Source organism: Chenopodium album, chromosome 12 (assembly GCF_948465745.1).
Source record: "Chenopodium album chromosome 12, dcCheAlbu1.1, whole genome shotgun sequence".
In the NCBI taxonomy this organism is placed as follows: domain Eukaryota; kingdom Viridiplantae; phylum Streptophyta; class Magnoliopsida; order Caryophyllales; family Amaranthaceae; genus Chenopodium; species Chenopodium album.
This window is the reverse complement of record NC_137845.1, coordinates 940903-1080492: the sequence shown is the minus strand read 5'-3', so window position 1 is coordinate 1080492 and position 139590 is coordinate 940903. Positions and strand designations below refer to the sequence as shown.

Genomic DNA, 139590 nt, shown 5'->3' with positions numbered 1-139590 from the left:
CCATGATCTCAAGGAGGGGCTTCACTTGGCCCAGGAGGAGGTGAAGAAGGCCAAGAAGGAGCTCTCTGATGCTCAGGAAGCCGGAAAGTCTAGCCTCTCCGCCGCAGAGACCAAGCTGAAGGAGGCCTTGGATGAGAAAGCAAGAATCGCCGCCGAGCTCAAGGAGAAGAAAGCCGAGGTGAAGAGGATGAATAGTGAGCTGGCCGAGGCCCGGGAGAAGTTGGAGCGGACCCAGGAGGAGGTGATTGCTGAATGGAAGCAGAGTCCTGATTGTGCTGATTATCAGGCCATGATAGGGAGTGAGGCCTTTGAGGCGGGGATCACCGACGCCATTACTCACATGGAGACTGCTTTCACTTCCCTTGGTCTCTAGGATTCATATCCCAGGGTACGGGATAAGGTTAGGGACCTTGTTCGCGCAGCTGAGGAGGAGGAGCACAGGCGGTTGCTAGCTGAGCAGGGTGAGGCTCAGGAGTAGTTTCTCTATCTTTCAGTTCAGACTTGACTTTCCGGGATGTGCTAATGTACTGATTTTCCGGGATGTATAATACTTATGGTTCTTTGCTTTAAATTTCGAACATTAACTTTGTCTTTTTGGATGACTTGTAAACGTTTATTCGGTTTCGCCTTTGCTTATATGATGCCATGGAACTTGTAGGATTTTCTCCTCACTACTCCGTGCTGTTTATTTGTTTCTTGTTTGATCATTTACCCCTAGGGGCCAAAATAGGTCCCTAGTGTTTGAAGAGTCTTTAATATATCTATTATTGCTTGCTGAGGGCTAAAACGAGCTTTATGCTATTCTTACAAGAATTGCATGATCACCCGGGGGCTAAACGAGCCCTTAGTTATAAAATTTGTAAAGATAATGTAAATGAGCTAGGGGATAAAAACGAGCCCCAAGTTTAAGAGGTGTATGAGAGCTGGGCTATTCCAACTCTTTGAGGTAAGCTGAGGGCTAAACGAGCCTCAAGTTATAAGTGATTTTCCGGCCAGGACTCTATCTCAAATATTTGAGTATAGGCTAGCATCTTGCCCCAAACATTGGAACAAATTTTAGCGAAACCAAAATGCCTTATGTTGGGCATATGGTGCTATGCTAACAAGCGATATGAAAATTGAAAAAAATAGGTTAAGTAAAAACAAAAAACAAATAAGGGCAAACATCCCAGCTGAGGGGTTTTTTCATTATATTAACATTGATGCAAAAAGACATTACAATGATGCACTATATAAAAAAGTTGACTTCCTCGTATCGGCTCTTATTGCCCCTAGGGCATCATTGTAAGGGAAAGTTCAGACATAAAACCTTCTTAGGTTATCAGCATTCCATGGCCTGGGGAGGTCCTTGCCATTAGGAGTTTGTAAGCGAAAGGTCCCCGGGCGGATCACCTCCTTAATCTTGTAAGGCCCCTCCCAATTTGGGCTTAGCTTTCCCAATGCCGGGGGTTTGCCAGCAGCCTCACACTTTCGGAGTACCCAATCACCCTCAGCTAGGGGTCTTGTCTTGACTTTGTTGTTGTAGTAACGGGTTATTCTTTGCTTGTATGCTATAGAGCGAAGCAAAGCATCTCCTCTTATCTCTGGGAGTAGGTCTAAGGCCATAGGCTTCAGTTGATCATTTTGGGCGTAGTCATAGAAGGTTACCCTGGGAGATGGGATTCCAACCTCCACTGGGAGTACAGCATCACTTCCATATACTAAGGCAAAAGGAGTTTGCCCCGTAGCTTCTTTGGTGGTGGTACGAATGGACCACATAATCCCAGGCAAGTCATCCACCCAAGAGCCTTTCGTACCCTCCAACATTGTCTTTAACCCCTTCAAGATTGTTTTGTTTGCCGCCTCAGCTTGGCCATTGGTCTGGGGTCGGCACACAGCCGAAAACCTTGTTTTGATTCCAAAACGCCCGCAATACTCTATGGTTGGCCCACTATTGAATTGCCGGCCATTATCTGAGATTAAAATGCGAGGTACCCCGAAGCGGGTGATGATATTCCTCCAGATGAATTTTTGGACTTGCTTGTCGGTGATTGTTGCTACGGGCTCGGCCTCAACCCACTTAGTGAAATAATCCACAGCCACTATCAAAAACTTCCTTTGCCCCGAGGCTACAGGAAAAGGTCCTAGGATATCCATGCCCCACCGGTCGAAAGGTAAGACTGATTGAATGCTTGTGAGTGCGTTGGCCGGGATATGAGGCACATCAGCAAACAATTGACATCTCTCACACTTCTTAACAATTTTCATGGCGTCATGCCTTAGGGTTGGCCAATAGAATCCGGCCCTCAGCGCCTTTCCAGCTATAGTCCTCCCACCTTGATGACTACCACATGCCCCTTCATGAATTTCTCTTAGGACATAGTTTCCCTCCTCCGGGGTAATGCATTTGAGCAATGGGTGAGTGAAAGACTTCTTATAAAGTGTTCCATCATGAAGCACGAACCATTCAGCCCGTTTTTTGATCATCTTGAAGTCGGGGGTATCCTCAGGCAATTCCCCTTTTAAGCACAGGATGATCTGGTCCATCCAAGTCTCCCCCCTATCAATTTCCATGATGATGGGCCTTTGGGTACTTGGCCTTTCCAAAACTTCCCACATGATGTTCCTGGGAGCTATCCCTTCGGCTGAGCTTGCTAAGCGTGCAAGAGCATCTGCTTGTTGATTTTCTGAACGGGGGATGTGCCTGATCTCAAAGTTTTCAAACGCTTTTGCCAAGCTCTCAGCTTTCTCAAAGTAGGCCTTCATGTTTTCCTCCTTTACTTCAAATTCTTTTGTTAATTGCCCCACGATGAGTTGTGAATCTGAGCATACTTGAACTGATTTGATTTTCATAAATTGGCATAAGTTTAGTCCCAAGATGAGAGCTTCATACTCAGCTTCGTTATTTGATGCATGGAAGGCAAACTTAACTGCATATTCAAATTTCTCTCCCTCCGGGGAGATGATAACTAGCCCAGCCCCACTTCCAGCCTTACTAGACGACCCATCCACATAAAGAGCCCAAGGGGCGGAGGTGTCTGTTGGAGTTGGCCTATGGGCGCATTCAGCTATGAAGTCAGCCAAAGCCTGGGCTTTGATGGCCTTGCGAGGCTCAAACTCAATTCCAAAATCAGCCAACTGATCCGACCAATCTGTCATTCGGGATGAGTGATTTTTGCTCTCTAGCACCTTCTTGATGGGTTGACTAGTGAGAACTTTGATGGGGTGTGCTTGAAAATAAGGCTTTAGCTTTCTGCTTGCCATTACTAGTGCATACACCACCTTTTCAATAAGGGTGTACCTTGTCTCAGCCCCCCTTAGGGCATGGCTGACAAAATAGACGGGTACTTGGCCTTCTTCTCTCTCAGCAACAAGAACCGCACTCAAGGCATAGTCTGATATGGCCAAGTACACAAACAATGTTTCCCCAGGTAGGGGACTAACAAGCTTCGGGATGTTGGTGAGATGTTCCTTCAATTGCTGGAAGGCTTTCTCAGCCTCCTCATCCCATAAGAACTTGGGCCTCTTAAGGGCCTTGAAAAATGATAAACTCTTATCAGCTGATCGGGATAGGAATCGCCCTAGAGCAGCTAGGCAGCCTGTAAGGCGTTGTACTTCTTTAACATTCTGGGGGGATTCCATATCAAGAATTGCTTGAATCTTCTCCGGGTTGGCATCAATACCCCGCTGATCTACCATAAATCCCAGGCACTTTCCTCCCTGTACCCCGAAGACACACTTGCTAGGATTGAGTTTCATCTTGTATTTTCTAAGGGTAGTGAATGTTTCCCTTAGATCTGCTATATGGTCTGAGCTTTCTTTGCTTTTAACGATCATGTCATCAACATAGGCCTCCACATTCCGGCCTAGCTGTCCTTCAAAGATTTTATTCATCAGGCGCTGATACGTAGCCCCAGCATTCTTCAGACCGAATGGCATCACGTTATAACAATAGACCCCCTGACTAGTGATGAAGGCCGTGTGAGCTTGATCTTTTTCAGACATGGGTATCTGATGATACCCCGCATTGGCATCCATGAAGCTTAGGAGGGCGTGACCAGCGGTCGAATCCACCAACCTATCAATCTTAGGTAAAGGATGATCATCCTTGGGACAGGCCTTGTTCAAATCCGTAAAATCCACACACATACACATTAGATAACCACTTAGTGTATTGGCATTCTCGAATGAAACCCGCTTCGAGAAGCTTCTTGACCTCAGCAGCTGCAGCTTTGTTTCTCTCCGGCCCAGCATGCCGGAGTTTTTGCTTGATAGGCTTGTAGCCCTCCTTTATATTCAACTCATGCGTCATCACCTCGGGGTCTATGCCCGGCATTTCATCTGCTGTAAAAGCGAAGATGTCTTTGTACTCTCTAAGTACTTGAATGATACTTTCCCTGAGTTGGGGGTCTAAGTTCTTTCCCACTCTCACAGCCCGAGCGGGGTCATCTCCCAAGGGTATGCTTTCATCCTCTTCGATAGGTTTAGGCCTGCCATAGAGCTTGGGATTTTCAGCCATGTATATGTTCATTATGGGGAGCTGAGGGTCATCTATATCCATTGCCTTTCGCTTAGCCCCCTTGTCTTCCTGATTATCTGAGCCTTCAGGCTGCCTCAGACTATCTACATAGCATTTTCGTCCCTCAAACTGATCTCCATATATTTTCCCTACCGAGCCATCATCGGTCTCAAATTGAAGGAGTAGATGATAAGTTGAGATTGCAGCCTTAACCTCGTTGAGCAGGGGTCGGCCTATGATCATGTTGTATGGTAGAGGGGTGTCCACAACTAAGAATGTGAATACGAAGCTTCTCCCTTTCTTCTTCTCCCCTAGGCGGATTGGGAGCCTGATTGTACCCAAAGGGTAGACATGGTTTCCTCCGAATCCTACTAAGGGCTTGTCAAGGGGTGAGAGATCTCCTTTGCCAAAACGCATTTGCACGAGGCAATTCCAAGTGATTATGTCAGCTGAACTTCCACTATCTACCAACACTTTCCTGACTTTGGCATTTGCCACCTTCATGCTGATCACCAGAGGGTCATCATGGGGCCTTTGAATCTTCTTTGCCGAATCCCCCCCGAAGACCATGAAAGGGTCCTTCGGGGTAGATGAAGGGGTGTCAATATCATAGATAGCTTCCCCTAGCGATCGCAAATGACCTTTGCGTGCTCTATTAGATAAGCCCCCAGAGGCATATCCCCCGGCTATGACATGGATAGATATGTTGGTATCGGCTGAGCTGTGGGCCTCATTCACGACCCTTGAAGCCTTACTCCTTTGCTTGTCTTTCGGAGGGTCTTTCAAGTAACGATTAAGCTTCCCTTCTTCTGCTAGCTTATCTAAGGCTTTCTTGAGTTCTCTGCAATTCCGGGTGACATGACCACACTCCCTATGGTATTCACACCAAAGCCTCTTGTTCCTTTGCTCCATTGGTGTATTCATTGGATTAGGCTTGGGGAGGATAGCCTTGTTCTTTATGTCCAAATAGATCTCACGTCTATCAGCATTGTACTTGAGCCCTTCATCATCACTCTCAGCCCTTCTTGGCCTTCTATTCCTGTTCTCATGATAGTTGTCTTCTTGCTTTCTTTTCCCCTTGTTGTTAGCCAAGGGTGCCTTGCACACCTCACTAGCTTCAATGATCCTTTCAGCTCTTTCCATAGCTTCAGAGAAGGTACTGACTTTATCATGCACAAGTTCAAACTTCAGCTTGTTGGACTTGAGCCCGAAGAGAAGGGCTGTGAAGGCAACATTATCCTGGAGGTTGGGGATAAGCTGGGACTCGGTGTTGAACCTCTTGATATAATCCTTTAGACTTTCGTTCTCTCCCTGCTTGACAGTCATCAGGTGCACGCTGGTCTTCATTTGTCTACTCCCAGCAATAAAGTGTTTCGTGAATTGAGTAGCCAGCATGTCAAATGTTTTAATGCTCCCAGGGGTAAGGTTATTAAACCAGGCCTGGGCTATACCCTTGAGTGTGGTGGGGAAGAATCTACACCACGAGGCCTCACATCCCGTTTGGACTCCCATCTGTGCTTTGTAAGCGTTCAGATGGTCCTTCGGGTCTGTTTTTCCATCATATGGGTCCAACGTGGGGATTTTGACCTTAGGCGGAATGGGTGTGTTCATGATCTCCTCACTGAAGGGGGTGATATTCTTGACAATCCCAAGTCTTCCTGTCCTGGGAGGTGGAGAGCGCTCCGGGCTTCTTCTTGGTGAAGATGTAGGCCTAGGAGAAGTCCTTCTTTGCCTTGAAGTAGCTGAGTTAGCTGTGTTATCTCGATACCTGGTGGAACCACGGTGAGAGTGAACTCTTGTTCGACCTCTCGGGGGTACATCCTCTTCTTCCTTAGAATTATCCCTCCTTGAGTTGATTATCTGACGGGCATCCAAAGTTCCTTCCCTCAGCCTTCGGTCATTGATTATTTCTCTAGCATCTCTCGGCTGGGTGGGTTGCTTTGACCCCCGCCGGGAGTTGGGAGATTGTCTTGGTTGAGAGCGGTGAGACTCCTGATGCCGAGGACGGGAGGAGGCTTGATGGAGCTGGGAGACATGAGGTTGGAGGTTAAGCTGTTGAGCGTTCCCTAACCCGCCTTGCCCCCCGCCCGGGTTGACAAGTGCCCTGAGGCTTTCTTCCAAGTTTTTGTTGATTTGGAGAGCCAGCTGATCCAAGTCTCGGCGGGTGACCACCTGGGGGCTAGTCACTTCCCCGACGGGGTCACTGCGAGCCTGGGGTATTATCTCCTCGACTACATGAGCATGCCTAGCCGAGAGAATAGGAGCTCGCCTAGTAGCATCTTGGTATGTACTGCGGGGACGCCTAGTGTTCACCATGACTTTTTGTTACTTATCCCCACAGACGGCGCCACCTGTTTCTGGAAAACAGAGTTGCTCCTGGGAGTCTTAGAGTATTCCTCGGAGTTACGGTAATAATGTCAAGATGTCTTAAGGCAAAGTCCTAGTAATGTCCGAATTTCCCTCCGCTATGCCTTGCTGTCCGAGAGCTAGGCCTGCAAAAGAGAGAAGGTTAGCTACCCCGGGAGTGTGACCCGGGAAAGCCCCTCCGATGCTTAAGTCAGCGATCGTACTTTAGAGAGAGAAAGTAGAGAGAGAAAGTAGAGAGAGAATTAGAGAATTAGGAAAAAGTTACCATTGCTAATGATTGGAAAGCTATTTATAGATGTACTTTCTGGTGGCAGAAGTTGTACTTAGTTGGATTGATTGGGGGTAAATCCGTACTTGGTGCTGACTAATGATGGGCTGGATAATGGAGGGGTATTTTCGTAATTCCAAGTCAATGGGCTTAGGGACAATGGACCTAGCCCAAACATAAGGTAATACTATTTCCATTAAGAGATAAGCTAAGGAAAAATGGAAATATAAAAAAATGGATGAGCGTAAGAAATACTACGTAAGTCAATAACCCTGACAATTTCTCTTAAATAAATAGTATGAGTAGTTATTTCATAAACAGATTTTTATGCGGAGTACTTGTATTAAATAAGTTACTGGGCAAAACCTCTTTTTTCCCATCTACTCTTTTTAAAACCCTAGACTCTATAATTGAATTTAGAGGGATTCTATCAAAGCCCAATAATCTTTGTTTTTTTGTGTGTGTTTTTTCATTGCTTTTGTTTATGTTTAGAATAATAATTATTATTTTTTCTCTTTTAAGGAGAAACTCTTCTTCCTCAAAAGACAGAATTTTAATTTTTTTATTTATTTTTTTGTCTTAGGAGTAGGATATTTTTCTCCTTTAAAAGATAAGAGTTTTTCTTCTCCTCTTTTGGGAGAAACTTTTCCTTTTTTAAAAAAATAATTTATTTTTTAATTTGATAGATTACTATAAAATTGTTTCATTGGTGAAGAATTATGCGAAATCACTAAATTTATCAATAACAGTTAGATGAAAACATCCTTACGGCTGAAATAATCATTTGATTGTCTCTCTCCAAAAATGTTGTATATTATAGGCTTTCCAATATAAACAAAAGATGTTCCACAATGCAAGATCTACTTGACAGTAGTAATTCATATAGAGAAATTTTTTGATAAATTCAATGTATTATTTTTTCAAATATTTATGATTTTACGTACATATTTTGTGACTCTTTATTAATTGATTAATTTTATTAATAAAAAAAGTTACTAGGACTTGTTATAACGAATTGAACATTAGATGCGTACATTGGAGGCTTTTAATTTCAATGTGCCAATTCAAATATTTATTCATTTATCTTACAACTTGATAAACACAAGAGGATTACAGAATATTATTCTAAAATGCAAGTAGGTTGTATTTGCGTGCTGCAGCCCTTTCCAATCAAAAGTTAAAGCATCAATCTAGAGTCTACAATTATTGATGAGAAGCTTATATTATCATTTTTATTTGCAAGTTGTAGAAATAATAACTATCCATGGATGGAGTAACTTTTGTATATATCATTCTGTATATCGGGAGTCACTTTTATCAAATTTAGGGGTCACTTTTATAATTTTTTGGGTAACTTTTATCAATAAAACATAAATAGTTTATAACTTTTATTCATGTCAGGATAATTTTTATTCATATTATAGTAACTTTTGCTCATTTTAGGGTAACTTTATAATGGATTTACAATTTGTACATCCGATTTATTTAAAAGTTTGTCCAATTGACGTGTGATTCCATAATATGAGTAGTAGTTTTGCCAAAAAAAACAAATTCTTGGATGCATATGCAGCAAACGATTTATGACACTCGCCCTTATCCCTTAAGAACAAAGTTCGACCTCTAAATTTCACTTCTTCCATCCTAAATGATTATTTCGTTTTGGACATTTTATGGTCAAATGAGGTAGTTTATTTGGAATGAAAGTAATTTACTCTGTATTTAGTAGTAGGAGTGGAAGTATATTTCTTCTAGTCCAAAAAAATTGAAATAAATTTTAGTAACTTTTATTTAATTAATTAACATAACAATATCACGTACGGCAGTAACGGCACTTTAAAATTCCCTAAATCATGATGCATCATCTAATAATTATGAGTAAGTTTAGGTTTGTGCAAAAGTAAGTCTTGATCGATAGGTGATGGCTAAAGATGCCTAAAGTACATTCGTCTTCCCCTGCAAGTCAAACTTTAACGAAGGAGGATGAAACTCAGCATCAGCGAGAAATCACAACGTGTACGTTTTATCATGTATCATAGCTTATTGTCGATTGTCGAGTGACTAACTTTTATACCTTCATCACTTGTCATTTCAAAATTCAATAGTTTGTTGAGTTCCAAATGTTTTTGCATAATAAGGTATATTACATTGTTACGTATGTTGAAAAAATGACATATAATTATTATTACTCATAATTTATTAATCAGTTTAAAGTGCGAGTTCTTCTAAACAAAAAGGCTTAAGATGCGACTTTTAATTCCAAATGATTTTGGTATCAAGCCTTTTATTTTCTTACATATCCTCAATTAAAGTGGATAAGAATTGTTATAATCATCAATTAATTAGTTAGGTATGTTAAATTCCATACGGTTTAGTATTTCTTTCAATGTAACTATCATGGAACATATCAAAAGTAACGACAATGCTTTAGTTTCAAAATAATTTGGGATCGGCTAACATGAATCGTCATAAGAAATTGTACGATATACGTACAGAAACGGACATAACAAAAATGTACAATATACCATGGAACACATAGCATATGAAAATAATTCAATAAATTTTAATTTTTATAAGTACTACAGGGCACTTTCTTTAAAAATACACAATTACAACTTTTATTAAACTACAACATATTGGTTTAAATTTAACAAATTTGACGATAAAAAGTAAAGATGAATCCCATAGGGTGGCGGCTGTCGAGTGTTTGATATTTACCATGCTACGTACGTTTAAAATATTCTTAGCCGACAACTTTATCTTGATGGCTAAGCACGTGATTATAATTGTATAACAACTCCCTTAGGAAAATTCAACCCAAACACCTCCAAACTTTACTTTAATTCACTATAAAATGTGGATAAGTTGCTTACTCAATTTCATTATACCAAGCTACTAAACTTAGTAGTGTATATATATTATTTGTGTCGATTCAAATAACAAACTAAGGTAAGTGAGCATATTTAGAGACAATGAAGAGAACCTCGCAATCTTCAATGCTCTTTTTTGGGCTCATATTAGTAACCCTAGTTGGCCTTGCCCATTGTCATGCTCATAGTCCTCACGGGCAACTTAAAGTTGGTTTTTATAATGGCAAGTGCGGTGGACACAACGTTGAAAAGGTCATTTATGATGTAGTTAAGCAAAAAATTACTGCTGATCCAGATACAGTGTCTGATCTTGTTCGTGTATCATTCCACGATTGCTTTGTTAGGGTTTGTTCTGATCTTATAACTTACATAATTAATTCTTCTAATTATCTATTAGCTTGTTCATGTTAATTTATAGCTTATTAAACATGTTTTACTTACTTGTGTGATTCAATTATAAAGGGATGTGATGGATCGATATTGCTCAATGGAAAAGATACAGAGCAAACAGCGCCAATTAATAAAGGGCTTGGTGGTATCAAGACTGTTAGTGATATTAAGGAAGCAGTTGAGAAGGTGTGTCCAGGAGTCGTCTCTTGTACAGATGTTCTTGTTATAGGTGCTAGAGCTGCAATTTCCTTGGTAAGTTATTAAAGGATTACTTGTTTAGTTGTTAGATTTTACTTCGTATATGTTTGATGCTCAAGTTCTAGACTTTCTAAGGGTAAAGTAAGTAATAATGATAAAATTAAAGGACATGCCAATATAACTTTGCTTGGTACGGTGTGCATGCAGGCAGGAGGAAAATGGTATGAAGTAGAAACCGGAAGAAGAGATGGAGTTGTTTCACGTAAAGATGAAGCACAAGCAAACATTCCTCCACCAACAATGCCAGTACCTCAAGCCATTGAATTGTTTGCTAGGAAAGGACTCAACAAGCATGATTTCGTCGTGCTTTTAGGTAAATACTATCATTTGTAAAATCGATCTAAATTAAAATTATTATTTCTTCTTAGAAAAAAAATTATTTTATCAAAGTTAAGTTGTTTTCATAGCTAATTTGTATAATACACTTTATTACTTACAGGTGGACATACTGTTGGAACTGCACATTGTCACTCATTCAAAGAGCGTTTATATAATTTTCGAAATACCAAAAAACCAGACTGTACTATTAGCCCATCTCTTCTCCAACTTCTGCAAAAGACATGTCCTCTTAATAGTAAAATTGACAATGAAACATTCCTAGACCAAACAACAAATAGCCACTTCAAGATTGACAATGCTTACTACAAGCAAATTCTAGCACACAACGGCGTAATGGAGATTGATCAAAACTTGGCATCAAATCCCTCTACTAGAGGCCTAGTTATCGGACTAGCCAAAAGTCCTAATCAATTCCTAGATCAATTCGGTCCGGCCATGGTCAAGATGGCTAGGATTGGAGTTCTCACTGGCAACCAAGGGGAGATAAGAAAATCTTGTGGTTCCGTCAATTAGTTAAAGTTTTTATTTTCTCAATGCAATTCTAATTTTTGTCATTTGTTATTTGTTATTATTTGTTGTTGTTGTGGTTGTCGTTGTTGTATCAATAGAAGGTGGGTCGTAGTTGATATGCATGGGAAACTCCATGTGGTAATGCGCTGAATTAGATTCATTCATCATTGCATTACCAATAAAAAAAAAAAAAGAAAGTAGGGACATATTTTGTTAACCTTTATATGTGCCATTATTATTCTATGGAATAATCAAAGAAGTTTTTCAATTGTGTTTGCTTGTACGCAAGTACGCGACACAAACAAATAGTGTTTTGCCTTTTGCTCTTGTTTTCTAATCTTAATTGCATTCCAACTCCCTCAAAAAAAAGTACGTTTCATTATGTCATTTGACATTATGATAATTTAGAATTCTTGAATCGACAATTCAATCACATCACAGTATTATTAGCCTACGCCCTAACCTTACTTTAAATTATTCATTGAGGTGCCTCCTAAAAATAATTATAAGCAAATATGCAATCGTATTAAAATAAATATCTCTCTATTAACATGTCACACGCACGCAAAAAGGCGTTATACAACTAGTTAATACTATATTAATCATAGTTATTTTTTTTAATTGTCTTCCCAATTTTTCCAGAGAAGACGCTATGACAAAATGCTCATGTCATCCAACTAATTAACTATAAATGCATATATGTGGATAGCGTGGAGGAAGACTCACTTCACAAAAGCTACGCGAGTGTTAGTTATTACTTAATGTAATTGTTTAGCAACACTTTTTAATACGCAGATACTCGGTAGAATATTAGTATACAACTTACAAATTTTGAAATTAAAATTTATCTTCACAATTTTAGATTAATTATTATTACATGTGCCATTCATGACTACTAGAGATTACATTAAGATTTTGATAGTGACCGGGAACCTAAGAGCAAGTTTAGCCCCAAGTCTTAAGACTTGGGGTGATATCATCATTTTGAGTCTTAAGACTTATGCTTAATACTTTTCCCATTTTTCTTCTTAAATCTCAAACAAGTTTTAAGTTGGGTCTTGAAATTTCAAGACTCAACTTAAGACTTGAGATTGGAACCCACCTCACTATTATTTTTATTATCCTTTTTTTTTTTTTTTTTTTTTTTTTTTACACTTTTTTACGTATAATATGTCATATATTTAAGTCTTAGGGCTGAAGTGATAAATTTGTGCAAATCTTAGTGAGTCTTAACAAGAATTTGATAACATCATTTTCAATGGAGACCACCAAAAATGATGTCACATCCAAGTCTTAAAACTTGGGGTTAAACTTGCTCAAAGCCAAACAGTCAAAGCATCATCTACATGAATCGACTATAACTAAATAGATACATCTCATTCTCGTACATGTTGTAAAGAAGTATACCTCCTCCTTTTCAGGATACCTTAATTAATTACCAATTTTGGTCTCTGCCACGTATATACTAAAACATATACTTGATCATTAACAAAATTAATTATCTAAGAATATGTGGCTAGCAAAAATGTCTTTGAATAAGATATTTGAAATTATTAACTATAAACCACTCAACAATACATTCATACTTAACATTTGTTTATATATTAGTGAAACATATGGTCAAATAAAAGCGTATAAATTGTGTAAAAAGTCAAAATGAATAAAAAAAAAAAGCGTATTATTCGAGGAAGAAAGTGAAAAGTGATATAATTTACCTAGGTTAATAATATAAAGCAACGGTGTCGGTGAAGCACTCAATATAATTGTGTTATCAGAAGTCATAGCTCATATTCCATAATAGAAATGAAATAAGAAGCTAGAGATATCGATGCATGTGAAGCTATGAAATAAGACAAGTAGTTCGTGAAGCTAGAAGACACCACTAGACAGGTTAGTTACGTTGATAATGATGTACATGAAATAATTAATTTCATTTTTCAAGCATATTATATTTATATACGATGATTATTCGAGATATAATCTTGGTTTTAAGTGGGGCGCAGCTTAGAGGTGGAGCCGTTTATGTGTTTGGACTTTAGAGTAATGCATGTCCTTAAGTCCTTTTTTTTTTTTTTTTTTTTTTTTTTTTTTTTGTTATATATATGTGTCAAAAAAAATGCATGTATTGGGTCTTACTATTCAGTATTCACCTAATAATGCTTTATGTACTGTCTTAATGAAAATGATGAAATTGTGGAAAATTTCTTGATCATATTAGAGGTGTCATTTTAAGGCTGAAATCGTGCATTAATTAAAACATTATTCGTTGTGTTAGGCTATATATGACTTTAGGATCAGGTTGAATTCACTTCGAGTCAATTTCAAGAATTTAGGTTTTGATAATCAAATATCACCGAGCTAGTTTTGTTACTTTGTTAGGTTTAGATATAATTTGGCAATGAACATACAACCCCTTTAGCTAAAATTCATTCTTTGCAACTTCCATGCATTATATATTTGAAATTAAACTACTACTCAAATATTAAACTACTACTCAAATTTACGTACAATAGAAAAACTCTCACATTTATTAAAAAGTTGATTACAAAAGTGAGATACTCTTTATACATGCGCATACATATAAATAACTAAAGGTAAATTTTGAGCCAGCTAAGCTAGATATAAACTAAAATAAGTATAATTTACCCAAATTATAAATTTTTTATCGGGAAAAGTTAAAGACATTCTTAGCAGATCATATGTGCTGGGTTGAAGCCGTTGAACCATTCAAACACGTACAATAATGATTACTCGAAACCCAAGTACTTTTCTATAATGATATAAAACCATATAATATACAAAATAATTCACATATCGTCACAAATCCATGTGCCATTGCCCTTCCACCTAAGCCTAATTGCTAATTATATTATTTTTAAGATTATATTTTGACTTGGAAAAACAGTAAATTCGTGTCAACTCTCTAATACAAGATCAATGAGTTTAACCCAACAAATGAATTATATAGCTAAATAAACTCGTCAAGTCAATAAGCATGTCTGTTTTGGGATGTACCAATCATACTTTTGGCATGATATAAGCCAAAATTATTCTTTCTAAAGAAAATTAAGCTATAATGATAAGTAGTTGATGAGGGGATAATAGAATTCACGTTCATAACATTATTCAACTATGTATAAAATTAGCCAATTATAGTACTAATAAGCATATTATTTAAATCCAATTGCTACAATTTTACTTTTAAGTATTATATTTAGCTTCACTATAAATAAGGGAAAGTTTCTAGCAATTCTCATCATCACTTGATTGATCACAATAATCATCTCGATCATTTTTCTTTATCTCTAAATAAGCTAATTACAAAAAAATGATGAGGTGTACTTCTTCTTCTGTAGCTTTAGCTCTAGGGCTCATTCTTGTGACCCTTGTTAGCCAAGGTTATGGGCAAAAACTACAAGTTGGTTACTATAACGGGAAATGTTGGAACTACAATGTCGAAGAGATTGTTTTCAACGTAGTTAAGGCTAAATTTGCTAGGGATCCAACTATTGTTGCTGGTCTCATTCGATTACAATTCCATGATTGCATTGTTAGGGTAAGTAATAACCTGAATTGATTTGGTGTAAATGATTTGGCATATGGTGATAAACTAATGCTGTGTTTATTTCTTATTGATAGGGATGTGATGCATCAGTCCTACTTAATGGACCAAAAACAGAGAAAACAGCATCACCTAATCTTAGCCTTAAGGGATTTTATGTCGTGGATGCCGCAAAGGCAGCTCTAGAGAAAGCTTGTCCAGGAATTGTCTCTTGTGCTGATGTACTCAATATTGCTGCTAGAAGTGCTGTCTTTTTGGTGAGTAATATAACACATTCTTATCAAATTAACCATGATATTTTTAATCGATTTTTATATATAATACAAAATATCTATATATTATTTATTTAAGTAAAGTAATAATATAGTGTACCTCTTTAAACAAGAAATTAAATAAACATAAATTAGTTCATCATCACACCAAATTAATTCAATTTTTGAATCAATTTTAAATTATTAATTAATCTTATCCCATACATTCAAAACTAGGCTGGAGGTAAATGGTATTTCGTAGAAACAGGAAGACGTGATGGTTTTGAATCACATCAAAGTGAAGCCATTGCAAATCTTCCATCAGAAAACATGCAAGTACGTGACGCCGTCCACCTTTTTGCTTCAAGAGGACTAAGTAAGGAGGACTTTGTTGTTCTTCTAGGTATGTGCATACTAAACTTTACCAATATAATCCACAATATATATAACAAGCTTAGTACAACAATCTCATGTACATCTATATACAATAATAACAATGTCGTTTGTTCATACAGGAGGACATACTGTTGGAGCTAAACACTGTGACAAGTTTGAAAGCCGTCTATACAATTACCACAACACCGGTAAACCAGATGCAAAAATGAATTCCAACATGCTCTACGCCTTGAAGAAGACATGTCCAAGGAGGAGTAAAAACCAAGTTTATTTCAAAAACAACCCCAAGACTCATTATCGCATGGACAACACTTACTACAAGAGCCTATTGGTAAACCAAGGAATTCTTGAGATTGATTCAAACATTGCAAGTTCTCCATTAACCAACAGCCTTGTTAAAAAGCTAGCTTATGCTCCTGGTTACTTCGAGAGTAGATTTGGTCCGGCCATGGTTAACATGGGCCGAATCGGTGTTCTCACCGGAAAGCAAGGAGAGGTTAGGAAATACTGCGGTGCTGTTAACCACCACAAACATTGACGACATTGCAAATTCCTTTCGTTTTGTTTTAGAGGAATAAGCAATTCTTCATTCTTTTTGTTAATTTAATACTTGTATAATTTACTTTGTTATTTTTTGTCATAATTGTAACGTTATTTATATATTAAATATTTTTAATTGAGTCTCTCCTTAAAAAATAAGCAATGTAAGTTGGAGGGTATTCTAAGCTTTATTTTAGCTTGGGAATTTAAATTATATATATATATATATATATATATATATATATATATATATATATATATATATATATATATATATATATATATATATATATATATATTTATAACATTTCGAAATTCATTTCAACTAATTTTTTATTTATAAATTCTTATATTTGGTTGGTCACACTGGCCTATAACCAGCTATCGTGGGAGTTACATCATTAGTATATAGGGGTTACTCATATAGTGTTTTAGGGATTACTCAGTTACTCGGTCAGTATTAAAAGGATTACCTAGTTAGTGCTATAGAGTTACTTTGTTATTTTACAATCGATCACATAATATGCCCAGCCGCACACAAAACGCGCTAATTTTTTTTTCTTTTATGTTGTTAATGTATTTGGATGATTGATTTACTTAATGTTTGATTATATTAATTAATAAGTGACTAACATTATCTAAAAGTTAGAGATCTGATGCTCTGCAACAAATTAATGTCATCCCAACATATCAATTCCAACTATTTGATAAATAAAAATAATGCAACAATATATTAAAACTTTGTAGAATACTCCGTATATAATTTAAATATAGATTAATGAGTATAAGACCAGATCATGATTGCAATAATATGACTTGTCTCCTTAATACCTTGCGGAAAAGCTGTTTGACAGTGTTATGCAAAACTATAGAATAATAACCGAAAGAAGAATTACTAAAAGTTAATAATCTATCAATTATATTAAAATAACGCGGATATACTAAAACATAAACAAAATGTTCAATTAGCATCATCAATCATTCCATAATCATAACTAAACGTGAACTACAGCCAACATTATTGTGTCACACCATTATATGATTCATCCCTTCAATTTGATTATTATTTTTGTCCAATCCAATGGATAAGTACGTCGAAAGTGTACGCGTACATGTATCATCCTAGCTTCAATTTAATTTTGATTAAAAACTGTACAAGTGCTTGTTTAATCTTGATTAATATGTGTCAATTTTAATTTATAATTACACAGTTTGAATTCATGTATGCAAAATTTGGGAATTTATTATCTTAAGTCATATCAATTGATAGAGTAAAATGATCTATTTTTTAATATCTAAAGTTAAGGCATGATCATATGCAAGTTGGAGATTATTTTCGAATAGGGTTAACTATTGAATTTCGAATAATTTAATTTATATTTATTAATCTTATAATATAATGAAATAATAAATATGTTTAATTGATGATGTTATATCTTATGATGTCTTTTTTTTATTATTTATATAATTTTTTTGAAAACTGAACCATTCAAAGAGCTAGAATAATGAGAAAATTTGGAAAGAGAGAAAGTAGATATAATTAATGAGGACATATTCTGTATGTAAACTTGTATTTTGTACGAGTACCATTTAAATATTTTAATTTGTTTGAGAACTAATGAAAAACAAAGAGATGAAATAGAGACTTGTCAAAAAAAAAAAAGGGATGAAATAGAGATTATTATATAAATAAAAATAATAATTCCCATTGTATTATAAGCCTTTTGTTAATACAAACAAGGAAAATTGATTGGAACTTATATAGTTCCATAGATAATTCAAACACTCTGATAATAACACTCAAAAATAACATATAAATCAAAAACAAATGAAGAAATGTAATGAAAAAACGAACGAGTTCATAATAGCTTGAACTGAAAGAATGATAGTTAAGCCGTCATGCAAATTAAATTAAAGTAACACCAGGGACAACGACCATGCATAATGTGGTACGCACATATATATGTGGTATTAGTTGTTACGACGGCAGTTCCTCCTGACCGGACCCTGGGTAAGGACTCCAACCCTACCAAGATTGATCATAGCGGTACCAAATTGGGTGGCAAAGTCCCCAGTCCAAGCCAACCTACTCACTGAATTCTTGGTTAGTGAATCGCTTGCAATACGTTGATCAATTTCGAGTACACCCTTGCCTTGTGAAATTGCCTTGTAGAAACCATTGTCCACCTTGTATTCACTTCCTACAGTTTGGTCAGCGTAAACAAAGTTGTTTGATCCACTGCGAGGACATCTTTGTTGAAACGACGTAAGAGTTGCTGAATTCATTGATGGATCTGCTCTACCGGTGTTTTGGTAGTTGTACAACCGGTCTAGGAATTTGCTACAATGTATGGCTCCAACGGTGTGACCACCTCCTGTTGTATATATAAAACTCGTTTTAATTAAAACTCAATAAATATTATGCATGCTATATAGTTTGTATGTATATGAAATAATTGAATTGATTTTCTTAATTAAAGTATTTCAGATAGTATTACTATACCTAAGAGAAGCACAAAATCATTGGCGCTCAATCCTTTGCTATTGAATAGACTAATTGCATTTGAAACTGAGATTGATGGTGGAGGAAGGTTCTTTTCAGCTTCAGTTGATGATGAATATGATCCATCTTTCCTTCCAGTTTCAACATTGTACCAATTTCCTTGAGCCTACAAGAATCATTCCACATATTATATATGTCTTAGCTTCCCTTTTTTTTTTTAAGGTAAGATGAAAGACCCTACTGAACCGGCACCTCTTACAGGTTTAGCTAAGCATTTTGTAGTTGGTGGGGCTCGAATGTGTGACCTCAAAGTCACAAGGTGAGTTTCCCACCAACTCCACCAAACTTTGCTTGGTTTATGTCTTAGCTTATCGGCTGGATTAAATCATCATGTTAGATATATATAGTAACATATATAATAAAACAAATGTGTGTAATGCATACCAAGACAACCGCGACTCTAGTTGCTACGACAATGATGTCTGCACAAGAGACAAGTCCAGGACACAATTGTTCCAATCTTGTTTTGATAGCATCGATAAGTTCATAACCTCGAACACTGCCATTTGATGGTGCATTTTTCTCAGCGCTGCTTCCATCTAACAAGATGGATGCATCACATCCCTGTTCAACAAAAATGAAATACTTGTTAATCTATCATTTATTAATAATATAATACTTTGTAATATTAGTGTACATAAATATGCATGTTAAGGTAACATTGCATAAAATTACGTACCCTAACAAAGCAATCATGAAACTGCATTCGGAGAAGAGCAGCAACAATGGATTTATCAGTTTGGTAAGCTTTTGAAACTATATCGAAAATAACACTCTCGACATTGGCACTACATTTTCCGGTGTAGTAACCTTGCTTCAGCTGACCATAACACTGACCGACGAGGGTCATGCAGAGAACAACAATGGCTAGTGTCGCGGTAGAGGAAGAACTTGTTCTAGCCCTAGCCATTTTTTTTTTTTTTTAATAAAAGAAAATCTTTTTTAATATATATATATTTGTGTTTGTTATTATGATGTAACAGAAATATTGATTCGTATTTATAGAAAAAAATTTCTAAGTAGTAACGAACTTAGCATGATGTAACGCTTGGCTGGACGACTCGACCAAGTTTTTTGATACATGTATGCACGTACGAATTGTTCCGAATCAAATTAACGTGCATTTCACTAAAAGGTCATAAAACATCGTCAAAATAATTTCAATATTTTTCTACTAGTTGACAGTCCACAATTAGAAAGTTCATTCTATTCCCGAATCAATGACTTAGTTTGTAGAACCGTTATTATCTTATTTTATGTTAATTCCAAGTGGGATAATTATATCATGTTTTAAGGATTTATATTGTCTACCACTATGTCGCTTACTAGCCTACAAGGGCTAAAATCATACATGCACCTTAGTTGTGGGTTGGGGATTGGTGGACAAACATTATGTATTGACGTGGCTACTTCAAACATTGACTTTTGGATGGCAATTGCCCAAGTTATGATCTTATATACATCGTAGTTAGTTGACTTAGTCCACAAGTCAAGTAAAAAGTAAAACCCGAATAGATAGATAAAATGTATGAGGTAAATAATATAAGAAAAAAAAATATTTATTTTAATCTTGGTTAAATTAAAGAGTTTAAAATTTAACCATGAATTCTTACAAATATACAAAAAAAATTAAACATAGTTATTTTGGGTCTTGCTAAAACTATCTCATTATAGCACATCGAAATGTATGGAGAAAAAAAAAAGGCAAATGAGTACCTCAGCTCAAAAGAAAACATAAAAGCTTACAAGTGATGTGGTATCGGCTATAAGCATGAGCACCTTGAGCAACTGCTCAGGGTCCCCCATTCTTTTTTTCTTTTCTTTTTTAATTTTATTTTTTTAATTTTAATTATTTTCATAATTTAATTCATAAAAGTTAAATTAAAAAGAAAAAAAAATTGACACGAAGAATTTTGGTGGACTTTTTAATTCAAAATTTATGAATTATTTCGCCGATGTATTGTTTATGAAATATGACTTTATTGTTAATTAAGGACCCTTTTTTTTTAGTTTTCACTCCGGGCCAATAAATTATTCAAAATGACCTTGAAGTGATGGATTCGGTTAAATAAATATGTATTCCACAAGATTATCACCAATTCACCATATCGGAAACATAAATCGTGGGATGGTAGAGGTGTGCGTGGTAAGGATATCTCCTCTCCCTAATTATTCCAAGCGGAGATTGTACCACCTTAAATTTGAATTCACTTTCCTTTTAACTAGGCCAAGCTTAGTTTCTTATAGAGCTAACAATAAAAATCAATAGAGAGAGTGAGGGATAGCTCAAATGGTTAGAGCTTTCCTCCCGATTCTAGGAGGTCCTAGGATCAATTCTCACCCCCGCCTTTTTGGCTATCTAAACACCAAAAAATAAAGATCAATAGACATGCAAAAAATATTCTTTTTACAAAAAAAAAAAAAAAAAAAAAAAAATCCTAAACTTGATAAGAAAAAAAAAATTAAATTCTACGTATATTTAACTTATATGTGTGTCTTGTCCTCCTTAATGCTCCCACTATACACTCTCTCTTTGTTTATTGTATGTTCGATTCTAAATTCAAATTGATCGATAATTTTTTAATACTTACGTAGTATAACCTTTGCCAAACAACAAAACAAGGCTAGCAGCTAGCACCCTTGACCTATTGGATCAACTAAAAGCTAATTAAACACATTTTAAGTCATGGTCAAGGGGCTATTGACTCATACGGAAATTAACCCAACCTGAAAATCATCCGATACAATCTGAAAAGACTGAAATCGATCGAGGTCACGTGGTGATGTGGATGAAAATCATAACAGTAGAAAAGGAGTAAAAAAAATTAAGGTTCGCTAGTGAAAAAAAATGTTGATGCGAAATTGCAAATACCAAGCAGATTTGCTTTTGGAAATTTAGAACATCAAAGTCTTTACTAAAGGAAAGTGTTGTAAGAAAAGATTTCGAATGAGAATGAATACTAGGACTGTACTGTAGATTTTGCTTACTATATATAATGGATTATTGTAATACTTACCACCTTCTATGTCATATATACAAGTATATTTGGCTTTATTCATCTTTTGTTCTGTTTTTTTCTCCTTAGACTTTATCGTCGTCTAAATTTACTATAGGTAATTTTGGTTTAATTAACGTTTATTAAAAAGCTAGAATCAAACTACTCCGATCCCTAAATTTATTTTTTTATATATCTTCTCATTTAATGTTCATGTAATCAATTGGCAGGAGAAAAAGTTAAGGTACATAGTCACGTAACGACCTTTAAATAAGCCGGTAAACTTAAAGTGGTTAGACAATTAAAGGTGTTAGCAAAAGACTAAAGGCAAGTCATCAAAATGAAAGTATTCAAATTATGGTAAAAATTAAATCATGCAAAGTGCTCTCTAAAAGAATAAAGGGGACACATTTTGTTTGACAACATGTAAAAAAGTATATAGTCAATCTTTTGTGTAAGAACTGAAGAGAAACTAACAAGGAAAAATACGAAAGTTATTACTCGTATATAAATGAAAGATCAATTCCCATTGTACTACACGCCTTTTGTTATTAATACAAACAGGGAAAATTAGAACCTATATAGTTCCACAGAAAATTCAAACACTCTGTTACTCCTTAACAAAAATCAAAATTAAAAAGAAATGAAGAAATGAAATGGTAATGAAGATTAACGAACAAGTTCATAAGAGCTTGAATTGAAAGAGTGATAGTTAAGCCATCAAATATAAGTAACAACGTCGTTCGACAACGAACCATGTAGATTGTGGTGGGTGTTGTTAGTTGTTACGGCGGCAATTCAACCTAACTTGACCTTGAGAGCCAGTAAGGACACCAACCTTACCAAGCTTGACCATAGCGTAACCAAATTGGTAGGCAAATAAGTTATCGGTCCAAGCCAACTTGTTCACTGAATCCTTGGTAAGTGAATCACTTGCAATACGTTGATCAATTTCGATTACACCCTTGCCTTGTGCAATTGCCTGGTAGTAACCGTTGTCCACCTTGAACTCACTTCCTACAGTTTGGTCAGCGAAAACAAAGTTGTTTGATCCACTGCGAGGACATCTTTGTTGGAACGACGTAAGGGTTGCTGAATTCATTGATGGATCTGGTTTACCAGTGTTCTGGTAATTGTATAACCGGTCTAGGAACTTGCTACAATGAATGACTCCAACGGTGTGACCACCTCCTGTAGTATGATCAAACTCGTCATTAATTAAGCTAGTTTTGTAGAAAAATTATTGCTATTTTAGGAATTACCATTTACAGTTTGTTGACCCTACCATGACGTCATCTTTAAAAATGATGGGAAATTTTATCTTTATTTATAAAATATAAATGGTAAATTTCAATAAAAAAAAAATTGTAGGTACAGTGATAATTCCTAAAACAACAACAATTGTAGGTAGTTATTGTGAAAAAATGCTAATTAATTATTCGAAGTTACTATACCTAAGAGGAGCACAAAATCATAAGAACTCAATCCCTTGCTATTGAATAGCTTAATAGCATTTGAAACTGAGATAGTTGGTGGAGGGAGGTTCTTCTCGGCTTCTGTTATAGTTGAAAAGAATCCATCTCTTCTTCCAGTTTCAACTTCGTACCAATTTCCTTTAGCCTAAAATAAATCATTCAACATATTATGTGTTAGTAGTAAATTTTATCATGGATGTCTTATGTCTACTTAAGCTTATATTTCTCGAATTTTCATATTTCAATATAATAAAACAATGCAAGTACTTGTATGTATAATGCATACCAAGGCAACTGCGACTCTTGTTGCTATGACAATGATGTCGGCGCAAGACACAAGTCCTGGGCACAATTGCTCCAATCTAGCTTTGCAAGCATCGATAAGCTCATAACCTCGAACACTGCCATTTGATGGTGCAAATTTCTCGGCGTTGCTTCCATCTAACAAGATGGATGCATCACATCCCTTTTCAACGAAAACAATATATACACGTTAGCATATTAATTATAACAACATTTAATGTACATGATCATGCATATGCAATTGAGGTAACATGTAATTACATACCCCAACAAAACAATCATGAAATTGCATTCTAAGAAGAGCAGCCACAATGGTGTTATCATTTTGGTAAGCCTTAAGAACTATATCGAAAATAACACTTTCGACATTGGCGCTACATTTTCCAGCATAGAATCCTTGCTTCAATTGACCATAAGACTGGCCAACGAGGGTCATGCAGAGAAGAACAATGGCTAGTATTGTTGTAGAGGAAGAACTTGCTCTCGCCCTAGCCATATTGTGCTACAAATTAAATGTAAATGCTTTATTAATTTTTATATTTTTTGGTTTATATGAATTACAAGAAATGGAGACTCATATATATAGGCCTAAAGGCACGAATGCACGACCTGCTTAACACAATTCTTGGCTAAAAGTTGCTAAGTTACATGTATGCACGACTTGTGAAGAATAATTGACGTGCATTATTCCACTATAAAGTATCTGTCATATACTACGTAATCGAAAATTTAATAATTTTTAAATTTTTGTCATCAAAGAACAATGATCTTCAAAGAGATATTAATCTTCTACACTATTTAATTAATTAATTATTAGTAGATTTATATTAATATATTAATACTTATTGTAGTTAATATATTTAGTACCTAATTACAATTAGTCATTCTAGTTGCCAATTATGTTGATATTATATATATTATTGATTGAAATTTTCTACTACTCGTATTAATTATGTTATGTCAACCACTAATCTGCTGTTTTTTTGAGTTTGACTTGCCTCGGCCTCAAACCATATACAGCCTTATCAAGTTATTAGAGGGGTTTTAGACTTTCAGGCGTTATTAAAAATTTATTTAATAAATCACTCCTATATTCATTCTTGCCACTGCCATTGTAATTGACCCTGGCCCAGTACCATATGCCACAAAAGCTGATGGTTGAAGTTCATGATTAGTTTAAACTTCCTCCGTTTTTTTTATAATTGTAACACACACTTTATCACAGTATTTAAAAAAAGTGGAACTCACATGATATAATACACTTAAAATGAGGTTAAATGGTTATTTCAAGTATAATTAAGTGGGCCATGAGCTTTAAATAAAGGTAATAATACAATTGTCATCATAAAAACCTTCCTTTTATAGTATATTGCAACTATTGTGACATTTCCATTTTAAGAAAGTGTTGTGACTATAAAGATTCGAAGGAAGTATACTCTACTATATCACATGAGAGCCATCAATAATTGCCTTGAAATGAAGATGCGGCATGGGCCCTCTCATATATACCTAGTGCAAAATATATTTACTTGAAAATTGAGTTAGATGAGATTTTAACCTGTGACCTTAATGTCATATTGGCTCTGATCATACCATATTTGTGGACTAACACAACCAAAAATCAGATTAAATAAAATAAAAAATAAAAAAAGTGGGACGGACTTTGTCTTGTCTAGGATGTTTTACAGCATCTACCCATGCAATGCGTAATTTCTATTGCTAGCTAGCTAATCATATTCCTCTATGTGATTTTTTTTTTTTTTTTTTTTTTTTTTTTTTTTGAACTGCATGCCAAACTAAAAGGAATAACATATATATCATCCGTCCCTAGCTATTTAGTTGATACATTAAAACTTATAACTGCTGCTAGAGAACATAAAAACTTATGGCTACTTGAGAACATTAAAACTTGTGACTTGTAGTTTGGCGCCTTGGCACAACCGTGCATTGCACGTGCTCTGGGAGAACGAACAGCCGCGTCACCCCCATTGTACCACTGCCGCCCTAGCTTCTTAATTAGTTCACTATGGCATTCCTGTGATGCAGGCCAGTTTCAACACATTATTAAATTTTTGAATAATTCGGCCTACTCAAGCCAACTTGATGATGAGATATGAGACAATATCTTGTGAATTCGGCCTACTCAAGCCAACTGCTCAATCTCTTGTTAATTGTAGACTAATCCAACAGAAATTAAAGGACTTTTAATAACTCTATGATGAGACATGAGACTATCTCTTGTTAATTCGGCCTACTCAAGCCAACTTGACTAATGTAGAATTGTTGTCTATAGATAACGTCATCTTACCTTTTAATATCTAAAAAAATTCTTTCTAATTTATTGCGAGTAGGAAGTAAAACTAAACTTAATTAGTGGCCTAATACAATTTCAAATTAATGTCCTTGAAGGGATTATACCAATCCAGTTATGGCTGAACTTAAGGTATAAAATAGCACCATGTCACGAATAATAAGCATATTATTACACATACAATATGATGTACCGGAGATAATATATATGGAGACAATGGCCTGTAGTATTAATAACGTATTAATTAATACTCGTACTCTTAGTATTAGAAACATGAAAAAAATTGTAACCAATAATGTTTGAGATTTGATCAAACATATAATGTTACTCTTAAACAAATGTTTGAACTCAATAATAGTTGAAGAAATGAAATGATAAAGGAAAAGTACAAATACAAATTAGAGCCAACTTGTAATGAAAGAGTTTAGGGTAAACTAAAAGTAGAGCCATCGAAGGCAGTTTTGTTGAAGATAATGTTGCAAATGGCCACATCAAAGGCGTTACTAATTGTTACGACGGCAATTCTTCCTGACTTGACCTTGTGTAAGAACTCCAACCCTACCAAGATTGATCATAGCGTTACCAAATTGGGTAGCAAAGTCTCCACTATAAGCCAACCTGCTCACTGTACTCTTAGTTTGAACATCGCTTGCGATACGTTGATCAATTTCGAGTACACCCTTGCCTTGTGAAATTGCCTTGTAGAAACCATTGTCCACCTTGTATTCACTTCCTACAGTTTGGTCAGCGTAAACAAAGTTGTTTGATCCACTGCGAGGACATCTTTGTTGAAACGACGTAAGAGTTGCTGAATTCATTGATGGATCTGCTCTACCGGTGTTCTGGTAATTGTATAACCGGTCTAGGAATTTGCTACAATGTATGGCTCCAACGGTGTGACCACCTCCTGTTTTATATAAAAGTTTATAAATACTATACATGCTAATCTTGTACATGAAATAATTGTCACAATTATATCTATTCGTTATAAATAATATGAAGCAGAAATGTATTAAAGTATTTTCTTTGGGTAAAATTACTATACCTAAGAGGAGCACAAAATCATTAGCGCTCAATCCTTTGCTACCGAAAAGTCTAATTGCATTCGAAACTGAGATTGTTGGAGGAGGAAGGTTCTTTTCAGCTTCAGTTATAGATGAAAAGTATCCATCTTTTCTTCCAGTTTCAACATTGTACCAATTTCCTTGAGCCTAGAAGAATTATTTAACATATTATGTGTTAGTGCATTAAATGATCATGTCCAAACTATATACTGTATTTCTCAATTTTCTAAAATGCAATGTACAAGTAACATAACATAGGTAGCTAGTGTGTGTAATAATATAATGCATACCAATACAACCGCGACTCTAGTTGCTATGACAATGATGTCTGCACAAGAGACAAGTCCAGGACACAATTGCTCCAATCTTGCTTTGATAGCATCGATAAGTTCATATCCTCGAACACTGCCATTTGATGGTGCATTTTTCTCCGCGTTGCTTCCATCTAACAAGATGGATGCATCACATCCCTGTTCAACAAAAACAAAACACTTGTTAATCTATCATATCATCAACTAGCTAGCGTGTAGTGCATATAATTCATTACTTCGTACATAAATTTAACATGTTAAGCCAACATTGCAACATGCATTAAGTGGTTACATACCCCAACAAAGCAATCATGAAACTGCATTCGTAGAAGAGCAGCAACAATGGTTTTATCAGTTTGGTAAGCTTTTGAAACTATATCGAAAATAACACTCTCGACGTTTGAGCTACATCTTCCAGTATAGAAACCTTGCTTCAGCTGACCATAAGATTGGCCAAAGAGGGTCATGCAGAGAAGAAAAATGGCTAGTATCGTTGTAAAAGAAGAACTTGCACTAGCCCTTGCCATTTTTTATTTCTAGGAAGAAATATATTTCTATTTTTTTTTTACTTTTTTTGGATATAACTTACCCATAATAGAGATCCATATTTATAGAGGCAGTTCGAGGCTACAACAATTGAGTGTACAACCAAGTTGATTAATTGGTGATTGTACGCACGAATTGTTAACGTGCATTTCATATTGTCGAATTAATGCAATTTTTATTACCAAATTGGTAACAAACTAAAGGAGTATTATTTAGGGTGATTCCTACCAATATAATGTATGTCTGTGATTTGCTCCCAACTACGAACATATTATATATATGCACTCCAAGTTGGGAGACAAACGAATATGACGAAGGACTCAGTAGTACTTACTATTATTTAGGGTGATTCCTACCAAAATTCATGTAAAAATGTTTGTAATTATTCGGTTCTATACACTTAACATTTGATGAATTATTTTTAGATTCTCAAAATCACCTCTTAATAACTGAATTATAACAAATCTATATTCTTGACTGAAAAGTTTAAGGCATTGGTACGATATGTAGAGACTAGCTAGTCAAATTCACTCTATTGTACATTGAAGAGTACTCTCCTAATTTTTATTACTCCATTTACATAATAATCGTGTACATTTGATTGTCAATATACTTTTTTATCATATCGGTAACATACATCTTTACTTATGATATAGTTTAAAAAATAAAAATAAAAATATTGTTATGCATTAGTAAAAGTTAAAAAGCTAATATTGTAATGTAAATATCGAGAAGAATTTAACAAATTTTCAAATGGCTTTTATCACAACGCATAAATCACAAAGTACAATTAAAGGGGTGTGTATGAATAACGTAAAAAAAATTTAAGGTTACAATTTTCAAGGATCTAAAAATTTACCAAGGAATAAGGTGTTCAACAATATAGAGTTATAAATTATTCATTTGCATCCTTGATACTCCATATAATTTTATAAAATCAAATTTTGTACATAAAAAAATTGAACAGAAAGTTTACACATTTACAAGCATGCACGCAATCTATATTATACATATGCACATATTTGTGTATGAGTACATATTTTAGGAATTTTCCTATAGAAAATAGAACTTTTATTATAAACTCCTTCAACAATTCATATGTCAAACTTAAATCAAGTCTCTAAAATAAATACACAATTGCTCCAAAGCAACATTATTATTAAAGTTACTGGTAAAAGCAACTCAACAACATTTGGTCGTTGTTCTTACATTTAGTAACGATCAAAGAAATGAAATGTATGTGTGTAAATTAATCAATTAGTCAATTAATTAGAACGGCGGCAGTTCCTTCTAATTTGGCCTTGTTTACCAGTAAGAACACCAACCCTACCAAGCTTAACCATTGCACGAGGGAATTCAAATGTGAAGTCCCCGGTCATAGACAGCCTTCTTACAATACTCACGGTACGTGGGTGGCGTGCAATCTCTTGATCAATTGGTAGTACACCCTTGCCTTGCCTAATTGCTTGGTAGAAAGCCTTGTCTACTTTAAACTCACTTCCTCGAGTTTGGTCTGCGAAAACAAAGTTGTTTGATCCACTTCTAGGACATGTTCTACTTAGAGACGAGAAAGTGGTTGGGTTCATGGTTGGGTCCGAGCCCCTTGATCCTTGGAAATTGTAGAGACGCTCCATCACAAATGAGCAATGAATTCGTCCTACAGTGTGTCCTCCACCTATAAGGTACCATGGATCGTGCAAGTTAAACTCTAATAAGTATGAATTCTACATATATAGTATGTACCCTATATATGTAACATGTAAGTCGATAAATTGATATACATACCTAAGAGAAGTACAAAATCTTGAGTGTTCAAGCCTCTTCTTCTGAATTCATCAATGGCGTTTGGAACGGAGATTGATGATGCAGGAAGGTTTGCTTCCGCTTCACTAGCACGTGAAATGACACCATCTCTTCTCCCAACTTCAACGCGATACCATCTTCCTCCGGCCTAAGCAAATTATTATATCCATATTTTGTGTAAGTTGTAATATTATACGAATTATTACTACTTTGTCATAATCGCTAGCTAGCCTAATGTTTAATTTTTCTTACCTTTAAAAAAAATAAAAAAATTGAATTAGTAAACTTTCTAGTTAAATTATTCATGTACAATACCAAGAAAACTGCAACTCTAGTTGCTATGACGATGATATCTGCACAAGAGACGACTCCTGGACAAATTTGCTCCAAGCTCTCCTTGCAAGCATCGATAAGATCATAAGGTCCAACACCAATATTTCCGGATGCAGCCTTTTCTGAGTCTCTTCCATCCAACAAGATAGACGCGTCACATCCCTAAATCAATCAATTAGTTGATCAGTAAACAATAAATTATACACAGTTTAAAAAATGAAGATATATAATATACAAAATTAAGTTTAGAAAGTACGTACCCTGACAAAGCAGTCATGGAATTGCAATCGTAGAAGAGAAGCTACAACTCTGTTGTTTCTATCGAAAGCTTGCTTAACAATGTCGAAAATAACCTTTTCGACGTTGTTCTTCCCACATTTTCCTACGTAGAATCCAAGCTGCAACTGACCATAAGATTGTCCTACAAGGGTCATCAAGAGAAGTGCAACGGCCAGTGTCGCGTTACATGATGAACTCGTCCTAGTAGCCGTAGTTCTAGCCATGTTTCCTTAGTTAAGAATTAAGAGTAATCAATAAAATTAAGTTGTACGTAGTAAAGTGTATGTTGTTATATTATTTTGTTACTATGACATATACTAGAAGTATAGGTGCGTATGTACTTATAGGGAAAGTACAAGACAATAAACTTAAGTTAGTTGTTTTTTTGGATGAACGAATTGTTCTTACAGTACAATTGTACAGGATTGATGTAAGAAATAAATCGCGTTCTTCGACCAGGTTTTGTAAGCTCTCTATAAGATATGATCGATTGAACTCAATTCAGCCGACTCGTTCAATTTGGAATGTCAAATTCAATTCATAAAAAATTAAGGCTAGTTGTTAATAAAACTTAATTTAACAAAATTAAAGTATATGTTTGTTAGAATAAAATAATTTAGTACTTAGCTCTTCATAATAAATTTATTGATACAAGCATTTATCAAACCTTTAACTTGGATGACATCGTCCTTACTTTAATTCCTAGTAAAAGGGCTCAATTTGGCCACTTGGAAGGTATTTATGCCATTGACTAATACCCTTTCTGCTTAAATATATACTTCGTATACTATTTGACAAATTAAAAAATTATAGTAGACTTATTATATTTTAAGATAGGGTTTCTTGGCTATTAACAATTAAAATAAGCTAGGCCACAATTTATTATATATGGACTATTTTTATAATTTGAGTTTAAATATCTTTTGTTTGGGTCCAATTTAGTCCAATTGGGCCTAGTCATTAAATGATCCAATTAAAAGCCCAAGGTCAAGGTTCAACTCTCCAATTATGCTAAAGTCAAGATCAGTCCACAAGGCAAGTCAATTGGGCCAAGGCCCACTTCTCCCATATATGCCAAGGTATAAAAGCCATCAATATCACATTTGTACAGGGATGGACATTCACAAAAAAGCCTCAAGCAATTAATTCTCTTGCATAGCTTTCTCTCTACACATTGTACTGACTTTAGCATCGGAGGGGCCTTCCTCGGCAACACCCCCGAGGCTAGTTTACGTGTGTTTGCCGTGCAGGAAATCCTCGGCCCAACATCACTTGGACCGAGCCCAATCTTCACCATTTCACTGGACCTTCGGCAAGGTCCCATTGTTTTCACCCGAAACAATTTGGCGCCGTCTGTGGGGAAGACTTTTAAAAAATCTTTAAGCCAATTTCAATCGTTCTACCTCAATCTTAGTTCCAATGGCTAAGAATCGCAAGAACAAAAACGACGGTGCTTCTCCTCCGAGAAAGCGCCGAAAGTCACTAGGAGGGGGTCCCTCGGAACGCCCCACTTCTAGCCTGTCTCCTCCTCGGGATAGGAGCCCCTCCGCGGGACCCGACTCTCATGAGGAGCCTAGGGAGAGATTCGAATCTCCTATCATCTAGTCCAATCATCCGCCGAGCCCGCCTCGGTCAAATGAGGATAACCGGTCCAGTCAAAGGACCCAATCTCATGCCCGGAGCCAATCCCGGAGCATTCGCACCTACTCTCGCTCTCAGCCGAGGACACCCTTGACAGGGCCCAACTCGGAGGAGGTAGCGAGAGCCTTAGCGGTCCTCATGGAAGCCATGAAGGCCCAGAACATGCCACCTCCACGCGACCGAACCCCTCCGCAAACCATAAATCAGCGGAGATGCCTCGGCCGGGAGGGGGGAAACTCTCCTCTTTCAAGGAGCTTGGCGAATGGGAGGAGGAGACCTGGAGAACCGAGAGGGAGAGAAACAGGAACTCTCACTTCTTCAGGGAGTCTTCCATTCAGCTCACCACGAGCAGAACCCATAAAAGCAGCAGTTCTGCCTCTCGGCCAGAAACTGCTCGCCGAAGCGTTCACGACCGTCTCGGCAATAGGGAACGGAGCGTACACAGCCGCCTTTGCTACCCTGTAGCCGAGGCCCAGACCTCCCAGCCAGGGACGAAAACCACTTCTACCTCTCTGAGAGGGCGGAGCGCGGTCCCTTCGGCTGGGAATAAGGGTAAGGCCGTAATGCTGCCCTCCAGTTCTCCATTCGAGCAATGGATACTGGAATCTCATGTGCCGACGGTTAAAATCCCGTCGCACATTACTTATGATGGAACTTCGGATCCGAAGGACCATATTGCCTCATATGAGGCTCACATGCATCTCTGCCCCAGGTCCGAGGCGACTTGGTGCAAGTATTTTCCAACCACTCTCAAGGGGGTCGCGCAAGCGTGGATCTCCAAGGGAGTTAAAGAAGGCTCAATTACTGGGTGGGAAGACCTGTCCTCTAAGTTCAAGAGCAAGTTTTCCACGGCAAATCGCCGAGAGAAGACTACTGCAGAGCTTATGGGCCTGCAGCAAGGTGAGGCCGAAAGCCTCCGAGACTACCTGACTCGCTTCAGCAACGAGTCATCCAGCATTTCTCAGCTGGATCAAGGGCTGGCAGTTTTCGCCCTTCAGCACGGTCTCAAAACTGGGCCGTTCTCTGACTTTATGGTCATGAATTCACCCAGGACCTTGGAGGAAGCATTGAATGCTTCAGATAAATTCATCCGAGCTGAAGAGTGGAACAAAGCAAAAACCCAACCTCAATCTGGGGGAGGAAGACAAAAACAAGCACCCTCGTCTGAAGGCCAAGGCCAGAAGGCAAAGGGAAAGGCGAAAGCCTCGGAACAACCTTCGGCCAACGAGTCGAAGAAAGAAAATTCCGCTCCTTTCGCGGGCAGATATGAATCATACACTCCGCTCTCTCTTCCGCGCGCTAAGATCTACAGTGTGACGAAGGAGGAGCAGAGTTACAGAAAGCCGAGACCACTCCCCGAGTGGTATCAGCGAAAAAATAAGAATCAGTGGTGTGAGTTCCATGAATCGCCGGGACACAACACTGAGGAGTGTATCCAGCTGAAGGACCAAATCGAGGACATGGTCCGGAAGGGATACTTGAAAAAATATATCGCGGATCACCGCGAGAAAAGGAGGCTGAGAAGTCCGAAAAAGACTCTCGGCAAGAAATCGACTTCCCCCGAAAGAACAGCAAAACTGCGGAAGGAAAATTCCCTCCAATCCATGTTATCTCGGGAGGAACATGCTCTCGGAGGGAGCACAAGCGTCACCTCAGGGCTCAGACCCACCAGGTGAATCATGCTGATATTCAGCCACCCCAGTCACCGGCACCGAACATGACGTTCATAGCCGCTGATTGCCGGGGGGTGACGTACCCTCACGAGGACCCGTTGGTGATCATCGCCACGGTGGCCAACCACGACGTCAGCAAAGTTCTAGTTGACGGTGGTAGCGAAGCAAACATTTTGTTCCGAAAGGCCTACGATCAAATCAAGCTGAAGCCCAAGCACCTTACGCCGGTATCCTACCCAGTATCCGGATTCAATGGGGCTTCAACTTATCGTGATGGGAAGGTTCTACTTCCTTTCACCATCGGCTGCGATGAAGCAGCTAGGAATGTCATGACCGAATTTTTGGTCATCGACGCTCCTTCAGTGTACAACGTGATTTTGGGGAGACCCATAATTCACGAGATCCAAGAGGTCGTCTCAACTTATCATCAGCTGATGATTTACGTTTCAGACGTCGGCTTCCCCGAAAGGATCCAGGGCAGCCAAAAGGAAGCCCGAAGGTGCAACTACCTCAAGCCATCCACTAGTCGCCAAGACGACGACGACGAGGATGAGGAGGAGAAAGAAGAAGAAAGAGAGCCGAGCACAAAAAAGCCGAAAGGTCTAAGTGCTTCGGCCCAAGGTTCTGTGCCCAAAGAAAAAGGGTCAGAAAAAAGAAAAGGCTAGCTCTTCATCTGAGCCGAAAGACTCAGAGAGCCAGCCAAAGAAGAAAATGTCTGGGACGCCTGCTGATATAGACAGCATGCCAGATTGTGAAGAGTCCAGTCCATCAACAATGGACCTGGACCAGCAGACTGAAACGGTCGAGTTGACCGAAGGAGATGCTGAGAAATGTGTAACAATCGGGATGGACCTCGATCCGAGCACCCGTTGTGGACTTATTCAACTCCTTCGGGACAACAGAGATGTGTTTGCTTTCTCGGCAGCCGATATGCCTGGGATAAGTCCAGACCTCATCTCCCATAAGCTTAACGTTGACCCAACGTGTCGGCCAGTCAAGCAAAAGAAGCGGAATTACTCCGCAAATAAGAACCGAGACATCGCAGCCGAGGTCAAAAAATTGCTGGACGCAGGCTTCATCGAGCCTTGTCAATATCCAGAATGGCTGGCAAATGTGGTGATGGTTCAGAAGGCCAATGGTACCTGGAGAATGTGCGTTGACTTCACGGACCTAAATAAGGCTTGTCCGAAGGATTTCTATCCCTTGCCGAGAATCGATCAGCTAGTCGACTCGACGAGTGGCCACGCCTTGCTTAGTTTCATGGACGCATTCTCGGGGTATCATCAGATCTTCATGCACCCCGACGACCGAGCAAAGACGGAATTCGTCACGAACGCCGGGGTGTACAATTACAAAATGATGCCTTTCGGATTGAAAAATGCGAGGGCGACTTATCAAAGGCTGGTGGATCAGGTTTTCGCCGATCAAAAAGGCCGAAACATGGAAGTTTATGTTGACGATTCAATCGTCAAAAGAAAAAACTCTAAAGACCATGTTAAGGACCTGGCTGAAATCTTCGCCACTCTAAGAAAGCATCAAATGAAGCTGAATCCGAAGAAGTGTGTCTTCGGCGTGAAGTCAGGGAAATTCCTTGGATTCATGGTCAGCAAGAGGGGGATTGACGCCAATCCCTCCAAAGTCAAAGCAGCTCTTGATCTTCCTGAGCCGAAAACAAAGAGGGACGTTCAGCGGCTCACCGGAAGAATGGCAGCCCTCTCGAGGTTCATTTCTAAGGCTTCGGACAAGGGACTACCTTTCTTCAAACCCTTGAAACTCCCAAAAACAAAAGAGCTCGTTTGGGAAGAAGAGCAAAAAGAGGCCTACAAGCAGCTTCGGGAGCATCTAGCTCAGCTCCCAACTCTGGCTAGTCCAGTGGAGGGGGAAACTTTGTATCTGTACGTAGCTGTTAGCCCAGCTACCATCAGTGCAGTGCTGCTGAGGGAAGAAAATAAAATTCAGCAACCGATCTACTTCGTCAGTCACACTCTAACGGATGCCGAGACTCGTTACCTTCTGCTCGAGAAAGTTACCTTTGCAGTAGTGGTAGCTGCTCGGAAGTTGAGGCCCTACTTTGATTGCCATTAGATAGTAGTCTTAACTGATCAGCCGCTGGAAAAAGTTCTCGGCAAAGTTGAAAAATCTGGTAGGTTGGCCAAGTGGGCTTTCGAGCTCACTGAATTCAGCATCAGCTACCAGCCGAGAACAGCCATCAAGGCTCAAGCTCTAGCGGACTTCTTGGCCGAATGCTCGTACCAAGAGACGTTAGACGATGAAAATAAAATCTGGACCGTGTTTACGGATGGATCCTCCACCGTAAATGGTTCGGGGGCAGGGGTAGTGATAACCTCTCCCGAAGGCAAATCCTTCGAGTATGCACTCAAATTTTCTTTCAAGACTTCGAATAACGAAGCTGAATATGAGGCAGCAATCGCGGGCCTAGAACTGTGCATCGCTCTGGAAGCTGAGCATGTCTGTCTGAAAACAGACTCTCAGCTAGTTGCATATCAGATCGGTGGCAACTACGAGGCCAAAGAGCCTTCCATGATAAATTATCTTGCCAAGATCAAATCAGTTATTGCAAAGCTGAGAACCTTTGAAGTGCACCTGATCCCTCAGGCCGACGCACTCTCCAAACTTGCCAGTTCAACTCTCACCGAGCTGAACAGATCTGTATATGTGGAAGTGCGCCGAGAAAGAAGTGTCGACGAAGCACCTGAAGTGTGTTGCGCCGACCCAGAGCCCAGCTGGATGGACCCCATCCTAGCTTTCAAGCTTCGGGGAGAAATTCCCGAAGACAGAATTTTGGCCTCCAAGCTGAAGAGAACTAGCTCAAGGTTCATCGTCTTCAGAGGAGAGCTTCTGAAAAAGTCCTTCTCAGCCCCATTGCTGAAATGCGTGGGACCGACAGATGCAAAATTACATCCTTTGGGAAATTCACCTCGGCATCTGTGGAAACCACATTGGGGGAAGGACCCTAGCCCACAAGGCATTGAGGGCCGGATATTACTGGCCCACCATGATCTCAGACGCTAAGGAGCTGGTCCGAAAATGCCAAAAATGCCAAAAATTAGCACCAGTCATCCATCAGCCGGCTAGAGACCTTCAGCCGATACTAAATCCGCTTCCATTTGCCCAATGGGGGCTGGATATTTTGGGACCCTTTCCAGATGCACCTTACCAAAAAAGATGGTTAATAGTCGGCATAGACTATTTCAGCAAATGGATTGAGGCTGAAGCAGCTTCGAACATCACAGAGCAAACTGTCAGGAAATTTATCTGGCAGAGCATTATCACTCGCTTCGGTATTCCGAAGGTCTTTGTCTTCGATCATGGGAGGCAATTTGATAATTTACCGCTGAGGCGGTACACAGACCAGTTCGGCATCAAATTGGCATATTCAGCAGTTTGTCATCCACAAAGTAATGGCCAAGCCGAAGCTGCAAATAAACAGATCCTCAATGCTTTGAAGAAAAGGGTTGAAGATCAAAAGTCTAAGTGGATAGAGGAGCTTCCAGGAACCCTCTGGTCACTTCGGACAACTGAAAAGGAGGCAACGGGCTATTCACCCTTTGAGCTGGTGTATGGTGCCGAAGCCGTTCTTCCAGTGGAAATCGGCTCTGAAAGTTTAAGGGTGCACCACTTCTCGGCAGAGAACGAGCAACTTATGAAGGAATCCCTTGATTTCTTTGACGAAGTGAGAGACTCAGCCCGAGACAGAATGGCTGCTTACAAGCAGAGAATCAGCAAATTTTACAACCGAAGGGTCCATGCAAGGCCTCTCAAAATTGGAGACCTTGTCCTTCGGAATGCTGCTGCAGTTCAGAAAGGCCGAATCCATAGGAAACTCTCAGCTGCATGGGAGGGACCTTATGAAATTTATGATGAGCTTCAGCCAGGGACATACAGACTTCGTCAGTTAGATGGAACTGAGCTGAAAAATCACTGGAATGCTGATGTACTTAAGAAATATCATGTGTAAACCCTTCGGGGCAGAGCAATCTTTGTAAGTACATTTTGAATTATTAATGAAAGGCTTCAGAGCCACCATTTCTATTATTTTTTGCAACTTTTTATTCTTTCAAGTTTTCTTCGTTCTATCTACTCTTTAAGGGTTTTTATTCAGCCTCGTCTGAAACCTTCGCCTTCGGGTAACTGGGTTTCAGATTGCTGACAAACTCGTCTTTTTAAAGAACTCTGGTCTTTCAGCTGAAGTTAAACTTCAGTAACACTTGTTCTCCAAAGACATGAGTCCATGGACAAGTCTAGGATATTTCCTTAGTTGAGCCTCGTATCCCAGAGAGCCATTATCTGAAACATTGCCTTTAGTTGGCCCTGTGTTTCGGATATCCATTTTCAAAGATAGAAAGAAAACCAAGGATAACGGCAACTATTAGAAAATTTTTATTCAGCCTCGTCTGAAACCTTCGCCTTCGGGTAACTGGGTTTCAGATTGCTGACAAACTTGTATTTTTTAAAGAACTTTGGTCTTTCAGCTGAAGTTAAACTTCAGTAAGACTTGTTCTCCAAAGACATGAATCTGTGGACAATTCTGGGATATTGCCTTAACTGAGCCTTGTATCCCATAAAGCCATGATCTGAAACATTGCCTTCAGTTGGCCTTGTGTTTCAGATATCCATTTTTAAAGATAGACGGAAACCCAATTCAATAATCCAAAGACCCGAGTCTTCAGATTACTGAGGGGGGCAAGAAGCACTATCAGTGCAAGTTTATCTTCAGCAGAATTCTTCGAGCTGAAAGCTTTGTACTTAGCAAATTTTTGAAGAAAAAGTAAAGCATTCAAAATAAGGCAAACTAATTGAAGAAAAATGCATCAGATAAAGCTCAAATGCTCAGAAAACGAGCTACAAAGTTCAGACTGTTCAAAGGACATAATGAAATATCGGCAGCCGCCCACAAGCGGAAAAATACAGCTGCCGAAATACATGAAAAAACAGATAAAGCAGTTTGTACATCAAGGCAAGCTGAAGCAAAAAACAAGGCAAAAAATTTCAGAAGCGGCAAGTCTAAAGTTGAGCGCATGATGAACCGCAAGATTCTGAAGACAACTGCCCGAGTTCCTATGCTTCAGCCCGAGGATCAGACTGATCAGCAGTGCTGGGTCCCATGGTGGCTTCAGCTCCAACAGCAGATGAGATGAAGCAGGCTGTGCACCCTGCTGAGCCTCCCTTTCCCGCTGTTCGGCTTCAAGTTCCCTCCTCTCTTCTTCTTCTTCGGCTTCTTCAGCCGCAAGGATCTCAGCTTCAACAGGAGTGGGGAACTTCATATGGGGATCTTCTGGATCCTGGACCCATTCAGCACACTGGGACCAGTCCAGCTTCGGCTCAGCATGAAGACAAAGTCTTCGGCACACTCTGAACCCATTCTTGAAACCCATATCATACTCCTCTTGAGTATAGATACGGACCTTGAGCAGGGCTTCAGCGTCTGCTAGCTTCTTCTGTACCTCCTCCAAGTCCTTCTTGGATTGGTTCAGCTCTTCAGCGAGCCTGGAGGAGGCATCCTTCTGCTCGTTCAGCTCTTGCTGAACCTTTGAAGCTTCAGTCTTCACTTGGGTCAGCTCATCATCTTTGACCCTTAACTGATCCTCAGCCTCTTGAAGCTTGGCTTTCTCAGCTTCAGCAGCAGTAGCAACCTCTGAGAGTTGGACATTTTGAGCTTGGAGCTTTTCTTCAGCAGCCATTCTACTGGCTTCCAAAGCTTCTAATTTGAGTTGCACCTCAGCCTGTGCAGCAGCTCCTTCTCGAATTCAGCTCTCAATGGCAGCCTTGAACTTGGAGATGTCCACTCCCAGATGATCCCGAAGGAAGTTTTCCCCTTCTATCAACGGGGGAAAAACCTCCTTCTCCATTGCAGCGCAGAAGGTTTGGAGGGCTTCAGCAGCCTTTTTCTCATATTCTTCCCCCTCCTTCTGCTTCTCCTCAGCTGCTGCTTGCTTCAGCTGAGCAAGCTTCAGCTCCTCGACTACCACCTTTCTTGCATGTTCGGCGGCGTCGACCCTGTCTTGTAGGGAGTCTATCAGCTCTACAGTGAGAGTCTGATTGTGCACAAACTGGGAACAGAGGCACAACTCAGTAAAAAAAAAAAAAAAAAAAACTGAACTGAAGAGCTGAATCGAAAAATAAAAGCAAGGATAAGGATTTACCTGCATCATCAGCAGTTAATTCGACCTTGCAGGGTCTGGAACTGATCTGCTGGATTCGCCCATCCCATCAGTGCCCTTCAGCGACCAGATCCTCGCCCTATCTACTTCGGTTAAGCCAGAGAAATTGCCGAAGTAGGCTGCAGCACCTTCTCGGTTCTGGCCCCAAATGAGGTCCCAGATATGATCTGCAATTGGAATTCGGGGGGCCGAGAAACCCATCTCTCCAGAGTGCAGCATCTGGAATGAAGGGAAGGAAGACTCAGGAGCTTCTTGAACCTTAGAGGGCTCAGCATCTTCTTCTCCAGGAGCCTTCTCTTCCTTCTCAGCAGAGTCAATGATTATGACCTCTGCTTCTTCTTCAGGGCTGAGGACGAAAGCCTCAACCTCTCGGGCAATATCAGCTGAGAAACCCTCAGCAACGGGCTTCTCAGCACTCTCAGCATTGTGCCCTCCAGCACTTTCTTGAACCTCTTCTGATGGAACCCCTCCCTTGGGATCGGGAGTTTTCTGATCCACCTCCATCTCAGGAGGTGGTGGTGGGGTCTTCGGCGGAGACTGGGGTGGTAGCTGAGGAGCCCTCGGCGATCCACCGCCTTCCTCAGGTTCCCTTATGCTTATGCCGACAGACATCGGCCTCGTCTGGAATTCGTGAGGGTCGATGATGGTCATCCGTCTTCTCCTTTTTCGAAGGGGTTGTTCGTCCATTTCTGAGTCTTCGGATTCCTCCTGGACTTGATCTTCGGGACGAACGGGAGCTTTCCCTTCTCTTCGTCTTTTGGTCTCTTCAGACTGCAAAAGACAGGGGGGCAGGAAGAACGTGAGTAAAAAAAAAAAAAAAAAAAAAAAAAGAAGAAAGAAAAATTTTGAAGCTAAAAAGCTAAGTATAACTCACCGAGGTCTTCAGCAAAGCCTCATCTTCTTCTTCAGCTGCCCTTGCTGCTGCTTCCTCTTCAGCAGCCCTGGAGGACCCTTCTCCTCCTTCACAAGCTTCAATAGCCCGTGCAACCTCCTCGGCTGTACGGGCAGCTTCAAGTTCCTCAGCTAGCAGTTGAAACCAAGGATCTTTCTTCTTCCACCAAGGCTTCTGCCTCTGACACAGGGCAACAGCCTCGATTTGGAGATGGGAATGATCTAGATGGACCTCCCTGTGCTTCGAATCGGTGATAGAGGGGGCCCGATCGATGATAACTCTCTCTTGGGTGACGCCGAGACGGTTGTAGTCGATGCCAACGTTAGTCTCGTCTCGCTCTGAGCATAAGAAAAGAGGAGCAAAGATCAGTTCAGCAAAATAAAAAATGTTGGATTGGCTCAGCAGGAAAGTGCAAAACAAAAATTCTTGCTAAGAATAAATAATAAAGGCCTCGACCCCAGCCGAAGAAACTTACCATCCCTGAACTTTCGGCTGAGGCCGACAGCTGCTAGCATGTGCTCTTGGAAAATATAGTGGTTATCCGGGAGCCAAGTCTCCGGGATATACTTCATTCTGCCCCCAGCGTCCCCAGGGTTCGGCTTTCGGCCGAAAATATTTTGCTGGTTAAGGTGCAGATATGGGCCTCTATCTTCGGGAGGGCCCAGGCTTCCCATTTCAGGGTCAGGCTCAGATAGATACCTGGGAGCGCTGAAGACGTAAGGGTGGTTAGGATCTGTGGGCGCCCTAACCCAGATCCATTGACCCCTCCAGTCCTTGTCTGAGGAGTCATTCGGCCACATTGTTAAATACTGGGGCTGAGACTCAATTCGGTACCACCCAGGACTGTGATCTCCGTGCCCACTTTGAATGTTTGGCACTAGCCGATGAAGCTTTTTGAAGCAATGGAGGTTCGGCACGTATCTGAAAAACTTGCAGACCCACAAATACGTCATCACCCTTCGGATGCTGACAGGAGTTAGCTGGCACAGGGAGACCCTGTAGTGGATCAGCAAGTCTCGGACAAATATGTCCAGAGGAAACCTCAGCCCATACTGAAGCTGTCTTGTGTACACCCCCACGTACCCCGGGGGTGGACGATGGATTCTATCAGATGCAACGGGCATTCTACACCAATATCCATCGGCTTCCATTATGCCATAGTGCAGCTCTATTTGTTCAGCAAACCGATACACATCGGCATGCTTTACCCACCAAGAGTAGGGGCAGTTCTTTATCATGGCTGAGGCAACCTCAGCGTCCTCCCACTCCTGAAATCCAGGAAGAACATCCCAAAGATAGGCGGGAACTTCTTCGTCCCGCCCAGAAGCGCTCGGCTCCTCCGTTCCTTCAGGAGGCGCCGATGAAATTGGGGTCGCCCTGATTCCTTCAGCAGGGTCAGACCCCACTCTTTGTCCGTTCCAGGTCCCAATCCTGTTCCTGGGATCGGGGAATTGCCTTGCCCTTCTTGGAGCACGGGCCCTACCTCTAACTCCTCTCACCATTGTTGAGTTTCGAAGAAAAAGTCGAAAAAAGGGGAAAGAGTTCAAATTCAAAGAAAATTAAACAAAAATCAAAGGAAATTACCTTATTTTGAAGCGGAATTTGCCGATCTATGAGTTCGGGATGACGAATTTCAGTTTCTAAGCTTAATTCTCGGGGATTCAAGGAAGTTTTGATGCGGATTCAAGGGTTTTGCGCAAGTCAGAGTTCGTGTTTGTGAAGAAGTGAGGAGAGAGAGAGCGATTCTCTTGCTTATATTTCCAGAAATGGGAATTCTGGGAGTCCACGTCTTTAATTTCTCTTAAATACCTCACTAAGTAACCGTTAAACACATTTCCTCTTGATTAACCGCCCATTATCCGTCCAACTTCCACAAATTATCCATCCAGCCGCCGTTATTTCATTAATTGCGGTTTAAATTCAAATTTTTGGATTAATTAAATCATTTACTTCCCTCCTTTTTCTGGTTAATTAAACCCGACCCGTCATCCTTCCAAATCGGGTCTGGGAGGCAAGTTGTTTGGGTCCAATTTAGTCCAATTGGGCCTAGTCATTAAATGATCCAATTAAAAGCCCAAGGTCAAGGTTCAACTCTCCAATTATGCTAAAGTCAAGATCAGTCCACAAGGCAAGTCAATTGGGCCAAGGCCCACTTCTCCCATATATGCCAAGGTATAAAAGCCATCAATATCACATTTGTACATGGATGGACATTCACAAAAAAGCCTCAAGCAATTAATTCTCTTGCATAGCTTTCTCTCTACACATTGTACTGACTTTAGCATCGGAGGGGCCTTCCTCGGCAACACCCCCGAGGCTAGTTTACGTGTGTTTGCTGTGCAGGAAATCCTCGGCCCAACATCACTTGGACCGAGCCCAATCTTCACCATTTCACTGGACCTTCGGCAAGGTCCCATTGTTTTCACCCGAAACATCTTTATTCTTCTTCACTATCCAATGATTCTATGTTGTTGTCTTGTTTGTACTAAAATGTTAATGTGTTACTCTGTATTTTATTTAGAGAATATGTGTGTATTTATAAGGTAAAATTCAACAACTGATGTACAAAGTGGCCAAAAGATCGCAAAAATGTTTGTACTAAAATGTTAATATTTTTATCTTAGTTTTTGGCAAGTGAAAATGTAAGTTTGAAAGGCCTTATAGAATGACAAGGCTGTTTAAGATATGTGATTAGCTAATATTAATCTACTAATCAACAAATAATAGAAATACTACGTCATAAAATGATAATACTATAAAATTATCATATAGTCCTCTGACTTGATGCTCAATTTAATTGCATAAAGGCGTGTGCTCTGATTGTTTCTCAATTAGGTTGCTTGTGCCCTTGATATTATTCATTCTCAATTTACAAGTATTATTTTGAAGTTCTCAAGTTTGACAATGACAACCAACGTTAAGAGAGCCTTTATTAAAGATAAATCTTTGAAAATTATGTATGTTCTTTACTGCTCCCACTTATACTATAATGTTAATTAATTAATGAAGTTGGACTATTGAATTGAATGCATACCCTGGTTGAAGTTATTCACGCCGTAGTTCCATGACTAACATCGATAAGATAAACTTTTTAAAAAATAAGTTTTGATAAGTGAAAATCGGATTAATAAAACACATCTTAAAACAATAAAGAGGTAACAATTTCTGCCCTTTTTTTTCACGGTTCTGGTTTTAGGTCATCTTAATTTAAAGAGAGCCAAATTATTCAAAAGTAGACCTAGATTTTCTTTTAATTTTTATTTTTGTACCAATAAATGTATACTTTAAAGGTATTAATAGTCAAGTTATTTTTAGTAATTAAGAGAGCAAGGGATAGCTCAAATGAGTAGAGCTCCTCTCCCAGCTCAAGGTAATTTAATACAGTACAAATTAATTTGTTTATGCATCTTTGAATTAGATTGTGAAATCACTAGACACCGTAGTAGTAGATTATGCAATATCTTGGTTTTTTTAAATGTAGAATTTAAGTTTTTACATTTGCCTATATATAACTTCAATAGTTTAAATCTTTGATAATGTATTTGTAAAAATTACTTTAATCACGAGCTAGTAGATTTGAGTGAAGTAGATATTGATTTTTTTTTATTTTTTTATTTATTTTTTTTTTGACATCAGCATAATATACTTAAATAAAAATTACAAACTATGGAGTAAGTTCGATAAACTACCCAAAGAAGCTATACTAGCTCCAATGGTACAACTATTATAAAGAAAACTACTAAACATCATCCTTGCAAGAAACAGTCAAGTAGATATTGATACAAACTTAACTTTACGGACAAAGTATTATCAAATTCGTACAAAGAAATCGTGGAATCTGCCATCTTTGGGCCAAGGCTTTGCTTTGATCACGAGCTAGTTGGGCTGAAATTCTGGCACAGAGTAATATGGGTTGGATTATGCCAACTATTTGGGCAAAACATTTATATTCAAAATTTTCAAATCCAAACTGAACCATTCTAGTTTAAGCTTTTCATGCCTCAGCTTAAAATAGCCTAAATAATCATGCCCAAAACCCGAATTTCTTAGAAATTGTTTTATACATTTGAGTGCACGGTACACCAAAGAGTATTTTTGCTCATTTCGATGATTAGTGCTCATTTTATCATCAAGTGAGCAAATAGATACCCTTGGGTGTACCGTACACCCGGGTGTATATAACAATCTCTCTGAATTTCTTTAGCAAGTACAAAAACTATGTAATTTGTTACGGAGTAAAAATAAAACTCTTTCCAACCAATTTAATTGTGTCATTTTCTATATTGAAAAGAAAAATCTATTATTTTTCATGCACTCACTTTCTTCTCTCCAAATTTACATTTGAACCAAATCCTATACAAATACTCCCTTCATTTTAATTTTTTTTTAAGTACTCCATTAGGGTGTACAGAGAGTTCAAGACAAAAGAGTAAAATAATATATAAGTGGATATGATTAGGAATAAAAAATTTGGAAAAAGCAAGAGAGAGAAATATAAATGGAACCGCTAGGTATAATGAGACCATAGAAATTGTTTTATATACCCGGATACACGGTGCACCCAAAAGTATTTTTTTACTCATTTCGATGATTTTTATTGCTCATTTTATTATCAAATGAACAAATAAATACTTTTAGGTGTATCGTACACCCGACTGTATATAACAATCTCTCACGAGACCAATTTACCATTTTTGAAAAGTAGGCACTTAAATAGTTAAACGTGAACACAAGATATGCGGGCCTAAGTGCCTAACAACTAAAGTCGTATCCTTTAGTGGATAAACCAAAGCCCAAAAAAAGTTATCAAAAAAAAGGACAATTCCAAACTTATTTCTCTATATTTCCTTAAAGTTCTTCGCTTCTTCCATTTCTATTTTCTAAAGCAAACTTCTTATTCTCCCCTGCTTCCTTTACACTGCAACACCTGTCCAACTTTTTTTTTTATTTTTATTTTTTTTAAAAGGAAAACAAAATATTTGCTTCTATGAAGTTCAGAATCCCGTGTCTTCACTTTTGAGGAGAGAGAAACTGCGATAAAAATGAAATTATTTTGGGTTTTCTGGGTGGTTTTTCTGCAAATTCATCTCATGCTACTCGCTTCTAATTCTTCTAAGCTAGGTAAATTTATACTGCCATTTTTCTAATACTAATTTTGTTGTCTTAGTTTCTTATTTTGCAATTTATTTTAATTAGTTATTATAACATTGATTATAGTTTATCTTTGATTTTTACAATTACTATATTAGTTTTAATTGTTAATAATGTGATGTGTTCTATGTAGTAGAAAGATGTGTGATATTATTTTAGTTGATGCTTAAAAGATTTTAGGAGTTTTTTTGTTGGCCTTTTTAATAGATATGATTATATTCATGGCTTCTTGTTTTAATTATTAGAGTAACTTTATACTAAGTGGTTCACATAAAATGTACACGAAATTTTGAGTAAGTGGAAAATTGTGGAGTTGTTACGACAATGATATGTGAAGTTGAATTTCGTAGGAAGTGGAAAATGTGGAGTTGTATTGGTTGACAAAGATGCGGCAAGTTGCACTAAATGATCATGTCTTAAGTATTGATTTACAAAGATGCACGAAGTTGCACTAAATCATGTCATAAATCAATTAATTTTCTCTGTGTCGTTCCAATTTTATCAGATGTGATTGGAATTGCACTGTAATTTTGTTCCATTTAATGACCATCTATTGTTTTAAAGTTATTGTCAATCAAAAGCAATTAAAGAAAATGCCAGTGTTTTGTGTTCCAAATTTGATTTCAACTACCCTGTTGCCCCACCCAAAAAAGGAGTAAAGTTGTTTATTTTGGTCACTAAATGTGGATTTGATTAAAACATGGGATTCTAATTGGTTTAGTCGTTTAGAGGTGGTTGTTGGCTAGTGAAAATTATGTGACGTTGAAAATGTTGGTAGGTTGTAGAGCGCAAACTTCAATATACTACTGGTTGTACTTTGTGCATGGTATCAAGGTTATTTATGTGTCCATGTGCTTGTAATTTGTGAGCACATGAGTCAAATAATGGCTTTGGCCCTTTGGTTGTACCTTGTAAGGTGCAACCGGTTTTACAATGAAGATTTTTAATGTAGAGTAGTGTTGTAGACTGTAAGAGCCATGGAGTGTGCCTTCATATTTATTCATAAAGCTTAGTTTCTAATGAGGGTAACACAAATGAACAAAGAATTTTATCTTTTATCGAGCCATGAGTTTTGACTTTTGAGTAAGTGTTAGCTATGTATGGGCTAAACCAGCTAATTTGCTTAATTGTGTGCATAAAAACAATTAGTAGGTTATCCTTTGATTATTTTTTGGTCGAATCCAAGAAATTGGAGAACAAGGTTGATAATGTGTTCTTGACCTCGTGACTGATTAGAAGTACATATATATCGTTAGTCCTTAGAAGTAAAGCTTGATTTGGGCTAGTGGATAGACTTCCACTGATGAATTTTGATCTAATAAAACCTATTGACTGCTTATTCCCTTGTTAGAAGATTTGAGTGCTGCACTTCTGTCTGACAGTGTAAAACTCGTAGTTGAAACTGGCTAGGAAGCCCTAGATACCAAACAAACTGATGAAACTTTGATTACAGGTGATGACAAGAAGGGTCCTATGTCATTGAAAACTTACGAGGCGATGAACTCATGAACATATGCTACCACATATAGTTGGAACGTGGGCACCATAAGTTATGGACCACAATAATTCATTTTATTTGACAATGTGCCCCATTCCCCCCCAACTGGAACAGTTTGATCAGCTGATATCCCAATTCAATTTTCAGCAAAACATTTTGGTAGTGTCACTAATCGTGATTAACTTTGTATGAGGCGGACTCACACAAGATTGTAAAAAGTGCTTTTAACACTTTATATGTGCTTCACTCCAGCATCAAATTTCATCAAAATGTATCATCTCGCCCTAAAAAGTAGATAAAGTAGCAAATGTTCTTCTGTTTGTCTGAGGCCCAGAGTGGTTTTTTGTGTGATGAAAGTATCTATTACCACTCTCTTGTACATTCTTTTCTCATCTCAGTGGAAAAAGCAAAATTTCTGTGAGGGAAGAGTGCATAAGAGAGCTTCTTTGGATGCCCTATTGCTCTCTTTCGTAAGGCCGTTATGTTTTAAGTGATTTCTAGGAGATGCTACTGGGTCATTTAATCAACTTTTGAAATGGGTGTGTAAGGACTTGTAACAGGATAAATTGAAATTCATTCTTGGGGGCAGAAGTTGAATTACCAAATATATTGCCGACACCACTTATGGGATTAATGCTTTGATTGACCGATTGATTTTGTTCGTTATGATGTGTTTGTTTAACTACATTTGTGTTATGCAGATTCGCAAGACCATAATAACATCAAGGAAACTCAGGTATGGTCGGAAGACAGTAGAACGCATATCAGCGCAGTTAGCAAGAGAGGTGGAGGTGGTGGTCATGGAGGTGGCGGTCATGGAGGTGGTGGGGGTCATAGTAGTGGAGGCCGTGGTGTTGGCAGTGGTGGTCATGGTGGTGAAGGGGGAGTTGGCGGTAATGAAGGCCGTGGAAGAGGAGGGATGCTCCCATTCTATGGAGCTGGAGCAGCTGGGGCAGCAGCTGCTGCCGCTAGAAACAGGGGTCACCACCAGCAGAGAGGCTCGAATTGTGCCCCTGCACAGCTTGGGTTAACTCTTCCTTCAACATTATTAGGTCTTGGATTCTTTCTTATTCGATTTTAAGCTTACTAGTAGACGAATATTAGAGTGAGATTTCTTAGTTTTGGGGGATTACGGAATACTCTTAACAATGCCACAACCCTGCTAGACTTCCGATCCATTGCTCTACTGGACTACAAGTACGTTTCCACCAATTCCACGAGTAGATATTTCCACTTGCCAGAGAAGTGTCTGTTGTTGCACTTGTCTTGGTCTACTATCTGGTCGATCTAGCATACTTGTACAAAATATTACGAAGCCTTTAGCTTCTAAATTTTACTCAAGCACGAATCCAAATCTATTCCAATGTAGTTTGTGTACCATTTGTATGGCACTCAAATTAATTGGTTGATATGAGGCATTAGCTCTATAATGCACTCAATTTTCTAGTATTTTACTTATTAGAAAACCTATTGTTTCATAAATAAATTGTTAGTTTGTTCCAAATATATATATATAAATAAGATGTTAGTTTGTTCCAAATAAATATGAGTATAAATTAATTTTGATAGAAAAAGCAGATCATACGTCCTTCATATTGAAATATATGCAAAAAAATAAAATTACTTTGTATATTTTCTAAAGTATTCTTGAAATTCTAACATATAATGAGAGGGTTACTCCTAAATACATAAATATATTACCCGATAATTATCTATATAAGGCTTTCTTCTCCAAAATATGACAACCTAAATATGTATTCTAAATAAAGTTTTTTAAGAGTAAGAATATTACTTCTTTCATTTCACATTATTTACAACTTTGGGTAGATAGTACCATACAATCAACGACTAAACACGTCATACCGTGTCTAAGTTGCCCGTTAAGCTGCCCATTATAAATCCATAACAAATTGACAACTAATTATAATCTTAGTAGCCCATTAAGCAGCCCAATATAAACCCAAAGTATAAAAGGAGTATTTATACCTAAACAACGCAAAAGAAATACGAAGTAAGAAAGTTTGTAATTTCAAAACTAAAGATTCCAAACTTATTAAAGAGTATAGTTTCCTTAATTAGGTTTATTCTTAAGCAAATTCTTTATAATAACAGATATTTTTTACGAAGTATAGAAAATTTATCTTCTACGAATCAATCTCCGCTATAAAAATAACTCGTTTAACTTAGCTAAAGTTCAGATTTTAGAGAATCCCTTGTTCAAGAAATATCAGAAAAAAAATTTGCGAAAACCTAAAGAAAAAAAAAAAGAGGATGAAATTGTTTTTGGTTTTCTTGCTGCTTATTTTGCACATTATTGCTTCCAATGCCTCTAATTTAGGTAACGCTTTCTATCTATCTCTTCAAGATTCAATCTTTTTAAATTTTAATGATTGCTTGTTGTTGATACTAAGTACTCCTTTCGTCTTATATTTACTTAATCATTCCGCATATGTACTAAACATGGATTTGTTATGGTTTTGATAAAGAAGAACTTCAAGAATATGTTGAGAGAAACATACATGAACATACATGTTGATATTAATTTTATTATGTTAGATCGTATTATTATGTCGTTATATAATTAATAGACAATTATATAAATATTCTTTGGATTTTGTAATGTAGTTTATGATTAAAAGTGTTGTATTAGGCTATGTTCACTTCACCTTAAAAAAAAATATTGAGTAAAAATAATTTCAATTCAATAAAAATAAGTTCAGTTCAGTAAAATTCAATTTTCTTAAAGAAGAATTATAATAGAAAATCAGTAAAAATAATTTCACTTCAACAAAAATAATTTCAAGTCAGTAAAATTAATTTAAGTTCAGTAAAAATAATTTTAGTTCAGCAAATATTATTTTGTTTCACTAAAAATAATTTCAGTTCAGCAAAATTAAGATGAAGTGAACGGAGCCTTAGTTTGTTTCAAAAAAAAAATAAAAGTGTTGTATTAGTAAATAGTAATGTAGTGTACTGTTATATCAAGCACGATTTGATGATGTGTGGACATGATCAAGGTTTATATAATTAGCATAATAAATCAATGAACTTTTTACTAGTTAAAAGCAAGTTAAAGCTAAAAACATTTGTTGTCACACAGATTTGCAAGAAAATAATGATAAGGAAACTGATGCATTGTCAGAAGACAACCGATTCAGTTCAGTAACAGTCAGAAAGATATTTGGTGGCAGTAGCAGCCGCAGTTCTGGTTATGGAGGCGGCAGCGGCAGTCGTGGTTATGGAGGCAGCAGCAGTCGTGATTATGGTGGTAGTCGTGGCAGAAGTCGTGGTTATGGTGGCGGACGGCCGTGGCGTGATGAGTCTGATGACAGCGGATCAGCTTGTGCAACTGCACAACTTGGGTTAACTCTGTCTACAGTTTTATTAGGGCTTGGAATCTATCTTATTCAATTTTAAGCTTACAAACAGGTGGATTTTAGATTTTAATTCTTGTTTAAGAATATCAATCAATCAATCAATCAATCAAAGCCTTAATCCCAAAAGTGGGGTCGGCTAACATGAACCAAATTTGATTATTCCGTGTAGTCATCAACATAAATCTTTCTCCTCCATCCCTTACGATCCAAAACTTCATCCTCACGTAAATCCATGCACTTCATATCCTTCCTCACTCCTTCCAACCAAGTCATCTTTGGTCTCCCTCTTCCTCGTTTAATCCCTCCATGGTCCCACTCTTCCACTCTTCGCACCGGTGCACCCTCGGGTCTCCGTCTTACATGTCCAAACCAACGCAGACGATTTTCCCTTAATTTATCTACAATGCCCGCCACACCTACTTTCTTGCGAATAACCTCATTTCTGATTCTATCTCTTAAAGTGTTTCCACACATCCACCTTAACATGCGCATTTCCGTAACCTCCATCTTTTTAATATGCTCTTTCTTAGAAGCCCAACACTCTGTACCATAGAGCAACACTGGTCTTATGGCAGTCCTGTAGAATTTTCCCTTCAACTTTAAGGGAATGCTGCGGTCGCATAGCACTCCCGTGGCCGCTCTCCATTTAAGCCACCCTGACTTAATCCTGTGGGTCACGTCTTGATCAATGTCACCATTCTTCTGGATGATTGACCCTAGGTACTTAAAACATTCACTCATGGTCGAATCCTTTCCATCCAAACTCACCACTTCATTGCTTGTCCCCCTCTGAGTGCCAAAACGACATACCAAATATTCAGTCTTACTCCGACTTAGCTTAAACCCTCTAGATTCCAACCTTTGCCTCCATTGCTCCAACTTGACATTAACCCCATCCTTAGTCTCATCCACCAAAACGATATCATCTGCGAACAGCATACACCATGGAACCTCATCTTGAATTGGTCTAGTTAATTCGTCTAGAACCGTTGCAAAAAGAAAAGGGCTTAATGCAGACCCTTGATGCAATCCGATTGTAATAGGGAAATCTTTTGTCAACCCTCCGCATGTCCTCACATTTGTTGACACATCCCGATACATATCCTTAACTAGGTCTACATACCTTCGTGGGATACCTTTCTTCAACATTGCCCACCAAAGTATCTCTCTTGGCACCTTGTCATATGCCTTCTCTAAATCAATAAAGACCATATGAAGATCTTTCTTCTTTACCCTATAAAACTCCATCATTTGTCTTATCAAATGGATTGCCTCCATAGTAGATCTCCCAGGCATAAAACCAAATTGGTTATCTGAAATGCTTGTGCATGCCCTCAACCTTTGTTCAATCACCCTTTCCCACAACTTCATAGTATGGCTCATAAGCTTAATTCCTCGATAGTTAGAACAATCTTGAGCGTCTCCTTTGTTTTTATAAACCGGGACCAAGGTGCTCTTCCTCCAATCTTGTGGGATCCTTGTAGCCGTCCATATCTTGTTGAAAAGGTTTGTTAACCAATCAATACCAATCTTACCCAAACACCTCCACACCTCTATCGGTACCCCATCAGGGCCAACCGCCTTCTTAGGTTTCATCTTCCTCAGTGCAATCTCCACCTCTACTCTCCTAATCCTTCGCACATACTCCATGTTGATTTCTTCATCACTCATAGAGGTATCTCCTATCACAACTCCATTACTTCCATTAAATAATTCATCGAAGTACCCCTTCCACCTGTCCTTGATGCCCTCCTCTTGCACTAGGACCATTTGGTTCTTATCTTTGACACACTTCACCATGCCAATATCCTTCCTTGCCTCTTGTCTTCTCTTTGCCATCTTATAAATGATCCTTTCTCCCTCCTTGGAATCAAGCTTTTCATAAACCTCCTGATATGCCTTTTCTTTTGCTTGGCGAACAGCTGCCTTTGCCTTACTCTTAGCCTCCTTATACGCTGCAAAGGTTTCATCACTCCTACATTTTCCTAAGGCTTGATAGCATTCCCTTTTTTGCTTAATTACTGCTTTCACCTCTTCATTCCACCACGAAGTATCTCTCTGTACCGAAGTTCTTCCCCTTACTTCCCCTAAGACCTCTTTGGCCACTCTTAGGAAACAGTTCTTCATTCGTAACCAAGTCATGTCCGGATCCACCTCTCCATCCCAATCCGCTTCTTCAATTACCTTTTCTGTAAAAACCTTAGCTTTTGCATCCCTTAGGGTCCACCATCTTATCCTTGGTTCTTCTTGTCTAACTTTTTTCTTCGCCTTCTCTTTCAGACGAATAGTCATTACCAATAGCCGGTGTTGGGTGACCACACTCTCCCCTGGGATAACCTTACAGTTTATGCAACTTTGTCTATCTATGCTCCTTGTGAGCAGGAAGTCTATTTGAGTTGCATTTGCTCCATTCCGAAAAGTTATCAAGTGTGAATCCCTCTTCTTAAACCAAGTATTAGCCAAAATTAAATCATATGATTGGGCAAAATCCATAATAGCTTCACCACCGGCGTCCCTCTGCCCATACCCAAAGCCTCCATGGACACTCTCATAGCCATCTCGGCTCGCCCCAACGTGCCCATTTAGATCCCCTCCAATATATAACTTCTCTGAGTGGTGGACACCCTGCACCACCTCGTCTAGGTCCTCCCAAAATTGTCGTTTCTCTTCTGCATCTAAACCCACTTGGGGAGCATAAGCACTGATAACATTCACAATCTCCTTGCCACATAGCAACTTCAGCCTTATCAACCTATCGTTCTTCCGATAGACCTCGATCACCTCTTTTGCCAACCTCTCATCGAGAACCACACCAACTCTGTTCCTAGCTCCACCATTCCTTGTTCTGTGGCTCGTTTCTTGCCCAACATACCATACCTTATACCCCAAAACCAAGCCTCGAGCTCCTTCTCCTGTCCATCTTGTCTCTTGGAGGCACATGATGTTCACGCGTCGTCTTTTCATTACTTCTACCAATTCTGCTGATTTTCCCGTAAGAGACCCCACATTCCAAGAACCAATCCGCAAACTAAATTCTTTTCTCCCACGCTCCCTCCTGATCCCAACTCCAAGTCCTTGATTAAGAATGTTGCACAAAATTCAACTATGCCACAAACTTGCTAGATAACTGGGGTATGTAGAAATTTGATTATTTAGAATGTATCAGATTGTAAAATGAAGTAAAAGTATGTATTAATCCAATAAAAAAAAAAAATTATTGTATGTTTTTTAGTGTTTAACCCGGTTAATCCTTTGAGCTAATTCGAATTTGAGGATCGGTTATGAGTGATTAGGTTACCATCTCCTCCCAAGTGATTGAAGACATATTGTCTTTGAGTAGTGCTTTTAATTCTTTCTCTTGGTCACATGTTAAACGTGATGGAAATTTTGTTGCCCATCACTTAGCTAGATTATTGCCTTTTGGTGTTGAACAAGTTTGGATTAATCATTGTCCAAATGAGGTTGCTCCCTATGTACTCTCAGACTCTTTATTGATTGATTAATAAAATAGCTCGATGTGTTTCCCTCAAAAAACAAAAAAAAAAAAAAAAAAAAAAAAAAAAAAAAAAAAGTTACCATCCCCTCTCAATTATTGTTGCGAGGGATCGAACTTTTAATCGTATGTGAATGACATGAAATATAATATCCAATTAGTAAATGTCTCGTGAAACTTAAACTTGTTTATCAAAGACATAAATGAATACAATACGGATTTGACGGGAATATGATTATACTCCTTGCTAGTTACATGATCAAACACAATTATTTTGATGGGAATGCGTTTATAGTACATACTTTTGTAGAAGCCTATCTGGCCTGCATAACACCATAAGATACGACATTTATGCTCATCAATATGACCCCTAATAAAGCTAGTGTTACCATTAATTGATTTTATGGTTAATCTAGCCATTTTACCCATTTAATTGTAAGTTTTTGCAGCCAGTTACATTAGCTAGCATGTACTTCGTACTAATTAAGACATCATATACAATCAGTTTCGGCCACCCTCTTAATCTCACATTAGTTTGTGAAAAACTAGACTTGCTGAAGTCATACAAATGTATTTTTTTTAGTGTTTGGAGAGCCACAAGGGTGAGAATGAGATCGATCCTGAAATCGGGAAGGAAGCTCTAACCACTTGAGCTATCTCTCACTCTCAAATCATACAAATATATAGTAATGTAACTTATTACATTAGATGCGTATGTATATTAGGTAATTAGGTTGTTGAGAAAAAAGGTAGGGAAAACTATATTAAATGTATTCAAAAAAAAGAGTGAGGGTGAGGTACATATAGGTTTTGGTCTTTGATATCTAATTCATATACGGAGTATATTTTTTGTAATTAGGACCCTAAATTAATTGAATAGAAATTTTGAAAAAATTGATAATGTAATACTTTCTCCATCTTATAATATTGCGCCTATATTCCATTCAGGAGTCACAAAAATGTTTGATCAACTTCTAACCTTCCTTATTTTATTTTATACGGATTACGCTCTTTTGTTCTTTGTAATTGCAATTTTTGAGTTTTGAAGCTTGTCTACACGCACACTTTATACAATTAATTTCTTTTAACTAAAAAAATGAATATTTTTGAAGTATAAATCAAGACGAATCAGACAAAGCCTTGCATAATTGTCATTTCAAATGTATAAATAGAATAAATAATAAATAAATAACTATTAAAGTGTATGATTAGTGTAAATTTACAAATCTCATATTCATATGTTGATGTTTTATCTATTGCACCATTTGCATAGGATTGAAAACTGATCAATCAAAGCAAGACTGAACAAGAAATTACAAACAAGGCCCAAATTGAATTACAAACAAGGGCAAATTAGTCAATTTCTCCCTCACCCACCAATACACCACCAAATCCCCTTCTTTCATTTCCTACCCTCCTCAAATCAAACATCAACTTCAGAAATTCACAGAAATGAGTGCGCAATCTCAAACACCCCCAATCCCCAGCATAACCACCCACCAAGCCCAAGCCCAAACCCGAGCCCGAAAATGGAACTGGTCATCCGCCATTATCGGCGCAACAACGGCGGCAGCATCGGCGGCGCTAATTACCGCCCGACCACGTGACCCAGCTTTCGAGGTAATCTCCATCGACTTAACCGCCTTCAAACTCAATTTCCCAGCTCTAGACGCCGAACTCATCCTAACCGTACACGTCAACAACCCCAACATCGTAGCCATCCATTACGACTCAACCACCATGTCTATCTTCTACGACGGCGCACTCCTCGGCTCGGCTCAGATGGAAGCTGGGTCCCAGCCGGCTCGCTCTTGTCGGCTCCTCCGGTTCCCGGCTCGGCTTAGTGGGTTGGAGCTCATGGCTAACCATGCTAGACGGTTTTTGGCTGACGTGGCCAAGAGAGAGATGGTGATTGATGCTGCTGTTGACGTGGACGGTGCAGCGAGAGTTTTGTGGTGGGACCATAAGTTTAGAGTACACGTGGAAAGTCGTGTGTCCGTTGATCCTGTTTTTCTTGATGTTATTGATCAGGAAAATAAATCTCAGATGGACCTTTTTGTTTCTTGATTTATTGAATTTCATTCGTGTAATTTACTTATTTAATTAATTATTTGATTTATTTTTTGTGTGAATGAAAATTTTTTGGTTGCTATTTAAATTGCCCTATCAAAATTGGACTATTTCAATCCTACGGATATTTTCCTTAATTTTGTTTTATTTGTCGTACTACGTATGTTTCAATGTTACCCATCAAATTTGGATTATGATTAATCATGGCAACTCAATCAAATACATGTGAAAACAACATTAAAACTTGGTTCCTATAAGTCTATAATGATTGTGCCAAAATCAATCTTTGGTGCACTTAAATCAATTAAGATGAGAAACAAAGTTTAAAACATTCCGAGTTATCAGTCTAAAACTCAAATCCAACACTCCCTTGAAAAACCAATGTAGTTGTAATCTCGTCAATTATATCTAAAGTGTGAAAAGGTGACTTGACTAAAGTGACTTAAGGGCCTGTTCTCTTCAGCTAATTTTTAGCTTAGTTTAGTTCAGCTCCAATTAGTTCAGTTCAGTTCACTTCAATTCCTAATTTCCTTCACTCGTAAAATATTCAGTTGACTTTAGTTCAGTTAAGTTCAGCAAATCAAAACAGGCCCAAGTCATGCTCCAATGAAAAAAGTGGACGGTTGGTCCAAGCCATCTAACACAAACAGAAGTAAGAAATTTCACACATGTTCTATGTGCAATGGAGTATAATAAAGACCTCTTCGGCTCTTCACAAGTTCACATTGCATGACCAATTTAGGACCCAATAAAAAATTAAAAAAAAAAAAAAAAAAAAAAAAAAAAAAAAAAAAAAGCAGTTATAGTCCTACCCTACCATAACTCCACTTCCTTATTCAAATGCCCACATTCAAATAGTATGGGAAAACGCCTACATTAACAAATTGCGCACTCCAAAAATATGAAAAATTGGGAAATGACAAATTACAAATTGACCCAACAACTTTTCATCTATTTGTCATACTATATCTACTTGACTCATTGGGACTCAGCAATCACTAAATAGCCAAATTCTCTAACAATCAACCCAATTTCACCCCATTATCTCTTTCCTCCCCTCAATTCAATCCTCTTAACATCCATAATTTCTTCTAAAAAAATTAACTTTTTCTGCCCATGGTTGGGATTTTACCATGGGCAAAAAAGTAAATTGGAGTTGGACCTCGGCTCTCATTGGAGCCACAGCCGCCACCGCAGCCACCACTTTTTTCTTCGTCAAGCCGAAAGTACCCAGCTTTCGACTTGTTAGCCTCACGGCGTTACAATTAAAATTCAAAAACTCGATCAATAAGGAGCATTCGTATTCGAACGAGGAGCTTACTAATAATAAAAAACTCCCGCGACTTGATGCGGACCTCATCCTCACTATACACGTCACTAACCCGAACATCCTACCTGTCCGCTACTCCGCCACGTCACTTTCGATTTACTATGATGGGTCTTATTTGGGCTCGGCCCATGTTCCAGCTGGATCACAGCCGCCCAATTCGTGTCAATTGTTGCGACTTCAGGCCCGGCTAAATGGGCAGGAGTTGGCCCATCATGTAAAGCGGTTTATTGGGGATGTTACGAAAAGAGCAATGGCTATTGATGCTGAGGTGGATATTTGTGGTTGGGCAAAGATGATTATGTGGGCCCCGAAGTTTAAGGTCCACGTGGATAGCCGCATCATCATTGATCCTGTTATGCTTGATGTCATTGATCAAGAGAATCAGTCTCGCTTGCAATTGTTTGTTTAGTAAAATTTTAAGTTTTGGTTTGGGTTGACTAAAAAAAGAGAAAAAAAAATAGAGGTTTTGGGTTAGACTGAAATTTTTTGTATTGTAGGTTTTTTGTATCTTCTTTTTTCGTTTATGGTCCATTTCATATTTGTCAGCTAAAGGCCCAAAGGAAACAAGGCCCACTGAAGATTTTCAAAACTTGTGAGGTTGTGTACTTGTGTTACACTGTTAATTGTGATTGTAATTATGTGGTCTTTGTAAACATTTTGTTAACAAGTCATTTGTAGATGAGAGTATGAGACGGAATCATATTATGAGATAGAAAATGTCTCCAATTTTTAGATCAAAAAAGTTATATCATGAGATTTGTTCATATGTTTTAGGTTGGTTACCAGCCTTTTAATTTTTATGTTAACTGTAGTCTTTATAATAAAATTTCCATATATAATATTTTGTATTAAATTGAATTACATATTAAAACTGACACTAATGTTAAAGTTTTGTATCTCAAATGAATCAACACCTCAATTAGGCCCCGTTCACTTCACCTTAAAAAACTTAATATTAAGTAAAAATAATTTTAGTTCAGTAAAAATAAGTTCAATTCAGTAAAAATAATTTCAGTTCAGTAAAAATAAGTTCATTTCAGTAAAATTCAATTTTCTTAAAGAATAATTATAATAGAAAATCAGTAAAAATAATTTCAGTTCAGTAAAAATAAGTTCAGTTCAGTAAAATTCAGTTTTCTTAAAGAAGAATTATAATAGAAAATCAGTAAAAATAATTTCAGTTCAGTAAAAATAAGTTCAGTTCAGTAAAATTCAGTTTTCTTAAAGAAGAATTATAATAGAAAATCAATAAAAATAATTTCAGTTCAGTAAAAATAAGTTCAGTTCAGTAAAATTTAGTTTTCTTAAAGAAGAATTATAATAGAAAATCAGTAAAATTAATTTCAGTTCAGTAAAAATAATTTCAGTTCAGTAAAAATTAGTTAAGTTTAGCAAATATAATTTTATTTTAGTAAAAATAATTTCAGTTCAACAAAAATAAGGTGACGTGAACGGGGCCTTAATTTATAATTTTATAGTCCATATAGTATTACGGAGTATGTTATAGCTACAATTCTTCAAATGTACAACATTATTTATTTCCTTAAATAATAATCCCCAAAAAATGTGAAAGCCTTGACTCAAAGTCGCATAACAATTATTCCTAATGGTGTTCCCAAGTAATTATATGCTGTACTTTAGTAAATTAAGAATACAAGGACTTTAAAATGAAAATAAAATACACTGTTATTTGACTTCTTACATAATCTATTAATCTTGGAAGTTCAACTTGGACAAATTAGCTAGATACGAAGTATTACACCTTTAATTTAAAATTTCAAATATTGAAGTAGTAAGAAAGGGAAAACCATTGACTTCGCTTCATCAATCTTGATAATGGTGGGTAAGATACAGTTAGCTTATAGGCATGTGACATGATATTGTCACACATTTTGTTTTTATTTTTGACGGATTACATGAAAGTGACACTTTTAGATCTTTATTTACATAATCTTTTGGTACTAATCACAAATTAATAAAGAGGAAATTATAATTATTCTTTAGTTTTCTTCTTTATGAGTGTAAATCTCATCGCAGTGGCAACATAATAATGATGTTCCAAATTTAGCTAAACCATAGCCAATTATAAAACCATATAGTAGTTGAAAAAACATTAATTTTTCTAAGGTGGTATGATTTTTGCTTTTGAAGCTTGATGACCTAATTTTCTTTTTATAATTAGATCTTAGTCTCCTCGTGTAATGATAGCATGGTACATGCATGCGTGATGATAGTTTGAAACTAAGAGTAGGGTGACATGTTTTCAAGTTCCCTTAGATTTATATTACACGATAGACCACCAAGCAACACAGATATAGCACACAACACATGATTTGTGATTGTATCATCGTATATTTGTATGTGCTTATGTGCTACTACCAACTAGATAGTCCTAAAAAATTGTCGGGAGATTAAGGTATTGTCGATGCATTTTATTTTCTCTTACAAAAAATAAAAGAAGTTTAGATAAAAAAAAAAAAAGTTCAGTAAATAAATTTCGCTGATGATTAATAACAGGTTATGTTAATTTACAGCTAAATTAAGTTATAATAATGTTAAATGAGTTTATATAATTTTAGAATGTCTTATCATAAATTATTAGTATGTTTCATGGGTAAAACTGTAGTATATTGTTTCACTTTTGTCTTGTTATTTTGGATATACAAATAACAAGGTACAATGATGTGGGAGGCAAGAAGGGAGATACAAAGTATACTGTAAAAATGAAAAGTAAGGGCATGTTCTCATTGACTGAATTGAGCTGAACTGAACTGAATTGAACTGAACTTATTAGAGCTGAACTGAACTGAATATTTATGAGAGAAGGAAATTAAGAACTGAACTAAAAATAATCTGATGAGAACAGGGCCTAAGATAAAGTTAGGGTTAAGGCATTTGATTGTTAATACAATAAAAATGTACCAGCATATGGTTTTTAGTATAAAAGTTATGGTATTTATTTCTTTAAATGTGAGATGTAAAACCCTAGCTTTGGAGTGATATAGCGACAAGTGTTAATTCGAGTCACTAAATGGGGTAAGATCAAGCTTAATTAGTCGAATGTGATTCATGCTTTATTGTGTCCATGCACATCAAATCCTGGATCAGATTACATTAGAGTTAGATCAGGTCACATATAAGTCGGGTTTTTTTCTAGCTCAAAACTTTATACTTCATATATATAAACTAGCAATAATACCATATGTTTTTTATAAAAATGTAACATTTTGTTTAGAACTTTTAAATTTGTTCTTGTGACGAAAAACCACTATTTTTAAAAGTCAAGTCTTACCTCAGTAGATAATTAGATACTCTTGTATATGTATACGAGATTTTTCAAATTTTACTTATCTAGTTGTCAACATAAATATATATCGTAAATGAAAAATCGATTTAATGCATTGTTGCACATACTATAGTAAGTATCAAGATAAGAATGACAATTTCAGATAATGTGGTTTAAGTTTTGATTTACTTCTCGCCCTCCAATTTTTAAGGGTCGAAACATAACCGAAAAACTTATCCAAATTTACTTCTACTCTATTAGATTTTTTTTCCAAACACATGTAAGAGCAAGATTAGCCCTGAGTCTTAAGACTTAGGATGACATCATCATTTTTTGGTTTTGTGATCTTAAGACAAGACTTTGTTTTTTTAATGCATTTAAGAAACTAAGTCTTAACAAAATCTGAAGTGGAGTCTTGAAAACTCAAGACTCAACCTAGACTCAATTTAACACTCAATTAATCTTTTTTTTTTTTTAAATAAAAACTTTAATAATTTAATTTAGAAGACGACCATTGAGGTAACCGCCTGAAGCCAGCATCCCTAGGAATGGTGAACATAACGGGTGCGTACCTTTCAGCAAGCTTAAAAAAATGAGTCTAAGCGATTGAAGAGATAAATTTTATCGAGTTTTAAGAAGTCTTAACATAATTATAAATTAGTAAAAAAATTAAACTTAATCTAAAAACCTAATGTGACAATGAATTAAAATATTAAGATAACACTGCGCTAATCTTGCTCTAAATAAGAACCTCAAATTGTCTATATACAGACAACAACACGTTTTGGAGGGAAGACACATACTTGTATTTTTGAAGAACAAACACATCCCCATAAAATAGGAAAATGGTAGAAAAATTATGAAAAGTGGTCCACCTAAATTATGTATTAATGCAAAACTGCCCAAAAAACTGTCTCAATAAATGATTAATTAAACTCAAATTTAATACTCAAACAACAACAAACAACTCCCTAAAAAAACTTGTTCATCATCTCTCTCACTTTCTCTCTCCTCTGCTAGTTCAACGCTCTTTTGCAGAGCTGTAGAAATTCACCCAAAATTTTCTTCTTTATGTTTCCCACGTCCTCCATTTTTACTTATTCTTTGAATCCCACTCACAATTTCCATCCTTTTCAAAAACCCCATTAAAAAAATTTGATCTTTGAAAAATTCTGTCAAAATTCTTGATTTTTTTTTAAATTTTTTGATACCCATTTGATTTATTGACACAAATGACAGAAGTATTACATTCTCCATCTCATTTTTCATCATCCCCAGGAAGTACCCCTTCTGATACATTTTTCCAGCCTTATAATCAAAATCAAAACCCTAATTCTAATTCAAGCTCAAGTTCTGTAGATAGAAGAAGAAATAGTGGGGTTGATTGTGATTGTGATAGTGATTCAAATTCAAGTTTTAGAGAGAGAAGTGAAAGTTTGAAGAGGAGAGAGAAAGAAAGGGAAGAGCTTTCCTTCCTGGCTCTTCTTGTAGCTTTGTTTAGGAAGTCTTTAATTGGTTGCAGCACTGAGAGGGAAGATCATCTTTCTTCTGGTATGGATATTGGTTGGCCTACGAATGTCCGCCACGTGGCTCATGTCACATTTGATAGGTTTAATGGCTTCTTAGGTTTGCCTGTTGAATTTGAGCCTGAAGTTCCTAGAAGGGCTCCTAGTGCAAGGTACATTTGCTTTTGTGGTTGCTTTTTTTGGTTAATTTTTTTGAATTTGTTGGTATAAGAGCATAATTTGATGTGGGTGTTCTGTAATTATGCATTATGTGAGATAGGATTCTGCTAAACCAAGGTACATTTGCTTTTTTGGGTTAATTTTTATGAATTTGTTGGTATAAAAGCATAATTTAATGTGTGTATTCTGTAATTATGCATTATGTGAGTTAGGATTTTGCTAAACCAAGGTACATTTATTGTTTTGGTTGATTTTTTGTGATAATTTGATGTGGGTGTTTTGTAATTGATGTATTATGTGAGCCGGGGTTTTGCTAAAGCAAGGTGCATTTGTTTTTTTGGGTGATTTTTCGGATTAAATTTTTGTAAGTTAGTTGATATTGAAATTGATATGGATATTTGTATTTGGTGCATTATGTGAGATGGGATTTTGACCGTTTTGTTAATGGTGATTGTAATTTGGTAAATTCAGGGCTTATTGCATTTGGTGCATTATGTAAAAATGTGTTTTTGTTGATGATGGATAATGTGAGGGCAAAGCATGTCCAGATTGATGAGCGTCAGGCTCGTTGTTCCTAAAAAGTATCTTTATTCTGGGAGAAATGGGGATTATATCTGTGATTTGATAATTGTTGGGTGTAAAGTAGTAAAATAATTTTTTATTTTTGGGTGTAATGTGATGAGGGCGGAGGGCATGAGCATTAGATGCATCTGGAGCTGGATTTTTGGCTTCATGAACAAAATCCTGAAGCAAAATCATGCAATTTTTATGCCTAAGATTACGCAGTACTCCATAGCAAATAATCTGGGACATTTCCTTTGCGTATATGAGGTTGATGGTTTGGCCTTTATGATGTTCTGACTTTGTTCTTGCCATATAGTCATCTGTAGAGGGTCAATGGCAATTTTCTGTACACATTGCTATATACTCCGTAGTCATCTACAGGGGGTCATTGGTAATGTTTGTGTATTGACAGTATAGAAGATTACATAAAATCTATCTGATGAGTCTATGATGTACACTGTGCACTTTGTCGTTAAATTGTGATATTAGACAATAGTCAACCACTTTAAAAACCAAAGAGGAGGGCATTCCAATATTGAAGGATTAGAGATATTCAGGTTTACATTTGATTGTCAAATAAAGATATACCTTTCATATTATTCCATGATCATACCTGAATCACATCTGAGGCAAATCTAAAGCTATGAATCCATGTTCATAGATGTCTTATACATAATCTTATTTTGAGATTAGTTATTTGTTTGTTACTAAAAAACAAGATTATTATGGTTGGAGTACTAGTCTAATATGGTTCCCTTTTCATTTATGCAAGTCTAGACACTCTCATTCTACATTTCTTTCCAGATAGATACATATTTTCTAGTACTTAGCATTATTGTCTTAATTAACAAGTTTTATACTATCGATATTTGTGCTGCATTGTAGTTTCAGCTTTCTCTTAATCTGGATTCATTTAAATGTGCAGTACATCAGTTTTTGGTGTTTCCACAGAATCCATGCAACTATCATATGACTCTAGAGGCAATTGTGTGCCAACAATACTTATATTGATGCAAAGGCGTCTCTATGCTCAAGGAGGCTTGCAGGTCATGCTAATATGCGATCTCTTGTATATTCTATGGAAATTATAACATCCTGCTACAGTCCTAAATCCTGATGAAATTATTGGATTAATTCTTGCTTTGTGTTGGTTGGACTCTTGAAGATTATCCATTGGGGGGGGGGGGGGTGATTTACTCCTTTTAAATGTGTTTCTTTTAATCTTTTTTTGCATTTCGGCATTAACAGTGTAATTTTGTGTCTGCAGGAGGAGGGAATATTTAGAATTACCGCAGACAATAGTCAGGAGGAGTTTGTTAGAGACCAATTAAATGGGGGTATTATACCAGAAGACATAGATATTCATTGTCTAGCTGGCCTTATCAAGGTATAACTATGAGTTTGGTATCCATTGACAAGCGATTTTGTTCTTGCTTGGTTCTGAATCTTATACAGAGAACTGCTTGAAATTGGAATCTCATAATACGTAAAAATCATAGAGCATTGTTTAGTGAACTCCCAACTGTTGTGAAAATTTTATGCTGTGAAAAATTTTCTCCCAAAATGGTTGTTATTCACATACTTTCAAAACTTAAAATTTTAAGTATCTTGAATTGTCTCTTTCCAGTAAAGTTCTCCTGCTGATTTTAATTTCCATTCTTTTCTCCAGGCATGGTTTAGAGAACTCCCAACTGGTGTTTTGGATCCTTTGGAACCCGAGGATGTGATGCAGTGCCAGACTGAAGATGATTGTGTTGAGCTTGTAAGGCTGCTTCCTTCAACGGAGAGTTCTTTGCTTGACTGGGCCATCAACTTGATGGCTGATGTTGTTGAAGAAGAACAGTACAATAAGATGAATGCTCACAACATTGCTATGGTGTTTGCTCCAAATATGACACAGGTATACCAATCACTACCTGCCCCTTTAGACTTGAAATAGTAGTAAAATGTATTGATTTTGATGTTTATTTGTGAGATAGCTGAAAATTTTAAGTTTTTCAGCTCACCTTAGAAGCTTTGATCTGCTTACATTCTGGAATATATGTCAGATAATACTACTTTATAATTTATAGGCCTAACATGTTCATATATGGTCATATATCCACTTAAACAAAGCTTTGTAGAAATGTACACCATTTTTAATTACTTTGATGAATAATTACATGTGAAATACTTGGTATATGTGCGGGGAACCACTTGAATATCTTCAGCTAGGTTGTAGCCATTATCACTTAATGTACTGGACAAATATATCTGCGGTGGAAGTTATTGGAAGCCAAATAGTTTTCTTACAATTGAATTGGAAGCCAAATAATAGTGTCTAATGCATCGTTATCCAATAACCATGCTATGGTTTCCTTCTTGTACTCTGTAATCTACAGTTTGTGTCTGATTGCCATGCATGGGGCTAAATTTACTTAATTCTTCATTTAATCATGTATGAAATTTTCTAGCATGACACTGGATTGCAAGAGAATTGGCTTTCTTTAAGGCTTTTACCAATGAGTTGCTTTTTATTTGTAGATGGCAGATCCTTTAACTGCTTTGATGTACGCTGTCCAAGTGATGAACTTCCTCAAAACCCTAATCACGAAAAGACTGCAAGACAGAGAAGACGCAAGGATAGCCCCTTCTTGTCCTTCTTCTTGTGCAGGACCTTCAGATGAGAGCGGACATCAAAGCCCGTCACAGGCCTGTCTGGGAGATTATCTTGAAGAAACCGAGGTATCAGAGCCTGATCACTATTCATCTGATGATGAACCTGTTTTTGACAGCCCCCATGATACTAAGCACTCCGAGGATGGAGATGATTCTGATGATTCGCCTTTCCATTGGCAATCTTTTAAGGGGTTACAATCCAGTCTAAAGATCCGTACAGGACCTCTTTTTCAATCGAGTGCCTCCATTGTAGTCAGGAAGGACCCTGCAAGTTTAAGTGGGCGGCCTCCTGTGCGACCCATGGACAAACCAAAGACCATGAGCAACTTGGGCTGTGTGAGTTCAAGGATAGAGCACGTTGAAGCTTGGCGGTAAAAGCAGGTCTGCTTAGATGGCTTGTCTAGGCTTTTGCTCTTTGATTCAAAATGGTAAATCGGAATTGGGATGACTCTTAATTGCTTGCAATTTTATTTAACTGTCTTTTTTGCCCAGTCTCCTTCTCTCCTGGGTATTCTAGCTTGCTTTCTGATCTCTCGTGACACATAGCACGGATAGCTAACAGGTTCTTGTAAACTAGTGCTAGTCACAAACATGGTAAATCTTTGGAAAATTGTGATTCTTACAGTGATTGCCTTCCTGACTGTTTCCATGAGAAATATGGCAGCTTGTATATCTGATCTGGGTGTAGTGAATAACTCTATTGTATCTCTTTTCAAACTCTAGTTTATACATAGCAGCAGGGGTGAAAGAATTAATTTTTCGTTAATACGAGTACTACGATTCACTTAATCATAGTTTTATCTTTGTAAGAGATCAATTATGCTTCTAATTTTTTCAGAGATCGTAATTTGTTTGTTGGATATGGAAAAACAGCAATGTAACATGAAAGTCTTGACAAAATTTGAGAACCATAATTAAGAGATTTTTGTTAAGGGATGTTACAGCGCACTTGAAAAAGAAATCCTCCATAATTTAAATGTGTAAATACTGAATGCTATATTTTTCATAGTTTGACAGTCTAAAATGACTTGAAAAGATATTTGTTACTTTATAAGTAACCTTGCAAAATGAGTAGTGATTTGATTATGCTATTTTTGTTTGTAATAATAGTCTCGTTTCATCTTTATTTACACATGTATTCATTGTTATATGCGGAGTACTAAAAATAAATCTTAAAATTTTTTGTTTAAAAGTCTTTTCTAAAATGTACGGTTAAGGCCTATAAAACTATTATTATGGAAATGCAAGTTATGTATTTTTTTCTTAATAGCTACGATTCCACGAATTAGATTCATAAAATACAAATCAATAATATTACTAGGTAACATGAATCTCTCAATTGTAAAGTAAATACAATCATATTATGTTGCACATCATGCAAAGTTAGAGCATGTTTAGTGGTTATGCAAGCGTGAATTAGGAATTACATGACCAATAATTGGGAAAATGATTTAGATGACGCTTTCAATTGCGGTTAACGTCATATTTTTATTTTATTTTATTTTTGGTCATTTTATGTAAGAAAGATGGAGGAAGAGAGTCATTTCCTCACCAAATAGGAACAAAACTTGTTAGGCATTTTGGTTGGAATATCCTCAATTTTTTTGTTTTTTTTTTTTTTTTTTTTTTTTTTTTTTTTTTTTTACAAAAAATATTCTCAAATTGATGAAACTAACATTGTAATAATAGATAAAAAGGCAACGATATGGAAGCTACCCTTCAACTCCTCAGGGGGAGTGACTTTCTTCCACACCCAAAGGACAATTGATATATACGAGTTAAAATTATTGTTACAAACGAACTAATATCTTGTTATGATTTAGGTTAAACTATGTAGCGAATTTACCATATGAATAACTAAAAAAATTAAATATGGATATTTGTACAAGAATCTAGCAACATCAAAATATGTGAAGCTTACTCGAACCCATATTAATCCTTATAAGTATTAAAATCTATCTTATTTAAATTTATATAAACTTAACTAAGCTTATAAAATATGTAAGTAGAGAAAAGGGTTTTCATATATCAAAATTCAATATGAGTTTATAATTACACCTAAATCTTATTTTACAAGTGAATTACAGCTCACAACGTCACAAGTGATGAAGTGTTTTAAGTATAGATAGCCTGGTTTAATTTTTATATTCCCTCTTATCCTAATTAGGGAGCATTCTACTGAATTATTTCTACATGGCCCAATAATACAATGTAATTCATTTGAAATTTATATTTGAAGTAGAAAATTGGGAGAAATTCACAAAATACAAAATCCCCTATAAATAAAAAAGAATACAAAAATGTACTTGTAGAGAATATGAAGAAAGAGAAATCAAAGCTTTTTAACCCACGTGTCTCTAAAAGTAGAATCATTGAAGTTCAAAGCAATCTGCGTGCTCCATATTTGGCAAAGACGAAGATGTTTGATTTTGTTTTTATTTTTTTTATTATTATTTTTTTTAATACTAATTTTTCTAAGACTTGGCTTGTTTATTTGAATGTAGGAATTGCAAATTGTTTAAAAATTTGATTTTTCATGAAATTGAACTTCCTAAAATATTTTAAAAAGTGTTTAGTTAAATAAGGGAAGTGAAAATTCTCATAGAAAGTTCTACTTACCTAGGCCCTTAGGTAATTTAGTTCCTCCATTTTTTGAAAGTGTAAATTTCTAAAAAAATTTACTTCTTATGAATTTATCAACCAAATGCCAAAGAATTTCAAATCTTAAGAATTTCAACTTTTCAGTTCCCATGTTTTATTTTGTCAATCAAACAACACCTTTATATGTGACTGGTCAAATTATTTGATTAACCATCATGGAATTAAATCGTTAATGATAAATGATAATCTATCAACTATTACTAAAACAGAAAATTGCTGACATCATCCTCTTCCCAAATTATATATGTATCGCTCTCTCGTAAAAAAATTTCCTGCCAGATGCACTTATAATTTAAAATTTTTAGGTAACTGGTAACTACGGTTTTTTTTTTTTTTTTTTTTTTTTTTTTTTTTTTTTTATTTTTAAGGATTGTGCAAGCAACTTAGCTATTAAGTCATCTACTAATAATATGGATGTTTGTTATACAAAAATAAACTAATGTTGTCTGTAAGTGTTATCATTGTTTTGTATTTCTAAGGTGCTTCTATTTATTTAAATTAAGATTGATAGAGTATAAAAACATGATTTTATGCTTATACCATTAACTTAAACTTTTAGTTGAGTTGGTCTTTCAACAAAGATCTTTAAATTACAAGTATTTTTATTTTGTATTTCGAACTCTTAGATGGAGTATATAAATTCGTATGCATATGTTTGATTAGATTAGATTGGCATTTATTTTTATATTTTATTACAACTCGTAATTATAGCGGTTTTTTTTTTTTAATATTTAAGCATGAATAATTGATTTTTTTTTATTTCTCAAATGGAATATTCTCAATAAAACAAAATAAAGGTAGTATTTTCATATTTTGTAAAGAGAATCTAGACGTGATACAACGTAACCGAATCATGCAAATCTATCAATTTGTCATGGAGGTGGAAACAAATGGCTAAAATCAATTGGTAGGAAAAAATCACTCCTTTTTTCCATCCACCTTAGCTTTCCTCTTCCTTTATTCTCTCAACCTTTTGGCTTTTGCCCCCCCATTTTCTACTTACTTCACCTACAAATAGTGAGCCCATGCAACTAGTTAAAGGGTAGATAACTTTCTTCCCCCTCCTCCAAGTTCCAACCAAAACCTCCACACACTTGCTATAATCTTTGTACACCCTTCTCATAGCTATCCTTATTTCTCAGGTAAGCGACAATTTCATCAATACTTCGATATTAATAATAAGAATGACCAATATTTGCCAAAATATCTCTCCGCGTTTTACAGCTCTTGCAATTTGCTAGATCCAATCACGACTATATATATCATCGCTGTATTCATTTCTTGACAAGAGTTTAAAAGAACAAGTTTTTTTTTTTTTTATTTTGTTTCGTATAATCCTCCCTCCACCTCATCCCTCTCAAGAACAAAAAAGTCCAACCTTGCAACTCAACAATTTCTGATTTTTCCTATCCCAAAAAAACATATAGAAAAATAAAAATAATAATAAACGACTAATAAAAGAACAGGTTATTGCCTTGCTATCAGCCCACCTGCCTCTTTATCTTTGAACAGATCAACCCCCCATATTCACTTCTATCTCGTGAGACGTAATCTTCTCTACTACTTCCCTTCTTTGCTACCCTTCAATCTCCTCTATCTTTCATCCCTTCTTTTACTCAAAAAAGGGAAGTTCCTCATTTTTAAGCCACTAATAAATATAGAGTTCCAACAAAATAGCAATGGCAGCTTGTAAAAGCCTAAGGCACATCTTTGAGAACACGATAGTACCTGAAAACAGTTCTTCTCCTTCCTCTGCCTCGTCCTTGATTGATTCTCTTTCGCCTTGGAACCATATTAAAACTCTCAAACCACCCCTTGATCACTCCTTCACCGAGATCTTCGGTGAGCTTCATTTCAAAGAGAATCATTCCAACCCCACATCGTCGTTTTTTCCACCACCACCACCAACGTCGACATCAGTAGCATCAGCATTTCCTATTGACTTAGTTTCAGAAAATTCTGACATAGACAAACAACAGGATGAGAAGAGTGGAGGTGCACTTACCTCGTTTCCGACTAAGGATGGGTACTCACGGCCATACCATCGGAAGAGCGACAGTTTCTCATCTCTGAACTCTGACAGCCTGCAGCTGTGTACTGAAGGCCTTGGTTCTGAGAGCTTGGGTGATGTGGAGGATTTGACGTTGGAGGTTCAGAACACAAATCCTAAACTGCATGTCAGAAGACATTCAAGTGACTCTTACTGCAGGAAGATAAGAGTTAATGGAGCAACGATGTTTCCTCCGCCTATAGCTTACATTGGACAAGCAGGAAAACCCTCTGTTTCCTTTCAGTCTTACAGAGAAAATGGCAGGTTTGTGTTAAGGGAGGTTAGGATACCTACACAGGAGTGTCTTCAAGCCAGCAGGGAAGAAGGACGGCTTCGTTTAAGCTTTGTTCAACCAGATGAAGAAGAGGATGATGACAACGACAATGATGCTGAAGATGAGGATGGTGGAGAGGAAGGATGGGAAGGAGAAGAAGAGACATGTGGAGTTGGAAGGATAGAAGATATCGAAGAAGAAGAAGAGGAAGACAAAGGAGGTGTCGAGGAGGAGGATGAATTTGTGAGAAGTTATTCATGATTTTATTGATTATTGGTATAAGGAGCTGAGTAAAGAGTTGCAGCAGCCTGCAAGAGACGATAGGTTTCGAAATTTGTGTTCTTTCCCTCTGTAAAGAATTCTAAACAAGAGGATAACAGCAAGAATAATTGATCCTCATCACAAGTAGTTTTGTACATTGAACCTTTATTACTAGTATTATATTTAAGATGCTAACCTAGCTGAAAATCCTGAAACTAAAAGTACTGAACTACTGCTGGTGCAAAGTGCAATATTTTAAGGATAGATGATTGAAGTCATGCCAATATAGCCACAAAATCTACCAGTACTGTGAGAAATCTGTGGAAGAAAAGCCTATAAACCTATTGTATATCGAGACGTGTTAAATGAACCTGTTTCATTACAAGCATTAATCTGTCTCGAGTATCAGATTATCACAGGCCAGAATATCACAGGCTCACAGCGGGTGGATTAGATATATTGGAGTCTTGGGAATAATAGTCCCGGGTCAAAATCAGGATTCAGCTGAGGTTAACTTCATCTTTGTTCTTGCTTTTAAGAAAGCCTAAATTCTGCATTATGAACAAGATATAGCAATTTGATTTTGTATGATCAAAATTGTGCAGTTAACAGCTTTTGCAGATTTTTATTCAAGTAATTGATGTACAGATGCCAAGAAAATATCCTAAGAAATGTTAACAGCAAGTAGGTAAACATAGCAACCAATAGAAAAATTTATAACTTTTTCTTTTATATTCTATTTGTATAAATATCCTCCTTATATTTAAATAATTAGTGACAAGGTAACACTAACTCATCCATGTTGCACAAAAAAATAACTTTCTGAGACTGACTCTGCACCTTTCTGTAAGAGCAATTAGTAAATGAATGAAAGATTGTGTGCAATTGGACATAATAAAGAAAAACCCAAGTAACATGAATAGATTCAGTGACATATTTGCTGACGACTATATACACATCTTTGTCAACAGACAACTGACAGTAGAAGGTTCATTCGTTGAACAAAGAACGACGTATGTAATGTTCTATATTACTCCGACTCTTCATTTTGCCTAATATATCTATGCTAGATTTTTGACACTGCGATATAGGTAAAGACACATGTTATTTTTATTTAGAACCAAAAACACTAGAACACCATATCCACACAAGCACCCAAATCAGAGTAATATTGGCAATATTTCAACAGATTACTGACAGTAGTTCATACGCAGAACAAATACATCATCCTGCTCCTTCAATTACGGATGAAACGAGGTAAAACAAGGATCTCAAGACTCCAAGAAGATTTGCTTGGAAAAGCAGTATCAAGATTCCAAAACTTAAACAATGGATATGATGACTCTCGTCGCCATTAAAAACACAAGTCAAATAGTGTGGAACAGAGATTAGATAAACATAAAAACAGTACACTTTGACGAACAATGTACGATGGAGAATAACAAATGAAAAGTGGAAACCTTTTTCTTTATTTCTGGATAACAAAAATCTTATTCTACCTATGAAATCTGAGATTGCAACACATAACATAATCTTACAAGCTAAAGAATATCATAAACATGGGCATAAAGTTACGGTCGAAAGAATTCAGATAGAAAAAATAATCCTCAGATTGTAATAAAAAAAGCATAGCATCACTTGACCAGAAAAGTCAGAAGAGGTAAGAGTTGATTCCAGCAAAAGCAAAAAATGTATGTTTAAAGTAAGTGGAATTGGAGGCTAAATAGTCACCACAAATTGATATAACAATAAGCAGCAAACAAAAGAAAGGTTGACATCACTTGGCACCTTAAGAATGGAGCATTGCTATATCACATTACCACACATATCACGTTTTGATTCTTCGTAAAGAAAAGTTAAAAGTGAAAACAATGAGATGCTTCAAGATATGCTTTGAATCCCCCCCATCCCATCCCACCCCACAGGCAAAAAAAGGGAGAGGGAGAGCGAGCGAGAATCTTTACCCAAACAGCTTTCGTATAGGGTCCAGGATGATGGAAAATTAATAGTGAGGCAGAGAGCTGAGTGTGGCATAGATACTCTCTTTTCTATATCCTACAGGATGATTACTCATTACATAGACCGACATAAACCACAGAAATTTACTCTCTCCATCGGGAAATAGATGTCACGTATGTAACATTAAAATGTTCGGAAAAAAGCTATCGCCTTTTTCACATAGTAATGGTTTATTATTAGGCATCTGTAGAAGTCCCTACTTAATCGCATGATGCAACAGATGTAAAAGGTCTTTTAATGAACTTATGCTATAACCTTAATTATGAGGGGTTGGAATGTAAATTATTTTTCCGAATGTCATGAGCAAATAGTTTGATGAGTAGAACTATATAAACCTTCTTTCTTTTAGACTCATGGGGAAATGTACACAGGCTCTCAATTATAGCAAAATTAGGACTGCAACCAAACCACTCAAAGAAGAGGCATTAGAGAAATGTTAACAGAAGGAAGAACAAAGAAAATAATAAGGAAAACATAGAAAATTTTACGAGCCACACTAACATACGTACGGGAACTATACTAGCAATATGCCAATACATACATTTAATTAAGACTCAGAACAACTCTTTTTATTTCCTTCATTCTTTTTTAATTGCAATATTACTTTAGTTTATTAATGATTCTCTTTCATTCCTCATCACATGGACCCCCTTTTATCTTTCTCTCTCTCTCTCCTTTCCTAACAAACCAGACATCTTGTTCAATCAATCAATTAATCAATCAAAGCTTTAATCTCATAAGTGGAGTCGGCTACATAAACCAAAAGTGATTATTCCGTGTAGTTATCGACAAAAATCTTCCTCCCCCACCTCTTACGATCAAAAGCCTCATCCTTATGCAAATCCATATGTTTCATATCTTGTTTATGTTGTGATTAAAAAAAAAAACAAAGTATTATACAACTGCCTTATTATTATGGTGGGAGCTTGACAGACAAGAGAAACACTTTCGGATTACGCTAACATGTTGACAAATAGAACAACAAAGGTGCAATCATCACTAATTTTCCGCATTTCTAAGCGATTGAGTCAGAGCTTGACATGCTGAGTAATAATGTCAACGAAATGGAGTTAAAATAAACAAACAATATAGTAGCAGTATCAAATCGTCTCGGGGAAATTGTGCATATGAATCAGTCAGATACCCAAATTCAGTCAGTCACAGCAGAATTGAGCAAATCTAGACAGCCATTGGGACTCACTCCAATATAATTGGGCCAGTTAGAAATAATAGCAAACACTGACATGGAATGGATGGGATGGCAAATCAGTTATTTATAACAAATTTTTATATTATGCATTAGCAAGATGTGAAAATTACTCAAGAATGATAATTTTATTAATTCAGGAAACCCCTAAAAGAGTTAAAGTATCATCTCTATGATTATCACATGATGTCACTTATGGAACGTTTTAGAAACTGTAAATACTACCCGCCTATTTTGAATGGGCTAAGGAAAAAAGAACTTGTTTTTAAATAAGAAAATTCATGAATAAGTATTGCCACCATCCAATGTAAGGAGCACCTTGTACAACTCTGGACGACGATCACGAAATACTCCCCAGCTACATCTTTTGTACTTTAATTTCTCCAAATCAAACTGGGCAACAAGGACTGCTTCCTCTTTGTCATCAGCAGTAGCAACAATCTCTCCAGTGGGACCTATTAATGAAGATTTCAATTTCAAAGTTAAAGTCATGAAAAAAAATATATATATACATAAACATATGATCTCGCTATGAAGGATTGAATACCAGCTATGAAGGAGTTCCCATAAAAGGTGATCTCGCTTTTACCATGCTCAGTCTCAATTGTTTCCTTTCCAATGCGATTAGAAGCTACTAATGGTACCTGAAGTCATAAAATATGTAAGTTACCAATTGTCTGTGTGTATCAGTGTATGTGTGTAGGGAGCGGTAAATGAAGTAATAAAATATGTAACTTACCAATTTTGTGTGTGTGTAGGGAGCCACAAATGATACTGATGTAAACAGCATATAATTAAAAGATATGAAATTACCATCCCCAAGATTTTTATTAATTAAGCTAGCAGACATCTACTATTCTTATTGACAAAGCTAGTTGGCATCCATACTTCTCTAATTAATTTTTGAGAGACATCAACCTCAAAATAGTCTTTCACAGAGTTCTCCAAATCCAAAAACCACTTACTATTTTTTACAAACTCTGCATGAACAGCAAATCAGCAATGACAAAAGTATATACAGAAACCAAAACATGACCATCATTACTAAAGCAAAATCATCAATAGCATGTTGAGACTGGAAATATAGAGTAAAATCACACTGCAAGGGTTATAATAACTTAGGAAATCAGAGTTAACTGAAATTGAAAATTGCACAAGTTGACGTACCAAATTAGCCCCTGCATGTCCCTGCATCACTCGCTTCCAGTGATCACGAGAATCAAGTCCATCATCTTGGGGTTCAGAACCAATTGCTGTGGGGTAGAACAATATCTCTGCACCTTGAAGTACCATTGCACGGGCTGCCTCAGGAAACCACTGATCCCAACAGATTCCTACAAAACCAAAACAGTCAATATAGGAAAGGTTGCAAAAGTTTCACCTACCCTGAATTTTCATAGTGACCATTAAAGACAGTTTACACATATCCACATCTAAGCTTGAGATATATACAGCAAGTGCTGAAAATTGTGACTTACCAACTCCAATTTTGGCAAATTTAGTTTGGAATGCCTGTAGCCAAAATTTACAAAAGAAATTTATGAGGGTCATTGCATTATAAATACAAGCAAAATCAGATGCAAAATATATTTCTAACAATTATGTATCCTCAGTATTTCAGTAATTAGTACAGAGTAAAAGGTGATCTAGACATCTAGGCGTTTATAGCCCATGAATACAGAATTCTAAGCATAGCAAGTTAACAACTATGTTTACAATTTGAGAAATTCTGATCTTCTTTCTAAACAATTTCATCATTTTAAATTCTGATCGTTACCCAATGTGACTGAGTAACATATACCTCCCTTACATTCAAAAGGCAATAACAACATAAAAATACAATTATCCAATAATAGCAGGTGGCATATCAAACTAACAAATTTCAGGTTCAAGAGCTAAGCCAAAAGACGAAGTTAGATTATAGCTAAGATTCAGACATAACTCCATCTAGAAGTAGCCTGGGATTTAGATATTTCAAAATTCGAACATGTAGAAACAAGGCATAAAAACATAACATGGGAACAGGTGCACACCTTGAAGCCAGTATCACCAGGGTTGAAATAGAATTTCTCCTCATAACCTAAACCATGAGAAAAATGTGATAATTGATAGTATAAAAAGATCAAGCAGTATAGAGAAAACAATATATCATGAAAACTTTCCAACACCCTAACCGAAAGAGGCAAATAGAGAAGGAGGCAAGAAAGAAGGAAGGAGAAAAAAGCCTTGCACATCCTACATACCTGGCCCATCTGGTATATGAGACTTGCGATAAAGTCCTAGATCAGTTCCATCAGCATCAATGATTGCCACTGAATTGTAATGAGCATTATTTGCCTCTTCAAAGAAACTAACTGGTATCACTACCCCCAGCTCTTTAGCTAGTTTCTGCAACCTGTCAGTAACCATAAGAAGCACCTTTTAATATCTACAATATAAGTAAAAGGTACCACCCCTCCCAAGGGAATTTAATTTGCACCATGAAGAGAAAATCACAATAGACTTCCCCTAAAAGCTCCAGTAGCATGACAACTAAAGCCTATCCAAATAAAAAAAATCTCCTCATTTATGTACAAGGTGACTTCATACAAAATCAGTCCTTTAGGCAATGATTTTACCTAACAATTGTTGGATGGCCCTTATATGGTTTGGCTCTCTGGAAGAATTCTTCCTTTTGGGCTTGACAAAAGTAATACCCTTCAAAGAGTTCCTGAAATATTTCATCAAAACTAAGCATATCACAAGGTGTAATTCAAAAGGAAAAACCTGAGATGGGGAGAGGGGGCAGAACACTTGACAGTGGTAGATAGAGTGAGTATCTACATCTATATATAGCAAGACTCCTACAACTTAAGCAAAAATCATCATATGCTCAAAGTTACACACCTGGATGAGGATAATGTTTGCACCCTTCTTATGAGCAGCTCTCACAAGCCTGCACAACAGGTGAAACAATATGCAGAATCAAACACAGCAATCCAAATCCATAACCAAGATTACAATACTAGTCAAAATGATGGCACTCTTGTTCATATCTTTATTACAGTTGAAAGGCTCAGAAGTGGGGAGGGAGATTAATCAACAGAAGAGAGCTCCAAGTTATGCATCACAGTTGAACAGTTCAAGAGAACAATAGGCGAATGGAAGATGGAACCCAAAAGAATAGGCCTTTACCAAATTTTCAATTCACCATGCAGTAAGGATAAAGCGAGAGGGAAAATGAGCAAACTTATCAGTATCTGATTTGTGAAGTAAGCAATGACTGAAGAGCACTCTAATTTTTTACTACTTAAAAACAGAAAAGAAAAGAAAAATACTGGGTATTGCTATCAATCTTAAACATCTGCTGCATCCAAATAATTTTCATACTACCCATAAGAGAAATACCAAGTATGTCAGAAATATGAAATTGTCAGTGTTAAGAATCTCAGATTCCTTATATCTTCAGTGTTTATAATTTAGGACTTAAGGTGTCACTATACAACCTTAAAACCTTCAGATAGTTGACTTATTTCTTACAGATGAACACCATACCCAATAGAGACATGCAATCGTCAATTTTCATACTCATATTTCTTATACTAAGCAGAAGAGCACTCTAGTTGATAACTGCAAGGTATTACTATACAATTCAAAAGTCACCAACCCAAAAAGACCCTTGTATTTGCAGTGTTCACTTGTAGGACCATCCTAGTCGCTCATCTACTCATAGGTATAGGAGATCAAAAGGAAATTGAAAAATTGTATAGTTGCATTGCATCCCTTAGCAAAAATCAATCAATCATCATGGTGTGGGAATGGAAGCATTGAGCAAACTAGTATACTACATATGCCCACTGATTGTTAGTTTAGATTGATTCAATTTAGGGAAAATTAATTCAGTTCAACACTATTAAGTTCATAAAAGTTTCGATCGCGAGCTAATATGTTCAAGTTAAGGGGTCCTAAATTAAAGTGTTCAACTACGTTTAGTTGGCAGCTAATAAGTTTAGATTAGTCCAACTCAAGGCCAATAAGTTTATATATGTTTGGTTCAATTAAATAATGTTTAGGGGTTCTTCAAGTGAAAAAGAACACAACCTCAAATCTGGATGTTAATCTAAAGTACTTGCAGCTTATTTCTGGCAGTTAACATTCAGGATTATGGAGGAAACCAAGGGACAGCATAGAGATGTATTACCAATTAATATTACATGTTCACTTAACTGACTAGTTCCATATTCTGTCACTTCAAATATCAATGTAACGCTGCTTTTATCTTGAAAACTAATACAATACAAGCAAGTTCTTCATACATGATTAAATGGTGTACAACAGCTTGTTTGGTGAGTGATAATAACTTTTTGGGTTATTTTACATGGCGCCCTTGTGTTTTTTGGGTTTCTACATAGTGCCCTTGTAAATTTAACTTTCTCTATGGTGCCCATGAGTTTTATTAAGGTTATCAGCAGTACCCATTCCTTAATTAAATGTTAATTTACATTTAACTATGGTTAACAATTTTTAATTTAAGTTTTTTTTCTCCCAAATCCATTAAACCTGATTTCAATTTTCCTATCTTACCTTCTTTCCACTGAACAGCCACGCCTATTTTGGTATTACTTTATTTGCAATTTTTTCTGGTTTCATTGTTTATATTTAATTTTTTTTCTTGGGCTTATTGATTAATAATGGTGAGTAATTTAAAGGAGAGATTACATTAGAAAATGCCTTAAAAGTCGGTATGCAATGATAATCACAATATAAAATCAACAACGCAGTATAACAGGCCATTGTACTCAGAGAGTTTGCTAATTGTTAATCGTATCACCAGAAGCTAGAGGGTGTTTGCTTGAGCTGAAATTGCCCAAACTGGTAATTTTATCATCAAGCAAGCCATAAAAGGCTGACTTGTAGCAAATTGCTCCTACCATGAATCTAACCAGGCCAACCGATTTCAACAAGAAAGCCTTTTCTTTTTAGATAGAACAAGTAAATAATCAAGTAATCGTAGCTTTTAGAATAATATGAGCACAGACTTCCAGTTTCATTGAATTGAGAATTTTAAGTTGCAAAGTTTGTGAATTATGAATAGAACAGGGGTGAATGAAGGGGAAGGTGAGTGGTTTGATTAGAATTGAGAAATTTTCATTTTATTTTTTTTGGTTTCTTTTCTTTTACTAACCACGGTCAAGTGTAAGTTAATTAACTTTTAGCCAAGGAAAACCCAATATACAAGGGTACCATAGAGAAAATTAAATATACAAGGGCATTATGTAGAAACCATAAAAACATAAGGGCACCGTATAGAAAAACCCTAACTTTTTTAATTGTTGTGTTCATCGGTTTTGTCCATATATCACATAATTTTCATTACCATCCATTATTGCTTACAAAGGTGATACTAGGTGGTAATGGAGCTTGATGAAGAAAAACAATTGCTTGAGTTTTAATTCCATTACAATACTCATGGCAAATCAATCGGCAAGCAATTACGATACTCATTGCGAATCCATCAGCAAGCAATTACGATACTCATAGCAAATCCATCAGCAAGCAATCACCTACATGAAAGCTAAAGCTCTCTTCGTCCTCAATGACAATAATTTCCTACTTAAATTGTTAGTCAGCCATAAAACTACCATAATCGATCATCCTGATATCATAATGTTTAATTCCAATCAATTTTAACACATAAAATCAACCACAAAATCAACACGAACCACATTAATAGTTGCTTACATATAATTTGCAATACTGATCAAAAATAAATGTTGCTAAATAAAACCAAATGGTGCTCAAGTAATTGACATGAATTGCACTATATCCGAACTTTGCCTGAATTTAACCAGACTTGACAATTAAATTAACAGTAACATGAAAAATTAACAATGTCACAAAAAAAAAAAAAAAAAAAAACCTAAAATGAATAATTAAAAATGAAAAGAAAAAAAAAAAAAAAACCTTTCAGCGGTGAAAAGATTAGAAGAGATGTCATCGGAGCAAGCGAACTGGAGAGCAGCAACACTCACTTTTCTTCCTTCCATTTTTGCCCTTTCGAGTGAGTTTTCTCTCTCCTCAGTTACACCGGAGAGTCGAAGGAATTTAAATCAGGTGAGGGCAGGTGCAGGATAAACAAATGTAGGTCGGTTTTCCGGAGAAAGGGGGCCCACACCCGGTGAGGATAAGCCACGTGATGAGGTCAAGCTGCCGACTATTGGACGACGGTGCGGTAAAGCCTCATTAAGGAATCGATACCGTCAATTCAGCTTTTTGCCTTTTCTCATTTCACTTTTTTTTTTCTAAATTTTTTCGGTCCGATATATGCAGGTTAGATATTTTGAAAGTGAATGACAAGGGTAAGGGACCCCCTCAAAGTGTCTTTAGTGAGGATTCAACCTCAACCTCAACCTCAAGATTTAAGGTTAAAACTAGATTATCACAATTTCAACTACAAGTTGCAATATTCACTCTTGATATCAATTGGCAATTTGAATTCAATGATAGGAAGTTCAGGGTTATGCACTAAACTAATGCATACTCCAAGGAATAATTGAATTATTGACCAACAGCTTAATATTTGTATGTGGTAAATGCGGGTTTCACTAGTATGGCAGTATCCTATCTTGAGAGTAAGCTATTAATCTTCTTTCATACAAATATCATACGAGCAAGCTGATGGAGGGGAACCCACTTGGGTGAAGGATAGACCCAGTGGGCGATAGCAAGACACAAACAAGAATTACAGATACAGCACCAAATGAAACTGTGAAGGACACAGACTACAGGAGCATTAAATCAGTCAAACGCAGTTTCTGATGAAACCAAAAAGACAACAATGCCAACTTCTTTTGACAAGGCCAAAAAAGGATCCTTAACAAACACTTTGGCACTGAAAACTATCTAATAACTCAGAGACCATAAGAAAAAAGGTTTTGCAGTTCATTCATTCATTCTTCAACCTGCAGGATGAAATGTATGTAGATACAGAAATTCCCAGTTAGCTTGTTCACACATCGGAGTAGCATTCACTGAATACAATGAGCAAAGAGGAAGCACAACCAAATGGGAATTGGCATAGGAAAACCATGTTACCCTGTCATATAAACAAAAGAACAGATGATGTTCATGAATCCACCTATTTCCATTTAACAGTGTAATGTATATCACCAACTACTTTTTCAGTGCATGTGCAAGTAAACATGGGGATTAGAAAATGCCTAACAAAAACTCCAATGTTTAAAGATAAACTCTCATTGATTATTTATCAGACTTGTCCAAGCACTACCCCAGATCAAGGAACCAGATCATTCAGGAAGCTTCTCAGTCTTGGACTTCTTCAGTCTTCTTCGAACCAGACTTATAATACCACCCAGCGGCACCCAAAGCAGTGACAAGTCCAGCCAAGACAGCATAGTTTCGGTGCTTGTCAGTTGAAATCTTGGGAGCTGAAGGTTCTGAGCCACTTGGCTTAACAGATTCAGCTGCTGGAGCCCCTGAGTTAGTCGCTTCTCCCTCTGCTTGTTTAGGACCCTGGACACATTAAGATGTGAGATAGCTCTCAATTCAAAAAGGACAACTATAATAAAATCGCTCACAAGATTAATTTTAGCTCTAATGTAGTTAGGGGAATAGTTATGCCTAGTTGTTGGACTAGGCCTAGAGGAATTCAAATCAGGACTTCATAATGTAAATATAAGGGGGCAGGGGGTGTATATATTGCAAAAGTCATCAATGTAACAGATATCAGGATGGCAGATAACATAACAGTAGCAAGAAATAAAATAAATTCCATACAGATTGCTCAAATTAAAAGAAATACTATAGGCCCAACATAACCCCGTTTATTTTAGTTCCATTTAAGAATTATAATGGGGGAATCATACACAGAGAGGAGGAACCAGGAGTAAAAGCATGTTATCACATAAAAAAGAGACACTTTCACCAAACGTTTCGTCTCAATCCCAATTACTTAGACTGGCCATTTATAATACCACATTAGAAATGAAATTAATAATAAACAGATAAAAGGGTGCAATCTAAAAACCTGACGAGCAGCCTTTTCCAGCTTTTCCTTTTCCATTTTCTGCAGAGAAAGATATATTGGTATTAGCATCTAGCTTATCAGCTAAAATAAATTCATAAATTTAACAACCACATTCATTCTAGAGCTCTAACCTCAAATAAACAACCACATTCATTCTAGAGTTCATAAATTATTAAATTACTCCATGTATTAAACAACCATCTCACTTGAGTTTTGAGAACAAACTAACATATATCAATATATGACTTCAACTTTCCACAAAAAATGGTGGAATGAAGTTTCAAAACTTTACGGGTATTTTTTTTTTGGATTGAAGTTTCAAAACTTTTAGTTTATGAAGAAATAAACTCTGATCAATCTAAAAGAATATACAAATCAAATTTGTTTATACAGAGAGACATCACGCAAGAATCTCAAAAATATGAGACTGGCAGGCTATGTTTATGCAAGGGGGAAAAAAAATGCATGTCATAACACATTCAATCTACACATCAGATGAAGATACACGGAGTATTTACAAAACCACTAGTAGATGATAATAGGTTCTCTCTCCTAATTTTCAATTTTCTTAGAAATAATCAACAAAAACATCAACTTAACAGTATAAAAATATACTTATAAGTAAATGCATCACCTTGATGTAGACGTTCTCTGCTGCCTTTTCCTCCTCGCCTAGCACCTTGCCGCCACTTGAAAACCTCCTAGATACATATCTTGCAACAACTCTTCCTGCCATGTCGATCACAAGTATATTCAAGTATAAACCTGCATACAGACAACGTCAGCTCAAATTAGAGAATTGTATGATACAATTTGTATCACATCAACTTAATATCATAACTCGAGAAACTTGTCGATGGTGCAACAAAATGAGTTAAATCCTGCATGAGTGTGTGCATTTGGTAAAAATCTACTTAAATCTTTCAGATTGCAAGCTCTGCCAGGGTGCATTTAATATAAAGCAATCAAGCGTCAAAGGCTCAAATCCATCAAACGGACATCTAAATTTCTACAAATAACACATAACATAGTGGTCGTACAACAAATTTAAACAAGATAATGCAACAGAGATCAGAATACTAAGCGCCATAGAAGACTTCATGTTATACCTCAAGAAACTGTGCACAGGTGCTGCAAGATGAGTTAAATCTTGCATATGTTGATATGTGTCTGTGTGTGTGCGCGCGCGCGCGCGTAAACAACTAGTTAAATCTTAAAGACTGCATGTTCTGTTAACATGTAACTGAATATTTCAAGCAATTGGGCATCAAAGCCATCAGGCAAACTTTAAAAGTATGCACAAGCACCGCATAACACACAAACAGTAGCCATAATACAGAAAGAACCACTGTAGACTTCATTTTATACCACAAGGGAATACTGCAATTACTCTACCTAATTGATCCTAGACTCTTCGTATATAACAAAACCTGAAGTGCTTGTTTAACACTATTACAGCACTTTCTATATAAGAGTTGTGCATTTAAACTTAACAAGTTTTAAACAGCAATTAATACACTAGATGACTAGACAAACCATTTACAATTAATTGGGGGGAAAGGGGGCAGGGTGACAAGTGGACGAGAGAAATCACAAGCATAATAGGGGATGATTCCTCAATGGTCCATGTAGCATGTACAAGTGGTACAACCAAACTCTAATGACTCAAAAAGGCCAAAAACAAGAAATACACACACGTCATTCATAAAGCATATCTCCATGACCTGCTTCTGTATAAAATTAACACTAAATATCAGTCAAGGTGACACACAAACCACATTATTTAGACTCTTCATTTCACCCAAGTACCCATTATGGATTCTCAGACACTCCAACATGAGAATACATTTTGACACTTCTTTTCGGACCATAATCACATAACTTTGGCCATGTCTGACACGAGTAACCAAGTCCGGGGACAATAACAAGTCACACTACTATTGCAATTTATCATAAATAAACAGGAAAAAGAATTTACAAATAGACAAACTATCTTCCCCAACATTAATCCTACAGAAGAAAGTAGGCAGCCTATTGTCACCCCATGATATTGCAACAAAGAATTCAACACATCAATAAAATGTGTACAAGCATAAACCACCCAACACAACATACAACTATACAAGTATCAAATAAAACCCTCTCTTTAAGAAATTCATACAATGTATATAAACCCGATTTCAGATTAAGGTTAAAAAAGGATAAAAATGTCAGCAAACCCAACCATAACATATCGCATAATCCAAATAAATAGTACTTTTTTTTTTTTTTTGACAAAATAAACAGTAGCTTGTTCAAGTAATTTTCAACCAAAAAAATCAATGTGTTCTATAATCTCAACAGAAAATAACCAAAATGAAAGGCAAACGGATTGAAAAATGAAGCAAGTAACGATCATCTATTCTACTGAGAAAACCCTAACATTACGAAGCAGAAATCCATGAAATTTCAACGAAACTAAAATAAATAAAATGAAACAACAATAGATTAATCATTTAAACTGGAATAATAAAATCATCAAAAAAAAAAAATCAAACAAAAAGACGATATTACAGATTAACAGGCGATTAATAGAGCTTTGAATCGCAATATGAGCTAAGATTAATACTAATCACAAAATCAGGTGTTGGAGACTAATCGAACTAAAATCGCAAACATAGATGAGTTACATGACTAACAAAATGCTCTATAAAATCGATGAGAAATGGAGTGAGCTTGAAAATGCAAGAAAAAAAAAGGAAATTACCTGGTATTTGCGCTGATTTTGTTGAGAGAGAAAGAGGGGAAGGTAGATGAAGAGCGAAATGGCAATGTTGAGGTTTATATAAGTCAGGTCAGCGGTGTGTTGTGGTGTGGACAGCAAAAATTTTAAAAAAGGAATAAAAGAAAAAATAAAAGGGAAAAGGGGCTTGTGTAGTTGTGTCGTTGGATGCAAGAAATGGATTAATTCCACAAGAATTGTCTAGTTCAAAATTCTTATCTAGAGTGTGCTATTTCCCCTTTCCATTAGCAATTTAGCATGGTTCCATGGTGGCCTCTTGTCGTGCCCGCGTGTTTAAAGGGTTAACCTAATGCATGTAGTCATGTACCAATTGGGGCTCTCGTGATTTTTGTGATTTATTGTGTTTTTTTAGCTAAAAATACTACACGAGTTGTGACTTAAATGTGTTATAACACACACACTTTTAACGTAACAATCATGCATATCAAGATTGTGTCGGAATAGAGAAAATACAAGTTTCTCACTTTTATAAACCAATTGTGTTTATCTAGATAAATATTTTGCCTTGATATTTAAGTTTTTACAATTTATAATTTAAAAAAAAAAAAAACTAATTAATGTACTTGTGCAGCTGAGCAAAAAAAAAAACCCTTTTTGACGTCATTTTGTTACTTATAGCAAGACTCCATCAAATAAGGGAAACCTTATTAGGACTCCCCTAATTTCTCCATTAAAGTTATTTGGTCCTTTAAAGCAAGATTCACACACAATTCTGTTGTTCTTCTAATAATGGAGGAGGGAAAACTCACCTACCTTTTTAGATCGATGGAAAACAAAAATGAAGGTTTGTAAGGTTAAAGGATGGAGGAGGTAGTTATAATTAATTTTAATTGTCAGATTTAATTAAAAAAAAGTAGCCTCATTTATTAATGCAATGACTATTTTTACCCCTTATGACTATCAAGATGAGAAATGCTCATTGGAAGAAGTATTAGCCTAGTGCAAGTTTGTGTTAACAATATAATTCTACATATCTTATTATCTATGTCCTGAGTGAATTGTAATGTGTATGATCCAATCATATATAAGTTTATGTTACCAAATTATATTATTAATATAGTGGTAAAAATGATATCAAAACCCAATAGAGGAAACCTAAGGATAAAAAATTTTGTACCCGTCCCTAATAAAAGAACAATGCTCAACAATGGCATGTCACCCATATCTATAACCATTAATCCATTATAAAACATGCAAAAGAATTACTGTAGCTGGTGAATAGTACTTTGTGGTGCTATTACAGCCTTGCCCCCAACATTAATAAATTGCCCATTCTGCCCCTTATTCCTACTGTTTGTTGCCTGCTGTTTACTTGGCCTTCACTCCCTCACCGACTTCCTCAGTAGTTCCTTAATCCCCCTCTGTATTTTTATCTCAGAAGGAAAAAGGGGAAACAAGGAGAGAGAAACTTAGAGAGAGAAACTTTAGCAACTCAAGACCAACGATGGTGCTTCGATTGTTCTCAGCGTTTCGATTTTTCGACTCTGAGGTTGTGGAAGACGATTTTCCGATCGTTACATTTATCAGGTTCGATCTCGTTTCTCTTTCTCGATTTAGTTTCAAATTTTTGGGCTTTGCTTGTTCGATTTGTCGTGGATTTTTTTGCATATATGTTCCTGTTGTTTTCGAATTTTTCGGGTTGAATCTTTGTGGGTGTATTTGTGCGAAATCGTTTCGTTTTTAATGGGGTTTATTTGATCGATTTGTTTTCGATTTTTTGCGTTTATTTGTTTGATTGATTTTCGATTTTTAAAGGATTATTTGTTCTATTTATTTTCGTTTTTTGGGTTGAATTTTAGTGCCTTCTTCGATTGTGTGGTGGTTTTTTTGGGTTGAATTTGAGTGATTTATCTTTTTTTAGGTTAATTTTTTATATTGTTAGTAGCATTATTGTCTGATTTGTAACAGAATTGTTGATCTCCAGGTACAATTCTATCTCTCCTTTATCTTCCTTGTTCAAATTGGTTCAATTTTTATCTAACCTTTAATATGAACGTTGACTGTTTTTTTGTTTTTTTTTTTGGTTTATTTCTCCTCTTTTTTTTTTTTCCTTTCTTTTCTCATCCTCCAGTTTCTCTGTTTTCTTTCTAAAATAGGCGGAAGGAGTAAGACAGAGCAAGGTTTGGTGGATTCGAGTTTGAGGTGAAGAAACTCATATATTATTGTATGGTCGATTTGTTATTTAAATATTTAATTTCTAGAATGTAATGATTTATTTATGATCTGTGTGCTGTGATTTGTGTGTTGTTGTTGATGTTTGTTTGTGTTTTGTGGAATTGATGGAATTTTAATTTGATTGATTGAGAAACAAGCTCAGTTGATATTAGGCTATTTTTTTGGTCAAATCTAAAGTGTTTTTAGTAGATTGGTAAATAAATTGGTGAGAGTTATGAGCTCCAACTATTGGAAAAGTCGAGAACCCTCATCGTTACCATCCTGGAAACAAAAAGCATTAATGTGAAAGATCTGAGTTTAGTGTGATTATGCCTAATTTATAATTGTAATAGGATTGAATTAATGATGCTTGAGTTTAATTAGATTTCTCGCTTATAGTCAATAGTATTGTTAAATAGTGGCCTGTGTCTGAATATGGGTAAAAATTTTCTATTTATTTTATTACCTCTTGTTCTGCGTAGTTTGCGGTATTAGGTGGTTTGTATAGAGCAAGGCCGAACGCGTCGTCGCCTGAGAGTACCCCTGTGGAGTATGAGGTTCATATGGTGGAAAAGAAGGTGGTTGGCGAGGAGGGGAAGTCAGAACAGCAAGGTTAAGGCGATGGAAGACCGTGTTTTAAGAATGTTTTCGAGGTTGTGAGGGAAATTCAGGTGCAATTTGAGAGGCCTGCCACTTCTGGGGGTGAGATTGCTAAGGTGCTGGAGGTGGGTAAACTTTGGCATCAAAGAAAGAATGCAGCTTACCAGGGGTTAGGAGATTGCATTTTACATCAATTTGTTGTGTTTGTGAGTTATTTTTGTTTCTTGATTGCTTAAACTGTTTGATTGTTACCAGGGGATAGGATTATTAATTTATTTTAATCCTGTAAGATTTTTTGTTTTACTGATTATAGTTGCTTGTTTTATCTACTTGAATGTGCTTAATGGCTTAATATCTTGTAATTTTCTTGTAGGAACATGGAGATGACTTTGCTGCAAGGGATGTGAGACAGGTGAAATCCTATTTCGTGTTATGTGCCTCTTGTGCTTTGATTTTGTTCAGGGGTTATATATTATGGTAATTGGCTATTGAAGGAAGCTTTTATGCGTAAACTATAATTCTTTTCGTGTTTCTAATTTTACTTGTGTTGTGCTTCTCTCCCTTGCTTTTGCATGTGCATGTGGTGGTAGCATGGCAAAGATCCTATTTTGCTAAGCTGTTGTAAACTTGTAATTATGTACAGACTTTAATTTGTACTTTATGCTTTTTGGTTTTAGGGTCAATGTAGATTGTTTTAACAATGATGCTTACACTTGTTGCTTTACAAGGTTTATTTATTTTTTGGTTCAATTGAAGAGGGAGACATGAATTGTCTTGTCTTTAATTTTGAGTATATCCTAGCAGATATTGGTTATTTGGTTGTAAGTAATTAATACTCTCTACGCGTTAGATTACTTATAAATCAAGTGCATGCTAGCCAAAAATGGATTGTGCATGCTAGCCAAATTACTTACTCATCTGCTTGAGCTTGCTATTATGCTTGACTGCTTGCTGTATCGTACTAGCTAGCTTGATTTTTTACCTTGCCAACTCAATGAGATGATGTACGTGATTATTAGTATTGTTCATCAAATACAAAGACTATTTGCATGCAATGAAGCATTTGTATCCTATTTCCCTGCATCATGTATAGTAGAGAATCGTTTCTGAATCTGTCGGATCTTTACTGTAAGGTGTATAGTCAGATTGGAGTTAAAGTAACTTCAATCCATTTGGGAATGGATTGCACCCACTACTTATTGGTATATTAGCAGATGATTTGTCAGAATTTTTTTTTTAGTTTCATAGGTATGAGACACATTATTCCCTTTTTTTCCCTTTTCTACATTTTAGTGTCTTATGGGGTAAGATGGATCTTATGATTTTTGCAATGAAATTTTTCTGTCATCTTCTGAGAAGTTGTGTAGTAGAGGGGTGAGATTGAACTGTTGATGTTGGTAAGATAAGTGAGTTTGATTTTCACTACTTGTAGTTTGATTGGGTTATCATTGAGGTGTTGATAAGACAATCTTATTGCCAGTGTTCAGTGTTCTGCCACTGTATGCCTTTTTTGGGCAACTTTGGACTCAATTTACACATCTCTTTACAGTTCCATAGTGCATCAGCACCATGGCTTCACCTTGTTTGAATTTGATTTTCCTGTTTAGTACTCTCACCATCCCTTTATCTTTGCAATGATTTGATTTTTGTTAGTCTAAATTATATTTCGTATGATCTTGCAATTTTGAAGAATACCATCATTATTATCTTAAAAATGGTTTCAAAATTTTGTCTATTTTGTAGTTTCCTCTTAAGCCTCTAAGAATGAAATGTCCATATATTGATTGTCCGTCGTAGTTTTGTACTTGTTAGGTGTCTGAGAGTTCAATAGTGTAATTATGTCTCAATCAAGAATAACAATTTAACATTTACATTGATGATGCTTTTTTAATGTTGTTCTAGACTGTTTCGGAAGGATTTAATTGAGCTTCTTTGCTGGCGTCTTTGATATGATTTTTTTGTTAACCTGAATCTCACCATCATCAAATTAAGTTAATATTATATTGATGGTGCAGGTATTGAAACAAATACGGAAGGAGGTCCTCAAAGATTGTAAGATAGTATTCAGTAGAGTTATTCCAACAAAATATCAAGCTGCAAACCACCATCTGTGGAAGATGGCTGAACAGTTAGGAGCAAAGTGCTCCACTGAAGTTGATTCCTCCGTTACACATGTTGGGGAGAGTAAGGCTAGGGGAGAGGGAGCAAATACAACCTATTAATTTTCACAGCCTTTTAGAGGATGGAACAAGGACAAGAAAGATTAGGAAACAAGAGTGAGAGAAAGAGTTTAGGTCAATAAAAGAAGGAATGAGTGAGAGAGGAGCAAGTCGACCAATAACTTTCAAATCCATAGAAAAAGATTAATTAAGACAAGGCAAGGGGAAAAGAAAAGGAAAAAGAGAGAATGACAATATAGGGCAACAAAGAAATGAAAAGGTTGGACTTGTTCCTCTATCACTTGCTTCTTACCACCCTTTTCAAAATATCCTCTTTTTCCACTCATTTCCAATTTACTATACTATTCGAAACTAATAAGACACTTTGTAGAAAACGAGTGAGTAGTTATACTCTACTTAATACTTTAGAGATACATATTTAATTAATTACCAAATTCTAGATAACTTTTATTAAAATTGTTTTTCCATAGATATTTCTCCATAGCAACCTTATCACTACTCCTTATTACTATTTGCTATTACAAAATCCGAATATAGCCACGAATATCATAAAAACCAAACACAACTTAACCACGAATTTTATTTATCTTGCCGTCAGGGAGGGGGGCACGGAAGAGAGAGAGAGAGAGAGAGAGAGAGAGAGAGACGATCACTCAATAAGTGCAAATTTGTGCTAAAAGAGGAGAGCGTATCCTAAAAGAGGAGAGACCTTTCTAAGAGTGGAGAGAACGGCTGGAAGAGAGAGAGAGAGAGAGAGAGAGGGTAGGCTTAGAGAGGAGATATGGAAGAGAGAGAGAGAGTGAGAGTCATTCAATAAGTGCAATTAAGTGCTAAGAGAGGAGAGAGCATCCTAGGAGAGGAGATACGGAAGAGAGAGAGAGAGAGGAGCCAAGAAAGATAAAAGGGTCGGGGGGATCGATTATAAACTTTAGTGCTAGCTACAGTTTTCAATAGAAAAACAACATTATACACATAGTCACTCGAAATTTTTTTAATCTTACAAGTCTCACTAACAACAATATAATTCTTTCATATCTTTTACATTTAATCCATTTTACATAACCTTAACCTTTAATATTGCATTTTTTTTTATTACTACTCATTATTATCACAATCATTTTAATACAGAGCTATTTGAAAATTATTTAAGTAATAAGAAATTGTATTGTGTTTTAAAATATATAATGGCGTTCTAGATTACCTCACTTTTAATAATTGTTTATTCATAGATATATGTCCATAGCAACTTTTTCACTACTTATTACTACCTACAAATTCATGTATCCTTGCTATTACAAAACCCGAACACAACTGCGAATATCACAAAAAAATGAACACAAACACGAATTGTACTTATCTTGCCGTCGGGGGGCACGCGCAACGCGCGTGCTCCAACGACTAGTTAAGTAAATAATAACTTGCCATGTCGACCATAAAAGCAAAAATCCAATTTGAAAGTTTGTATTTATAATCCAAACCAAACTGTAAAATAAATTATCTTATAACACATTTTTAAAAGGAAAATTTGATAGAATTATCCCAATTTTGCTCGATTCGCTCAAAATAATTCCAACTTTTTGACGAACTTTAATATGGATTTGCTTTTAATGGTCTCCGGTGACCAGTAACCTGATGAATAGGTAATTTTTTTTAAAAAAAAATTATTGGTCAAAAATAAGTTTAATTTATATTTTTAATTTAAGTTATTGATTTAATTATTAAATACCGTCCTCGAATATCTAATTAACATCCGCAAAATAAAATAAAATTACGTATTTATCCTTATAATAACGACTATAAAAATAATTAATTTTACCTCAATTTCACACTTCTACTGTACACAAAACTTTTTACCGTTTTCTCTAGTGGTCAACGGCCACTAACGCTCATCGAACAACCACCTCAACCACCGTGAGTTTCAAAATCAAACAAATTTTTTAAATTTTGCAAAATCAAATTCGTTAGATCTTATGGACAACGACGAAATACCAGAAACATAACCTTAGACGCTCGCCAAAGGCTCGTCGAACCGTACGGAATCGGTACATCGCGATAATTCTTTTAAAAAAATTCGAAACCTAAGAAACACCTAGAATTTTCGAATACCTTAGGCTGAAACGCCTAGTTTTTTCGAAGCATCCTGGCTATTCTAAAAAACTAGGCGTTTCAGCCTAGGATATTCTAAAAAACTAGGCGTTTCACCTCAAACGCCCAGATTTTTCATACAACCACACAGTTGTTCGCACGAACTAGGTGTTTGAACCTAGGACGTGCGAAAAATCTAGGCGTTTGCCTCGAATTCAGAAAATAAAAAAAACAAACATTTTCTCCGTCGGTGACCGACTTCCCTTTGTCCTTACTCGTCATTACCGCGGCTGTGTAGATCGTGAAACCGGAGGTAAGGAGTTGGTGGTTAAAAGAGGAGGAGGAGGTGGTGGTGGTGGTGGTAGTGGTGGTTGGTATGAAGAGGTGGTAGTGGTGGGTAATATGAAGAGGGGGGTAAATTGAGGGGGTCATTTTTTTTATTAAAAAAGGGTAAACTTGTAATTTTAGTTTATTTTGCGGGCGTTAGTTAAATATTCGAGGACGACGTTTAGCTTTTCATTTAATTAATTAACTTAAAAAAAATTATTTAAAAAAAAAACACCACAAATGCAACCACCGCCGCCCCAGCCGAGCCTGACCCTCACCTCCGACGGCCGGTGTTTTGTTGACTCCCTGGATGGCCGGCGCCTATTCCGCTGGCTTGATTCCCCCCTCCCCCCGCCGGCGAAGCTCACCCAACTCCTCTCCCCTTCCCGTTGGTTTTCTGGGTTGTTTAAGGCAGGCATCTCGTTGGGGTTTCTGGGTATTCTGGAGTCTGATTTAAGGTTTTGGGGGCCGGTGAATAGGGATCGAGGGTCGTTCCGAGGAGAGAAGGGCGTTTATGTGGTGGATCGGGGAGGGGAAAATGGGAGGAGGGCGACGCGTGGGGTGGGGGAATTGGCGAAGTAGGGGCTGTCTGCGCCGGAGAGTTTCGCCAGCCGGGGAGTAGGCCAGGCGCCGGCAGCAGAGACGGGGGTCAGGGGTTGGTGGCTGGCTGGTGGAGGGTTTTTTCATTTTTATAAAATTCTTTTAAATTTTTTTAATTTTTTTTTTACATTTTAGTTAATTTTTAATTTAATTATTTTATTTTTTTAATTTCTAATTTATTTTAACCAATCACGTCATGTCACGTGTTACGTGATTTGTTATAACAAGTTTTATGACCGATTGGGACCATTAAAAACAAATTCACATTAAAGTTTGCATTATTAAAAAATAATCAAAAGTTGGGATTATTTTGAACGAATCGAGCAAAGTTGGGATTATTGCTGTCAATTTTTCCTTTTTAAAAATACAACCTAAACTTGTTACATACAAAGTTTATATATTATGACTTTCATGCACATTACTCACATGCTAACTTAACCATGTTGTTTGTAAACTATGAACCCTGTCCTCTTTTGAAATACCTATAATTTCTCAACAGTGAGAAATAACTCAATTGGTTAAAGCTCAATCTTAGATCGATTCTCATCTATAAATAACAACAACAACAAACAAACTAAAAAAAAAAAACCCTAAACAGCTCAAAGGCCCAAACCAATCTAAACACACAGCCCAAATCCTAAAACCCTAAAAATAAACCCTAATTTCTTCATCCTCATTCCTCAATGACTCAACCCTATAACACTCCGCCCTTCTCCTTCCGCAATCACCAGCTTCCTAGTCTCTCTCCTCCATTTCCTCCCCTAAAAATGGCGACCCTTCACTTTTTCACTTCTACTTCTCATATCGCCAAATCCAACGCCGACTACCCGAAGAAGAAGGTAACTAATGCTCCGCAGTTTTCATCTAGAATGTTTTTGAATCTTCCCCATTTCCCCGTTTTCATATGAATTTATTGGGTTTTTGTAATTGATATAGTTTGGCCTTTAATGATGATCAAAACAATACTTTCGTTCTTCCGAGATTTTTTCATGCGGAAAACTATTGGAGACCTGAACTGAAGAGGCCTTTTTTTTGTATTAATTTGATGTAAAATGCTTTTTTTTTTTTTTTTTTTTTTAAGACATGTCGTATTATCTAAAATGTGCTTAGGGAATAAATGATTACTGGGCAGATATCTAAAATGAGGAGGTTGTAGTTTGTTGATTGTTGCAAAATATTAGTAGAATTTCTGTTTGTCTTATTAGGTTTCGGCTGCTTTTATGATTGTTTTGGGTCGAACTTGAACAACATTTTTTAGAAATTAATAGAATAAGAAAGTAAAATATGTGGGCTTTCTGAATGATTCCCACCCTACAATTGAATTCATAGGAATTAGACTATCGGAAATCTGTATTTGCTGGGATTTTGAAATTAATTAACTTTGGCCTCTAATGATGATCAAAACAATACTTTTGTTCTTCCGAGATAGGGCCTGTTCTGTTCGACTTAATTTCAGTTCAGTTCCTAATTTCCTTCTATCATAAACTATTCATTTCAGCTCTATTCATTTTGTTCAGCCCTAATCAGTTCAGTTGTTTCAGTAAACCGGAACAGGCCCATATTCTCAGGCGGAAAAACTATTGGAGACCTGAACTGAAGAGGCTTTTTTTTTTTTTTTTTTTTTTTCTTTTTTGGTGTGTGTGTGTGTGATTATATGTTAAAATTTCTGCATATTGTTTAGAATGTGCCAAGATATGAATATGGTTTTGAGATTACTGGATTGAAACCCCAAATATGCCGGTGATGATTAGTGTGCCAATATCATTATTTGTACTTTAAAATTTCATTTGTTTGAGGGCATAAGTGGGGGATAATTGTAGTGCTTGGATTTTATTAAGAAGAATGTCTAATATCCTTCTGTTTTCTTTTGATGTATTTATTGCTTTTGTAATTGGTGTGAATATCTTTTATGTCAAAGCAAAAGGAGACATGAAATAAGAAGGTTGAAGTATGTTTTTGCAAAATAAAAATTTGATTGCTGTAGACATGTGGTATGTACTCCTAGTTAGGTTTCGTCTGTTCTGTTATTGTATGATTATTTTGGGCTGAAATTGTATTGCATGGAGTTTGTATGGTACATTAAAAGATGTGTACAATTGCTAAATGCTAGCCTCTAATGATGATCAAAACATTACTTTCGTTCTTCCGAGATTTATTATGCGGAATCTATATGGAGACCTGAACTGAAGAGGCATTAGTAGTAGTTTTTTTTTTTACTGGATTTGTAGTTTGTAATATTATTCAAACTTTCATCATCATGGGTATGGGTGGTAATTACCATTAGAGTTATGAATTGGGCTTAACATAAAAATATGTAGTTTTAAGGCAAGGGAAAAACTTTCTGATACTGTTTTACTTGTATGTTGGAATATTTTCTGGATACGAACTGTGAGCTGATCTAAATATTGGAATATGGAAATATAGTTGGATTTATTTTTGGTTTTCTGTTGGACTTATGAGTGGAGAGCTTTTTGTGATTTATGTGCTTGTAGTAGATTATAGTGTAGTGGAAGAAACATGTGCCAATCAATATTAGTAGCCTCTAATGATAATGAAAACACAACTTTCGTTTTTCTGAGAAACTCATGTGGAAACTATATGGAGACCTGAACTGAAGAGGCTTTAGTAACTTTTGTTGATTGGTTTAATCTTTATATTGACTGTGATCTTGAAGTGCATGATGGTGTTAAGGTTAATTAAGATATTTTGCTGCATGAGAGTGGTGAACTTGTCAATATATAGATATGGATTTTTTTTTTATTTGTCAATTGAGCGAAATGCAAATAAGGAAGGAAAGGCAGGAACTCTGTAATTGAATTAAGTGTCTCCAATGATGATGAAAAGTTAAGTTCTGATATCTTCCCTGTGGAAAAAAATTGGAGACCTGAACTGAGGAGACTTCAGTCTATTTATCTTAGCAATAGGAAGTGGGGATAGATTGGTAGGTAATAAGGTATTATGTGCAAAGGGGGAATGCATTCGAATTGCGGGCAGGGAGGGGAGGTTGATGGTTTTTAATCGTGTGAAGTTGTGAGGAAAGCTTTTGTTTTGTTTTTGTTGTTAGCCTGTGCCAAGGACTAAGGAGGCTTTAGTAGTTCTCTTTATTAGTAGTTGATATTGTTTCAATCCAAGTGACATCTTGCTGATATGAACGGAATGGTATGAATGGCTGTTTCCGAAGCTGAGAATTTTTAAGTTATGTTGCCTCTGGTGATGTTAAAAATATGACCTTTTATCTCCTGAGATTTTCCATGTTGATAAAGTATATGGTAACTGAAGAGGCAACGGACGAACAGTAAATAGTCTTGATACAATGAATTATTGCAGTGCGTATTTGCAGGTGAATGGGGTCATTGGCTAAAAGAGAGTGTCAAGAGGTTTTGCTAGGATGGTTCACATTCAGCGTGTATCAGTAGAAGATTTGCCTCTTTACCAATATTACCATCAGTAGTATGGTTTGTAATGTTAGCAAGTGCTTTGAGGAAATGAGTTGTCTCCTCAAGCGCAGACTTGCGGAGTTATTTCGGCCTCCTATCTTCATCCCAGATGGTTTCTCTGGTGATTATTGAAGTTGAAGTGGATCTTCTTCCTTACAAAGTTACTTGCGAGTCATTTAAAGCTCTTCCTATGGAATGTAAAGCTGTAGGTAGTTGGTATTGGTACCTTACGCTTGCCTGTCTTAAAATACAGATAGGTCTGGGAAAGGGTACAGGTTTGGGATTACAACAATTGAACTTCTTGTATATAATGAAGGTCAAAATGTATTAAATTGAGAAACAATTGAATAATACTTCTTGTTTGCTTTTTTTTATTTGATTTTGATATCTTTTTATCATCAACTCGACAACAGTTGAACTTCTTGTACGAAGTATATAAGAATATTGAATAATTTGAGTGGAAGGTTCACTTCCCAACATTTTTAGTTTGACGTTGAAGATAATCATGAAAATTAGATATTTGAAAATTCTATGGTCAAGGCTCTATAATACGAGTATCAAACTCAATGAATAAGCAATACGGAGTAATATATTTTTCTGCTTTGTCAAACCATAAAGCTTTTTATTCCATCCAATTACGTCAATCACATTTTAGGACCTTTAATTATTCCGTAAAAGTTACTCCCTCCGTTCCACAATGATGTTCCTGTTTTGAATCTTCTAGTTTGATTCGTCTTGGTGAGTAAATTATTAATATCTAACTTTTATAATTTTTGCTAGTGTGAGATTAAAGATATTTGCGGTCAAAGATGGGTAAAATTTTGCATCGGTTTGCAAAATAGGAACATCATTATGAAACGGAGGGAGTATACTATATCTGAAATTATTGACCTTTTTATGAATGTATCTATTTTCTAAAATAGGTAGGAAAAAAAAAGGGAACAAAACCGTCTTTATTTGTGTATGTTAGAAATTAGATCCTAGGTTTAAATCCTCTCACCTTCATTTGTAATCGACTATCTTTGTTTTTTTTTTTTAATAAATTAAAGCATTATTTGAATTTTGCACTATTTAGGGGGTAATGTCATCATTGAATGCTTTGTTGGTTAAAATTTTAATGTTTAAATAAGGTCATGAGATCAAATCTTGTTCTAAGTATTCTTCGGAAAAAAAAAAAAAAAATCTTTTTAAAACATCAATTTCGTAAAATATAAAATTTTGCAAAAGATAGGACCTTTACAAATAAATTTGGTTAATTTATTGTAATTGATCAATGTTTTCCTAATAACTTAATTAGCAATATGCATGTTTTTTGCTGAGCTTATATTAGTGGTCATACTTATTACAGTGTGTAAGACATTCTTTCTTAAATTACAAAAATTATTGCCACATCATCACCAAGTGGCAAATCGTAATTGGTTCATCCGACGTGGATCTCTTTTAGACAATTCAACCCCCAAAAAAAAAAAATTGCTAACCTACGCTAACATGCACCCCTTTTACCTCTAATCCTACACCCCAACCATCATCAACCTTCAAACACTCTCCCACACTTTCGTCACATCAAATCAAATCTCTGCAACCCGAATTTTCTCTCTCCTAATAAACAATGGCGGTTCGGGCCTCGATGACCCGGTTTCCAATGGAACCGGATGAGCAGGAGTCGTCGGGACTACCATGGGGTGTTACAGTTTCGCCGTTTTCCGGCAGAGATGAGAACGGAATTTCACCGTCGATGGGATCCGACGGTGAGAATTTGCCGAGGTGTGAGAATTGTTGGGCTTACTTCAATTCTTATTGCGAGCTTGATCAATGGGCTTGGACTTGCTCTCTCTGTGGTACTCTTAATGGGCTTTCGGCCCACTCCATTGCCAAGTACTCTCACCCTCAATCTTGCCCTGAGATGTCTTCGTCTTTCATTGATCTTGAATTGCCCTGTAAGTTGCAATTTTGTAATTATTTGATTAATTAATTTTGTTGGTAATTGCATTTCATTGTTAAATTAGAGGGGTTATTGATTATTAATTAATTAGGTTGAAAAATTGGAGTGACGTTGAATTTATAATTTTATAGTGCATGGTTTCTGTATGATTAGTGAGAAATGAAGCATTAAAATTACAACTTTTGATGTTGGATGGCTTGTTGTTAGTGAATTTTTTGGTAATTGAACATAATTGTTAAATTAGAGACATTATTAATCAATTAGGTAAAATTGGAGTGAAATTAAATTAATTTGTAATAATTTATTTTTTTGGTTTGATTAGTTAGAAATGCAGCATTAAGGTTACAACATTTGATGTTGCATGACTTGTTAGTGAAAGGGACTTTAATTTGATTGTTTTGGAAGTTATGAATATTTTGATTGATGTAAATTATACCATTAAAGAAAAACTGACGAGATAGAGGTGTACTCGCAGAATTGTGGTTGCCAATTAGCTTAGTTGTTTAAATTCGTGGGATGTGGTATAAAAAATCAAATCTTGTCTATGTCAGTACACTTTTAAGCTCTCTATACACTCAATATGTACGGGAAATGATTTTGGCACACCCCTATGTGAGAGCACAGTTTTCTATGCTCTTCTCACATAGGGGTGTGCCAAAATCAATTAAGGGTGTGCCAAAATCAATTTCCAATATGTACTGTTATTGTTGAAATATCAGACTCCCTGTACCTTCAATACAGCTTAACTTTAGAAAACTTGAGTAAAATGACTTCTCTCAAACAGAATTTTACTATGTTTTTAGGGTTCAAGCTTTTGAAGTATGTGCTCTAAACTGAGAATTCACATGTTTAATACATAGTATGATGCTTGCAATAGTGTCTGATTTTAATGTTTGAGGTGGTCAAAATGGTGTGTGAATTTTAGCATATCACAGTGTAGTATTTTAATTTGTTTCTGAGAAAATGGTATGAAGGGTTTTGATTAGGCAGTTGATTCTGCTGTTTGGGTTTGCAATTTTGCATGTTTGATGGAATTGCTATAAATTTTGAGCTTATAAGGAACTTTTAATTGTTAGGTTTGGTGAAAGGAACTTGATATAATTCCGAATGTATTGTTTGAATAATTTGAATTCAGCTCCAGAAGTTTGATTTCTGATGTATTGAGGTCGTTGCATTTATGATTTCAGCGGAAGGATATGAAGGTGAATCAATGCAAGCTCGCCCAGTTTATGTGGCAGCAGTTGACCTGTCTTGTAAGTACCCCTCGGCTTACCTCCTTTAATTTAAATTATTTTCAAATCGTATGCCATTTCAATGAAGAGCCATGAGTAAACTAGAGGAGCTTTGCTTGATATAGTCACTTTAGTTTATCTTCTTTTAATACAAAGTAGTTGAATGTGTTAGAATGTTATTTTTCTCTCTTCTTAGCACAGGTTATCTATTAGATTATCTTATGAAGTGTAACTTGTAAGAGCTGTGATAGAAATGGATTCTCATAGATATAGGGGAATTTGCGAACCATTAGTGATACATTGGATATTCTTAGAATTTTTTTTCTAACAATGGCCATTGATATTTATGGTAGTGATTTAAACAAGGTGATTAAAAAGTTGTAATATTGTAACTAGTTTATAACAGATGTATTTGGATTTTATTTTTGATATCATTGGAGTTCTAATCAAAGTTGATAAAGGCTCAAGCAATAAGTTAAATGGCGCTTATCAACAGATTTGGAGTCAGATAGTTGATTGTGTTCATATACTGAACTATGAACCTGTTTAGACACATTGTATGAAAGACTACCTTGTGTGTGTGTGCATGCGCTGTTTAGCATACATACTGCTGTTTGACAATTATAATTGAAAATTTTAAAGCTGGTAGATACTTGGATGTATTCATCTTCTTCTCTTCTCCATGGAAGTTGGCAAAGTTAGCTGACTTCTCCTTCCTTTTGCAGCTTCCGAAGAGTTTCTGGACCTTATCAAGAGTGCATTACTGGCTGCTTTGGAAGGTTAGTTTGCAGTAACTACAGTGCGCTTCTTTACTTCTGCTGATCTATGATTAATATATCAAAATTCTGTACAGCACTTCCTGCTGGAGCACTCTTTGGGCTTGCTGTGTTCAGCCTCAAATTAGGGTTGTATGATGTGCAAGGCCCTGTTCCACTTGTGAAGAATGTTTTCATCCCACCTGATGCAGATGGCACAATACAAATAGGGCTGGAAGATGTCATGCCCTTGTTTTCATTTTTAGCCCCAGTATGTCTTCAAGTAGTTATTGCTGAATTATTTTGTTTAGTGGAAAGTAACCACTTTTGTCTTCTAACCTTGAAAATTCTATATGACTGTGTACCCTAAGTCTTGGACCCTCCTATCATTACCTAGGTGGAGACTTGTAAAGAGCGGATTGCATCTGCCATCGAAACTCTTAAACCAATGTCATCATGGGAACAATCAGCAGCTGCTAGTCAAGCTCTTGATGGTGTACTACTAGGTGGCCGAGGTTTTGGAGCTGCAATGGAGGCCCTTTTTAATTACCTTGGATCAGAATATGGAACCACATTTGCATTAGGTATTCCTGCTTCAAGTTGTAGGGTGGTTTTATGAGCCCTGGTTCTACAGTTGTTTGTGCAGTCTTCTCTCTATGATTGAAAAATTACTGAAGTCTTTTTATCTTATCTAACAATTTCACAGCAAGGGTTTTTGCTTTCCTGTCTGGTGTTCCTGATTTTGGAGCTGGGCAACTAGATACAAGACGGTATGGCGAGCAATATGCTAGTAAACGAGAGGATGCTGACCGTGCTTTACTTCCTGAGCAGACCTCATTTTACAAGGAACTGGTAAGTCATATTTAATTGATTATTTCATAGTTATCTATGACTAGGTATGTAAGAGTTGTCATATATTTCACAGGCTGCTGTCGCTGTTCAAGCAGGTGTTTGTGTGGACTTATTTGCTGTTACAAATGAGTATACAGATTTGGCATCCCTGAAGTTCCTAAGCATTGAAAGTGGTGGGTCCCTGTTTCTGTATCCAAATACTGAAGATACTACGCTTCCTCAGGACATGTGAGTAACCAAATATTCTCAAAAGCACATTATAGTTTTTTATTCGGTTGATGGATCTCACTAATTTACTATATTGTGCCATATTATAAGTACTATATATTTATATTCTTATGTTAATAAAATTCCTTCAAGTCTGATTGATTTCTTTAATGACCTTTCAGGTATCGGATGTTAAGTCGTCCATATGCTTTCAATTGTGTACTACGATTGAGAACATCTTCTGAATTCAAAGTTGGCCACTCTGTGAGTTGGTGCTACCTATATTATCTAGTCATTTGATATTCAGTTTTTGTTTCTGAGTTGCTAATTTTGTGACCACAAGTTTTTTTTTAATAATTAATTTTATATATTTTGTTTATGCAGTATGGCCACTTTTTCCCTGATCCAGAATATGAAAATGTTCAGCACATAATTTGTTGTGATTCTTATGCAACCTATGCATATGACTTTGAATTTTCTAAAGTTGAAGGCTTTTCAAGGTACTTTTCAGCTTGCTGCCAACTGTATTTGGTTCATAAAATTAAAGTCTTCAACTAATTCAAAACCAATGTCTCTGTAAACTTTCTTAGCCAATATATCGTGGAGAGAATTTTGATTGGTGTATCCACTACAAAAAATAATTTGTAACATGTCTGCAATTCTGTTCAAAATAATGACGTCATACCTGCAAATCTTGGTTACAGGATGACCTTCTAATTTGATTGAGGCTTCTAATTTGATTGAGGCTTCTTTGTCAATTGTTGTCTAATTTGCTGCTAGTTCTGTGGGTGCATTTTACATTGTTGTTTCTTACTCTATATTTGATGACCGAATTGACTTTTGTGTCTGCTTAATGTCATTGTTTTTAAGTTAAATCTTTGTTAACCAATCTTTCTTCATGAGTCAGCTTATTGCTCTGAAGTCTGCACTTCTATGATTTCATTTTGAAATTAAGCTCTCTTCTGTGTTCTTTGACAGACATGCCTCAGAACCTCCTATGCTACAAATTGCTTTCCAGTACTCTGTGGTTGTACCTCCTGAGGAGCTTTCAGGTTCAGGATTGAGTTCTGCTAGTAGGTACGGTTGAGACAACTGTACTTCAGAATGATTTTCTTGCTTTTCATTTTGTGCTCTTTAATTGCATCTTGTTACTGGGTTTGAGGTGTCATAATTACTTGAACTGCAAGTGTTGTTAACTCTCTTCCCCTCTCCCTCCGGGTTGCGATATGGAAACTGGTTGACCTTCTTGAAAGCTTGGCTCCCATTCATCTAACGCAAGCGCCCAACTCATTTTTTTTTTTACAGATAAGAACCTAGAAATTTGAATCAGATACTTGAACCCCAAATTAAAATCTGGTTTGTTAAATTCCTTATGCCCATAGATTGGCCTTGCTTGTCTATGTAATTGGTTTCTTTGAAGAAATGATTGACAATACCAGACTTGAATTTCTGATATTACATCTCTTTTAATTGATAATTTGCCTAAACCATCCTAAGTACAAGTCTGTTTAAGACACCCTCTCCAGTGCAGCATTTCTAAGAAAACTCTTTGTAGCTCTGCCTCTAGTTCCATCATAATGGTCTTGGGCTACTCCCGTCCACTTCAGTTGCCATTAATACTTGATGTCATATTGTTTTGCTTCATTTATTTCTAATTACAAAGTATGAATTAGTATAATCCCCTATATCCTCACCCATCAGTAGCCTTTCACCCCCTGCCACTTTCCTCTCTGATGACACCACTGATCAGACTACTCCAAGTGGGCCTTGTTAGGCTGTCAGCAACTGTACTTTTCATTTTTCTCCTTTGTTCATGAGGGTTACATTAGGAGGAGAATCTTCTGCTAAAGATGTCTGTTATGTACTTATGTTTGTATGGTCATGCCTTTGCTAAGTTTGCTTAGCTGTCTAAGCATTTCCCTCTTTCTCACCATGTGAATATCATCTGCAGGCCCAAATTTTCAATCAAACGGCGGATAAGAATTAGAACTTTACAGTATGGAACTGCTCGTAACATTAATGAGCTTTATGACAGTGTTGATTCTGAGGTGGTTCTTTCAATTCTGGTTCACAAGGTATCTCTTTCCTTCTCTTGTCTTGTCATTTATATGTACATTTTTATTCCAAAGGTAATTCCAGTAATTCTTAGAACCTTATATAATGTAGGTCATTCAAGCTTCTCTGGAAAAAGGTGTTCGAGAGGGTAGAATGCTGCTTCATGATTGGCTAGTAATTCTTACAGCGCAATACAATGATGCCCTTAAACTCGTCCAGTATGGGACAGGAACTTCTAGTGCTGTTCAACAAATTGATGTTGCATTTGCACAATGCCCTCTGTTGCAGCCTTTGCCTCGCTTGATCTTTGCTTTGCTTAGAAGTCCTCTGCTTCGTCTGCATGAGGAGGGGGTTCATCCTGATTACCGGATATTCTTGCAATGTCTCTTCAGGTATTTGGTGCACTATTGATTTGACTATGAATGATTAATTTTTTGCCACTAAAATATAGTGTTATACGAATATCAGTTTTGGAAGTTGGAACTTTTGGACCCTGGCATAGTTTCATGATTATACATAATCTGTAGTCTCTTCCAGACTTCCATTACCAATCCTTTTGAGTAGGGCTCATTTGTACACAAACTTACCAATGTGATAATAATATTATAAACCCTCTTTTTGACCCTTGATCTGAACACTCACTCTAGGACTCTCAACCTAAATACTTAGTTCAGTTTAGCAATTTAAATATTTGTGAAGTAGTTCACAACCGACTAAATAATCCATTTTACTGTCTGGTAGGTTAGTTGAAAGACTGAAATAATCCATTTTACTGTCTGGTAGTATTTTATTTAATATAATTGCGTGTATCAAGCACAAGAGAAACAATTGTAATTGGCCAACCTTTTTTTTTTTTTTTTTTTTTGGGGGGGGGGGGGGGTACTATTGCTAATTGCTATGACAACATTAGTTAGTTGGGACTTGGGGAGAGCTAGTTAGAATTGAGGGAGGGAAGAAAATCAGAAAAAAGTCTGCATATAGAGGAGGTTATTGAGAAGGAAGATAATAACAAATTCGTAGACCACTTTACTTTTATTTGCCTGTAGTTGCAATAGCCCAGCCTCTCGAAGGACGTGGATTGCAAACCCCAGTTGATGATTCAAATACATCATATTCATTTATTCATATTACTATCAACTATTGTCTTTCCTCCAATTCTCCATCTCCCCCACCCCCTTATTTCTATATTTCTAATTTTCTTTTTTAACCCAAAGATGTGTTTGCCCAAGTTCTTTTTGGCAGCTGTCCCAATCCCCTTTATATTTGGCAGTTCAACTGAGAACTTAACGTTTTATTTGTCTACTAATGCAGTGCCTTGGACCCAAGTTCTCTTCATCGTGCTGTATATCCTGTGTTGACCTCATATACAACTCCAGATAAACAAGCATATCCACGCCATTCCCTGAGCCGTGCTGCGTTAATAACCAGTGGTAGTCCAATATTTCTCCTGGATGCATTTACGACACTGATTGTGTTTTATTCCTCAACTGCTGATCCTGGATTGCCTTTCCCACCACCTCATGACTGTAAGCATTGTCCTGAAGATATATGCTTTTTTCATACTTCTGCAAATGCTATGAGTTCTTATTGTTATTTCATTGTTCTCTCAGGCTTACTAAGGACAACTATAAACAAATTGAAACAAGAGAGAAGTATTACACCAAAACTCTTATTTATCCGGGGAGGGCAGGATGATGCCACAGCTTTTGAGAACTATCTCATTGAAGAACAAGATGTTGAGGGGTCTGGCTTCACTAGTGTCATGGGATTTGTTTCCTTTTTGGAGGATATAAACCGTAGTGTGTTGGAGTATATGAAGTAGATCAGATATAAGAATAGGTGTGCCACACTATTTATACTTTGCAGAGAAAAGCAACTTTCAACCGTGAAGTCTATGGAAATAAAGGCTTTGAAGAGGAAAAAGACTGATACGATCAAGGTCAGCCAAGCTGGTAATTTACTTTTAAGAACTTAGTCCCTAGTTGAAAGTTCGTTTTAGAGAGATCAATTTGCAAGGGCACCACTACTAGATAAGATCAATTTTCATACATGGAGAGGTTTGAAGCATGAAGAAGTGTATTTGAATGTTGAAAAGCAGGTTTAGACAGATTAAACTTTTTTGTTCGCGGCAATCTTCCTTATTTACATTTGTGAGCTTGACTTATTATGTAGAACAAAATGATTTATTTATTTTTGTTCTTGGATAAATGTACATTGTTATTAGCATTTGTTCTGAGCCTTTAATGCATACTACTCGTCTGCATTTTTTAAAATTAATCATTTTGTTTTCAAGTATCGTTAAGAATGACACTGCCCTCTTGCAGTGTATATACATATGAAAACCCAACCTACCCGTTCTGCCCTTGACGAGCTTTGAACTCGAGACCTCAAGTCAGCCTTAAGTTGGCGAGGGGAATCTCTAACCAGTAACCACCCCATCTTTTAAAGAAAAACAAATACCTTTCCATCATTTTTTGAAAGTTTTCTGAGATGCTTAGTTAGTTAAAGATATAACTATGTAATCACGTGATTTGGCTCAAGTCTTTTTATACTAGTTTTGTAAAATGAGAAAGGAACCCAAACTTAACTTTCAACAACATAAAATATAAATTTATATACTTTAGTGGTTTATTGCAGAATATCCAAATCAATTCTATTTGATTGATTACAAGAAAACGAATTAGATTGGTGCACCACTTAGCTTAAACCAACAGAAATATTGGAAAAAGTAGTTTGTTTTGTTAGAAGATGCCAAACGTTGAAGATTGAAGAAGAAAGTTTTTTTGGATTTTGACAAGCTAAGAGTATTGCCAAGAAAAAAAGAGAATTTGATCCCATTTCATTTCTTTTGAAAAATTCACCAAAGTTACAATTTTAGTGGCTTAGTTTGAAATGCTTACAACAATCTTTCCTCTATTTTCCACACTTGATAGTTGGTTCCCACTCCAGGGATGAATTAGCATAGATTCCCCTTCAATCATTAACCTCTTAAGTCTCGCTTTTCGATTAGTTTATCCCGAAAATCAACCTATAATAACAGCCTTGCATAAGTAATACCTTGAAGCAAGCAATACTACCTGTGTTTTTATCAATAAACACTTGAGTTAGTCGCATCATTAAACACTTGTGTTAGTCATTTTCATGGATAAGAATGGTTTTGAGTCTGAACAACAGCAGAGTTGCTGTGAAAAGCTCTTCATTGCTATTCGAAAACCTTCTCCTTTCATCCGACCCACTCGTTTTATCTCCCCTGTCACTCTAAGGGATCGTTGTGTTCGAGTCCCTAGAGTTGATAATGTCACCACTGAAACCCCTCCAAATGTTATTATGACAACCACAAATCTTAACGATCGTTGTCCTAGAATCTCCAAGCAAACTGTGACACCACCAGCAGCTGATAGCAGGAAACAAGCTGCAAATAAGGTTGCAGTTATTCAAGATCATAAAAGAAACCATTCACGTGTTTCCTCGCCAACCAACAATCTACCCAAGCCACCAAAGACAACTATGCTTCCGATACACGGCCGTGAAGATACAATTCCAGTTATTCCTCATGCAAATGGGGCAAAGTCCTACATAGCAGAGAGTATTAATGGTATGTCCTCTGAATATATCGATCGTACATGGCAAAAGATTAGAAGCCCCACAAATGTGGGTGCACGGGATAGTTTTAATGATCGAGTTAATGACTATATAAATCGCACTAAGGACAAGTTCCATACCTCACCTTCCTTCAACGTGGGATCTGAAGGTAAACAGAAGCGACTCAAGTAGCTTTTGACAGCTTTATCAGGGGGCTGACAAGAACTGAAATACTACTGCATTTTGTATTCTGTGTTGCGCATTTGTGTGGTTTATGCTGTGGTTCAAGCTGGGAATGATTTATATCAAGAAGTCGAAGCTATATAGGGATACGTTTTAGAGATTATATAGAAGAATTGGGCATGAGTAACTACGCTTGACATGATCTTCACATAGGTGCTGTCAGATGATCAGATGGAGAGGATTTACGTTGAGAAGATATCAAATCATAAAGTAATTATAAATTTTCTATAGTTTCTACTGAGTTATTTTATATGAATGTAAAATTCCAAGTAAATAACATCTAACTATATACCCAGTTGAATTATTATCCAGTTTCTTGAAAAAAATGTCAGCTGTGTTTATAAATATGTGCTCTTTCTCGTTATTACATAAATTGCAGTGTATCATGTATGCTAAATGCCAACTAGGATAGGATGCCTCTAAGGATGATGGAAACCTCACTTAATATCTTCGACGTTAGAAGTATTTGTAGACCTGGTGAATTGAGGAGCATCAGAGTCAAGATGAAAAACCAGCTGATAGATACATCTGCCACTGCTCTGCTCACCCTGTTATAGCGTATAAGCAAACATCAGAGCTAGAAGGCCTAGAAGAAACATGCAATAGATCATATCTACACTCTATTCTTGAAACCATCCTTGCCTAATGTCATCACAAGTTTGCTCCTTACATCCCCATTGTTTCCTATAATTATATTTTATACATTCTAACATCATAAACACACAGGTGCCTGTGGACATCAATTAACAGCAAACAAAAATTGATTACTGAGGCAATGACAGGTTACAATTTCTATGAAATCTGAATTTCAGTAATAATTCACCCCTAAATATAGGATGCACATTATAAGCTCCCATCACAAGTGCCCTTAGTTATTATACAGAAAAAGTAACATCGAGAACACTTATGTAACATTTCATTCATGCTAGTCAGCTTTGTCTGTAATTCCACCCTAATTATGTCACACCATGTGTTAGCTGGAAGGTCAGCCAGACATGAAGTAGTATGGATAACAGAAATTATACTCAACTATCATTAGAATCATCCTTGTTTTCACTAGCTTCCTCCTCGTCTACGTCTTCATCTTCATCTTCATCTTCATCTTCATCTTCATTGTCTTCATCTTTTCCGTTTTCCACAACCGCCTCTTCATCTTCGCCATTTTCCACAGCTGTCTCTTCATCATCACCATTTTCCACAACTGTCTCTCCAGCTTTGCCATTTTCCGTAGCTGTCTCTTCATCAGCTTTCCTCTTCTTGTTTTCTTCTTTTGCCTTTGCTGACCCTGCTCTCTTTACAGCAGTTTTTTTCCTAAATTCTGAAATTAAGCTGGTCAGGATCCCCAAAATCTTGTACCCGTAATACATTTTTAAATGCTAAAAGATTATTCTACATCCTTAATCCACTTCAATATTAGCAGTAGAACTGCAAATGAACATGCAACTTCACAACAGATAGGGCATTGAGCAACAATCTGTAGCTTGGGACTAGAGGGGCTAGTGTTACCCTCTCACAGTAAGCAATTTGATCTAGGATACATTCAGACCTGAGCCGTTACAGAATTCCATTCATATTGTTCAATGTACTTTTTGGGGGTCTGATGGTTGGGTCCTGGGAGGGAAAAGAATTTTGACTCCGAATTGAATTAGTTGAGGCACAAAAAAATACAAAACCTTTTGTTGTATACTATAATCATGCTAATCAATAGCAACCTAAGATGAATAGTCAAGGAACCAGCAAAACAAGGGCTTATGAATAGAAAAAGGAGCAGGACTTAAGCTTGTCCGATTTCCAGACATATCCAAGCAATATGGCAGTGATAAGGAATACACACGTAAAAACACTAACGGTGTGTTTGGATAGAAGGAAATGGAAGGAAAAGAAGGGGAGGGAAATGGAGAGATGTGATATCTTTCATTTGGATAACAAATGAGGAAGTAAGGGAATTGGAGGGGAGAGAAATGGAGGGATTAAATTGTAGGAAATTGATCCCTCCAACAATGGAGAGATTTGGAAGGAAAATTCACTATTCTTCTCTCCCTCCCTTTCCCTCCCCTCCTCTTCTCCTCCCTCCCCTTCATTTCCTTCCTCTTATGTTATCCAAACACACTGTAAAGTAACACTATAGAGCTTATCATAAAGTTGTGTACTTATCAGTCTTAATTTTAATTTCTTTTGTCCACCTGCAGAATAATGAAGCATTAGAATTTTAAAAAAAAGCATTAGAATTAATTCTCATACTTCGGGTTATCTGCTACGTAACTATCTAATACATGGATAAACATCTATTTCTCCAATCTACATCAAATTTTTAGTGATTCCTTGAAAATCCATATTGAAGTGTAAAGCAAAGATGGTGATTATTAATACAAACTAAAAAGCAAATCAATCATGAGAAATTCTCAGTTGAGACGAGCAAAACAGCATCTGAAAGCAGAAAATGCCACTAACCATTAAGGGAGGCCCTCAGTGGTTCAATAAACTCAGAAAACTCAACTTCCTCGAGTGCATTCAACACATCATCAGCATTAATAATCTGCCGGTTTGAATCACTGCATATGTCATGTGCCCTACACATATATCAAACTATCCATCAGCAAAGCAATCAAATCCCAAGTTCGAGAAACAACACCCGGAATAATCTCAACAAGACATACTTTCCACTTCCCACTCTAGACAGATTTACAAACAACTCTTCCCAAATTTCTGAAAGCGACTCTTTTGATAACAATTCTCAATAGGATTAGCCAACTTACACTTATGAACAACCCAAAGAAACCACATACGATTCGAAGACCGGACAACAAACACCTCCACAAAGCTAACCAACATATTACTAACTGCAAATAAAACTAGGTCAAGCTACCCTCTACTTAAACTAGGTCATATTACCTATATTTTAAGACATATTTTGCATAAATAATCATAAATCTGCTATCTTTATATCATACAATTACATAATTTACAATCAATTAACCAATTCATCTCCCAGAAAGCAATCAATTTCGACATTTTCAATTTTTTCAAAAAAACCCTAACAATTCTAACATCATTAACAAGTAATTGAGCAATCAAAACCATCAAATCGAAAGAAATCAATCAGCTAGAGAGAGAAAAAGGAAGGAAGAAAGAGTGAAAGAGAGAGAAAAGAGTACGTGGCGGATAGATAGTGGATGAAGATGCGAGCACTTTCGGAGAAGGCAATGAGAGCTTCCTTGTGAAGAGTAACATCGCCGCCGTCAGTGGAAATCTCAGAGAGCTTCTCTTTCACGACTCGCCGTACGATCGTTTTCGGCAACTCCTCTGCCTCAGGCGCCGCCGCCGCCGCCGCCGTTGCCGCCGGCGCTTTCTCTTTTGTCATTTTGATTTTCCTTTTTTTGTGTTTTGCTCAGTTGATTTTGATTTACTTACTCGTTTGTTCTGTTAAAGCAAGATTGTCAATTCCCGCCATTTTTAAGTAGGCTTTTTAAGTTGGGCTAAGTTAGGTTGGTTGAGTTAATAGTGGGTTACTGGGTTGGGCAACCGAGCCAACACAAAAGCTGATCAAGCACGACACATGATTAACTTGACTAATTGTGTATTATGAGTTAAATTACTAAGGTCTAAGGGGTCAGCTAACATGACACGAGTCGGCAATCGACAATGACATGATACAACAAATAGTTTGGTATTTTTTTTTTTTTTTTTTTTAATGAATTACACTAGGTAGACACAACAAGACATGACTTTCCCTTAGCTCATTCTAGGTACAATCCACTTAAGCACAAGACTTGCTATAATAACAAAGGGGAAATTTTGTCAACAACTACCAATTAAAACACGTGATTTGAAAACAACTACCTATTAATTTTTTTTTTTAAAGAACTACCACAAAATTGTAAAAAGTTTTAGTAGCACTACCACTCTAACAATTTTGGCTAGAATTTCCGCCATTTGGGTCTCACTTTTTATACTTTTAACCTTTATGAAGGGTAATTTAATCAATTTAGATGGTTATTTTATGAGGTAAAGGTAAAAAATGGAACATATATGCCGAATATTCTAGTTGGAATTATTAAAGTGGTAGTGCTATTTAAACTTTTTACAATTTTGTGGTAGTTCTTTTAAAAAAAAATTTAATAGGTAGTTGTTTTCAAAACACATACTTTAATTGGTAGTTTTTGACAAAATTTCCTAACATAGGCCTACATGACCTAAGTTATGCCCATTTTTAGGGTTTTCCATTGGATGTATTGACCATTCATTAATTATTATGTCTATTTGTGGATCCCATGTCAATTCTCTATACCATAGGATATAAGAAAATATCAACAACAACATACACAATGACATAGATAATGATTGAAGCCTAATATCAATCTTTTCACTCGCAATATCAAATTATTTTGTTTAATCTACATTTAAGTTATGAATTACAGTTAGTTCTTTTAACACAATATATAATTGTCGTATTAAATCATAACAAATAATATAAATGTTCGTAAATTATGTACGGAGCCTAAATTTTTTTTTTTTTTTTTTTTTTGAAAGAAGTCTTAAAGGACACTAAATTTCATTAATATAAGCCATACGGCATCTACAATGGACAATGAACGATAATGAAAACGAATTTAACAAAATCAAACAAGAATTAATCGGGGAAGGGCTAAGAATCCAAATACATAAATATAACAATTCGGCATATTCTCGATTCGTTGTCTCATACAACTTTTTGAGTGGATTCGTCGTCGCTTCACAATTTTGTAAGAAAGTTAATTCTTGTGCTGATTCCGTAACCCGAATCCGAGCCCTAATCAATAGTAGCCCCGCACAACCGGAGACCAAATTAAGCACAAATAAAACCTTGTCTTTCGAAGGAGTACGAAAAACCTTGTCTTTCGAAGGAGATCGAAAAAACCTTGTCTTTCGAAGGAGATAAACCCTTTCTTTCGAGGGAGACATTATTGTAACCTAAAACAAAAGGCTTAAAAGAAAATAAAGATTGAGGCTTTCCACCGGTGAAATCCGATGGAAGCCCCTTGAAAATTGACAATGGAGACTAGGTTTAGGAGAGAGAAGAGAGAAAAGGAGGCTAGGGTTTATGTTTTCTATTAACACTGACCCTACGGAGCCTAATTTTTAAGTGTTATAATTGATATTAAACATAAAAAGTACTAACAAGTGTTAAAAAATTAAAGAAAAAAATATAAAGATTACAACAAATGAAATATTTTTAATTGGGAAGTCACAAGGAAACGAGTTTCCACTAATAACATATTTTGTACTCCGTAATTCTTAATAACCAAGTTATATCTATGTCGTATAGAACTTTCTAACCAAATTTATTTTATCATAAGGCTGACCAAATATCCTCAACTCAAATTTGTCACAATCTCTTAAATAAGAAGTTAGTTGACAAATTTGACATAGTTTTCTCAAGACCCTTATTTCTTAATTTAGTAAATCACTTTTAAGAACTTTAACCAACTCGTCCATTATTGAGAAAATACAAGTTTATCACTTTATGAAATTGCAAATTGTAAATAAATCAATAATTTTTCATTATATATGAACCCTTTAGCTTTTGAAATAATTACGAAAGTGTCATATCTAACCAATTATATTGATTTATTTACAGTTTTGGTGCTTTGTTTATCAAGGTGATAAGTCGGGTCTCCCTTTCGATTACCAGCACCTAACCCACCGCCCACTCGGCCCACACCAATACAATCAACACAAGGCTCATTTACGCGCTACTCTTTCTCTCTCCTCTTTATTATCCCTTTCATTTCCATTTTCTTCCCCAAATTGAAAAAAATGTCTTCATTCAATCCTTCAGCACCTCCAATGCCAAATCCATCTTCTTCCTATAATCCCAGTAATTACAACTCTAATTCCAGTAATTATAACCCTAATTACAATTACCCAGAACCAGCTCAAAGCTACCATGTCAACCACCAATCATATCCTACTTCAAATCCCACTTCCTCTTTTCTTCCTTACGGCGGTGGAGGCGGCGGAACACCGGGTTATGGGTCACCGTACAGCCCGTTTCCACCGGGTACTGACCCGGAAATCATTCGAAGTTTCCAGATGGTAGACCGGGATAATAGCGGTTTTATCGACGATTCTGAGCTTCAAAACGCTCTTTCTTCTAGTTATCATCGGTTCAGACTTAGCACTATTCGTCTTCTTATCTTTTTGTTCAAGAACCCAACTGAATTGTCGATGAAAATTCGTATGTTTTATTTTTATTTTTATTTTTTTTAATGCCCACCAAGTGTTTGTTGTTTTGCATCAATGAATAAATGTTTTTTTTTTGTAATACTTTGTTTTGGGTATAAAGATTTCACCTTTTTGAGTTTTTAATTGTCATTAGTTACTAATGATGTATGTTTAGGCTAATGGGTTTTTGAATGGCTGATGCAGGTCCTGGTGAATTTGCTGCATTGTGGAGTTGTCTAGGTCAATGGCGTGTAAGTATTTTTTTTCCCCTATAATAATTATAAACACGTGTTTTTTAGCTTAGTTAATTGCTTAGGATGCTGACGGATAAATTGCTAAACATGTGGACTAATAATTAGAATATGTGGATCTAGTTTGGCCTTTAAAACAATGCTTAGAGCAGCACAATGCAGTTTAATCTCGATTTGAAGTGCTTATTTGTTGCAACTAGACTTACCGGAGTGTTTGGCCTTTAAGAACTATGTGTATTTGTTGCAGCTGGATTGTTTGGCCTTTAAGAACAACGGTTAGAGCTGCACATTACAGTTCAATCTTGTTTCGAAGTACTTACTACCTCTGTTAAATGTTATGTGCAACTTTGGAATATTTTATATCTCACAAATAATACCCCAAAATTGCACACAAAAATTAACAGAGGTAGTATTTGTTGCAACTGGATTGTTTGGCCTTTAAGAACAATGCTTAGAGCTGCACAATACAGTTTAATCTTGTTTCAAAATTCGAAGTACATATTTGTTGCAACTGGATTGTCTGGCCTTTAAGAACAATGCTTATTTATTACAACTGGATTGTTTGGCATAGGATGTATCATTGCTTATTATGTTTTTGTGCAGTGTTGTGGATGTCATTGAGATATTGGCACCAAATTTGAAATGAATGGTATGTATTATTCTTCTTTCAGGCAATATTTGAGAGATTTGATAGAGATCGAAGTGGGAAAATTGATTTAGAGGAACTAAGGGATGCTCTTTATAGTTTGGGATACGCTGTCCCTCCTTCAGTACTTCAACTTTTGATCTCCCGTTACAACAATGGAGGTGGCCAAAGAGTTCGGCTTGATTTTGACAGCTTTGTTGAGTAAGGCTTCTTGGCACTCACCGCTAGTGTTTTTCCTCTATTTATGTTGGTTTCTTTCTAACTTTGAATTTTATTTGTTGTTGGATTTGCAGATGCGGAATGGTAGTAAAGGTAGGAATAAAATCCCTTTGCTTTTGTTTCCTTAACTTTCTTACTTAAGGACACAATGTCAACAGTTCCGGGAGCTTGAACAGAGTTCTTGCTATGAACAATGATAATTAAATTACCACTAAAACTGTATAATAATGCTGAAAGCTGACCGCATTTGAATATTCTATTCATGGAATTTCTGAACTATCAATGGCTTACGTTGTTTCTTATTACAGGGTTTGACGGAAAAATTCAAAGAGAAGGATTCAAACTACACTGGTTCTGCTACAATCACCTATGATGATTTCATGATAATGGTTCTTCCATATCTTGTAACATACAATTAATTAAATGTAACTTTGTGTTGTTGTATTTAATTTATTGGAGCTTGTGATGTATATGTACTCGTATTATTTTCTTACTAGAATCTTTGCTGTATATGGAGTTAGGTTATTTTAGGCAGATTTTCATTGGTTTTTTTATCGTAAAATTGTGAACCTGAATACTACGTAATAAATACTGGGAGACCACCTTGCTGTATCAGACTCTGAGTTGTATGTACTTCGTGTTAGATATTAGAATCATTTGATGTACTGCAAAGTTGATTGTTAAATAGGAGTTTTCCATCAGAGTTGCCATTATTCATCAGAATGCGATTTTGAGCTTCAATTGCTTGTCTAGAATAGGAAATTTATCAAAGGGAAAGTTCAGAGAATTTCTTTGGTTGATATTAGTTCATTAAAGGTTACATGTGCACAAGATGTGATTCAGCAGTTCATATCGGTATGGCTAGCTACCTGATAAGTTACTCAAGATTTCAGCTTTTATCAACAACTTACCAAAAATTATCTACTCTGTAACATACTCTGGTACAATGGTACTTCTATGTTATCCATTTCCTTTGCACTACTGATGGCGACGATTCTAATATTACATCATCTCTTACTTACAATGCTGGCGATGAAAATACATGGCCAAATCATCTTCTTCAAGAGTATATCCTATGTTTACCTCTCGCATTAGATTGTTACCAAATATGTTTTCTTTTGGGGCTCCTTTATGGAGGCTCAAGCAAATCAATTGATTCTCGCTTTGTCGTTCCCAAAGATGAAAAGAAAACACATGAATATCGGTAGTATAATTGAACTCAAAAGTGATCTTAGCAACCTCATCCAAGCTAACAGAATATAGTTGGATCAAGTCATAGCAAAGCTCAAAGCCTTTAACTTTTCGAGGTTTTCCTAGAGCACCCTTAATGGCTTCCACAACTGCGTCCATTATATTCGGGTCTAGAAAACTATGAGTAAATCCTGTGTCGAACATCATTTTAGTTGGCAACACATCATTTTCCATAGGAATCCACTTTCCTGCCAAATATACATTTGTAAGGCGAGCCATATAGTATCGCGAACTATTTAACAAGGCAATTTTGGCACCCATGATCTTGGCTTCTTCGCCAAAGCTCAATATACCAGTGGCATCCTCTTCGCGGGGGAAGCAATGAGAGAATTTCTTCACATTTAGCCTGTCGATCAAGGTTCCAGGACCACGCATGAGACCTGCAACATGACCAACTAATGACATGTATGCTCAAAATAATGTACAATTTGCAAAGGGGGTAATTTAAGTAAACCTAAGGTCTATCTTAGGCACATTGACTTAATACTGCTTAAGGTCGTGTTGTTAGCTGCACCCAAGCCATAGTTGGTGCTGTTGATGTCAATTTTGCCTATAATAAATAAACTTTTTCGTGTATCCAACTTTAAAAATTAGCAAGGGTACCCAAAATGTTTAAGACGGCTCTAACCTGCAATGCCAGGAGTACTCGTTTTAATCCATCGAGGGATATGATTCGACGTTCCTAACCCAAAAGGCACAAACCTCACAGGCTCATTCCCAAACCCAACATACGGGTCTTGAAAGTAAAAAGTCTCGGTACCAATGACACCACTAGAGGTAGTTCCATCACCATATTCGGTATAATACGTGCAAGGCTCCTTTGAGTCCCAAGCTAAGTCGAGACACTCATTGTGTGAAGCTCGAGGGACATCTCTACAAATCTCATCTTTACAACTAATTGCTTCATAGCTTTCAGAAGCAAAGTGGTTGTAGTATGGAAATGCGCCTTGTTCATAGCAGGAGTCACATGGAATAGCTTGTACCCAAGTGAGGCTGCTGCCGGTGTCAATTATGAGCTCGGTTTTAAGCATTGGTGAGGATGTGCTATTTTGACCTATTCCAACCGGGATCACTAGTAAGTGTTCATTGGTTGCATATGTATCTGAGATGACTTTCGAGGAGGAGAATGTTGATAATGTGTTTGATGGTTGTGTGTTGATGTATCGTTGTCGACGTCTATGGTGTACATGGGTGGAAAAGGAAATAGATGAAGATAGTAATGTTGTTGAAGATAGAGGAGATTGAAGAGTTCGGGAGAAGATGGTGGGGATGAAGATGAGAAAGAAAAGGATGGTGAATAAAGTTGGGAAAGCCATGAAATAAGTTTTTCATAAATTTTTGTGTATCATTAGCTAGGTTAGTTTCTTTGATTTTGTACGGTATATATTTGTTTGCATAGTTACATACATGTTAATTATAGCAAGCACATAAAAGTTCAAAGCATTTTCTTGGGTGTGCAAGATTATGGTGACAAAATCAAATCTAAAAAGTATATAGAGAATCGATTTATGATTCTATGTACATCCTCTTTGTTCTGAATCAATAATCATATACATTTCATTTGTTTTTTTATGATGTAAGAAGTATATAAAACAAGTCTGTTGCACTTCCCATTTGTAATGAATTGATTTCCTAATCTAATTGAAATGCCCTTTCAAAAAAATAAAATAAAATAAAACTCTAATTGAAATGAATCTAGGCATGATCTTTGATTAATTGCATATGAAAAGCATGAATGTTGAGTTGTTGCTTATAGGCTAGGTAGGTATAAAATGTGACCTAAACATGTTTGTTCGGTTGGATTTGGTCAAATTTGGGTTTAATCTAAAACTTGTCATTCTGATTTTGGTTCTATATATACCTTAATCTTAACTAATTTTGAGCATGATTTGAAATTAAGAATGATTTCCGTCTCTGAGTTTGGACTTAGGAACACACACTTTTTTCTAAACTTTGCCCCATGTTTCTATGTACGGGTTTACAAAAGTTATAATAATAATGTAATGAATCATTTAGAGTTCCGGTGAACTTTCATTTAAACTTATTGTTGTAATGAATTATTTCAAACAATGTTGACGATTGAAATACATAGCAAAGTCATCTTTATCAAGTGTATAACCTATATTCATCTCCCTCATTAAATTGTTACCGAAAACATTTTCCTCTCCTTTAATAAATCCTAAGCAAATCAAATTAATTTCATTGATTCGAAGCCAAAGATTATAGGAGAAGAGATCAATCCTAGTTGCATAGTTAAACTCGAAAGTGACCTTAGCTACCTCATCCAAACTAACATAACTTAAATCGGTCATGTTGTAGCAAAGCTCATTATTACCAAATTTCTGAGGTTGATACTTTCTTAGTACATTCTTGATGACACCAACAATTGCATCTACTAGTTCCGCGGTTAGATGAGTCCAACTAGTTCCCGTGTCAAACACCATGTTCGCGGGCAAGACATAGTCATATTCCACCACAACGCGCTCTCTTGACACGTACAAATTTGTCAAGAGAGCCTCATAGCGTTCAGATTCACCATTTAAGGCTAATTTAACCCCCTTGATCTTAGCTTCTTCACCAAAACTCATTATGCCAGTGTCATCTTCATCACGAGGAAAACAATGAGAGAATTTCTTCACTCCTAGCTTGTTGAGTAAGGTTCCATATCCGCGTGCAAATCCTGCCACTCCCGGAGAAGATAATATTTGTCTAGGAAAATAATTTGATGTACCAACCCCAAATGGTACAAACTCCACATGCACATTCCCAAGCAAAGACGCGTCTAGGAAGTAAAATGTCTCGGTACCTATGACACCACTCGAGTTAGTCCTATCATAATATTGAACATTATAGGAACAAGGTTCATACAAAGGTTGTGATAAGTCATCACTACACCCGGCATGAGCCTCATAAGGCGCAATTTGACAGATTTCATCCGCGCAATAGACATGATCAAAGGATTTGGAGGCAGAGCTATTATAGTATGGGAAGTCGCCTTGTTCGTAGCAGGAGTCACAAGAAAAACCTTGTAGCCATGTGAAGCCACTCGCGGTGTCAACTATAAGTTCGGTCATAAGCATCGGTGACGATGTCTTATTCCTCCCTATCCCTACCGCCATCATTATTCCACGGCCTGGGTTTGGGTGTACATCTAAATGAAGATTTGAAGAGTAAAATGGTGACGTGTTTGATGAGTGTTGGTTGATATATCGAGGTCTATTATACACTCGGGTGGAAAATGATATAGGCTCTTTGTTATAAGGATTTGATAGATTGGGAGAAGATAGGTAGGGTTTGAGAGTATGTGACATGGTGGTTATTGGAGAGCAGGTGAGATAAAGGAGGATGGGAAGAATGTAAAAAGTCATGGATTCATTAAACTTGAGATGAATTTTTGTGGAAATTATCAGGAATAACTAATGATTGATCTGTAGCTTAATTATAGCCTCAGATATAAATTTTGCAATTAAGTAGAATTACAACATTTTATTGGCGTGTACAAAATACATAGTCATATAAAGGACTTAGGCATCATGATAGTGGGGTTGTATACCTTAATCTTAACCAATTTTGTGTATGATTTGTAATTATCTAATTAGGATGAACATTACCCAATCTATTAGAATGGAGTTAGGAGTATGATCATACATTTTCTTAACTTACTCCATATTCTAGCTACTTGGGAACAACTTATACTAATATACTTTCGAAATAGATATATCGATTGTAAGTGATATTGTCTAATTTCCCCTAGTTAGGGTCATTCCACAAATTCTACATCAACATAATAATTACACAGATTCTATTTTGATTACCTTTACATATTCTCTATGACAGAAAATTACATTAATTTACCCCTTAAAAAGGACTTAAAGATACATACTAGTAACACGTTCCTCAATTCTCAAGATGTAATTATGGAAGTTGGGCCGGTATTAAATTTCAAAATGATTAGCCCAAGATCATATGAAGAGGCCCACTGTTGGTGTAAACTGTCCTGAATCACTATTCAGTACAGTATACTAAGTTCATGTCATCAGTTTTCTTAATTATAAAATCCATCCAAACCAGATTTTTTTTTTAGCAAGAAACATAATTCCTACCCTGGTTGTCATCAGCTTTTAATGAATTGTTTTTATGTGATGCATTATCAGTGGTGACGCCTGTGATGTAGACCCGTATAAGCTGCATGAAATCTGCTTTCGACTAATCAGACAAAATGATTTATTGCTATGGTAAGACCATAACATAAGAGGCATTATTGTAATACAAGTTAGCGCAGTCATCCTAGTCATCTTAGTAGTATAAGTGACTATTAATTACGATCGTACATGGTTTAGAACTACAGTAGAAGTACATGATGCATGTGACCATTATTCATCCCTAAATACATTGCCTACATTGCACATGCTACATTATTGAAATCCAAAATTCAAGGGAAGACACTTCATATGCTTAGCACGTGCGCTACTTGTCAACCAAAATTATAGCATAATTCAAACCACATGCTTGTAACTCTTCTAAGACTAGTAACTTGTACTTCGTATAATAGTTACCAATTCTGTAGTCAAACTAATTTTAAAACTTCAGGTGATTTAGATTTTCCAGAAACTTTTCCATTTTATTGATTTTCAAACATTATGCCATAATTAAGTTTTACTCAAACTCTGGCTTAGCTCAAGTGTCATGAAAAATCAATCCTTCAGTAAGATTGCTTAAAAATTACTTCATTCTTACTAGTAGGATGTAGCTAGATTACTCCGTATTTTTTTATTAGGAAAGAAACCGAGCAAAGCTTACTGATGAAGAAACTCGAACCTAATCATCCTTTCGGTTTAAATTAGTTAATTAGCCGTAAACAGCTGGTTTATATCTGCTTAATTGCCTAATAAAAGCATCCTTTTTCTCACTAATCAAAGAAAAAGTTGGTTATACAATAGCAGAAAATGTTCAAAAAAATATACAGTAGAATTGAAACCTTAGATCAGATAAGAACAACAAAATTGACTTTAACAATTATAAAAAAAAAAAAAAAAAAAAAAAAAAAAAAAAAAAACCGCTAATTTTTCTCATTAATTAACTTAACTATTACATGTATCAAAAGATGTAAGATTCTAAGCTAAAGGTAAGCCTGGTGTCATAAGATGGCTGCCAAAAGAATTAATCTGCTTAAAATATATGTTAATGACACTATTACTACTAATATAAATCCTGCATTTCTAATTAAGGACCTTATTTTAAATGTTTCAGTAAAATAATGTCTGCTAATCTAAGCTTTCTGAGCAATGAATCTGGTGATGAACTTCAAATAAAAAGCAAAAAAAAAACTGTTCTGCACTTGTTAATTCACATGTATTGGAAATTGTAGCCTTCCTCTGCTGTACTCTCCCCTGCAATATACAAATAAAGTACAGTTTAATTAATGTTTGACAAAAGTTAATGAAAAAAGATTAGAACTTTGTATAGTATGTTAATCTACTTGAAAGTACATACAGTAATTGATTAATACAATCAAATCGACAATTATTACAATGCATCGAAATCACGAATGATGCTCGAAGAAACAAGAAAATTCAACATTATCGGCAACATTGATACAACTTCAGGGACACATACATCAAGTTGGATGAATGAAAAGGATTAGTCCACTAAATATCATTATCACTTATCATGATAATTAAAACTTTTCACTAAAAAGTCTAAAAGAAAAGCATCTAATTTTCTTACTAGGTAGGTGATTCAAGGCTGCTAAGAAAGATATGTTGCTGCTAAATTTTTACTAATTTTTTTGGTCTGAGAGTCATTATCAATGTGGGGGAGAAAAACAGACCATATGACAGTGGTATACATACACTCAAGATTGGATTTTGATTCTTTTGGGTTTCAGTTTGATATGGCAGCTAAACAATTAGTTGTTGGTTGCTTTTCATACCTTGGTAAACGCCAATTGACATGTAGACGCATAACGTGTAAAGCAAAACTAAACAACTAGGACATCATCATCGGGCGTTCTCTTTAGGAATGTTCGAAATAGGACTGATAAGTTCAGAAAAGGTGACAAAACAAGACCCAAAAATCCTGATGAGTCATGCCCAATTAATCTAGACTTGGGATATACTTGAAACTAGACTTAATTTGATCATAGGCTAAATCAGAAATTACCAAGACTTATACATAATGAGCCTATATCATAATAAGTGAATAGACAATTAACCCGTACACAATCTGAAATTGATAAACCTATTTGCTTTAGGTTTATATGAAGTAAGTTCTATCAACATCTCTTATGACATCAAACTTTTGATAGATATTATTCATAAAAAGTTTTAACTTACTATATTGCCTCGGATCCATTTACATTGACCATATACAAATAGGCAATACAGCCATATATGTGCTTATCTTATCCATCTTGTTAAAGTGATGGAAGGAAAAGGAAACTTTTTTCAATGACAAAATATGGGCTCCCACCCTTAATCCATTTGATGTTGAAATCTAGCTACAACACCACTAATTTTAAGTAGTGGCTCCAGCATAATTTGATGTTACATGTTTATCCACTTGCATAAATAATTAATTACTAATTAATTAACCTAAGGAAAAGAAAGAAAGGTACATGAAGTTCCTAAGGTTGATATTGGTTCATTGAAGTTTGTCCTCGTTAAGGGTTACATAAGCTTGTGGGTGGTTGGTAATTATCTTTCCTTTTGACAAATTAAACGATAAGATAACGACAATTTTCATTATACGAGTACAAGCTCGAGAAAGATTGTGATAGCAATGACATCTATCTAATGTTAAAAGCTATGCTTCCAAATTTTTGTACAGAAATAACACTATTGAAATGACTGGGATTTGCATCATCAGAATATTCTCAATTAATCATAAGACTTTTTGGAAATATGATGATCAAGACTCGGAAATTTAGGATTTTGAACATGATTTCATCAATCCCAAAACGTGCATAGTTATAAAATATAGCTGAAAAATTATTCGGAATAAAGGTCAATAACAACTCGAAAAATCTATTTGTACTGAACCCGACTTTACCCGACCTAATTCAAGTATTCAACTGATTTGACATATCGACTTTGAGCTATACTCCATAAGAGATAAGAGTAGCTAGCTTAGCTAGAATGAACCACATTATATTCAAAGGGTTGGCATCCACCTAAGGTTGACAAGGCAAATATTTCTTTTAGAAAAGAAGCAAAAAGGTGAAGCCAAAAAGGTCAGCTTCTGAAATAGAAAATTACTCTTAAATCAACTTTTTTTTGTGTTTATATTTGATTGTGGTTTCAAATTCGGCGAGTTCTTTGAAAATTAATACAAGTATCATGAAATTCAGCAAGCGCGACAACAGATAGATAGTGATACAACAATGTCTCTTTCCAGTCATAAGCCATCTTAGACATTAATTTATGTTGAAGACAGGAGAAATTCAATTATAAAAAGAACTCATATGCATGATTGCATATGGTGATCAAGACACGTTTAAATTATTATAGGAATATTTGTGGAAGTTTCATTACTTCGTATTATTAATGATTCCAAACTCTTTATGAAAAATGATAATACACTAATACCAAATTTTCCAAAAGAACAAAAGAAGAAAAAGATGATAGAATTTTCGTTCTGTACTCTATCATTCATTCATATATCGTATAAGGCGAAAATTTTCTAAATAAACCTTACATAATTCCCTTAATCCTAAAGCGTATTTTCTGCATTGTAGCGTGTTACATGAAAAGTCTAATGAACAATAAATTTTAATTACATGATTCATAAAATTAAATGAAACTAACATTAACATTCTTCTAGGAATCCTATGTATGAATGTATTAGTGTCACAAAAAGAATAAAAGTCTAATGAAAATTTTTGTGTCAAGGGTTAAAAATGCATAACAAAGTCTTACCTTTCTAATAATGCCATCCTCCTTCCCCAAATTTAGTATAAACGAAATGTAAAAATTCCTCAAGCAAATATAAATAACGCCGTAAATAAGCTCGACAAAATTGTGAATTTACACAAGTCCTGTAAAATCAGAAGAAAAAAAAAAATTAAGTTAGAAATTGACTTCATAATCTTCATGTGAAATGTGAAATGTACATCAACTTTGTTGTATACATGCCTGTACTGATTTTCACTAAGGTTATTCTTCGTTATCCGAACTAACTATTACAGATTACTCATCAAACAAATTTTGGCAAAAAAATTGATTTATAACCAATTTGATTGACCTAAAATGAATATTTCATTGTACGACGTTCCCTAAAACACTAACAAACACTAACATTACGTAATATGATGTTACTCTGTACCTAAAACCACCTAACCACAAGGTCCATGTACAAACATATCTAATCACACCACATAAATTATGTCACATACTCACATATGAAACAAATAAAATCTATGCATAATATCTAAGCAATGTACAAAAATGTATGCATATTTATCACAATCTAATAAATTGCATAAGATGAAAGAAAATTAGCTTACCAATAATGATCTCCTTTGATAACCTGAAGAAATGTAAAATTGTGGAAGATAACTTTTTGGCTGCAAACCAATATTATAAACAGGGCTACCATTTGGATAATATAGTCCATAATTTCTTTCAGAAGAAGGTCCAGGCTTCAAATTCTCATTGAAAAGAGCAAAAACATAAACTGTAATTGGCACATCAGGCCTACCAGGGGTACCCTCTTGTTTCTCAATCTTTTGCAGCAAATTACCATTATAGGTTGCTGCATTTTGGACTGTGGCCCCCACCTCATTCGGGTCACCCTTCGACGGCCAACCCGTTTCCGATATTTGGACCTCAATATCGGTATGACCCATTTTCTTAATAGCCGCGTAGATTGAATCAAGTTGTGCATATAACATGTTGTCGTAATGTAGGTTTGTGACAGGGTCGGTCATACCCTGGTTAGGCCTAAAAAGGACATAATCCAAGGATATTTCATTCGGGCTGCCCATGTAGGCGAAAAACGGATATACATTGATGAAAAATGGGGAATTGATTTGAGATTGGAAATTCAACATGGGTTGGAGATATTGGGCCAACTCGGGTTTAAACGCCCCGGAAGACGGAGGGAAAGAAGTAGCCAAAATGGCTGTAGAATGGGCAGTTGTGACAGTTACTTGGTTAGTTAAACCAAGAGACTTAAGGGCAGAATAGACACCTTTCATAGCAGGGAACAAATATGACATTAATTGTGTATCACCCCCACCTAAAACTTCGTTACCTACAACAATGCATGTAATTTTGGTTTGGCTAATGTAAGGTTTTACATGGGTTTGAATCCAAGCTTGGGCCTTAGACGGGTCGGTCATGTTTTGTAGGTATTCGCTTCCTAACCCGATTGTGAATTGGACATTCGAGTTAGCGAAGGCCATAAGGACATTCGGGTCAGCATCGTATAGCTTGACCCGACTAACTTGAATGGATTGTAGTAGGATTGCTACTCGGCTTGGGGAAGGCAAGTTGTTGGCTATTTGCCCATAGTTAATTCCCACTCCTAGGCCATCAATCCTTAAAATTGATCCTGCAATCAAAATACAACCAATATTAAATTATTATTATTTTCAAGGGTACCTTAATATTAAAATTAATTGATATGATGAATGGGAGGAATAACCTAACGCATTATGTATCTCAATCTTGACAATTAAGCTACAATCAATTTGATTCTCACTCAATGATTACTCAAAAGACGTATTTTTTGGTTAAACCGTCTCACAACCGTTATCGTTACAAAAAAAGCAAGGTACATAAAGGACGTAAAAAAGCTATTTACAAAGCACTTGTATACGAATATTACACTAATACTTCACGTTTAATGTGATATTTTGTTGGTGTTGCATAGAAAAAGTGTTTACGTATTTCACCATATCTTTTCTTTCTTACTTACTCCGTATTTTTTTTTTTTTTTGACAAAAATACTCCGTATTTTTTTAACCATCGTATACTGAGAAAATTTTGCATATTTTATTAGTTTGGTCAAATAGCCATAATTTTTTTTTTTTTTCCCTAAGGAAGAACTTTTTGCATAAATAAGTGAAACCTACAAAATGAGGAAAAACGGTAGGTACCAAATTGGCAAACTGGCAAAAAAACTAGTAACAACTAATATTGAATAAAGTTTGCATATGAAACATTTCTCAAAATTATCAACTAAATTCCATATTTCACAATCAGAAGAGTCACAATAAATGTGTAATCCATCCAAAAAGATGATTCTGGTATTCACCTAGTTTTCTGTCCTAACTAAAAAAAATTTGACAGAATTTCCAGGAAAAAAAAAACAGAGACAGAAACCCAGAAATTTAAAAAATAAACTAGTTTGAATAAATTGCAAATCAAAATAAATGAACAGTGACAATAGCAATATTAATTTGTGTTCTCAAAGTAGAAAATTTCCCATGAATTTAAAATGAAAAAAAAAAATAAAAAATAATAGAAGTACGAAGTACCCTGTTTTAATTCATATGGACATATATATGATAGGCGAGATTAAATCCCGTCTACATCACTGTCATTGGGGTGTCATCAACACTTAAAAAAGAGAACAAATCTAGAAAGTAATAGTAAAATATAAAGAGTGATTAGTACCTGAAATAAGGAAGAAGAAGATGAAAAATGAGGTATAATTAGCCATTGCAGATCTGATAACAACAATCATAAAAATCTGTGCCACCCACTTCAAACTCACTGTTATATCACCGGCCTTATTAATTACCACCTTAATTACGAAGATAATTAAGATGCTTCAACTTCTTCTGTTAATTAAAATGAATGAGTATAGTAGTGTACGTCTCACATTTATTATCTTTCTTTCTCCTCTGATAATGGGAGAAAGAAAGATGAAAGGAAGGAGAGGAGGAGGATGGAGTGGGCGCAAGAGGAAGTTGCGCACCCTCTTAAATATATAAATATAAATAAATTACTCCGTATACTATATGAAATATGAAATATGAAATAATGGACCACCAACTGTAAATATGGTAAGTTGTGGATCTTGCAATAATGGGAAATGGAAATGTGTAACGTATACAAGGGAAGAGGGAAGGTTTCTTTTAGGAGCACAATATTTACTCAAACGTTTTATAACCTCTTTTATTTATAGAGATGCCAAAACTTTGTTTCTTGCTCATTTTACCGACATATTGTTCTTTTATTGTTTTTTATTTCCAACTAGATATTCTATCCCAATTTGCATCTTTGCAACTAGGGACTTGTAGTTCTTTGGTAGTTTGGTGTATATGTGTGCTTTTCTCTTTTTTCTTCTCTTTTATTATTATTTTTTTTTTTGGTTAATCTTGTTATCCAATGTTTTTGGTCAATCCTTAAAAAAATAAAAAATGTTTTTGGTCAAAAGTTGAATAGTATTGTGATTTGAATTAGGCTGATTAACCGATCTAAATATGGATCATATTGAACACTTGAAATTTGAAGATACAAGATTCTAATGAACAATAATATCAGTCCAAAGCATAGACGAAATACGAGTGGATCGCTTTTGGACCTTTGTCAAAGAAATAATTACAACAATAATTGTGGAAATGTCCTAAAGGTTTTAATGCACTGTAATAAACCAAAATAATTATACACCGTACTTAAGTTTCTTCCAACTTAATAGGGTGGTCAACGCACACGAAACGGCTTGCCTTTCTCGAAATTAAAATTGGGTTGTTTTCATGTTGTATGGTCCAGTTAGAAATGGCTGAGTCCATTTTTCAAGTACACATCAGTTTTTAAATGCCCCTAATTATGCATGGTAATGGTCAATAAAATAGGTCACGATATTTTCCTTTTTTTTTTTTTTGTAAAATCTTCGTTTAGATATATATTTTTTTTTAATAATTGTTTATGAGAGATATTCTATTGTGTGCATATGGATGATCGGAGTGTATCATTAATAATATTTGATTAATTAGATGTAAAATTATAGTCTCGAACTCTCGAAATATAAATGATCCACAAATAAATTCAATGATCCACAAAATAAGTCGAATGAAACAAAATATTTAAGATTTAAGATAAACATCACATCAGACAATACCTTAGAATTTGAGTGATCAAAAGCATTATTAATTAGGATCTCACCCAATAATTATTAATAAAGATATATACATGCCACATTGGTTTGTGCAATCGTATCATCACTATCAACATAAAAATATACGGAATACCAACCACCAACCATATAATATTAACACATTAACACCAAAAATCAGGATTATGTTTTACAAATGCAACGATGTAGGCATGTAGCGCGTTAGTCCTTGCGCAATTGCACCGGCTACACGAGTACGCGGCTCCACCCCATAAAAATGTATGGCGCGTTATGATTTATGAACACAATATTGACCCAATTTGTTGTTTCATGCCTTCTAAAATAGGTTACCAAAAACATATGATTGCTACAACGAGTGGCCATTTTTTATGGAGAAAGTGACAACTCTTAACTCACCTATCCGTTTCATGTCGTACGTTCTTCCACCTACATGGCTACATGTTTACGATTAATAAAGATTAAAGGTGTAATTAAAATTTTGAGATCGAACCGTACTTTTAGTATTGACACTATAAATTAAGATATAGTTTAGAATTACACAATTTTTTTTTTTATATATACTAGTTAAAATTTGTAAGGTTTGTCGATAATGTGCAATCAACTCTATCAAAAGAGTGTGGCAAATTTCATGCGAATTATTGTGATGTATATTCTATGTATATAATATACTCGAAAGTAACAAAATTGGTGTTCTCTACTATAAACATTTTAATAGACTAAATAAATTGTTGTCTTTGAATTGTAAGCATGTATAAGTGTCCTGAAATATTTTTAAAATATAGATGGATATATATATCATTCGTATACAAAGTATATTAAATTTTAAAAAAAAAAAATTAAACATGACTTGGGTACCACCTTGTGTAATCTATATACTATTACGTATGTTGTATAGCATAACATGTGGCACTTTGAGAATTACAAGTGTCTCATTGCTTTCATGGAGACTAACAAAGTCATAGCCATTTTTCAATAGGGAACACTTGTAAACTAGTATTCTTGTTTAAATAACAACAAAATACATCAATCTGAATTAAAGATGATTCATTTGTTATTCTCTAATGTAAAAGTTATATATGAAGGTTGCAAGAAATTGAGAATTCAATCTAATAAAGGTACTCCAAATAATTTATAAAAATATATCTCAAACCTTTATATTCTCTATTATCCACAAACTACTAACACATACATCAAAATCTTATGTATGTGTGTCCCTCTTTAAGTAGGTTCCTCCCAACTTTCAACACTTAGCAATGAGCTTAATAAATTACTAAATTATAAGTAACGATTAACACATTGGAATAAAATAAGCTTTTGCTTCTAATTTTATGATGATAAAGAGTAATCAAGAAGATAATTGTTGGAACTTTTTTTAAATTTTTTATAGCTAAAACTCTAAAAGCTACACCTTCACGGCGCCACCATAAATCCCTTTAATACAAAAACTTGGGGTGTTTTGGTTTGAGTCAAAAGGGAGAAAAGTGTAGAGCTTATATGAAGTGGATAATTGAAGCTGACACGAATTTACATCAGATTTTTAAAGTATACACGTGTAATTTCACTATTAGTCACGTGTAATTACGTGGCAGCAGTCAGAATAAAAAGCTACCTTTTTTGACATTTATTTGACCAATCTACATCCATATCCTAAATGGTAAAAGTATAAATTGCATAATAGTAGTTTGATCATAATATCTATACTCAAAGAGTGAGGAATAGAAGTTATTTTATCGCCTAGCACTTTAACAGAGGAAAAAAAAAATCTATACTCGTACTATATACTCTACGTTAAAAATCATTTCGAAGTAAGCATATGCACCACTTGCTAGTTTCTCTCACTTGTTGGATATCATTCTTCATTGTCATACATGAAAAATAAAAGTTGAACCCTTAATTTCAAGTTTTAATCAAAAGTTTCATTATTAAATTAGATCATTCTTAAAGTTTTAATCCCTTCATCCCTTATTTACATTTCTGTTTTTCATTTTGGGTTTTCCAAAATTACAATCTTACTTTCCCTTTTTAGTAAGTAAATTTTTGCCAAATATCCCTAAATTATCCATAAATAGTTGTGATTTGGCATTACTTTTACTATAATTTTTCTGTTTTGCAATTAATGGCACAGAAACCATAAATTTGACACTCACCCTTTAAAACATTCGAATTCATGTGAAGCACTATACTGAAATATGATTGGTCCTTTTATTTTTCACCAAAAAGTGTGATTGATCCTTTTTTTTTTAAGAAAATTGATGACATGTGCTTCATTTAATATCATTCTATCTTTGTTTTATTCAAAGACAACAATAAATGTTTTGTAATTTTCACATAACTTTCCAATCATGGGTTTTAAGGTTATTCAAAGTTCCTTAATTCCCATGTAATTTTAGAAATAGGAATGTAAATACGAGACGGAGGGAGTATTGTTATTTGTCTTACATTGCAACCAAAATTAAATGAATAATATAGAATAAAAATTGAACAAAAGTATAATTCAATTATGAATTTTATGCACATTATTATTGTTATGTATGTCCTTGATAATAGAATATTGTCCGACTCTAAAAATTAGTCGTAATTTAAATTGGGTTAATGCATAGCAATTAGCGATACTTTATTATATTTGCCTATTGGCGCGCCATCTTCTAAAGTGGTGCTATTTGGGCAGTTGGCATGATTGATCATTTTTTTAAGGAAAATGATATACATAGTCTGTATAAGAAGCTAAAAAAGGAAATAATGGGAAAAGATTAACATTAATTTCACCGATCTACGCGTGATTTTGTCATGAATTCCCAACTTAATTTCATTTTAGAAAGTATATTTAATGCTTATAAATAGTCCTAAGGGTTATATATATCATTGCCCTTTTTTTAATTAGCTAATAAATGGACTTGTGTTTTTACTATTTTTTCGGATTTTCCTATGTTCTATCCTAGTTGCAATTCAATTTTGGTTTACAAAGTTCGATTTGGAGGCTTGTTTCTTCTACGGAATACGTAATATAGTCGTAATTAACTTCGTATTTTATGTTGAAATAATGAACCATCAGGGTGGTCAATTTTATCAACTATAATTATGACGTCCTCATTGAGGCTGATATGAGGTTTTTGATTTTGATTGATGCAAGTTCAAATATTGCGGTTGCATATGAGTCATTTATGATCTTCCCTTTTTGCTCGGTTTTTTTTTTTTTTTTTTTTTTTTTTTTTTTTTTTTTTTTTTGACAAGACGAACTTAAAAATAAAACAAACAACTGTAACTAACAAGAAACCAACAAACTAAAAAAACAATTAAAAGGACCAAAATAAAATACATCGCTGACGAGCTTGAGTAGCCAACCAGTGAGCTGGAACAACCCATTGGCGAGGAACCTTCCGAACAAAACAGGGGGAAAACCGAAGGAGGAAGTCTTTAATGTCTTGAATTAACCACAAGCAAGAAATATCCCGATTTGCTTTGTTATGAAGAAGAGAAACCAAGGTAGAACAATCGGTGTAGATAATAAGGTGCCTAAAGCCACGACGATCAGCAGCCTTAAGAGCCCATAAACATGCTTGTAATTCAGAATGAAGAGCCGAAGAGGAAATAAAAGCTCTAGATCCACCTCCAATAACCCTGTCAGAACCTGAGGATCTGAAAAACCATCCAGCACCTGCCGAATAATCATGAGGATTGAAAGCTCCATCAAATACCAAGCCAATCTCATCTGGGGACTGAGAACAACCCGGATAGAGAGACAGTATAGAAGCAGTCCCTGGATTGGAACGCGTCCGAGAGGAAGCCCGAGAAGAGAAAAAGGAAAGTTTATAATCGTGAGCTACAGAATCCCGAGAAATCCAATCTTGCATGAGAAGGAGAACAAAGGCAGGAGAAATGACGGCCCGCCGAAATATCTTGTGATTCCGAGCAATCCAGATTGACCAAAAGAAAGAAAACAAACTGACTAAAGTCTCCCAAGACTTAGACCGTCGTAACTCCGTCACAAGCTCAGTCAGCCAGACTGTAAACCGAATATTCCGTCGAATAACCAGAGAGGAAATGAAAGGGGCAGAATTCCAAATACTAGAAACAAAAGGACAATCCCGAAAAAGATGATCCATAGTCTCAACATCTTGATGACAGAGAACGCAGGTGGGATCTACAGGGACTCCACGAAGTTGAAGAACACTACTAAGGGGTAAAGCGTCGTGAAGAACCTTCCAGCCAAAACAAAGAAGCTTTGGCAAAAGAGGTAATCCCCAGAATTGTTGCCGCCATGAAGAAGGGACAACAGAGACACCATGAAGAGAACTCAGGCGATTAAGAAGCATAGCATAGGCCGACTTGGTAGAAAAATTCCCATCCTTAGAAAATTTCCAGTAAACAAAATCATCCATAGGCCTGCTCGGCCGTTCCATGGCCAGAATGCGACTAGCTGTTAAAGAGTCAAACAGCTGATAGACCGAATAAGGGTCCCACGCGTAAGAACGCGGATTAATGATAGAAGAAACATGAGACGGCAAAGGCGCCTCACAATTATGACGAAAGGAAATAGGATCCCCGGGAACCCAGGAATCATGAAGGATGCGTATTTGAGAACCTGAACCAACTTTCCATGCAGTACCTTCAGATAAAACCGACAAACCATGCAATAACCCCTTACATCCCCACGAAGAACCCGGTATTCTGCATGAGTGAGAAAGCCGAAGCGTGGGATACTTAGCCGACAGAACCCTAGAGAGAAGAAGTTGAGGGTGTTGATGAATACGCCAACATTGTCTGGCCAATAAAACTGAGTTGAAAGTGGTCATCCTGCGAATACCAAGACCTCCCATTCCTTTTGGAAGATGCAACAAGGAGCTTGATCGCAATGCCAAGCCCTTAGAGTGAGAATCAGACTTCCACCAAAACCGAGCCAGTAGATTGTCTATCTTAGAGCAAATCGAAGGGGGAACTCGAAAGACAGATAAAATATGGTTGAAGGAGGCAATTAGAACGGAATTAATGATAACCAATTTCGCGGCTGAAGAAAGACCAAGAGCAGCGAACGAGGAAAGACGCTGAACGACTTTATCAATAAGAAAACTAAAATCCGCAACCTTACTTCGACCAAACTCCACTGGAAGGCCTAAATATGAACCCATAGAAGGCTGACAATGGAGCCGTAAACTTTTAGCCAAAAAATCCTTGTAATCCTGAGGGATATTAGGACTGAATTTGACAAATGATTTTTGAAGATTAAGCACCTGGCCCGATAATGAACAGAACTCTGATAACAGAGCTGTAAGATTAGTACAGGCTGCAGGGGTAACTTGTAGGAAAAGCAAAGAGTCATCAGCGAAGAACAGGTGAGAAATCGAAGGAGCTCCTCGAGAAATGGAAATGCCTTTAAAAAGGGACTGTCTTTCCGCTTTTCGAAGCATAGCCGACAAAATTTCCATACAAAGCACAAACAAATATGAGGATAAAGGATCCCCCTGACGAAGACCACACCGAGGATGGAAAGCTGGAAGCGGGTTCCCATTGGCCAAAACTTGATAAGACACTGTGGAAACACACTGACGAATAATTTGAACCCAATATGGGGGAAACCCGTACACCTGGAGGAGTTGAAACAAAAAATCCCAATTTACCCTATCATAGGCTTTATTCATATCAAGCTTAATGGCAGCGAAGAAGGTCTTTCGTGCTTTGGACTTGTTCATATAAGAAAGAATCTCGTGAGCAAGTAAAGCATTATCCGAAAGCAGACGCCCTGGAATAAAGGCATTCTGGAAATCTGCAACTAAACTTGGAAAAACTTGACGAAGGCGGCCAGTCAGACACTTTGCAACGCATTTGTAGATAACATTACAAAGACCAATAGGCCGGAACTGGGAAATAAACTCTGGATTGTCCACCTTTGGAAGAAGAGTTAAGAACGTGCGATTCCAGTCTTTTAACATATAACCATGGGCAAAGAAATGTTGAACCGCAATTACAACCGAAGGTCCCACGATATGCCATAATGACTTGAAAAAAGCAGAAGAAAAACCATCAGGACCAGGAGACTTGTTATCATCTATACTGAAGAGTGCGTGGCGAATTTCTTCTGATGAAAAGGGCTCCATAAGAAAATTCTGTTGAGAGGATGACAAACAAGGTAGGTGAAGACTATTCCACCAAACAGAATCATAAGTCGCGGTAGTAGAAGAAGGAGAATATAACTCCTTATAGAAACCCTGAATGATGGAAGAAATCGAGGCGGAATCCCGCTGCCAAATACCAGCCGCATCCCGAAGCCCGAGAATTCTATTTTTCCGTTTCCTAGATTGAACAGAGGAAAATAAAAGACGAGAATGGGAATCACCCAAAGCATCCCACTTAGTCTTAGCTCGTTGTTGCCAGAAGGAGTAAGCCGCCTGTGCTTCCGCAATCTTCTCATTCTTTGTGGAAATAAAAAGACATCGATCCAGTCTAGAACATAGAGGAGACGAGGCATGCTCAACATCAAAGACCAACTGTTTCCAATTGATACCCCACAGCTTTTTATGAGAGATACACCAGGCTAAGAGACGATCCCGAGACAGAGAGAGCTTACGAGACAGAACAAACATCGGTGAACCAGGGAGGAACGAGGAGAAGATAGAAGCAATGAATGCATGTACAGCAGGAGCAGAAAGGCACCAATTCTCTACCTTATAAGGTCGCTTAACAGTATCTAAAGGAGCAATATCAGAGAGGATAATAGCAGCATGATCTGAAAACAGAATGGGTTGATGGATAAGTTTGGTATCAGGGTAGTTTGAAAACCAAGAAGAAGAGGCATAAGCTCTATCTAGGCGCTCAAAAATAGGATCAGAATCCAATCTGTTGTTCGTCCAGGTATAACGAGGACCAGTAAAAGGAACGTCTATTAAGTCCAACCCTAAACGCCAATTCATAAAATCCAACTGTCCCGGAATAGTTAGAGCTCCTCCTATTTTATCCGAACTATACTCCACCTGATTAAAGTCTCCGATAATAACAATATTGGAAAAAGACTCTAATAAATTACTAATCGAGTACCAAATCTCCATCCGATTAGTAATATGAGGCGAGCCATACACAAACATCACAAATTTTATTTCATCTCCTCGCACTAATTTACAAAGATATACATTCTGAGAACTATAAACAGGAACTACACCTAGAGGCGAAAACCAACATATAAACAAACCGCCGCTAAGACCTACTGCATCGATGCCACAACAACCCAAAAAAGGCAAAGATACTAATTTCCGAGCTACATTATCTACAGAGTTCATAGTTTCCAAAAGACACACCAAATCCAAACCATGAGAGCGGACTAGAGTTGAAATATAAGGAATTTTAGGGGAGTCCGCTTGTCCTAAACCCCTACAATTCCAAAGGGCTACTTTCATTCCGAACTGGGTGACTTTTCCCGGAAAGTCACCGAACCCTCAGAAGAAATGTGAGAAGAGGAGTCAACTTCTGCCCTTCGTTTTTTATAAGGGAGAAAACATGGAAGACAGGAAGACTCAGGGGAATGCTGCTGCAAGTCAGTCGGTAAAGGTGGAGCTGATGGCGAAATAGCTCCCCCCTGTCGTTTTTTAGGACTCCTTTGCTTGACCCACTCCCACATTTTCTCACCACTTTTACGCAATTTCAAGCGTGAGTAGGTCTTCAATTTACTTCCCATATTGCGCAAAGGAGAACAGGCTGGAACTTTGGGTGGAGAAGACACTAAAACCTCCATTGACGGCGGTGAGAGTGGCGGAGAACAGTCCATGGGAACAGGGGAATCCGAAGGAATTTCTTCGAAATCAGGGCCCATAGTATCGGATTCGCTAGAAGCCGAGTCTGCTGAAGGCGGTGGAGGTAAAGCCGACGTCGGAGGAAATTCAAAAGCTCCAGACGAAGAGTCGGCCACATAGCCTGAAAAATCCGAACTATCCACCGGAAAGGATGAAGAAAGTGTCGGAGATGGTGATGCAGCTGAAGTCGGGCCGTCCCAATTACTTGGACCTGCGCCAAATGGGTCGTTAAAGACGGGCCCAGAAGGCCCCATAGGCGGAGGAGAAAAATTGGGGATACTTGGAGGTGGGTCTGGTACTACTTGATCCGTATCCGGAATGAAATGGTATCCTTGGAAATATGGGTCTTTAAAGAAAGTGGGCCAGCCCAACTTCAGATTAGAAGAATTGGACCCCCAATCATGTCCTATACGTGAAGGAGAGCTTATTTCTGAGGATACAATCCTGGACCTTAGAGTCCAACCAGAATCCCGGCCCATTTGGCGATGATGTGGAAGGAGTGGGTCAGAGCCCATATTAGAAGAAAGAGATAAGTCCTGAAGATCAGATGAGTCCAAATATTGCCTCCAACCATCACGTGAGCTTAAGGAAGAGAAATTGACATCTGTTGAATTTGATCGCCAATTCATCCCAGATTGCCAGCAAGGTCTGTCACCAACTGCATGAGAGAAACAAGGCGTAGATGTGGCAACATGATCCTGAGTTTCCAGCTGTTCCCGAAGATAACGATTGCCGCCTAACCACTGCCGGCGAACCTCGTGATCGCGGCTGCGATAAACACCGGGCGCCGCAGGAGGAGATAAGCCTGGAAATGAATCAGCCATTGCATGATCATGGGTGGTAGAACCTGAACGGGAATCATCCGAAGCTAACGGAAGGCCCATGCCACCACTGTCGTAATCCGAAGGACGAGAGTCAGCTGAGTTTTCCATAGGATCCTCCGGATCATAAGTGCTAAAATAAAGTTCTGTGGTCCAGTTCGAACGATTCGGGCGTATCCCTCGAAGAGCATTAGAGTATAAATTCGTATCGGTAGGACCATATAGCACACGAACGCCGCTTTCGTGGAGCTGACGGAAGCGGGCTTCTAGATGGTAATTGATTGAGGACTGTTCCGACACACAAAAATTCCTTCCGTGCCCGACAAAGCCACACTTTTTACAGAATCTAAATATACCCTCATATTTAAAACGAACCCACGTGACTTGATTATTAATAGTAGGAAAATAACAACCAGGAATCAAGGGCAACGATAAGTCAACGAGAATTTTAACACGAGGGTTTGGAACAGGAAACTGACCATGAGTGTCGTCCACCATAGTAACATCTCCAACATGAGAAAGAACAGTAGACGCGACCGCCGGAGTAGAGTAACGGACCGGAAGACCGATCACTTGAACCCACAAATCCACCAGATGCAGATTAAGATTAAGGGGAACTGAATGAGCACGTAGCCTTTGAAGCACAAACATACCCCCTCGAAAGTGAACCCAACCTCGAGAATCAAGCTCCTCTGCATCCTCTTGAGTACCACAAACAAATATATAATCCTTACCATAAGGAAAGACGCGGACAGGGGCTCTCAAATGCCAGAACCTGGAGACTAAATGCTGAATCATAACAGAATTCCAATCATCCCTATCATCCCAACATCGTCCAATAACACTGCAATTCCAGTCCAAGTCTAACTCGTCTTCAAGAAGAGGAGGAGGAATAAAATCCTCTCCTATGATATGGGGGTAAACAAAGGTTGTAGGAATATAATGAGGCATTTTAAGAACGTAGAAGAGTATTTATGGAGGTAATAAGTAGGAATAGGACAATTTGAATTTCTGGAGAAAATAAAAAATCCTAAGGAACACTCAAACAGTAAGAAAGAGCCAAGAAAACTAGGAAAAAAACTAAACTTTAAAAAACTCAACTAGGAAGGGTAGCACTGTAGAAACTAAGAAGTTAGGAGAAATAAAGGGATCAGGAAGTTGGTTAAAGTGATAACTAAAGATGTGAGGATTTTCTCACTCTAAACTTTCTCTCTCTAGAGAGTTTTTATCTTTATTCCCCTTTTTGCTCGGTTGAAATATATGTTAGATTTTTCTTTAAATTGTACTCCGTAACTCTCTATTTGGAGAAATAATGTTATCAATTAGTATTTAACTAGGTTAAAATCCCGTGCAATGTACGATTGTTAAATATTTGTGACAATAATATTACAAAATATAACGTATATAAAAGATATTTAGAAATATTTCATTTGAGTATATATGGAATATGATTTTTAAATTAGAAAGATATTAACATACATAAGGTATGAAATTTTTCCCCTGCAGGCGGATGCACGATGCTTCGTACATCCAGTTTTGTTTTAATAAAAAGGGGGAATGAACATATAGTTGTTCAATAGAGAACATTTAGTTGTTTTGTAAAGAACACATATCTATTTTATAAAGAACATCACATATAGTTGTTTTGTAATGAACATATAGTTGTTTTGTAAAGAACATATAGCTATTTTGTAAAAAAACATCCAGCTTTATGTTCTTTATATATATCTAAAGAACATCCGTAATATTAATAAAAAACATGATAATATAATGTAATGAATATTATTTGTATTCAATGACAGGATAAAGTCGTATCACCTAATCAAAAGTAATTACCTAAGTCCTCTAACTAAAGTAGATAGGGAAGTAGGGTCGAATCCACAGGAAAACTGGTCTTTCTATTCCTAATTAATTATTATAATCCAAATTATTAAAGTAACCAATATTTGTTGTGATTATAAACTATACTACGAAGATTATGAGTAAAGAGAATAATTAAGGAAGAAATCAATAATAATAAAGCCTAGGGCATAGGTTCACTAATAAACAATATTCCAGGGTAAAACACAATAATCAATCATCAATGCATTAATTAATCAGATCATAAAGGGCTTTCGCTACGTATTACAATCACATAATTAATTTACCGGTATTAAATCTCATCTCTCGAATCTCGACCTAACCATTTATAAATTAATCTGCCTATTGAAACTAAGCCTAAACATCAATTCTCATCTCTCGAATCTCGAATCAATATTGCTAAACTCATACATCTAATTGCATAGCATATAAACAATCAATAGGAAATCAATTAAGCATTAATGATCAACAATCATAAATTACCCTTTCATATTATTTATTAGATCCCCAAAAACCCTAGAAGGAAAACTACTCAGACATAATTAAAATTAAGCAAAACATAATAATTAAACAAGACATGAAAGAAAAATAGAATGAATAAAATACTGAGATTAATTAAGAGAGAAATCGTACCAAGACGGCGGAATTACAATAGAGTTGAGGAACAAGAAAGAGAATAAAAGTCTAGAGAGAGAAAGTTGAGTAGAGAGAAGGAAGAGAATAAAAACTAGAGTAAGAGAATTGTAAAGAAATCTACAATTTTGTCTCCTAAAATTGCATTAATACTAAGCAAGAAGATTTCCGCTAAAACAAAAGTAAAACGGAAAACTAAACTCCCTAAAGAAAACACGCGCCCGGTCGGGCAGTGGCTCGCCCGACCGGGCCCGCCTTTTCCTCTTCAAATGTCTTCTCGCGCCCGGCCGGGCAGTGGCTCGCCCGACCGGGCCCGCCTCCCTTGCCTTAGATATCTTCTCGCGCCCGGTCGGGCGCGTGATCCGGGCGCGGGTCCCTTCAAGGTATTGCTCCGCCCCGCCCGGCCGGGCGCGCCTTCGGGCGGAGCTCTAGTGGTCCGGGCGAGGCTTCTTGGGCCTCGAGGCTCTTCCTTGGGCTCACCAACTTGGCCCAAACGCCTCATATCTCCAAAACTGAGCCCTTAGTCACCGATTTGCTACCTCCAATCGGTCTTGGGCTATCGAACGTGGTCGCGGTCTTTCA

The 139590-nt window shown here is 36.3% G+C and overlaps 18 protein-coding genes, 2 long non-coding RNA genes, 4 other non-coding genes and 1 pseudogene across 25 annotated transcripts; 15 read left to right on the top strand and 10 right to left on the bottom strand.

Moving 5' to 3' along the window:
* Window positions 1-9977: 9977 nt before the first annotated feature.
* Window positions 9978-11714, top strand: LOC145571496 (cationic peroxidase 2-like). Its single transcript, XM_081630529.1, has 4 exons — window positions 9978-10345; window positions 10463-10642; window positions 10796-10961; window positions 11088-11714. Exons 1-4 carry the CDS (start codon window positions 10103-10105, stop codon window positions 11498-11500), a joined length of 1002 nt encoding a protein of 333 aa, XP_081486655.1. The 5' UTR covers window positions 9978-10102; the 3' UTR covers window positions 11501-11714.
* Window positions 11715-14727: 3013 nt separating this feature from the next.
* LOC145571494 (peroxidase 57-like) lies at window positions 14728-16279 on the top strand. The gene is made up of 4 exons (XM_081630528.1): window positions 14728-15053; window positions 15137-15316; window positions 15548-15713; window positions 15826-16279. Exons 1-4 carry the CDS (start codon window positions 14826-14828, stop codon window positions 16242-16244), a joined length of 993 nt encoding a protein of 330 aa, XP_081486654.1. The 5' UTR covers window positions 14728-14825; the 3' UTR covers window positions 16245-16279.
* Window positions 16280-18217: 1938 nt separating this feature from the next.
* Window positions 18218-19719, bottom strand: LOC145571493 (peroxidase 60-like). Its single transcript, XM_081630527.1, has 4 exons — window positions 19489-19719; window positions 19194-19373; window positions 18750-18915; window positions 18218-18621 (listed from the first exon to the last, which is right to left on the bottom strand). Exons 1-4 carry the CDS (start codon window positions 19717-19719, stop codon window positions 18218-18220), a joined length of 981 nt encoding a protein of 326 aa, XP_081486653.1.
* Window positions 19720-22408: 2689 nt separating this feature from the next.
* Window positions 22409-24079, bottom strand: LOC145571492 (peroxidase 57-like). Its single transcript, XM_081630526.1, has 4 exons — window positions 23849-24079; window positions 23567-23746; window positions 23260-23425; window positions 22409-22996 (listed from the first exon to the last, which is right to left on the bottom strand). The coding sequence occupies exons 1-4, from the start codon at window positions 24077-24079 to the stop codon at window positions 22584-22586; spliced, it is 990 nt and encodes a 329-aa protein (XP_081486652.1). The 3' UTR covers window positions 22409-22583.
* Window positions 24080-26397: 2318 nt separating this feature from the next.
* On the bottom strand, window positions 26398-27796 carry LOC145571491 (peroxidase 57-like). The gene is made up of 4 exons (XM_081630525.1): window positions 27566-27796; window positions 27249-27428; window positions 26940-27105; window positions 26398-26798 (listed from the first exon to the last, which is right to left on the bottom strand). The coding sequence occupies exons 1-4, from the start codon at window positions 27794-27796 to the stop codon at window positions 26398-26400; spliced, it is 978 nt and encodes a 325-aa protein (XP_081486651.1).
* Window positions 27797-29080: 1284 nt separating this feature from the next.
* Window positions 29081-30454, bottom strand: LOC145572744 (peroxidase 57-like). The gene is made up of 4 exons (XM_081631715.1): window positions 30212-30454; window positions 29934-30113; window positions 29601-29766; window positions 29081-29490 (listed from the first exon to the last, which is right to left on the bottom strand). The coding sequence occupies exons 1-4, from the start codon at window positions 30452-30454 to the stop codon at window positions 29081-29083; spliced, it is 999 nt and encodes a 332-aa protein (XP_081487841.1).
* A 14984-nt stretch (window positions 30455-45438) lies between these two features.
* On the top strand, window positions 45439-48793 carry LOC145571490 (uncharacterized). The gene is made up of 2 exons (XM_081630523.1): window positions 45439-45739; window positions 47969-48793. The coding sequence occupies exons 1-2, from the start codon at window positions 45661-45663 to the stop codon at window positions 48346-48348; spliced, it is 459 nt and encodes a 152-aa protein (XP_081486649.1). The 5' UTR covers window positions 45439-45660; the 3' UTR covers window positions 48349-48793.
* A 6774-nt stretch (window positions 48794-55567) lies between these two features.
* On the top strand, window positions 55568-56320 carry LOC145571489 (uncharacterized). Its single transcript, XM_081630522.1, has one exon. It carries the CDS (start codon window positions 55590-55592, stop codon window positions 56202-56204), a length of 615 nt encoding a protein of 204 aa, XP_081486648.1. The 5' UTR covers window positions 55568-55589; the 3' UTR covers window positions 56205-56320.
* Window positions 56321-57340: 1020 nt separating this feature from the next.
* LOC145572743 (uncharacterized) lies at window positions 57341-57946 on the top strand. Its single transcript, XM_081631714.1, has one exon. It carries the CDS (start codon window positions 57341-57343, stop codon window positions 57944-57946), a length of 606 nt encoding a protein of 201 aa, XP_081487840.1.
* Window positions 57947-61776: 3830 nt separating this feature from the next.
* LOC145571488 (rho GTPase-activating protein 1-like) lies at window positions 61777-66522 on the top strand. The gene is made up of 5 exons (XM_081630521.1): window positions 61777-62501; window positions 63998-64118; window positions 64340-64459; window positions 64742-64972; window positions 65596-66522. The coding sequence occupies exons 1-5, from the start codon at window positions 62056-62058 to the stop codon at window positions 66103-66105; spliced, it is 1428 nt and encodes a 475-aa protein (XP_081486647.1). The 5' UTR covers window positions 61777-62055; the 3' UTR covers window positions 66106-66522.
* A 7789-nt stretch (window positions 66523-74311) lies between these two features.
* Window positions 74312-80459, bottom strand: LOC145571486 (N-carbamoylputrescine amidase-like). The gene is made up of 9 exons (XM_081630520.1): window positions 80146-80459; window positions 77089-77137; window positions 76821-76912; window positions 76446-76597; window positions 76236-76282; window positions 75681-75714; window positions 75370-75536; window positions 74750-74846; window positions 74312-74657 (listed from the first exon to the last, which is right to left on the bottom strand). The coding sequence occupies exons 1-9, from the start codon at window positions 80226-80228 to the stop codon at window positions 74482-74484; spliced, it is 897 nt and encodes a 298-aa protein (XP_081486646.1). The 5' UTR covers window positions 80229-80459; the 3' UTR covers window positions 74312-74481.
* Window positions 80460-81253: 794 nt separating this feature from the next.
* Window positions 81254-85109, bottom strand: LOC145571485 (uncharacterized protein At2g27730, mitochondrial-like). Its single transcript, XM_081630519.1, has 4 exons — window positions 84975-85109; window positions 82863-82993; window positions 82229-82267; window positions 81254-81714 (listed from the first exon to the last, which is right to left on the bottom strand). The coding sequence occupies exons 2-4, from the start codon at window positions 82962-82964 to the stop codon at window positions 81505-81507; spliced, it is 351 nt and encodes a 116-aa protein (XP_081486645.1). The 5' UTR covers window positions 82965-82993; window positions 84975-85109; the 3' UTR covers window positions 81254-81504.
* Window positions 85110-86332: 1223 nt separating this feature from the next.
* Window positions 86333-90417, top strand: LOC145569952 (uncharacterized). Its single transcript, XR_014096357.1, has 4 exons — window positions 86333-86537; window positions 87107-87152; window positions 88138-88176; window positions 89780-90417. It is a non-coding gene; the product is annotated as an uncharacterized LOC145569952 (long non-coding RNA).
* A 2393-nt stretch (window positions 90418-92810) lies between these two features.
* LOC145569951 (uncharacterized) lies at window positions 92811-96795 on the top strand. Its single transcript, XR_014096356.1, has 2 exons — window positions 92811-93795; window positions 96284-96795. It is a non-coding gene; the product is annotated as an uncharacterized LOC145569951 (long non-coding RNA).
* Window positions 93897-93981, top strand: LOC145573575 (small nucleolar RNA Z159/U59). Its single transcript, XR_014097561.1, has one exon. It is a non-coding gene; the product is annotated as a small nucleolar RNA Z159/U59 (small nucleolar RNA).
* Window positions 95066-95149, top strand: LOC145573573 (small nucleolar RNA Z159/U59). The gene has a single exon (XR_014097559.1). It is a non-coding gene; the product is annotated as a small nucleolar RNA Z159/U59 (small nucleolar RNA).
* On the top strand, window positions 95495-95577 carry LOC145573574 (small nucleolar RNA Z159/U59). Its single transcript, XR_014097560.1, has one exon. It is a non-coding gene; the product is annotated as a small nucleolar RNA Z159/U59 (small nucleolar RNA).
* On the top strand, window positions 95780-95855 carry LOC145573576 (small nucleolar RNA Z159/U59; annotated as a pseudogene).
* On the top strand, window positions 96160-96239 carry LOC145573578 (small nucleolar RNA Z159/U59). The gene has a single exon (XR_014097562.1). It is a non-coding gene; the product is annotated as a small nucleolar RNA Z159/U59 (small nucleolar RNA).
* Window positions 96796-97927: 1132 nt separating the features above from the next.
* On the top strand, window positions 97928-105680 carry LOC145571484 (protein transport protein SEC23 D-like). The gene is made up of 14 exons (XM_081630518.1): window positions 97928-98330; window positions 99523-99588; window positions 100293-100346; window positions 100421-100593; window positions 100720-100906; window positions 101029-101174; window positions 101248-101402; window positions 101564-101645; window positions 101766-101881; window positions 102360-102458; window positions 103333-103456; window positions 103548-103828; window positions 104748-104962; window positions 105047-105680. Exons 1-14 carry the CDS (start codon window positions 98003-98005, stop codon window positions 105256-105258), a joined length of 2238 nt encoding a protein of 745 aa, XP_081486644.1. The 5' UTR covers window positions 97928-98002; the 3' UTR covers window positions 105259-105680.
* A 2352-nt stretch (window positions 105681-108032) lies between these two features.
* Window positions 108033-110683, bottom strand: LOC145571483 (uncharacterized). The gene is made up of 3 exons (XM_081630517.1): window positions 110417-110683; window positions 109713-109831; window positions 108033-108579 (listed from the first exon to the last, which is right to left on the bottom strand). Exons 1-3 carry the CDS (start codon window positions 110620-110622, stop codon window positions 108287-108289), a joined length of 618 nt encoding a protein of 205 aa, XP_081486643.1. The 5' UTR covers window positions 110623-110683; the 3' UTR covers window positions 108033-108286.
* Window positions 110684-112978: 2295 nt separating this feature from the next.
* Window positions 112979-115196, top strand: LOC145571482 (putative calcium-binding protein CML48). The gene is made up of 5 exons (XM_081630516.1): window positions 112979-113478; window positions 113670-113716; window positions 114388-114563; window positions 114656-114674; window positions 114890-115196. Exons 1-5 carry the CDS (start codon window positions 113058-113060, stop codon window positions 114998-115000), a joined length of 774 nt encoding a protein of 257 aa, XP_081486642.1. The 5' UTR covers window positions 112979-113057; the 3' UTR covers window positions 115001-115196.
* Window positions 115197-115595: 399 nt separating this feature from the next.
* LOC145572742 (aspartyl protease UND-like) lies at window positions 115596-116863 on the bottom strand. The gene is made up of 2 exons (XM_081631713.1): window positions 116461-116863; window positions 115596-116212 (listed from the first exon to the last, which is right to left on the bottom strand). Exons 1-2 carry the CDS (start codon window positions 116861-116863, stop codon window positions 115596-115598), a joined length of 1020 nt encoding a protein of 339 aa, XP_081487839.1.
* A 1026-nt stretch (window positions 116864-117889) lies between these two features.
* On the bottom strand, window positions 117890-118951 carry LOC145572741 (aspartyl protease UND-like). Its single transcript, XM_081631712.1, has one exon. It carries the CDS (start codon window positions 118949-118951, stop codon window positions 117890-117892), a length of 1062 nt encoding a protein of 353 aa, XP_081487838.1.
* A 1926-nt stretch (window positions 118952-120877) lies between these two features.
* LOC145569950 (glucan endo-1,3-beta-glucosidase 14-like) lies at window positions 120878-126910 on the bottom strand. 2 transcript variants are annotated; one of them, XM_081628920.1, is made up of 4 exons: window positions 126452-126910; window positions 124336-125384; window positions 123749-123867; window positions 120878-121222 (listed from the first exon to the last, which is right to left on the bottom strand). In XM_081628920.1, exons 1-3 carry the CDS (start codon window positions 126519-126521, stop codon window positions 123808-123810), a joined length of 1179 nt encoding a protein of 392 aa, XP_081485046.1. In that variant the 5' UTR covers window positions 126522-126910; the 3' UTR covers window positions 120878-121222; window positions 123749-123807. The 2 variants fall into 2 exon arrangements, with proteins under 2 accessions (XP_081485046.1, XP_081485047.1); XM_081628921.1 differs by lacking the exon at window positions 126452-126910 and adding an exon at window positions 125478-125624.
* Window positions 126911-139590: the final 12680 nt, after the last annotated feature.

Excerpts from the sequence above, each read along its gene's own strand:
- LOC145571489 (XM_081630522.1), top strand. The coding sequence starts at position 55,590 with ATGAGTGCGCAATCTCAAACACCCCCAATCCCCAGCATAACCACCCAC.
- LOC145571485 (XM_081630519.1), bottom strand. The coding sequence starts at position 82,964 with ATGGCAGGAAGAGTTGTTGCAAGATATGTATCTAGGAGGTTTTCAAGT. Across the intron at positions 82,268-82,862 it reads CAGAGAACGTCTACATCAAG|AAAATGGAAAAGGAAAAGCT; the intron begins GTGATGCATTTA and ends CTTTCTCTGCAG. Across the intron at positions 81,715-82,228 it reads TGGAAAAGGCTGCTCGTCAG|GGTCCTAAACAAGCAGAGGG; the intron begins GTTTTTAGATTG and ends TAATGTGTCCAG.
- LOC145571484 (XM_081630518.1), top strand. The coding sequence starts at position 98,003 with ATGGCGGTTCGGGCCTCGATGACCCGGTTTCCAATGGAACCGGATGAG. Across the intron at positions 99,589-100,292 it reads GGCAGCAGTTGACCTGTCTT|CTTCCGAAGAGTTTCTGGAC; the intron begins GTAAGTACCCCT and ends TTCCTTTTGCAG. Across the intron at positions 103,829-104,747 it reads TTCTTGCAATGTCTCTTCAG|TGCCTTGGACCCAAGTTCTC; the intron begins GTATTTGGTGCA and ends CTACTAATGCAG.
- LOC145571491 (XM_081630525.1), bottom strand. The coding sequence starts at position 27,796 with ATGGCAAGGGCTAGTGCAAGTTCTTCTTTTACAACGATACTAGCCATT. Across the intron at positions 27,429-27,565 it reads TTCATGATTGCTTTGTTGGG|GGATGTGATGCATCCATCTT; the intron begins GTATGTAACCAC and ends TTTGTTGAACAG. Across the intron at positions 26,799-26,939 it reads TGATTTTGTGCTCCTCTTAG|GTGGTCACACCGTTGGAGCC; the intron begins GTATAGTAATTT and ends ATAAAACAGGAG.
- LOC145569950 (XM_081628920.1), bottom strand. The coding sequence starts at position 126,521 with ATGATTGTTGTTATCAGATCTGCAATGGCTAATTATACCTCATTTTTC. Across the intron at positions 125,385-126,451 it reads CTTCTTCTTCCTTATTTCAG|GATCAATTTTAAGGATTGAT; the intron begins GTACTAATCACT and ends TTTTGATTGCAG. Across the intron at positions 123,868-124,335 it reads ATCAAAGGAGATCATTATTG|GACTTGTGTAAATTCACAAT; the intron begins GTAAGCTAATTT and ends CTGATTTTACAG.
- LOC145571483 (XM_081630517.1), bottom strand. The coding sequence starts at position 110,622 with ATGACAAAAGAGAAAGCGCCGGCGGCAACGGCGGCGGCGGCGGCGGCG. Across the intron at positions 109,832-110,416 it reads ATCCACTATCTATCCGCCAC|GGCACATGACATATGCAGTG; the intron begins GTACTCTTTTCT and ends ATATATGTGTAG. Across the intron at positions 108,580-109,712 it reads ACTGAGGGCCTCCCTTAATG|AATTTAGGAAAAAAACTGCT; the intron begins GTTAGTGGCATT and ends GCTTAATTTCAG.
- LOC145571493 (XM_081630527.1), bottom strand. The coding sequence starts at position 19,719 with ATGGCTAGGGCTAGAACAAGTTCTTCCTCTACCGCGACACTAGCCATT. Across the intron at positions 18,916-19,193 it reads CTAGAGTCGCGGTTGTCTTG|GCTCAAGGAAATTGGTACAA; the intron begins GTATGCATTACA and ends TGATTCTTGTAG. Across the intron at positions 18,622-18,749 it reads TGATTTTGTGCTTCTCTTAG|GAGGTGGTCACACCGTTGGA; the intron begins GTATAGTAATAC and ends TATATACAACAG.
- LOC145571486 (XM_081630520.1), bottom strand. The coding sequence starts at position 80,228 with ATGGAAGGAAGAAAAGTGAGTGTTGCTGCTCTCCAGTTCGCTTGCTCC. Across the intron at positions 76,913-77,088 it reads CAAACATTATCCTCATCCAG|GAACTCTTTGAAGGGTATTA; the intron begins GTGTGTAACTTT and ends GAAATATTTCAG. Across the intron at positions 76,598-76,820 it reads GGCCATCCAACAATTGTTAG|GTTGCAGAAACTAGCTAAAG; the intron begins GTAAAATCATTG and ends GGTTACTGACAG.
- LOC145571488 (XM_081630521.1), top strand. The coding sequence starts at position 62,056 with ATGACAGAAGTATTACATTCTCCATCTCATTTTTCATCATCCCCAGGA. Across the intron at positions 64,119-64,339 it reads ATGCTCAAGGAGGCTTGCAG|GAGGAGGGAATATTTAGAAT; the intron begins GTCATGCTAATA and ends TTGTGTCTGCAG. Across the intron at positions 64,973-65,595 it reads TTGCTCCAAATATGACACAG|ATGGCAGATCCTTTAACTGC; the intron begins GTATACCAATCA and ends TTTTATTTGTAG.
- LOC145571490 (XM_081630523.1), top strand. The coding sequence starts at position 45,661 with ATGAAATTATTTTGGGTTTTCTGGGTGGTTTTTCTGCAAATTCATCTC. Across the intron at positions 45,740-47,968 it reads TTCTAATTCTTCTAAGCTAG|ATTCGCAAGACCATAATAAC; the intron begins GTAAATTTATAC and ends TGTGTTATGCAG.
- LOC145571492 (XM_081630526.1), bottom strand. The coding sequence starts at position 24,079 with ATGGCTAGGGCGAGAGCAAGTTCTTCCTCTACAACAATACTAGCCATT. Across the intron at positions 23,747-23,848 it reads TTCATGATTGTTTTGTTGGG|GGATGTGATGCATCCATCTT; the intron begins GTATGTAATTAC and ends TTCGTTGAAAAG. Across the intron at positions 22,997-23,259 it reads TGATTTTGTGCTCCTCTTAG|GAGGTGGTCACACCGTTGGA; the intron begins GTATAGTAACTT and ends ATCATACTACAG.
- LOC145571482 (XM_081630516.1), top strand. The coding sequence starts at position 113,058 with ATGTCTTCATTCAATCCTTCAGCACCTCCAATGCCAAATCCATCTTCT. Across the intron at positions 113,479-113,669 it reads TGAATTGTCGATGAAAATTC|GTCCTGGTGAATTTGCTGCA; the intron begins GTATGTTTTATT and ends TGGCTGATGCAG. Across the intron at positions 113,717-114,387 it reads GTTGTCTAGGTCAATGGCGT|GCAATATTTGAGAGATTTGA; the intron begins GTAAGTATTTTT and ends TTCTTCTTTCAG.
- LOC145572743 (XM_081631714.1), top strand. The coding sequence starts at position 57,341 with ATGGGCAAAAAAGTAAATTGGAGTTGGACCTCGGCTCTCATTGGAGCC.
- LOC145572742 (XM_081631713.1), bottom strand. The coding sequence starts at position 116,863 with ATGCTTAAAACCGAGCTCATAATTGACACCGGCAGCAGCCTCACTTGG. Across the intron at positions 116,213-116,460 it reads GAGTACTCCTGGCATTGCAG|GTCTCATGCGTGGTCCTGGA; the intron begins GTTAGAGCCGTC and ends GTCATGTTGCAG.
- LOC145571496 (XM_081630529.1), top strand. The coding sequence starts at position 10,103 with ATGAAGAGAACCTCGCAATCTTCAATGCTCTTTTTTGGGCTCATATTA. Across the intron at positions 10,346-10,462 it reads TCCACGATTGCTTTGTTAGG|GGATGTGATGGATCGATATT; the intron begins GTTTGTTCTGAT and ends TCAATTATAAAG. Across the intron at positions 10,643-10,795 it reads CTAGAGCTGCAATTTCCTTG|GCAGGAGGAAAATGGTATGA; the intron begins GTAAGTTATTAA and ends GTGTGCATGCAG.
- LOC145571494 (XM_081630528.1), top strand. The coding sequence starts at position 14,826 with ATGATGAGGTGTACTTCTTCTTCTGTAGCTTTAGCTCTAGGGCTCATT. Across the intron at positions 15,054-15,136 it reads TCCATGATTGCATTGTTAGG|GGATGTGATGCATCAGTCCT; the intron begins GTAAGTAATAAC and ends TCTTATTGATAG. Across the intron at positions 15,317-15,547 it reads CTAGAAGTGCTGTCTTTTTG|GCTGGAGGTAAATGGTATTT; the intron begins GTGAGTAATATA and ends ATTCAAAACTAG.
- LOC145572741 (XM_081631712.1), bottom strand. The coding sequence starts at position 118,951 with ATGGCGGTAGGGATAGGGAGGAATAAGACATCGTCACCGATGCTTATG.
- LOC145572744 (XM_081631715.1), bottom strand. The coding sequence starts at position 30,454 with ATGGCTAGAACTACGGCTACTAGGACGAGTTCATCATGTAACGCGACA. Across the intron at positions 30,114-30,211 it reads TCCATGACTGCTTTGTCAGG|GGATGTGACGCGTCTATCTT; the intron begins GTACGTACTTTC and ends TGATTGATTTAG. Across the intron at positions 29,767-29,933 it reads CTAGAGTTGCAGTTTTCTTG|GCCGGAGGAAGATGGTATCG; the intron begins GTATTGTACATG and ends TAATTTGCTTAG.